We start from the raw sequence: 127820 nt of genomic DNA, 5'->3' as shown, positions 1-127820 counted from the left end.
ACTGCTGTGCTAGTTTTGGAGCTCCCTCTTTCGATAGCGCTATGCATACTCTCCAGAAAAACTTTAGTTATTTAGCAGATAAATGAGAACGATAAAGCGTAAGCTCGGTCACATTTTCATTATTTATTCATTTTGTACAAGAAACTAGCGTTAAGGCAATATATTAAACTTTTTTAAATGAAAATGTATAATACAAAAAGCAGAGCCGTTTTGGGGGCCCTCGGCCTGCCTTCATTTGGGAGCTCTTTATGAGTAATTTCAAAGAAAAAATTTTGCTTTTGAATAATTTTTATTTTAAGATAGTAAAACATTGATACATTATTATAAAAGCTTTAATTACATTATTTTCACCAAAAGTTTAAGGTAGCAATACTTTTTACGCGTTTTGAGAGGTGAAGCCCTCTATCACATTGCTAAAAAATCAATTTCCAGCACATCATTTTCAATGCTCATGGTAAATCATTTTTTCTTAAGTCATTTTTAGTTCATTTTTTATCAAGTTTAGTATGGAGAATGAATGTGCGCCACTGCATCTAGTTATCATGAGTGACAATTGTCCAATGTCACGCTTGAAAAAAATATGACAAACGTCAATGTATGGAAACGTGTCTCCGAGAATGTTGTTTTTTACTATTTTATGCATCTATTCCAAATTTATCTAACTTATTCTACTAGGCCAAATCATGCTTGAAATGTTCTAATTATAGCTCTAGTTCTTTTTCGTTCATATCACTGGCATAAAATGTTCAAAATTTATAACGGTGAAGCGTTAGTTCCTTGCTCTTTATTTTTTATTCCATTATGCGATCTTTCACTAAGAAAGATACTTGATTTTAAACACAGAACACATTTCGCATGCTAAACTATAGTGAAAATATTGTAAAAGGAGTTAAAAAAATATATAATAAAAATAAACTAATTTTCCAGGAATTTTCGAATTTCTAAGCATTATTTGAAATTTCCCGAATAAAAAAAATAATTTTTTTGTATAGGATTTTTTAATATATCGAAAAACACAATAAATAAATAATATAATGTAAGAAAAACAAAATATAAAAAATTTTAGAAATTATCCTCAGATGGGGTTCGAACCTGCACCCCATCGCTTAAGGCGTAAGTCACTAGAACGCAGTTTTAGCCGTTGAACCACGTTTATACGAAGATCGAGCTACTACATAGCTTCAAGTACCTTCTCCCGGTGAGCTAAGGAAAAGACTTAAGGGGCGTTTGCAGCCCCCCTTAAAGGTCTATAAAAATTTTCCTTTGCAGGGTGGTTTGGCTCATAGAGGCCAACTGTCCGTCCGAGTTTGAAAATTATAGCTTAATATTAAAGGGAGTTAGACGGACTTGAAATTTGAAACTTTCTGACGTCATTTTATTTTATTTTATTTTTTATTCCATTATGCGTTCTTTCACCAAGAAAGACACTTGATTTCAAACACGGAACACATTTCGCATGCTAAACTATCGTGAAAATATTATAAAAGAAGTTTCAAAAAATAATATAATAAAAATAAGCTAATTTTCCTGGATTTTTCGAGTTTTTAAGCATTATTTGAAATTTCCCAAATAAAAAAAATTATTTTTTACATATAGGATCCTTTAATATATCAAAAAACACATTAAATAAATAATATAATGTAAAAAAAAAAAAAAAAAAAAGAAATTAAAAATTTTAAAAATCAACCTCTGCCGGGGATCGAACCCGCACCCCTTCGCTTAAGGCGAAAGTCACCAGCAGGCTGTCGTAGCCGTTGAACCACGTTTACACAGAGATGGGGCTACTACATAGCTTCAAGTACCCTCTCCCGGTGAGCTAAACAAAAGACTTAAGGGGCGCTTGCAGCCCCACCAATAGGCCTATAAAAATTTTCCTCTGTAGGGTGGTTCGGCTCATAGAGGCCAAATTTCCGCCCGAGTTTGGAATTTATAGCTTAATATTAAAGGGAGTTAGATGGGCTTGAAGTTTGAACCTTTTTCCCGCCATTTTATTTTATTTTTTATTCCATTATGCGTTCTTTCACCTAGAAAGACACTTGATTTCAAACACAGAACACATTTCGCATGCTAAACAATCGTGAAAATATTGTAAAAGAAATTTTAAAAAATAATATCATAAAAATAAACTAATTTTCCGGGATTTTTCGAGTTTTTGAGCATTATTTGAAATTTCCTGGAAAATAAAAATTATTTTTTACTTATAGGATCCTTTAATATATCGAAAAGCACATTAAATAAATAATATAAAGTAAAAAAAAAGACAAAAGAAAAAAATATAAGAAATTTTAAAAATTTCTCTCGGCCGGGGTTCGAACCTGCACCATTTCGCTTAAGGCGTAAGTCACTAGCAAGCGGTCTTAGCCATTGAACCACGTTTACACGGTGATTGGGCTACTACATAGATTCAAATACCTTCCCTCGGTTAGCTAAACAAAAGACTTGAGGGGCCTTTCTGGCCCCTCTAATTGGTCTATAAAAATTTCCAATGGTAGGGTTATTCGGCTCATCGAGGCCAACTTTCGATCCGAGTTTGAAATTTATAGCTTAATATTAAAGAGAGTTAGATGGACTTGAAATTTGGACCTTTTTCCCGCCATTTTATTTTATTTTTTATTCCATTATGCGTTCTTTCACCAAGAAAGACACTTGATTTTAAGCATGGAACACATTTCGAATGCTAAACTATCGTGAAAATATTGTACAAGGAATTTTAAAAAATAATATAATAAAAATAAATTAATTTTCCAGGAATTTTCGAGTTTCTAAGCATTATTTGAAATTTACCGAATAAGAAAAATTATTTTTTTGAATAGAATTCTTTAATATATCGAAAAACACAATAAATAAATAATATAATGTAAAAAAAAAAAAAAAAAAAGAAAAAAATATAAAAAATTTTAAAAATAATCCTCAGATGGGGTTCGAACCCGCACCCCATCGTTTAAGGCGTAAGTCACTAGCATGCAGTCTTAGCCGTTGAAATACGTTTATACGGAGATCGGGCTACTTCATAGCTTCAAGTACTCTCTCCCGGTGAGCTAAAGAAAAGACTTCAGGGGCGTTTGCAGCCCCCCTAATAGGTCTATAATAAATTTTCTTTGTAGGGTGGTGCGGCTCATAGAGGACAACTTTCCATCCGAAATTGAAAATTATAACTTAATATTAAAGGGAGTTAGACGGACTTGAAATTTGAACCTATCTCCCGTCATTTTATTTTATTTTATTTTTTATTCCATTATGCTTTCTTTAAACAAGAAAGACATTTGATTTCAAACACAGAACACATTTCGCAACTTATAATTTTCAAACTCTGCGGGAAATAAGAGTTTTATATACCAACCAATCGTACCAAAGGGAATTTTTATACACTAATTAGGGGGCACATAATGGGCCAAAATAGATTTTGTTAATTAACCGGAAGGAAGTTCTTTAAGCTATATATTCGAGGAAGCATCGTGTGAGTCGTGGTCTGGTTGTTAGCGCTATGGGGAAAGAAGTTTGTAGACTCGGTGGTCAGGGGTTCGGTCCAGGTCACGGATTAATTTTTAATTCTTTTTCTATTTACTTTATTTCATTTTTTAAAATTTATTTTTCGATATTTCAACGTGAATAAAGTGTTATATAGATAAAAATAATTATTTTTCTTTGGGAAAATGGGATTAATAGCTGAAAAAGGGATAAATTTCGTCTCCGGAGCTACGCACACCACTCACTCCGTAACTCCCTTTAATATTAACTTATAATTTTCAAACTCTGCCAGAAAATAGAGTTATATATACCAAAATATCATACCAAGGAAAATTTTTATACACTAATTAGAGAGCACATAATGGGCCAAAATAGATTTTGTTAATTAACCGGAAGGAAGTTCTTTAAGCTACATATTCGTGGAAGGAACGTGTGAGTCGTTGTGAGGGTGTTAGCGCCTTGGGTAAAGAAGTTTGTAGACCCAGTGGTCAGGGGTTCGGTGCTGATCACGCATTAATTTTTAATTTTTAAAAAAAAATTTTTTGTTTAACTTTTTTTAAATTTCATTTTTCGATAATTCAACGTGAATAAAGTGTTTGATATCAAAAAAATAATTATTCTTCTTTGGGAAATAGGGAATATTAGCTAAAAAACGGATAAATTTCGACTCAGGAGCTACGCACACGACTCACTCCGTAACTCTCTTTAATATTAACTTATAATTTTCAAACTCTGCCGAAAATTAGAGTTTTATATACCAACCAATCGTACCAAAAGGGATTTTTATACACTAATTAGGGGGCACATAAAGGTCCAAAATAGATTTTGTTAATTAAACGGAAGGAAGTTCTTTAAGCTATATATTCGTGGAAGCATCGTGTGAGTCGTGGTGTGGTTGTTAGCGCTATGGGTAAAGAAGTTTGTAGACGCGGTGGTCAGGGGTTCGGTCCAGGTCACGGATTAATTTTTAATTTTTTTTTTATTTACCTTATTTTATTTTTTAAAATTTATTTTTCGATATTTCAACGTGAATAAAGTGTTATATAGATAAAAATAATTATTTTTCTTTGGGAATGTGGGATTAATAGCTGAAAAAGGGATACATTTCGTCTCCGGAGCTACGCACACCACTCACTCCGTAGCTCCCTTTAATATTAACTTATAATTTTCAAACTCTGCCAGAAAATAGAGTTTTATATACCAAAACATCATACCAAGAAAAATTTTTATGCGCTAATTAGAGAGCACATAATGGGCCAAAATAGATTTTGTTAATTAATCGGAAGGAAGTTCTTTAAGCTATATATTCGTGGAAGCATCGTGTGAGTCGTGGTGTGATTGTTAGCGCTATGGGTAAAGAAGTTTGTAGACGCGGTGGTCAGGGGTTCGGTCCAGGTCACGGATTAATTTTTAATTTTTTTTTCTATTTACCTTATTTTATTTTTTAAAATTTATTTTTCGATATTTCAAAGTGAATAAAGTGTTATATAGAGGAAAATAATTATTTTTCTTTGGGAAAATGGGATTAATAGCTGAAAAAGGGATAAATTTCATCTCCGGAGCTACGCACACCACTCACTGCGTAACTCCCTTTAATATTAACTTATAATTTTCAAACTCTGCCAGAAAATAGAGTTTTATATACCAAAACATCATACCAAGGAAAATTTTTATACCCTAATTAGAGAGCACATAATGGGCCAAAATAGATTTTGTTAATTAACCGCAAGGAAGTTCTTTAAGCTATATATTCGTGCAAGCATCGTGTGAGTCTTGGTGTGGTTGTTAGCGCTATGGGTAAAGAAGTTTGTAGATGCGGTGGTCAGGGGTTCGGTCAGGGTCACGTTTTAATTTTTAATTTTTTTTTCTTTTCATTTCATTTAACTTTTTTTATATTTCATTTTTCGATATTTCAACGTGAATAAAGTGTTATATAGAGAGAAATGATTATTTTTCTTTGGGAATGTGGGATTAATAGCTGAAAAAGGGCAAAATTTCGTCTCCGGAGCTACGCACACCACTCACTCCGTAGCTCCCTTTAATATTAACTTATAATTTTCAAACTCTGATAGAAAATAGAGTTTTATATACCAAAACATCATACCAAGGAAAATTTTTATACGCTAATTAGAGAGCACATAATGGGCCAAAATAGATTTTGTTAATTAACCGGAAGGAAGTTCTTTAAGCTATATATTCGTGGAAGCATCGTGTGAGTCGTGGTGTGGTTGTTAGGGCTTTGGGTAAAGAAGTTTGTAGACGCGGTGGGCAGGGGTTCGGTCCAGGTCACGGATTAATTTTTAATTTTTTTTTCTATTTACCTTATTTTATTTTTTAAAATTTATTTTTCGATATTTCAACGTGAATAAAGTGTTATATAGAGAAAAATAATTATTTTTCTTTGGGAAAATGGGATTAATAGCTGGAAAAAGGGATAAATTTCATCTCCGGAGCTACGCACACCACTCACTCCGTAACTCCCTTTAATATTAACTTATAATTTTCAAACTCTGCCAGAAAATAGAGTTTTATATACCAAAACATCATACGAAGGAAAATTTTTATACCCTAATTAGAGAGCACATAATGGGCCAAAATAGATTTTGTTAATTAACCGCAAGGAAGTTCTTTAAGCTATATATTCGTGGAAGCATCGTGTGAGTCTTGGTGTGGTTGTTAGCGCTATGGGTAAAGAAGTTTGTAGATGCGGTGGTCAGGGGTTCGGTCAGGGTCACGGTTTAATTTTTAATTTTTTTTTCTTTTCATTTCATTTAACTTTTTTTATATTTCATTTTTCGATATTTCAACGTGAATAAAGTGTTATATAGAGAGAAATAATTATTTTTCTTTGGGAATGTGGGATTAATAGCTGAAAAAGGGATAAATTTCGTCTCCGGAGCTACGCACACCACTCACTCCGTAGCTCCCTTTAATATTAACTTATAATTTTCAAACTCTGATAGAAAATAGAGTTTTATATACCAAAACATCATACCAAGGAAAATTTTTATACGCTAATTAGAGAGCACATAATGGGCCAAAATAGATTTTGTTAATTAACCGGAAGGAAGTTCTTTAAGCTATATATTCGTGGAAGCATCGTGTGAGTCGTGGTGTGGTTGTTAGCGCTTTGGGTAAAGAAGTTTGTAGACGCGGTGGGCAGGGGTTCGGTCCAGGTCACGGATTAATTTGTAATTTTTTTTTCTATTTACCTTATTTTATTTTTTAAAATTTATTTTTCGATATTTCAACGTGAATAAAGTGTTATATAGAGAAAAATAATTATTTTTCTTTGGGAAAATGGGATTAATAGCTGGAAAAAGGGATAAATTTCATCTCCGGAGCTACGCACACCACTCACTCCGTAACTCCCTTTAATATTAACTTACAATTTTCAAACTCTGCCAGAAAATAGAGTTTTATATACCAAAACATCATACCAAGGAAAATTTTTATACACTAATTAGAGAGCACATAATGGGCCAAAATAGATTTTGTTAATTAACCGGAAGGAAGTTCTTTAAGCTATATATTCGTAGAAGCATCGTGTGAGTCGTGGTGTGGTTGTTAGCGCTTTGGGTAAAGAAGTTTGTAGACGCGGTGGTCATAGGTTCAGTCCAGGGCACAGATTAATTTTAAATTTTTTTTTCTATTTACCTTATTTTACTTTTTAAAATTTATTTTTCGATATTTCAACGTGAATAAAGTGTTATATAGATAAAAATAATTATTTTTCTTTGGGAAAGTGGGATTAATAGCTGAAAAAGGGATAAATTTCGTCTCCGGAGCTACGCACACCACTCACTCCGTAACTCCCTTTAATATTAACTTATAATTTTCAAACTCTGCCAGAAAATAGAGTTTTATATACCAAAACATCATACCAAAGAAAATTTTTATACACTAATTAGAGAGCACATAGTGGGCCAAAATAGCTTTTGTTAATTAACCTCAAGGAAGTTCTTTAAGCTATATATTCGTGGAAGCATCGTGTGAGTCTTGGTGTGGTTGTTAGCGCTATGGGTAAAGAAGTTTGTAGATGCGGTGGTCAGGGTCACGGTTTAATTTTTAATTTTTTTTTCTTTTCATTTCATTTAACTTTTTTTATATTTCATTTTTCGATATTTCAACGTGAATAAAGTGTTATATATAGAGAAATAATTATTTTTCTTTGGGAATGTGGGATTAATAGCTGAAAAAGGGATAAATTTCGTCTCCGGAGCTACGCACACCACTCACTCCGTAGCTCCTTTTAATATTATCTTATAATTTTCTAACTCTGCCAGAAAATAGAGTTTTATATACCAAAACATCATACCAAGGAAAATTTTTATACGCTAATTAGAGAGCACATAATGGGCCAAAATAGATTTTGTTAATTAACCGGAAGGAATTTCTTTAAGCTATATATTCGTGGAAGCATCGTGTGAGTCGTGGTGTGATTGTTAGCGCTATGGGTAAAGAAGTTTGTAGACGCGGTGGTCAGGGGTTCGGTCCAGGTCAAGGATTAATTTTTAATTTTTTTTTCTATTTACCTTATTTTATTTTTTAAAATTTATTTTTCGATATTTCAAAGTGAATAAAGTGTTATATAGAGAAAAATAATTATTTTTCTTTGGGAAAATGGGATTAATAGCTGAAAAAGGGATAAATTTCATCTCCGGAGCTACGCTCACCACTCACTGCGTAACTCCCTTTAATATTAACTTATAATTTTCAAACTCTGCCAGAAAATAGAGTTTTATATACCAAAACATCATACCAAGGAAAATTTTTATACCCTAATTAGAGAGCACATAATGGGCCAAAATAGATTTTGTTAATTAACCGCAAGGAAGTTCTTTAAGCTATATATTCGTGGAAGCATCGTGTGAGTCTTGGTGTGGTTGTTAGCGCTATGGGTAAAGAAGTTTGTAGATGCGGTGGTCAGGGGTTCGGTCAGGGTCACGGTTTACTTTTTAATTTTTTTTTCTTTTCATTTCATTTAACTTTTTTTATATTTCATTTTTCGATATTTCAATGTGAATAAAGTGTTATATAGAGAGAAATAATTATTTTTCTTTGGGAATGTGGGATTAATAGCTGAAAAAGGGATAAATTTCGTCTCCGGAGCTACGCACACCACTCACTCCGTAGCTCCCTTTAATATTAACTTATAATTTTCAAACTCTGCCAGAAAATAGAGTTTTATATACCAAAACATTATACCAAGGAAAATTTTTATACGCTAATTACAGAGCACATAATGGGCCAAAATAGATTTTGTTAATTAAACGGAAGGAAGTTCTTTAAGCTATATATAGCTCCCTTTAATATTAACTTATAATTTTCAAACTCTGCCAGAAAATAGAGTTTTATATACCAAAACATTATACCAAGGAAAATTTTTATACGCTAATTACAGAGCACATAATGGGCCAAAATAGATTTTGTTAATTAAACGGAAGGAAGTTCTTTAAGCTATATATTCGTTTAAGCATCGTGTGAGTCGTGGTGTGGTTGTTAGCGCTATGGGTAAAGAAGTTTGTAGACGCGGTGATCAGGGGTTCGGACCAGGTCACGGATTAATTTTTAATTTTTCTTTCTATTTACCTTATTTTATTTTTTAAAATTTATTTTTCGATATTTCAACATGAATAAAGTGCTATATAGAGAAAAATAATTATTTTTCTTTGGGAAAATGGGATTAATAGCTGAAAAAGGGATAAATTTCATCTCCGGAGCTACGCACACCACTCACTCCGTAACTCCCTTTAATATTAACTTATAATTTTCAAACTCTGCCAGAAAATAGAGTTTTATATACCAAAACATCAGACCAAGGAAAATTTTTATACACTAATTAGAGAGCACTTAATGGGCCAAAATAGATTTTGTTAATTAACCGGAAGGAAGTTCTTTAAGCTATATATTCTTGGAAGCATCGTGTGAGTCGTGGTGTGGTTGGTAGCGCTATGAGTAAAGAAGTTTGTAGACGCGGTGGTCAGGGGTTCGGTCCAGGTCACGGATTAATTTTTAATTTTTTTTTCTATTTATCTTATTTTATTTTTTAAAATTTATTTTTCGATATTTCAACGAGAATAAAGTGTTATATAGATAAAAATAATTATTTTTCTTTGGGAAAATGGGATTAATAGCTGAAAAAGGGATAAATTTCGTCTCCGGAGCTACGCACACCACTGACTCCGGAACTCCCTTTAATATTAACTTATAATTTTCAAACTCTGCCAGAAAATAGAGTTTTATATACCAAAACATCATACCAAGGAAAATTTTTATACACTAATTAGAGAGCACATAGTGGGCCAAAATAGCTTTTGTTAATTAACCGCAAGGAAGTTCTTTAAGCTATATATTCATGGAAGCATCGTGTGAGTCTTGGTGTGGTTGTTAGCGCTATGGGTAAAGAAGTTTGTAGATGCGGTGGTCAGGGGTTCGGTCAGGGTCACGGTTTAATTTTTAATTTTTTTTTCTTTTCATTTCATTTAACTTTTTTCATATTTCATTTTTCGATATTTCAACGTGAATAAAGTGTTATATATAGAGAAATAATTATTTTTCTTTGGGAATGTGGGATTAATAGCTGAAAAAGGGATAAATTTCGTCTCCGGAGCTACGCACACCACTCACTCCGTAGCTCCTTTTAATATTATCTTATAATTTTCAAACTCTGCCAGAAAATAGAGTTTTATATACCAAAACATCATACCAAGGAAAATTTTTATACGCTAATTAGAGAGCACATAATGGGCCAAAATAGATTTTGTTAATTAACCGGAAGGAATTTCTTTAAGCTATATATTCGTGGAAGCATCGTGTGAGTCGTGGTGTGATTGTTAGCGCTATGGGTAAAGAAGTTTGTAGAAGCGGTGGTCAGGGGTTCGGTCCAGGTCACGGATTAATTTTTAATTTTTTTTTCTATTTACCTTATTTTATTTTTTAAAATGTATTTTTCGATATTTCAAAGTGAATAAAGTGTTATATAGAGAAAAATAATTATTTTTCTTTGGGAAAATGGGATTAATAGCTGAAAAAGGGATAAATTTCATCTCCGGAGCTACGCACACCACTCACTGCGTAACTCCCTTTAATATTAACTTATAATTTTCAAACTCTGCCAGAAAATAGAGTTTTATATACCAAAACATCATACCAAGGAAAATTTTTATACCCTAATTAGAGAGCACATAATGGGCCAAAATAGATTTTGTTAATTAACCGCAAGGAAGTTCTTTAAGCTATATATTCGTGGAAGCATCGTGTGAGTCTTGGTGTGGTTGTTAGCGCTATGGGTAAAGAAGTTTGTAGATGCGGTGGTCAGGGGTTCGGTCAGGGTCACGGTTTACTTTTTAATTTTTTTTTCTTTTCATTTCATTTAACTTTTTTTATATTTCATTTTTCGATATTTCAATGTCAATAAAGTGTTATATAGAGAGAAATAATTATTTTTCTTCGGGAATGTGGGATTAATAGCTGAAAAAGGGATAAATTTCGTCTCCGGAGCTACGCACACCACTCACTCCGTAGCTCCCTTTAATATTAACTTATAATTTTCAAACTCTGCCAGAAAATAGAGTTTTATATACCAAAACATTATACCAAGGAAAATTTTTATACGCTAATTACAGAGCACATAATGGGCCAAAATAGATTTTGTTAATTAAACGGAAGGAAGTTCTTTAAGCTATATATAGCTCCCTTTAATATTAACTTATAATTTTCAAACTCTGCCAGAAAATAGAGTTTTATATACCAAAACATTATACCAAGGAAAATTTTTATACGCTAATTACAGAGCACATAATGGGCCAAAATAGATTTTGTTAATTAAACGGAAGGAAGTTCTTTAAGCTATATATTCGTTTAAGCATCGTGTGAGTCGTGGTGTGGTTGTTAGCGCTATGGGTAAAGAAGTTTGTAGACGCGGTGATCAGGGGTTCGGACCAGGTCACGGATTAATTTTTAATTTTCCTTTCTATTTACCTTATTTTATTTTTTAAAATTTATTTTTCGATATTTCAACGTGAATAAAGTGCTATATAGAGAAAAATAATTATTTTTCTTTGGGAAAATGGGATTAATAGCTGAAAAAGGGATAAATTTCATCTCCGGAGCTACGCACACCACTGACTCCGGAACTCCCTTTAATATTAACTTATAATTTTCAAACTCTGCCAGAAAATAGAGTTTTATATACCAAAACATCATACCAAGGAAAATTTTTATACACTAATTAGAGAGCACATAGTGGGCCAAAATAGCTTTTGTTAATTAACCGCAAGGAAGTTCTTTAAGCTATATATTCATGGAAGCATCGTGTGAGTCTTGGTGTGGTTGTTAGCGCTATGGGTAAAGAAGTTTGTAGATGCGGTGGTCAGGGGTTCGGTCAGGGTCACGGTTTAATTTTTAATTTTTTTTTCTTTTCATTTCATTTAACTTTTTTTATATTTCATTTTTCGATATTTCAACGTGAATAAAGTGTTATATATAGAGAAATAATTATTTTTCTTTGGGAATGTGGGATTAATAGCTGAAAAAGGGATAAATTTCGTCTCCGGAGCTACGCACACCACTCACTCCGTAGCTCCTTTTAATATTATCTTATAATTTTCAAACTCTGCCAGAAAATAGAGTTTTATATACCAAAACATCATACCAAGGAAAATTTTTATACGCTAATTAGAGAGCACATAATGGGCCAAAATAGATTTTGTTAATTAACCGGAAGGAATTTCTTTAAGCTATATATTCGTGGAAGCATCGTGTGAGTCGTGGTGTGATTGTTAGCGCTATGGGTAAAGAAGTTTGTAGACGCGGTGGTCAGGGGTTCGGTCCAGGTCACGGATTAATTTTTAATTTTTTTTTCTATTTACCTTATTTTATTTTTTAAAATTTATTTTTCGATATTTCAAATTGAATAAAGTGTTATATAGAGAAAAATAATTATTTTTCTTTGGGAAAATGGGATTAATAGCTGAAAAAGGGATAAATTTCATCTCCGGAGCTACGCACACCACTCACTGCGTAACTCCCTTTAATATTAACTTATAATTTTCAAACTCTGCCAGAAAATAGAGTTTTATATACCAAAACATCATACCAAGGAAAATTTTTATACCCTAATTAGAGAGCACATAATGGGCCAAAATAGATTTTGTTAATTAACCGCAAGGAAGTTCTTTAAGCTATATATTCGTGGAAGCATCGTGTGAGTCTTGGTGTGGTTGTTAGCGCTATGGGTAAAGAAGTTTGTAGATGCGGTGGTCAGGGGTTCGGTCAGGGTCACGGTTTACTTTTTAATTTTTTTTTCTTTTCATTTCATTTAACTTTTTTTATATTTCATTTTTCGGTATTTCAATGTCAATAAAGTGTTATATAGAGAGAAATAATTATTTTTCTTTGGGAAAATGGGATTAATAGCTGAAAAAGGGATAAATTTCGTCTCCGGAGCTACGCACACCAGTGACTCCGTAACTCCCTTTAATATTAACTTATAATTTTCAAACTCTGCCAGAAAATAGAGTTTTATATACCAAAACATTATACCAAGGAAAATTTTTATACGCTAATTACAGAGCACATAATGGGCCAAAATAGATTTTGTTAATTAAACGGAAGGAAGTTCTTTAAGCTATATATTCGTTTAAGCATCGTGTGAGTCGTGGTGTGGTTGTTAGCGCTATGGGTAAAGAAGTTTGTAGACGCGGTGATCAGGGGTTCGGACCAGGTCACGGATTAATTTTTAATTTTTCTTTCTATTTACCTTATTTTATTTTTTAAAATTTATTTTTCGATATTTCAACGTGAATAAAGTGCTATATAGAGAAAAATAATTATTTTTCTTTGGGAAAATGGGATTAATAGCTGAAAAAGGGATAAATTTCATCTCCGGAGCTACGCACACCACTCACTCCGTAACTCCCTTTAATATTAACTTATAATTTTCAAACTCTGCCAGAAAATAGAGTTTTATATACCAAAACATCATACCAAGGAAAATTTTTATACACTAATTAGAGAGCACATAATGGGCCAAAATAGATTTTGTTAATTAACCGGAAGGAAGTTCTTTAAGCTATATATTCGTGGAAGCATCGTGTGAGTCGTGGTGTGGTTGTTAGCGCTTTGGGTAAGGAAGTTTGTAGACGCGGTGGTCATAGGTTCAGTCCAGGGCACGGATTAATTTTAAATTTTTTTTTCTATTTACCTTATTTTATTTTTTAAAATTTATTTTTCGATATTTCAACGTGAATAAAGTGTTATATAGATAAAAATAATTATTTTTCTTTGGGAAAGTGGGATTAATAGCTGAAAAAGGGATAAATTTCGTCTCCGGAGCTACGCACACCACTCACTCCGTAACTCCCTTTAATATTAACTTATAATTTTCAAACTCTGCCAGAAAATAGAGTTTTATATACCAAAACATCATACTAAGGAAAATTTTTATACACTAATTAGAGAGCACATAATGGGCCAAAAGAGATTTTGTTAATTAACCGGAAGGAAGTTCTTTAAGCTATATATTCGTGGAAGCATCGTGTGAGTCGTGGTGTGGTTGTTAGCGCTATGAGTAAAGAAGTTTGTAGACGCGGTGGTCAGGGGTTCGGTCCAGGTCACGGTTTAATTTTTAATTTTTTTTTCTATTTATCTTATTTTATTTTTTAAAATTTATTTTTCGATATTTCAACGAGAATAAAGTGTTATATAGATAAAAATAATTATTTTTCTTTGGGAAAATGGAATTAATAGCTGAAAAAGGGATAAATTTCGTCTCCGGAGCTACGCACACCACTGACTCCGTAACTCCCTTTAATATTAACTTATAATTTTCAAACTCTGCCAGAAAATAGAGTTTTATATACCAAAACATCATACCAAGGAAAATTTTTATACACTAATTAGAGAGCACATAATGGGCCAAAATAGCTTTTGTTAATTAACCGCAAGGAAGTTCTTTAAGCTATATATTCGTGGAAGCATCGTGTGAGTCTTGGTGTGGTTGTTAGCGCTATGGGTAAAGAAGTTTGTAGATGCGGTGGTCAGGGGTTCGGTCAGGGTCACGGTTTAATTTTTAATTTTTTTTTCTTTTCATTTCATTTAACTTTTTTTATATTTCATTTTTCGATATTTCAACGTGAATAAAGTGTTATATATAGAGAAATAATTATTTTTCTTTGGGAATGTGGGATTAATAGCTGAAAAAGGGATAAATTTCGTCTCCGGAGCTACGCACACCACTCACTCCGTAGCTCCTTTTAATATTATCTTATAATTTTCAAACTCTGCCAGAAAATAGAGTTTTATATACCAAAACATCATACCAAGGAAAATTTTTATACGCTAATTAGAGAGCACATAATGGGCCAAAATAGATTTTGTTAATTAACCGGAAGGAATTTCTTTAAGCTATATATTCGTGGAAGCATCGTGTGAGTCGTGGTGTGATTGTTAGCGCTATGGGTAAAGAAGTTTGTAGACGCGGTGGTCAGGGGTTCGGTCCAGGTCACGGATTAATTTTTAATTTTTTTTTCTATTTACCTTATTTTATTTTTTAAAATTTATTTTTCGATATTTCAAAGTGAATAAAGTGTTATATAGAGGAAAATAATTATTTTTCTTTGGGAAAATGGGATTAATAGCTGAAAAAGGGATAAATTTCATCTCCTCAGCTACGCACACCACTCACTGCGTAACTCCCTTTAATATTAACTTATAATTTTCAAACTCTGCCAGAAAATAGAGTTTTATATACCAAAACATCATACCAAGGAAAATTTTTATACCCTAATTAGAGAGCACATAATGGGCCAAAATAGATTTTGTTAATTAACCGCAAGGAAGTTCTTTAAGCTATATATTCGTGGAAGCATCGTGTGAGTCTTGGTGTGGTTGTTAGCGCTATGGGTAAAGAAGTTTGTAGATGCGGTGGTCAGGGGTTCGGTCAGGGTCACGGTTTAATTTTTAATTTTTTTTTCTTTTCATTTCATTTAACTTTTTTTATATTTCATTTTTCGATATTTCAACGTGAATAAAGTGTTATATAGAGAGAAATGATTATTTTTCTTTGGGAATGTGGGATTAATAGCTGAAAAAGGGATAAATTTCGTCTCCGGAGCTACGCACACCACTCACTCCGTAGCTCCCTTTAATATTAACTTATAATTTTCAAACTCTGATAGAAAATAGAGTTTTATATACCAAAACATCATACCAAGGAAAATTTTTATACGCTAATTAGAGAGCACATAATGGGCCAAAATAGATTTTGTTAATTAACCGGAAGGAAGTTCTTTAAGCTATATATTCGTGGAAGCATCGTGTGAGTCGTGGTGTGGTTGTTAGCGCTTTGGGTAAAGAAGTTTGTAGACGCGGTGGGCAGGGGTTCGGTCCAGGTCACGGATTAATTTTTAATTTTTTTTTCTATTTACCTTATTTTATTTTTTAAAATTTATTTTTCGATATTTCAACGTGAATAAAGTGTTATATAGAGAAAAATAATTATTTTTCTTTGGGAAAATGGGATTAATAGCTGGAAAAAGGGATAAATTTCATCTCCGGAGCTACGCACACCACTCACTCCGTAACTCCCTTTAATATTAACTTACAATTTTCAAACTCTGCCAGAAAATAGAGTTTTATATACCAAAACATCATACCAAGGAAAATTTTTATACACTAATTAGAGAGCACTTAATGTTCCAAAATAGATTTTGTTAATTAACCGGAAGGAAGTTCTTTAAGCTATATATTCGTGGAAGCATCGTGTGAGTGGTGGTGTGGTTGTTAGCGCTATGAGTAAATAAGTTTGTAGACGCGGTGGTCAGGGGTTCGGTCCAGGTCAAGGATTAATTTTTAATTTTTTTTTTCTATTTACCTTATTTTATTTTTAAAAAATTTTTTTTTCGATATTTCAACGAGAATAAAGTGTTATATAGATAAAAATAATTATTTTTCTTTGGGAAAATGGGATTAATAGCTGAAAAAGGGATAAATTTCGTCTCCGGAGCTACGCACACCAGTGACTCCGTAACTCCCTTTAATATTAACTTATAATTTTCAAACTCTGCCAGAAAATAGAGTTTTATATACCAAAACATCATACCAAGGAAAATTTTTATACACTAATTAGAGAGCACATAATGGGCCAAAATAGATTTTGTTAATTAACCGGATGGAAGTTCTTTAAGCTATATATTCGTGGAAGCATCGTGTGAGTCTTGGTGTGGTTGTTAGCGCTATGGGTAAAGAAGTTTGTAGAACCGGAAGGAAGTTCTTTAAATGGATATTGGAAGGTAAGAAGAAAAACACAACCAAACCAGTCAGATTGTTGAAAAAATTGTATTCTTTCTTTTTATAAGGGCCTTTCAATTCCTTTTTTTTTCTGTGTCATCCCTTATGAAAATTTAAGGTATATTTAAGGTTGCAGAGAAAACAGAAATAAAAATTATACCTCGTAAAGGTTGTAATTAAGGTGTACGAGGTTGATTTATATATACTTCAGCTTGTTTTGAGGTTGTTTAAAATTCACTTCAAATCATCCAGATTGATAAGGTGATTTTTAAGGTATACCAGGTTTATTTTCTTACATTTGTAACAAAAGAGGTATTTTTGAGGTGTAAAATTTTTTACCTTATTTCAACTAAAAAGAGTGAGATATTTATTGAGGTATATGAAGTCATTTTATTTATACCTAAGCTTATTTTGAGGTTGTTTTAAATTCACTTCAAATCAACCAGACTGATAAGGTGATTTTTAAGGTATATCAAGTTGATTTTCTGATACTTGTAATGAAAGAGGTATTTTTGAGGTATAAAAAAATTGACCTTATTTCAACTAACGAGAGTGAGATATTTATTGAGGTATATGAAGTCCTTTTATTTATACCTAAGCTTATTTTGAGGTTGTTTAAAATTCACTTCATATCAACTAGCTCACTTCCCAGAGTTCCGTGCTAGCCGGCAAATGGCGTGTGTGTTTACAATAGAAAGTTTCTTTAAAATTCGGTAAGTGTGCTTGACATTTATTAATTTAGCTTTGTCACTTTTAATCAAATATGCTTCAATTTTCAAACTTAAATTTCATTATTTTTGTTTTAAAGACGCGTCCTGATCTTACATTATTTAAGTCGGAGGATATTCTTTGAGGCTATTGTTGTAGGCTTAGCAATAAGACAGATCAATCTAAATATTTCTCGTCGCTGTTTAGGGTAACGTTACTGGTGAATCGTTACAGCAGGTTACGCACAGTATATTTTATTGTTTGTAATTTATTCAAATATAACTATTCTTTTTGTTTTGCTTAAATGTATATGTTTTAACGTAGCAGTATGCAAGCTGATTGAGTAAAAGGTTCATAATTTCTCTTATAAATAAATCACTGAAAATTGAAAGTTAACAGTTTTTATGTATTGCAGGTAATAAAACAAATAAATAATACTATTGTAAGGAACGAAATGCATATTTGTTGCCTTCAACAAAAATCTAACATGCATATTTAACTAATAAAATAAACATATACAATAAAAATTGCAATCAGGGTAAATACATCACACAAAAATTTTAATATTTCTTCAAAAGTTGCATTTTCATAAAAATATATATTTACAAACATGAAGAAAAAAAACAATCCTGTTTTTCGAAGTAAATATTCATTTTTTTAAATTAATGTTTACTATTAACAGGTGATTCTAAGGTAGGAAACAAGTTTACCATATCAAATCAACAAATTTCATAAAAAAATATATGAGAATTCCTAATAAAATCTGAAATTTTTTTTAATAAAAATATATGTAATATGAGATAAGATTCAAGCTAATTTTAGTGAACTAATTTTTTAACCCCGCTCACAAATTAATAAAGCAAACTTCATAAATTTTCATAATCTGAAAAATATTTTGTTTTTAAACTCCAGAAATGATGAGAAATTGGAAATTCTAACATTATCGCAGAGAAAGAAAAGAATTTTTTTTATTTTTAAATGTGCAGAGTAAATAAAAATATAACGCTAATAAATAAAGAATTTTGAAAATTAAATTCTAATAACATTAAATTATGTAAGGATCACAGAAAACTATAATATCAATGAAAAAAAAATCAGAACCGAATAATTTCGGTAATAATAAGTGATTGATATTAACAGCGATTACATTATATATAAGCAGGGATTACTGAACTTACATATACATTGCCTCTAGAGAGAAAAAAGTTATTCTAATTCTAGATTGTTCACCACATTAGCAAAATAAATTTTTCCAGTGTCATCGCACTGGATGGAAATACAAACAGAAGATATATTTGTCACAGGAATTAAGTTAAAGTTGCCAGAATTAGTTACTTGTGTAATATGGCTTAGTTCAACATTAAAATTAAGATTAAGAGAACGCATCTTTTCACCAGAAATCATTTCTTCAATAACACCATAATAATTCCAGCAACAGCATATTGAATTCTGACAAGTACAAGTTACTAAAATTTTTACGAAGAAATTAATGCAGCCTAGTTTAAGTTTACTTGCCCTTTTATACATAAGCTTGGTTTAGTTGAGTATCTTAAAAGTATTTGTATGTGTATCACCTATTAAATAATATCTGAAGTTAGTTAGCAAAAAGGCAACTATAGGTGAAGGAAAACTGGCATCCACTTAAAAAATTCTCATGCAAAATTCAAACTTTTTGTCCGTTTAGTCCACTAAGGCAACGCCCCGCTCTTCCGTGCCACAGGTCCTGGGTTCGATCCTTGGGCCGGGCAAGGTTGACTCAGCCTTTCATCCCTTCAGTGGGTCGATAAATGAGTACCAAGCATGCTTGGGAACTAAACACTGGGGGTTCCGCGTTCGGCTGACCACCTAACCGGAACATCTGCTCCTGCATCCCAGAGCCCAAGGTCAAGAAAACTGAAATGGGCACAGTAGACCTTGACCCTCTATGGGCTGTCGCGCCACTGTGTTTAGTTTTATTTTAGTTTTTAGTCCGCTAAGGCAAAATCTTGAATATTATTCTAGATCAACATGATGCAGTTTAATATTTTGGAATATTTTCAATTTATTTTTAATAAGACTCGTGAAGACTCGTAAAGAGACTAAAAGAACATGAAAACTTTTCGTATAAATAGTGTGCTCTAATAAAATAGTTTTTATCTTTAATCCACAAAGAATATTGTATAAAACAAATTTACTGAGACAGCTATTCCAAAAAAATAATTTTATTATTTCAATTAAATATTAAAATAATTTTGGTGAACCTATACTTAATCTGCCTATATTGTAGTTAAAAAAGTTTAAAAGTATTATTGACTCTGGATTTTTGTTGTCAACATTAGTAACTTATCAAAGTTATATAAATATATATTTCAATTTCCTTCAATTTCTTAAAAAAAAATCTCATCTGAAAATTTCCAAATGAAACTTGCTATGCAACTTTTATATAACTTGATTTTACTCAACTTGAACATGCAACTTTTACAGAGCTGCTCCGTAAATGGCATCCAGAATTTCAAGGTTTGAATAAGGCTGTCAATAATACATGCTCTGCAGCTAGGAGGAAGTGGAGACTAGTAACTGGAGAGCCTTCCCCTGGGAGTAACTCTAAATATACACCAAAAAGAAAAAAGACAAGTAAATTATTCTCCTTTGATTCAATGAAATCTTTTCACCTAAAAAATTACTGATAAAGTTTGCATGATCTTTGATTTTTGAAAACATTATTTTATAGCATTATCTTAAATTATTCTCTCAGGCAAGTAAACATATAAACTTAATGTTGCTTTTATTTCGATGGGGCATGAAAAACACAAAACATTGATGTTCTACATTCTTTTATTAAAAGATGATTGATTCTTGATCACATTAAATAAAAGGTTGAAAATGACCTTTTGTTTTTAAAAACCTTACGTGATAGACAATTATTTTCGGAATCAGCAGCATTGAGAATTGGTTTTAGTACAATTTCTTTTGCGAAATTGGACTAAAAATTTAAACAAGCAGGCCAGTGTAATTGAATTTATTCAAAATTTGCTGAGAAAAAAATTTAAATATCAGCATAACAATCCATAATTAAAAATGGTCGGTTGAATTATTGGAAAATTAAGAATTTCAATAAGCGTGTTATTTCTACAGCAGTTTTTATATGCATCTTATAGAAAAATTAGCTTTTTTAAGTGATATGTTTAAACAGTCAAAATAAAGAATTGAAATATACTGGGAGGAGAGTTTTGCAGGTCATTATTATTATTCTTATTCATCTGCTGTTACTAAAGAAACCATTTATTTATTCAAAATTGAATAGAAATAATAATAAAAGGTGATTTATGCAACGAAATAAGCTTTAAAATATTATTCTAATCTTTTAAAATTTGTCATTATCAATGTAAATATGACTCTCGCTAATTCAAATTTTTTATTTATAGGTTCCAATGCTCCAAATAACGTAAGCACAGCAAACTTGCAGAAGAAGCAGAGTAATTGTCAAGAATTTTGATTTCTTGAACGAAAAATTAATTTTTTTTTGTTAATAAAAGTTTTTATTTGTAAGCTGGCTAAATTATTTAAATTTGCTGTTATTTCGCTTTTAAAAAAAATTAGCGCCTTTAACATCTGTTCTATATAAATGAGTTCCCACATTTTTCTGAAACAAATGTATCCTCTTTTCACGATAGTTTAATTGAAATTATTAAAATTACAGAAACATTTGAAATGTTCTTTTAAGGTTTATGAGTCAGCATACTTAACATTATTCAACTCTACATGTTAATTCAAGATTAATAAATTTTATGAACTATTTAATTGCAAATTAGCACAAGGTTCACAAACTATAAATTAAAGGCGTTAAGTGAAAATTCCTATTCTGAATTGTGTGAGGAAGAATACATTCCAATGAGTTGTATTTCAAAATTAAAGGAAGATATATTCTTTGCATTGCATTTTACTTTTCTTCACACAATACATGGAAATCAGTCGAAAATTCTTTCGAAAGAAAGATTCATCCGTATTCCGCCTATGTGTTTAGAAAATAGTTTCTTAGCATCAGGATTAGCAGTGAAAATTAAGACAGACCGTAAAAAGTTAATAAGTAATTACCACCTAATGTGTAACATTAAAAACTCCATCAGAGTGATAAATACCTCTACAAGTGAAAAGATATATAAACTGCTGTTTGTAGAAAATGCAACACCATGAAGGAATCATCAGAATCAAATGAAATTCGCAGCAAATGTCAATTATAGGATATTATGCAAATTAATAAAGTTTCAGAGCCATCACGCGTGCGTGGCGCGCGCAGCGCCCTCTGAATTGATGCTGAAAGCGTATAAATAAAGTGCTGTAGCGGGACGTTGAAAATAGTCTATGATTATTTGTTAGTGGCAAACGTTTAGTGAGACCTGAGTATGCCTCCACGACGGAAGAATAAGAAATTCAAGCAACTTACGGAGTTTGAACGAGGGAGGATAATCGGCCTTCGAGAAGGAGGATTTTCCTATCGCGCAATAGCAGCTCGTATGCAGCGGAACAGTTCCACAGTGATGCGAGTTTGGAAGCAGTGAACCGACGAGCACCGAACAACTCGAAAAACAGGCACTGGACGACAGAAGGTGACGTCAGAGCGCGATGATCGACACCTGCTCCGCATGGCGGTGAATGATCGCACAGCTTCCTCCAGGCAGCTGGCAGCACATTGGTCTACTGCTACAGGTGTACAATTGTCGGCTTCGTCAATTCGTCGTCGTCTGCTGCGCCGTGGATTGCGTGCAAGGGTGCCATTATACAGGATTCCCCTCACGGCGGATCATCGACGGCTGCGTCGGCAGTGGGCTCTTGAGCACAGAGACTGGCGAGCTGATTGGCACCAAGTTGTCTTTTCAGATGAATCACGCTTCAATTTGTGGACCCATGATGGCCGTGTTCGTGTTAGACGTTATGCCGGTCAACGCTGCCTTCCTGAGTGTATTATTGAACGACATAGTGGTCGAACACCCGGAGTTATGGTCTGGGGTGCGATTTCGTATCATGGACGATCCAATTTGATACGAATTGAGGGTAATCTCAATAGCAACAGATACGTCCGTGAAGTGCTACAGCCCGAAGTCGTTCCTTTCCTTCAAGGCATCCCTGGAGCTATCTTTCAGCAGGATAATGCACGCCCACATGTTGCGCGGACTGTTAGAGACTTCTGTTCAGCACAACGCATGCAACTTCTTCCTTGGCCTGCTTATTCGCCGGATATGTCGCCTATTGAGCACGTGTGGGATATGGTTGGTCGGCGTCTCACTCGTGATCCGCGTCCTGCAGTTTCCAAAGACGAACTTTGGTTGCGCATACAAGCGATATGGAATTCTCTTCCTCAAGCAGATATTCAACATCTGTTTGACTCCATGCCACGTCGTATAGCAGCACTTATTGCAGCGCGTGGTGGCTGCACCAAATACTGATTTCGGACGCTTAATTTGTTTATTTTGTTTTGAAAATTTCATCATTTATTTGTATCAGTACAAGTCGTTTCTGCATTAAATTTCATTTGATTCTGATGATTCTTTCATGGTGTTGCATTTTCTACAAACAGCAGTTTATTTTAGGTTAAAAATTAGCAGTCTAAGGAGAAATATTTTAATTATATTTAATTACCAGCACTAGCATAAAAAAATATAACCTGAAGGGAAAAATGGCATACTTTAGTTTGATTAAAAAAATTTCCTTTACAAGTATAAAAAACCTATATTTGAGGTGAAAAATAATACACCTTACGTTAGTAAAAAATCACCTTTCCAACTATCAAAAATTACACCTGAGGTAGATTTGAAATAACCTGAAGAGTAAAATGATATGCCTCAGGTTGAAAAATATATACCTCTACAAGCATAAAATTAGATACCTGAGGTTGAAAAATAATTACCTGAGGTCGAACAACATACACCTGAGGTTGATTTATAATAACCTGAAGTGTAAAATGACACACCTTAGGTTGTTGAATAAATACTTCCACAAGTGTAAAAAAATATATTTCAAGCTGATAAGTAATAACCTAAGGTCGAACAAAATACACCTGAGGTTGATTTGAAATAACCTGAAGTGTAAAATGACACACCATACGTTGAAAAATATATATCTCTACAAGCATAAAATTAGATACCTGAGGTTGAAAAATAATTACCTGAATTGGAACAAAATACACCTGAGGTTGATTTATAATAACCTGAAGTGTAAAATGACGCACTTTAGGTTGTTGAATAAATACTTCCACAAGTGTAAATAAATATACTTCAAGCTGATAAGTAATAACCTAAGGTTGAAAATGAAACACTTTAAAGTAGTAAATATCTACCTCTCCCCAGATGTAAAATTAAACACCTCAAGTTGAAACATATATACCTCTGGAGGTATATATTAAGGTATATTTGAGGTTGGTTTTGAGGTATTCATTTGCACCCTTTTCAACCTCAACGACGTCTTTAAATAACAACCTCCTTTATACCTTTAAAATATACCTTGTTTATACCACAATTATACCTCGATTTTTTCATAAGGGATAGTTTCCCGACAGGGATGGGGGTATTATCACGTTAGGCGGTCCCTTCTGCAGGGACCTAACAAGATTGTGGTTGATTAAGAGATGTTATGGATTTTCGGAAAATTTTGAAGATTGATGTATCCTTTATTTTAATTAAATATACTATTTTTCAAATTTAGAAATTTGATACTAGAAAACTATGAAGTATGCAAATATTTGTTTTTTTAACACTTTTTGTAAAGAATTCTTGAAGGTATTGGTAAGATAGTTCATTTGTATAATTTATGTGCTTTTTTTTTATTTTTGTGTGATAATTCAAAGGGATGTTCTCAAATATACTTTACCTCACATTTTTTGTTAACTCATAAAGTATATGTGATTCGATTTTTAAAAATATTTCACTCAGAGTAGTACTAATAAAAAAAAATCAGGCGGTGGATTGCAGATCTACCAAATAACATTTTTATTATATTGTCGGCATTGAGCAGTAGACGCAATTCTGAGTTTGCGACTATCTATGTTCAACTAACCTTGTAATTTTGAACCCAGCCCAAAAGACAAGAGAACTCATAGATCAAGCATTGGGATAAACTAGCTTTCGCGGAGGTCATCTTGATGAAACTAATTCGCATTTGCGTTATAGTGAGAGGAAAACCACGAAAACATTTCACAATTAGCCCGAAGGCTGAGGTATACTAACCCTTGATCCATCTACCACTGAGGATATCCTACGAGTGCACTGTGTTCGGTGCGAGTCGGGACCGGAATTCGAATCAACCAGCACCTCTGGGTTTCCAAACCAGGGCATCTCATTGAGAGGTGAACGCTCTATCTACAGCAGCTCTGATAAAATTTGTCGAAAAAATTTTTCAATAAAATATAACAAAAATATTTAATTAAGTATTTAATTTAAATTTCAAAATGATTCCGCTGAATTTATTTTTACGCAAAAACACTTAAATTATTTACTTAAGATAGAACTCCGATGTTAAGCATCACTGGCTGCTGTCAGTGTGCGAGTGGGTAACCATATTGATCAGCCTGCGTAGGGACCGAGGATGCGCCGTATTGGTCCGCGTTAAGCTATTCTACCATATAGTACTCGACTTCGTGCGCAGGTCGTCGGCCTACCAAAGCAGGGGAGCCTTTGCAGAGGATCAAAATTGCGATATTATGTCTTCGGATCATCCTCACGGATGTTTCCCAGACCGTCGCCAATAGCCCATTGTGTAGCTCTAATGCGTCGTCAATAAAGTACCTACCTACCTGCATAGTAGATATTTTTACAAAAATTAGGAACAAAAAATACGTTTATAGTTTAAATGCATTAGCTATAAAATATATTTTCCATTATTTGATAGAAAGGTTTCGGAAGAGCATCAAAGCAAAAATGTTAAACGACTTAATATGGGACTAAAATGTTTATAACTTCATATTCAAATATTTTTCTATACGCTGGAGCTGAAAGGTTTTTCACTTGTGACCCAAAACGGTGACCCAAAATAAGTTGGGAAGCTATGTTATACACGCTAAGAAGATTTTAGTCCCAGCTTCTTCAATAATTATCGTTATATTTTTGACGGTGTTAAACATTAATTTACGACTTTTTTTGTCCTCATTTCTGACAAGGATTCTAAAAATATACACATTAACCGCTTCCCTTACCAATATTTGTTGAAACAAATGCATAAAAACGATATTTTTTTTTATTTCATTAATAAATACAAGGAACTGAAACAAAAGATAATAAACAAGTTTTAAGTTAAAATTTTTTTTTTTTTTTATTTGTGAAAAAATATTTAATTCACTATTAGTTTACTATCCCGAGTTATCTCGGGAAAGTGAAGAAAATTAAATAGTAGTCTTTGTATAATAGTTTTTAAAAGTGACAACACAAATTAATACTTTACAACAGCCAGTGAAGTGATGTCCCATTTGTTTTATCCTCTTTCTTCCATGTAATGTCATCAACCATCGTATAAACAATTGCACAAAACATGTTTGCAGTCCCACAATCTAACAGCATAACTCCCTAACAAACTTCTGATCACAGCAGATTTTTTTTTTTTTTTTTTTTTTTGCTTTAGGAAAACAAAGCGTACCGACAAATTCTGCTATGCCCGAGTTTTCTCGGGATAATAAATATTTGCAATATATACGTACCCGAGTTAACTCGGGATAATCAGCGAAGCGGTTTAAGGGCGGACGTTGCAAATCACCTGAATGACGGTTATTTTTAAAAGTAACGCTTTAAAAAAGAAAAAGCGAATAAATTTAACCCTTTGCACTCGAGGGCCTTTCATCGATTAAACACAATTCACACGCAAAACTAAGGAGGATATTATTGAATTAGTTTAAATAATTATTAAAAACTATTTTTTATGTTGAATTATCATCGGATAAAGGAATTTTATAATCGTGTGCATAAATTTTACGATTTGCTTTAAAAGTTTTTCAGTAATAGCGAAATACGCACAAAGTGACATTTACAATTAGGGTACCGAACTTTCAATCGCTCACCAGCCTTAATATTTGGAACCCGTATTTTATAGACTACGGGCAAGGCAACAACCCTCCATGTTTTGATAATAACGAATCGAAATCCTTCGAAAAAAAGTTACATTTAATGCAAGGAAAATACGGGTTTGTGTTTGAGTTTAGTTGAGTTATATTTCTTAAAAAGTGTGAAAAGTATAAAGAAATAAAAACTGAAGAGGGTAGAAAAAAAAATGAATAAAATGAGAAACTAAATTAAAGATTTAAATTACGGCTGCAAATTCTTCTGATTACTTGCCAACATATTAATTATTTAAAAATTGCTCAAAGTTACTTCCGCCCTCCCCACTTCCCTTGTCATCCATTTGTGTTTTTCAATCTTTTCTTTGTAAGGTCTCCTTTTTAGAGAGGAATTCTAATTTTTTTTCCTTTTCTTGCATGATTCCCATATTTAAGTCATTATCTTTTTCATAGTTTCCTTTCAAACTTGCTAATTCACTAAATAGGAATTTTTAGTGTAAGATACGTATTAAATTAATAATAGCACATAAAATAATGACATCCCGCCTGGAAGGGAGGGTAGGAGTTCTTAAAACTGCAACAGTTTGATACAAAGGGCAGGGAGGGAGTTCTGCAAAACGCACATTTCGATTAAAATCAAAACTTTTAAAATCAGTAGATTAAATAATTTGTATAACTAGTTTTTGTACTGTTTATATATTTTTCATCAAAATTAGTACACATGTAAACAATATTGTTATTATGCTTACAAATGTCATTAGAAACATGCAGTTAAATTTTAAAAATAAAATGTGAAATACGATCTATAATACGCCTTTTTGTTTCTGAAATTGTTATATTGTTTATGTATTGTAGCGTGAATGCCTTTTTTAACACATAAAGTTTTAACGAAATGATTAAAATAACTCATTTCCTAACTAAAAATGCTTGCACACAATGCTAACTAACATGCATGTTTTGTTTTTTTCTCTTAACGAATAACATGTGATAGATAGCAATCAGCTAGTCAAAAAATAACATGATAATTGTTTTTCTTTTTCGATAATTAAATGTAATTGGTTTTCTAATGATAAGTGTATTGTTTTAAAATATTATCCTTCCAAGGTGTATTTCCGCATATAAATAGTATTTTTATTTTGAATATAAATACCAAATTTCATATAATGTTGACTTACTTAAACTAATGTAAAAAAATTATTAAGAAAAAAGCTTTTTTATCGCTTTGAACAAAAAATAAATATTAGGTATAACTTGTAAGAATCGAGTTAAGTGTCTCACAATTTTCCTGATATTATGACCATTTTGTAGAAAAGTTTATCTTATAATGTGTCATAAGAATTTCTTATAATTTTTTTTTTAAAGAAAGCAGATGAAAAGACATTGGTTAATTGAATGTTATTTTATTTCATAACCACCGTTGAACGGGTAACACATTTCTGAGTTAACGCATATCAATGTTCAATTCTGTAGCCTTAAAATTTGAACCCAACCCAGAAAACAAGGAAACTCCTGGGACAAGCATTGCGAAAATCTAGCCTTCGTGCAGGACTTTTTGAAGAAATTAATCACACTTACGATAAGTAGGTATATGTATATACCCCTTGCCTTTAGGATATAAATAGTAGAAACGCATGACCAGTTAGTAGAACAATGTGTATGTTTGAGTAGTTTTAAAGTTACGGTAGTGATTTTTATATGTTATAACCGTCGTTGAACAGCCGACCCACTTTTGTTTTGTGTTTACGACTACTAATGTTCAACTCCGTAGACTTGTACTTTTGAACCAATCCAGAAGACAAGGTAACTCCTGGATCAGTACCCCCAGAGGTTTGATTTGTTATGGGAACATGGGGGGGGGGGTTGTGACTAGACAGATTTAACGTGCATCAGTCACCGTTTACTGCCCGGGGAGTCCTTAGCCGGCGGGGTTCGAACCAGCGTCCTCTTGAACATGGGTCCAGTGCCCTATCAACCAGGCTATCCCGGCCCTTCGGTAGTGATTTCTGTTAAATAATTTAACTTGAGCTGCGATGGTTCAGAGTTAAGAGCGTTCACCTTCCAATGAGGTGAACGGGGGTTCGATTCCGGCGATGGCTGGTCGATATGAATTCCGCATCCGGCTTGCTCTGACCAAAGTGCTGATATGAGATATCCTCAGTGGTAGACGGATCCCCTAGCCGTCAGGCTAACCGTGGGAGGTGTCTTCCTCTCCATGTAACGCAAATGCGGGTTGGTTCCATCAAAAAGTCCTCACAAATGCAAATTTCTCCCAATATTTGATCCATGAGTTTCCTTGTCTTCTGGATTGGGTTCAAAATTACAACGCTACGTAGGTGAACATTAGTAAACGTAAACCCAAAAATTGGGTCGACTGTTCAACGACGGTTATAATATAAAAACGAAATAAAATAATTCAACTTATTGTTATAGTCAATTAGCTGAATAGAAAAATAAACGAGCATATCTTTTTATTTTATCGCATTAACCTAAACAAATCGAGAATTTAATGCTACAAAATATAGGTTGTTGCGTAAAAACTGCCTCGATGTATATTTTTAGTACCCTTTTAAAAATAGAAGTCATAAAAGTCTGCGTAGTGGGAGTTGTGAATTTAATAGAGAGGAAAAAAGAAAGAAAACGCTATCAATCGCCGTCTGAGGGGGTCGGTCTGAAAACATCAAAATTTGGTTCACTGATAGAGGAAATATGGAGAGTTATAAAGCAATTTGTTAAAAACACCAAGTTTAAACCGTATTCAAAGTGGTTTTAATATTTTCTCTACCAACTTCATTCTTATAATGGCTCGATTTTAACAAAAAAAAATTTTCTTTTTCTCGCTATCGCTGAAATACCGATTTGAGACTTCTAATGGTCATTTTTTTTAAAGGATTCTGAAAGTTCATAATAAAAACTTTTTTACGAAACAAACTGCATGTTCTGGATGTTTTAAATCCTCGGATTTCGAATTCATAACAAACTTAAAATAATAATAATCTATATATTAATAGGCTAGCAATATTTTGTCTCGCTAAAAACTCCCAAACTACGCCACAGAATTAAACAAATAAGGTGTCGTTTTAAAGGTATTGTTATGTAGATGTACAATAAGTTCTTAAATTATGAAAATTTCCTTTAATTAATTAATAAAATTAATAATTTAGTTTCAACCTATGAGAATGCAGCAAATCATTTTTTGGGTGGTTCGCATAAGCATTGTTTCCGTAAGCATCGTTTGATTTAAAGCATTTCTGAATTAGTAGATTGATAAACAAAAATAAGAGTGGATAAAAAAAACGGAACTGAATTTCATAAAAAAAGAATTCAATATCTTTAGTTCCTTTGATAAATTTTTAGTTTCATGATAAATTTTTTGTTTCGTTACAATAGAATGGCAATGTCATCGTGCGAATATTCAAACCAAAACAAACTTTCTACAAACAATTATTTTGATTTGAGATTTAAAGCGATATCTTAGTTATTTAGTTCTATTTTTATTTATTTAGTGCCTGCTGCCTAAATAAAATGCCTGCTATCAGGCGTCGAAATATCTCTGGCAGACGTCAGAGAAATGAATGGCGGAATTCTAAACGGGAAAGCATTTCTTATTGAGATATATTCTCTGCTACAGCTCCAAATTTCTCAGCTACATGAAGAAAAGATAATCAAATTGTGAAGGGGGCAGAGAAGTGTATAAATTTCATTAAGTAATTGATTTCAATATCTGGCATTTTTATTTTAAAATTTAAATTTGTTAAAATGTTTTTATAAGATTGCGAAGCAATATGCAATGGAACTGCGAAGCAGTTCTGGGGGTTGGCGAGCGTAGCGAGCAGGGGGCGGAGCCCCCTAGTAATAATAAATCTAGCTCGACCTCTTCGTATTTCACTCAAGGAAAAATGAAAAAATAGAATCCTTGAATATTAATAAATAAAATTTTTAATGTTATTTTTAATCATATAAGAAATATTTTCAACTCGAAAAATTAGCATATTTTAGTCTGTTTTTTTTTTTTTTATTTGTTTTTATGCGATAAGATAAAATGAAATTTAATCCATTATAACCAGCATACAAACACTTTTTTTTCCCCACTATCACAAAAAAAAAATTTTTTTTTTCCAAGTATTTCTCTTTATTTCAAAAGAAGAATAAATCACGAAAAAAACGCTCATATTATGGCACATCATAATCATATCTTGAAGGATGGATTTTCAAAACAAAAAGATTAAAATCAAAAGATTAAAAGATTTTTATAAAGTCGTTAACTCGAATTTTTAAAAAGATACTATGATCAACAATCATTGAATTGGCGACCTTTTCCCCAATGGAAATACATCGTAACCGTCTCGCCCCGCAGTGGACTGATCGTTAAGACACGGTTCTCAGCAGATCACCGAAGTCAAGCATCACTGGCTACGGTCAGTGTGCGGGTGTGTGACCACTTGGATCAGTCTGCGTAGGGACCGAGAGTGTGCGGTATTGGTCCTCGTTAAGCTGTGCTATCGTAAAGTGCTCGACTTCGCACGCAGGTCCTCGGGCTACCGAAGCAGGGGTGCCATCCCCTCCGCAGAGGATCAAAATTGTGATGGCATGTCTTCGGATCATCCTCCGGGATGTTTCCCAGACCGTCGCCAATAGCCCATTGTGCAGTTCTAGTGCGACGTAAATTAACAACAACAACAGCGTAACCGTCTCAAGTTCTTCTTCCCCTCCGCAGAGGATCAAAATTGTGATGGCATGTCTTCGGATCATCCTCCGGGATGTTTCCCAGACCGTCGCCAATAGCCCATTGTGCAGCTCTAGTGCGACGTAAATTAACAACAAGTTCTTTTTTTTAAAATTTTTTTTATTTAAACGACTTAATACTCCTCATGCACCACAAAGTATAGCATGAGGCTTACAGTTGTAAGTAGAAAACAAAAAGAAGAAAAATTTACAAATTTACATTAAAAACAAAATTCCGCAGCAAGACTCGTCTCAAGTTCTGAGGTGCAAATTTCTATGCGCATCGTTGAATTTGATTGGTTAACAAATTCAAGGCTTAGGCGAAGCGCTGTTATTGGAAATCTTTAATTTGTTCTTAATAGTCGTTCTGTGTGTACACAACGTAAATCACTCTGTAATTTTTGTAATCTATTATTAACCTTTGCACCTTTAATAAGCGAAACTAATTTTGTGTCATGTCATCTTTTATTTATCATGAACGAGGATTAAGGGTCTGGATAGACCCAGGGACCTCTCTACTCCAAGGCTAAGCTAGCCACCGTCTGTACATCTGTCTTTATTTCCAGGCAGATATATTAATTTTATTTTTGTAAATACAGTAGAATATCACATCCGTTATTTTAAATAAAGTGTTTTTATTTACAATTTTATGTATTTACAATTAGTATTTCTCAGTTACTGCTGCCATAATGAAACAATTCATGAAATCTTTAAATTAAAAAGCACTCTTTTTATTGCTTAACTATTATAGTATTGACCATTTTATTTCAGTAACAGACTTTTTGTTATTGGATGAAGTTAGTTCTTTAGCTTAACTTTGCAAATCTACTATTTGAAACGTGTGTTGTTTCTTGTGTTATATTTTTCCCCTATATACTACTATGATCAGCGGTGGTCTAAATTGAGTTTTAATACTGTTTACATTTTCAAATATAATAAAATGCAATTAATCTTATAATTTTCCGGTGATTTTACAACACTCAAATTAAAGGAATACTTTTTTTAAAGTTTAGCTACATAGAATTAACCAATTAATTTGAGTAACAAGTAAGCTTTCTGTTAGTTGCTTTGGTTTCTCATTGCAAATCTGCAATTTGTAATTTTTGTTACTTCTTTTGTTTTTTATTCTTTCTATCTACTAATTTGCTGACCCTTGGCCTAAATTAAATTTTAATATAGCTTACGTTGTGAAATATATTAAAATGCAATAGGTATTTCATGATTTAATTTTAAGGTTACTTATTTTTGAGCTCAGTTTAACCATTTATTATACTAGTAAATATTTTATGCATTTCTATATTTATTTTCTTAAAAGATATAAAATGTAATAATTTTCATTTTTAAATTTTTCTAAAATGTAGGTGTAATATCAGTATATTATATTTAAAATTTCGTTTAAGTATTCATACTTAACGTTATATGATTATAAAAATTTCTATGCTATTAGTAGTTGTGAATTAAATTTGTGATTTGGAGTTGTGTACCTGTTATATTTAGTTGTATTAATTAAAATTCATTATATTTTAATAATTCTTTAGATCATAATTTTTTTTAAAAGAAGGTTTTATATTGTTTATGTAAAATATTGAAGGATTACAGCTATACAATTAGATTTTAATTATAAGATGCTTTAAAAAAAGTTGTTTTAATGTTTGATATTTCTCTAGGAAAAAGTGTTACTCGGGAGAAAAAAAACATATATATTCTTGGGCAATTGGAAGATTTCCCTATTATGATCTGTGGCTGAATAATCTCCAAATATTTGCAACTTCCGGGCAGTGGTTTACAAGGTACTGGACACATTACAGACAAGGACCAACTTGAAGGATATATATCTCATAACCTCCAATCAAGTTTGTATATTTTTTTTCTTCTTTTTTTTTTAAATTGAGATTTTAAAATCTATTAAATGCATTGGCAATAGCAGTTTGCACGACAGGTTCTTGTGATATGGAAAAATTCTTGGAGAGATTTCATTTACTAACCAGGGTTTTAGTTTTTGCATCAAAAGCTGGTTTTGACACGACATGTCAAAAACCTGTCGAAAATTATAATAGACTGTTTGTCGAAATGTGGCAAAAACTTATAAAAACCAGTGACATGTTTCTTTTTTGTCATTGAAGATATTTTATTAAACAACCATCTACATAATTATTTCAATCATGCATAATATTTGCATTATAATTACTAATATAATTATTACTCATATTATGCATCATATATTAAAAATGTATCTAAAATAATTTATTTGCTTTCTTAATGACTAATGTATTATTTATATTTTAAGGTTATTATGTTCGATTTATTATAACTCTTAAGTTTACATTACAGATAATTACTATTGTTCTAATTGTTGAGTTGGTAGTTGTTATTCATCTGAATATTGATGGTACAATTTAGACAGATTTCTTAGCTTAATTAAAACTAAAGTTGTCACTAATAATTGTATAATCTTAACTTGTGAATTTTTTTTTTTTGTAATTCGCATTGTTTTTCATGCTTATGTATGCAGCGTGAAAAAAATAAGCAGACCACCCAGGATGATTTTTGATCTAATGATCAGATCTTCACATTCTCTGACTCAGTCCTAATGGTTTGAAAGGGTGATCTCAAATGTGGCAATTAATTAGTGCAGATGACATTTTAAGGTACAAAATCAGATGGATTAAGGTATTCTGAAGAATTAGGATTTCTGACCCACAATCGTGGATAAGGTCCCAATAGTTTGGTCAGGAGAGTAGTCCAAAATTTGTACCCCTTGATGTTAAGTTTTATATTTCGAATATTTCGTCATATCTGAAGAACTTTTTAGTCGAATTGAAAATTTTTTGCCCACAATTATTAAGTTGGTTTATCCAATGATAATTCGATGCAAAAAAATAACTTGCATATTTTATTTAGCAATAATAATCTAAAAAATTTTATACTGTAAAGTGCACAATTATATATATTTTACGGAATAATTTTGCTATGTAATCATTATATCATTTACTCGTATAAATCGATTAATTTTTTTCAATCAATCGGTTAAAGTGCTTTATCAAGTTGATAACAATATTTAGTACAGTTATTAAAATAAATTTCCCAATACTCAAGTGATTTCGCTAGCTTTGATGAAACTGCAGATCTTTAGGAACCTGTAATTCTAAACTTCTGGGTTCTTTTTTTTTTTTTTTTTTTTTTTTTTTTTTTTTTTTTTTGTAAAAGCAGGTCTCTATTTAAAATTATTTAAATATCTCTATTTTAAGAATCTGCATAAAATGTAAAAATTTGAAAAACTGTGATTTGCAACTAATTCCGTAATAGTTCAACTAAGAATTTTAACAAGAAGCACTTTGCTAAGCATAAGATAAAACTAAATCTGTCCATTGCTTGTATACAAAATAATTTAAAAATGAGTGTATAATATTTGGTAGCTTCAGCATAACTTAATATGAAAATATTGTATTCACACAAATTTAATCAAATAGATTATTCTCAATAAATTTTTGTTATCATATAGGTAATTCAAATGAAATATACTACTAATAAACTGCAATAGATTTGAAGTGAAAATTAAAAATTTGACTGTAGCAACTGTTACATCTGTTAAACTCTGACTTATTTTATTAGATCTGTGGGGAGGAAACAAAATTTACTTCTATTTTTTTTATTTCATAACTTTATTTATTATACTTTGTATATTTCAGTGACTGCACTTTGTGCTGGAAAAAAAAAATCATAATTTTTTTTCAATTTCTATATATTTTTCTAGCAGTAAATTAGATAAATTGCAATTTTGAAAATTCTTAGTCATAATTATTCAATATTTATTATTGATAATCAATCATCCTCTTCACCAAAACTTATGATTTTCAACAGTGATTATCAAAACTAAAAGGGGGGTTAATGTCAGAACAATTGAACATCATAGTTGATCACTTTTTATTTTCTATGTTTATTTATTTATAATTACTTCACATTCATATTAGCTAACAATTATTTTCTTACCTAAAATTTTAGGTTTCTGATATGAGTGTTAAAACTGTGGTTAAATCTGGATAAAACAGTCAATTGTCTAATGCGTGCCAACTTTGACTTTAGCGTTTTCTCCACTGTGAATAAACTTCGTCCTCTTTGCTTCAATTTTGATTTTTTTCCCCAGGCATGAAAATTTACTTCATTTCAATGAAGTAAGTTGTCATGTCTTTACTCGAAAACATTGTTATATACTTTTCTATGGATGTTTAGTTGACATTTTATAACATTTTTATATTCTCTTTCAGAGCATATTCTCAGTTAAATAGTTTGAAATGACTTTTTTTTAAAGTGCACTGGATGATGAACAGAGGTTCTGTATCTATTTATCCTTGTGGTATTTGTGGACAAGAGGGTACGAAAACAAGGTATTTTTCAGTTAGCTAGGCGCAATAAATTTAATTATTTTTTTTAATTTTTATGTGTTAAAAAAAAAGTTGGAGGTCTACATTTTTCATCAAAAATATTTGTTTATGCAGGTGTAATTATTTCTTTTTTTTTGCTGTTTAATTATATTTTGTGACTTTTTTTTTTAAACATAATATTTATTTTGTAAGAGGAAGATATAATAATTTATATTTATTAAACATTTCTATGTTTAAAATTTTTGTTTTTCTTTTAAATTGTAGTTTTTGACTAAGTATGGTAAAATAATAAGCATTTCATTCAAATTATTTGTTGATGAAAGTATTTTATCTAAAGTCTGTTTATTTTTATAGATTAGTTTTTGGTTTTCACATACAATTTATTTAATGTTTCTTTTGCTTTTGTTACATTGCTTCAGCTAAAAATTTTTTAAATCTTTACAAAAATTAATGATCAATTTAATAATTTATGCTCGCCATTTTAAAGTTTTTATAATATTTTTCTCAATTGTTTTCTGTCCATTAAGTAAATAATTCTATTGTGTATTAAGTGCAGAATTTGCATGAAATACAAAATATTTTCAAGTCAAAATCTACCATCCTTTTTTTTTTTTTTTAAACTCATAATTATTAAAGATTGTTACTAATTGAAGATTATTATGGTCTTTGGTGTAATATATTCATAACATTTCAGTTTTATAGCTGATTTCTTTTATAGCCAGGCAAGAGATTGATCTGACTTGTCCCTGGACAAAATTTCAAACTTTTTAAACTTTAGAAAAAAGTTCCTGAATAAAAAAAAAATCTTTAGTGTCTATTTTTCTTAATATTTCTGAATTATTTTGTTTTACTTTACTATGTTATCCTATTTAATCATGATAATCTTTGGTTTGTTCGACTGTTAATGTGCACAAATTATAACTTTAAATAAGTATGTAAATTATGAAAATGAGTTTTACATACTTTTTTAAAATTATTTTTTCACGAGTTGATATGTGTATTTTAGCTTTTTTATACTTTTCTCACTCTTATAACAAGCCTAGTTAGTGACTATAATAAGCTATCTGATTGGAGGAAATAGTCATCCCGGGGTCGGGGAAGCCTGTTTCAGATGCTTCAGACTTTTCTGTTATCTAGTAGAACTTAGTCAGGCATAAATTATAATGTTATAAGTTTTTAAAGTCACACCAAGCAATTAAAATTTAGTAGACCAATGGGAGTACTATTCTTTTAGTGTACCGAGATCTTAATATGGTAGATAAACTTGAAGGGGAAAAATAAAACTTTATGTTTGCATAATTTATATTATGGTACACATGCTATGAGATAAGAGACAGCTGCATACAATAAAAAACAGAAATTGGGACACATATAATAATGAAACTTCACTAGAATTTATTTGCATTTATAAATATTATTAAAAAAATTGCATTTAAAGCTCTCTGTTTTTAGATAAATGCAGTTTTCATTGACTTCTATCAACATAAAAAATTAAAACCATACACATCAATATCATTACACTGCAATGCGTCTTATACATAAAACGGAACTTAACTTTTTTTTTGTTGACAAATACATTGTCCAAAATAGTAAATATCATGTAAAGTAATTTTTATCAGAAACATTAAGAATAATTATTATAAACATTAAGTATGCTTTTACCATTGTTATAATATAAGATAATGATTTAGGAGTACTGTTTATTAAAATCTAAATCTAAAAATCTAAAAATTCCTAAATAAAGTAAATTCTCAAAGCCTAAAAGATATTTCTTTTAGCTGATAGACAAATCTCGCTGTCAGTCCACAGAAAGCATGTAAATTTGAAATTTAAACATTTCAATTTTAAATGCTTCATCTCATGGAAAAGGGGGGTGGGTGGACAAGCCTTCCAAGTGTAGCCACTTTCCAGAAAAATTTAAAAGCTGGTAGCAATTGTTATCCAAAAATATTTGTAAATTTATGTTACAGCTGACAAATTGTATTCATGAAATATCCCTAAAATTAAAGCCTTTGAAACTTGCAATAACCTCATTAAGTAATTGGCGCCTCTTTTAAAAATTTTCCAGACTGTGGCCACCCTGCAACGCGCGGAAGAACTTATTTATTTCTATAATATTCGCTACCGAAACCTTCAGCTTAGAATAATAAAATTAGAAATTTTTTTTAACTCATGGAATTCAATATAAAAATTTTTTTTTTCATTTTTATTTTGCTAATTCTTAACATTTTGACAAATTTGGCACCCATGCATATCATTTGGGTGACATTTGTAGAACATTTTACGTAGATTGTTGCTATATTGGCATAAATCTTATAAATTTTAATCAAGCTCGTTGCAGTATTTAATTCTTATGATACCGATCTATTTAATCAATCCAAAAAGTTAGAAATTTCAAACTGTTGATAGTTTCCCACAACATATATTTATTTTATTATATATTTTATTAATAATATATTTTATTTTTAGGATTAAATGGGCCTTAATAGACTTCATCCTAATGGCTGTGATAACGTTGGGGCTTCATAGCTATTGTTTTGCATAGCTGCAAATGCACTGAGAGTCCCGCAGTGAACTGACTGATCATCAAGATCCCAATAGAACACTGAAGTCAAGCATCACTGGCTGCGGTTAGTGTGCGGGTGAGTAACCTCTTTGATCAGCATGCAAAGGGACCGAGAGTGTGCTGTATCGGTCCTCGTTAAACTGTTTTAAGCAAAGTGATTGACTTCGCATGTCATCAGGCTACCGAAGCAGAGGTCATCTCCTCTCCAGAGGATTTAAAATGGTGATGGCATGTCTTCGGATCTTCCTCTGCGATGTTTCCCAGATTGTCGCTAATAGCCCATAGTTCAGATCTAGTGGGAGGTAAACCAACAACAACTGAGACTTAGATGTTCTGTATTTTAAAAAATTTAATTTAGAACTACCTATGTATAATCATTTGTGTGGATCGGCTCTTCTTTGTCGCTTTGTTTTCACTCTCACTGTTATGTCATTAATTTATGTAAATGCCATCTTTAATGTAAATTTAGCTTCGTACGTTTGCTTTAAAATTAAGTTATTTTAAATGACCTCGGCATGTAAGTGATTTATTATTTCTTATTTAGCTACCTCTGAGTGTAAATTTTTTTTTTACCCTTAAGTTTATATTTTATTTAATTACCCATATATATTTTATTTACCTGTCCACAGTAAATTTTCATTTCAAGATCATTTAAAAAAAATAATAAAATTCTGTTTTCAGTTGTTTAATAGCAATTTGTTTTGTTCATTAGTATATTTCCCTTAATTTCTTTCATGAATCATAGTTTGTCCGTTTAAAACAAGGTCAAAACCAAAAAAAAAATTTTTTTAAAAAGATAAAGCCTGGTTTTCTTATAATTTTTTTTTCAATAAACATCTTTTTAAATAAATTTTCTGCTATTTATGTGAATGTTTTTAGTTTGAATATTGAAAAATGAAATAGAAATTCTCACATTTGTTACAATTTTGAGTTTAATTGATAATTGGAATTCACCTACTTGAAATAGACATAAATCTGCAATTTTTAATTGTTTATGTAAAATTAATTTTGTCCCCTCCAAAAAAAGCCTATGTAGAAGAAATTAATGCAATCAATTTTTAGCTAAAATCATAACTCTTAAAATGTTTAAAATAAAATAGATTGTTAGTTGTTCCCTGTTATGTTAGTTTTTTTGTATTAGTTAAATTGTGTGAATTAAAGACTGAAAGAATTAAAGTTTTTCAAACTTTATTTTTACAAACTAGTAAAAAGATACATTTTTGCTGCAGTCAAGCGTATAAACAGGAATGAATTACTTTTCTAAATTTTATTTTAACAGTTTAATTTAAGAATTATTTTTTATTATTTAGGTGAACAAATTTGTATTGTATTTATGCAGTATGCTCATATTTATTATTATAATGTTTAAAATTGCTATTTTTATACTTCATTTAAAAAAAAAGTTTGAGAAATTTTTTTAAAATATTTTTTTTTGTTTATGCTGAAATATAACAATAAGAACTTTGTTACATTTAAAGCTAATGACCAAAAAGTAATTTTTTTTTGTGTGTGTGTGTTTTAGAATCATTAAAGCTGAAATATACTTTTACAATTTTAAATGTTTGTAATTATGTAGCCCATTTATCAATTTTATTCTTTTCATCATTTTAATTATATTATTTAGTTGAAATATTACATTGTCTTGTTTCTCCCATGATGCTGCATTTTAAAATTGCATTGATTTCACATTTCCTCGATCACATTGATTCGAAGCAGCCAGGTTGTATAATTTTTATTTGACCTATATCAGTTCATAAAAGCATGTCTAAGCTAAGCAATAACAAAAATTATCTAAAGACGACTGTTATAACTATAAACTTATGCTCACAGTAATTTGGTTTATATGTTTTATTAGTATTCATTATACATAAAAAAAATTTTGTTGCTTAATAATTTAAAAAATATGCCGCGACAAATTTCTTTTAAAAAAATAAATAACCAAGATGATAGACATACTAAAATAAAAATCTTAAAATTAATAAATATTCATATTTTTCTTTACAACAAAAGATGTATAGTCATTCATTGATTCAGTTAGATTTTGAGAAGTATGGGTCTCTAAGACTTAGAAAGTCTGCTGTTAAAGAAAATCGTTACATACGTTTGAGAAATCAAGGCTCATTAAGATTGGTCAAACACCTGCATCTAGGAAAAACTATGTAATATGATGCTGAAAATTATTCTAATTTTCTCGTTAAGCTATTTAATTAAATAGCTTAATTAATTAAATATTTAAAGTTTTGTCTACCATCTCAGATAAAAATATTTTAGTGGATCTGTTAATAACCATTTCTTTTTAAAAACTAATTCCAATTTCTCAACATTACTTTTGTTGAAGAAAAAAAAATAGTTACCTCAAAAGTCCTTGAAAATCATTAAATAGAGAGTTAAGGTTACTGAAATTTTTCGCGACTGGTAGACAGGGTTTAAAAAGCTATTTTTTTCTTCATAAAAACCCAAAAACCAGGTGTTTTTTTAATTTTTTTATTTTAAACGAAAGGCTAAATAGTATTTTATATCTAAATGTTATCTTAGTAATGTGTGAATATGTATATATACTGTGACGAATTTTAATATCAAGGAGAATGAGATATTCAAGAAAATGTATTTTTTCAATTAAGAAATATTTCATAACAGATTGATGAAAAGAAATAAAATTGATAAATGTGTTACATAAATATATACACACATATTATAGTAAAGGTGGGTTTTAGTTTTGACCGTTAGAAAAACGAAGAACTATTTACTTTTGTGTCATTTATTTTAACATAATTGAGCTTTAAATATAACAATGTTCTTATTGACATATTGCAAAATTATGAAACATTTACTTAAAAAATATTTTAAATGAATTTTAAAATAATGAATGTAAGCATAAAATTCACATTTGTATACAATTCAAATTTGTTTATCTAAGTAGCAGAAAACAAATATGAAATTGAACTGAAAAAATAAAATTTAGAAAAGCACCTTATTCTTGTTTATACTTTTGTTAGAACAAGAATTACTTTTGAATTAGTTATGGTCTAATTTATTTTAAGCATTTTTACAAAACCTCATGTTTTTATTTTAAATTTGCTTACAATACTTTATTTCACATTGGTATTTTTGTGAAAACTCAAATTCTACCTTAACATTTGAAAATTGCAGTTTTGTGTTTATTTAAAATAACGGAATTTAACTCAAAATTTCCAAAAAGGTGAAAAAACCATCTTGTCACTTCGCAATATTTAAACAAATAAAAAATCAATATGAATACAGGAAACTTTATTTATTAAAAAGATTCTTTTAAAAAAAATATTCTGACTTTGTTTTTTTCTTTTAAATCATTTGGTTTAAACGGCATTGTTTTTAACCAGCTAAGTCTGCTAAAGAGGTGATTGTGCTCCGGAAAAATACCGGATTTTTCGCCAACAACACCTGAAGTTTCTGGAAATCCTAGGTCCATCAAGAAATCATCAATCATGTGTAAAAATTCTTGTCTATTTTATTTAAAAATATTAGAACTAGAATTTATACTTGGCATCTTTCATTTGTAAATATTTTTTCTGACAGAATAATAAATGTGATTAGAGATTAAAGTAAACTTATACATAATTATTCATTTAAATTATGCTGTAAATAATTTATTTAGAATTTAATGTTTTGAAAATATAAATGATTTAACTTTATAAAGACATTAATTTTTTGAAATGCGTCATTAATGATTTTAATAAGAAATTTTCAGGATTTTTGAGCAGGGTTCGTTGATTTAAATCAGCTTGATTTAAATTACGATTTAAATCATGATTAAAATCAAATGATTTTTTTAAAAAAATCATTGATTTAAATCAACTAATTTATATATATATATTATATTGATTTTAAAAGTTAAAAAACAGTGCTTTAAATATTGATACTTTTATTCTTTTCTTAGTTTTAAAATTTATTTAAATAAATTGCTGCATTAATTAATTTTAGTTAACGAAATTACTTTCTTTCTTGGTGTGTGTTAAACACATTTAAAATTACATGTTTAAAAATCTTTTGATTCTTAACATTGAAAGTACAGATTAAAGTAAATATTTAATGCTGTCTTAATATAGACTTGCATAGCTGTAGAAAGTAAATAAACATGATTTTTTTTCAAAAAGAAAAAAAGCAAATGTTAATTAAAATGATTAATAAATAATAATAAAAAAGCATGGAATTCAAATCTACATTATAGTTTATTGATGGAAATTTCTATGTTTCTAAAGTGCGAGGTAATATTAAAAAGAAATTACCTTAATATGCCAAAAATAGAAAAAAAAAAAAAAGAAGCTGAGTTCAGATATTTTTTCCTGATATAGTGTCATTCTTCCCTTACAAAGTCTATTTGAAGCAGTAGGATTTATTAACTAGTATTTTTTCTTTTTCTTATAATATGTTTACGGTATCTTTGAAATTATCAGATTTTCTTTTGTGAAAAAAATTCCAATGAGTACATAGATTTTTTTAAAATGTTTTTTAGCTTAACTTATGTATTTTGATATAGGATTAAAAATGAATATTTTAACATAAAAATTTATAGATTGAATATTTATTTTTTGATGAATGACAACATTTATAAACACAATCTGTTGCATTTATTTTGCCATTTTATAAATCATGAGGAAAAAAAAAAGAGATCACAATTTTAAATTTAAATTATGGTGGGCTAATTGAAACTTTGTGTTACTAGTTAAAGTAGTATTCTTTAAATTATCTATTTTATCTTGTCTTTTAATTTCAATCATGCCCTTGTATCAAAATGGTCGCTATGCATTATAATGAAAAATTATTTTAGTAAGTTAGAGCTTCTAAAATATTGTTATAATATAGTTTTAATATTAATTTAATTTTGATTAAACATTTATAAGATTTTTTAATCATAAATTAAAGCTCTTATAGTGTTTTTGAATAGAAATAAAAAAAATCTGATTTAAATCAAAAAAATCTGATTTAAATCAAAATAATCCGATTTTTTTTTAGAAAATCAAAAAAATCACGAACCCTGTTTTTGAGTTGGGATCACAATCACCCCTGAATAATTCAACAATACATCGGAATAAAAATCCAGATGAAAAAATATATTTAGGAATAGAAATGAGGCAAATGATTGTTACAGTGATCAAGAGTTTTATGGATAAAATGTGATAATTTTCATTTCTAAAGATATGAATGTTGAACATTGTTTGATTGACATAGTCTTTTGACATTTGCTTAAAAACTTATAAAATAGTTGATATCTAACGTCTAAAATTAAATTAAGGAAATGAAAGTAAAATACAGGGTCGCCACTCCACAGGTAGAATAGGAAAACCTAAAAAATAAAGGGAATTAAAAAATCAACTAAATTAACAGGGAAAATGCAAGGAATATTTATTTCTTATTTTCTTTTTTTAAAAATATTGTCCTCTTTAAGTGCAATCTATGGGGTATTTAAATATAGTTCAGTTGTACTTTACTATTTTATTTGCTGTATGTATTTTTTTATGTATGTTAAACTGTTCCTTATTTAAGTTTTTCTAGCAATTAAAACTAGTATTAGTTATCCTGATATAGCGTACAAATTTGCGCAGTAATTGTGTGTTACCTCTTAGTATATTGTGTATAATATATACAGGGAAAACGCAGGGAGCTTTTTTTTTCTTCCCAGATTTGAGTAGCAACCCTGTAATAAATCTATAAAATAACTTTTTTGCTCTATGAATTATTAATTATTTCTTTTAAATTAAATTTTGTAATTTTAAACTATATTTGTGAAAAAAATGTCATTCTTTTTCTCTTGTCTTTATGTAGATATCTCATTTTATCAATTTTTGGCATTTAGCTGAACAAGTCAAAAAGGGGCGAGTAGTAACAGCTCAACAAATAAAGTCTTGGCCATGTACTCAACTAATGTTATTTCTTGACAAGATTGGAAGTAAAAAAAATGAGTATGTTCATTTTAATTATGTCATAAATTAGTTGTAGTATTTTAGTATAAAATTTTTTAATATAACCTGGAACAAAATCCCTGTATTAAATTACACTTGTTTCAGATTGGATAAATTAGAATAGTTATGAGTGTAAATTAAATACTTTGGTTTCAAAGCTCAAAAGATTTTGAAATTTTTTTGAGGTTTTACAGTTGTGTACTGTTAATTATATTTAATAACTGTTAGGCAATTATCTTTGGTGTTCATTTAGTTTTGACTTCTAATTGATCTTGCTTTTTTGAATAGCAAATGTTCACAAGTTCAAAAACTTTTTTAATTTATGATCAATAGAGAAACAGGTTCATGGTATCTGCACGCCAGGAAAGTCTTAAATCTTGGTATTGAACAAAATTTGTCATGAAATGTCTTGATTTTAACTATTTATTTTTAAAAAATCATGGATTCAGGGCGCCCAAAAGTCTCTTTTTTTAAAATAGAATTTACCCTCTCACACACACACAATTTCATGATGTACCGAATATCTGAATTTGTAACAAAATCCCCACTCACAGTCATATTTTATTAAAATATAAAATGTTTTTATTGTGTTCTTTAAAATTATGGTGTTCTTTAAAAAAATGAACGATAAAACATCATTTCTAGAGCGAATTATCTTTTAAACTTCTGTAATTTCAGAATTTTTGTTATTATTTTTATTTTATTTTATCAATTTAAAATTCTAGCTGAAGCAAGCCAGTCATTGGCCATTTTTTTTTATTCCGAAAAGAGAACAGAAATATCAGGAGTATTTCTTTAATCTCCGATACACAAGAAAAGCATCTTTAAAATATATTTCTGCAGTAAAAAAGAGGAGAAGCAAATTGCTTTTGTATTTTTTCTGCTATTTTATTGCTTCAACTTTTTCTTTACTCTGTTTTTTAAATTTAAAATAAATATAAAGATGCAGAGTATGAATTTTCGTTATACCTATTATTTCAATTAATGTTATAATGCTTTTTTAAATTTATTGTTGTGCTTTTGTCGGAGAAAATAGTAACTTCGTTAAGTCATGGAATATTCTTGGAATTAGTCATGGAAAGTTATGAATTTGAAAATTTAAAATGTAGTAGATGCAGCTTATTAAACAAAATGATTCATGAAACAAAGATTTTTTTCTGTTTGGAAAGTGATGTCCAATATTTCTGTGATGGACAATCAAATATCTAAGTAGGCCAGGCCCACCGTAGCCCTTTGAATAAATGTACATGTTAAAATTCCTGTTTGTGTGTAAATAAGAGCAATAATTTACACTTATTATGATTTTTATCTTATTCATTAATTTATCCTTACTATATTCCCCATAAAACATTTCTTAGTTAAAACTTTATTGATCTTTCTTTTTTTTTCTTTTATGATAATATCTCAAAATGGGCTAATACGAAATGCTATTTAATAAAGTGATGAAATTAAAACAAAATCGAAATTTCGCAAACTTATATGAAAACGACTTAAAGAATTGTGATAATATCGATCTAAAGCTCAAAATATATTTTTATAAATCAGAAAATTAAAACTTATGCACCATTAGTACAAAAAAAAGTAAAAAGTTTTAAAATATCTTTTTGTAATTTTTTATAAAAATATAAATATTAGATAATTTTTTATTTCTGTACATTTTTGTATTTCCAACAAAGTTTATTTCAATAGTTGTATTGAAGTTTGTATGATGTGGAAGAAATATATATTATGATTTTTTTCTTTATAAATTAATGTTTTCTTCATTGGGATTTTTTTTTTGTTTTTTTTTGCAAGAAATAAAAAATAACATAACTCCGATGCATAGATGAGTTTCTGTTAACTGTAAAAACAGTTACATTTTAGAACTATAATTGATTTGAAAGAGTGAAACGTTTTGAATAAGATTCAGTTTGTGTTTTTTCTAATCATATATTTTTTTAAATGTAAATAATTAGTAAGATCTATCAAAAAAGTCAAACATGGATGAAATGAGTCCAGTTTTATTTTGATAAAAGTATCAATTGTTTATTACCACTGTCTCCCCTTATACTTTTACCTTTGAGTTTGTATAGCATTTTAAATTTTTACTTTTTGTTATTCTTATTTCAGTTCTTATACAAACTTTCTCAAACAAAATATTGAGTCTATCACTTAAAAACAAAGCATGCCAATAATTATTGCATTAATGCTCCTGAAGATTTTGCTCAATATGAGTGTAGGTTCTTTACATGATCTTCTCATGACATAGTGCAAAAAGTTACACTGGTTGTTATAAATTAAGGAAAAATGATCAAAAATTATATCTCAAAAAGTTAAGTACAAAATGTAGTACATGTAGAAAAGTTCAATAAAATTGACCCGCTGGAGTGCACATATTAATGTATAAAATAACATGAAGTGATAATCCCTGTGTCAGAATCATAGAGACACACCGTCTGAGCACGTTAGAGTTATTGCAAAAAGATTTTTCTTTTGAAAAGTAAAAAAAATATATATTTAATTTTCTTTTCAGAAATTTATGCATAATATTTGAATCATGCATATAGATAACCAATTTTTGACATGCTCAATTTACGCCGATAGTATCGTAAATTAATATAAGGTTTTAATTGTATTTTCAGCAGTTATTGATATTGATTTTCACTTGGATATTAAATATCCCCATATATTTGAAACAATCGGAACATTCGTATTGTGCATTTGAGTATTTACTTTTTAAGGTGATAATTCTATCCCACTTTTTGCAGTTCTTGCTATTGATTTCTCCATTTTTTTAAAATCTGATATTTTTTTATGCGCTGTTGTTTATTACAATAAGGTAATCTCGAAACGAAGCATTTGAGGAGCCTGATTCGAAACACGCATTTGTGGAGCTGGATTCGCATGATTTCGTCGATCTTTGGATTTCATACTTTTTATTTATTTTTTTATTGTGATGATTATTTACAAAATGCAAAGTAGGAAATAATTTGTGTCCACCCCACCCCTACAAAATGAGAGAATATCACCCATAATATTAAAATTAAAAATTATTGCGTGTTTTATTTAAAAAATATATATATATTTTTTTGTTGTAAACACAGTGATTTTGTTACCTTAAATTTGAAACATATATGTTTGTTATTCTTAAAAGTGTCTTGCAGAAAGATATTAGTGCTAGAAAGTTTTGTCGGAGATAGCTCGAAAAAATTCTGCCGTAAGGGTGATAATTATTATGGTATTACAGAAATAATCCTATGCAGCATCAAATATTCCCAAATAATCTTTGAGACGTATACTAAAAGGCTGGATATTTCCAAATCTTCTGAATATCCATGAAATGCTCCTCTGAAATCCAGGAGTTACAACTGTTAGATATCAAACAGATATTTGGGTATTGTGACATCTGTTGTATATCCCAGAAACACCTGACACATACATGTGACTTATCACAGATATCCATGAGATATCTGAGGGACTTCTTTCATTTATGAATTGTATGTTTTATCTGGATATCTCAGATATATTCTTATTGGATATTAGAGCAATGTTTTAATCGTTCAAAAACTTTATTCTATTAAATTTAATGATCCTATATAAATAGTAAATTTAAGTTTTATATTCCATAATTTTATGAGTAAAACTGGTATTACATCATTTAATTTTGCAGAATAAGTTCATTAACTCTAAGCATACTATCCCTTAATTTATACCTATTTCTACCATAGCCGGTCAAATGACTGTATGTTTCTTAATTGAATGTATAAAATATGGATGTTAGGAAAGAAATAAACTAAAAAAAACTTTATTATGATTAAATAAAATTGTATATTGGCAATTTTTATGTATTACAAACACGAAGAATAAAATTTTTTAATTCATTATTAAACTCATTTTTTACATATACAAAGTGTTTCCATTGTACATTTTCCACAGACATATTTCTTGTAATTATTATTATTTCTATAATTCTTATTATTATTCTTATAATTATAATTCTTATAATTAATATTATTTCTTCTAAGAACTTGTGCTGTCTTGATTGTTTTGACATTTTTCTTTGTAAAAACTAACAATTAGTTCGAAATGAAATATAGCTATCAAAATAAAATATAAGCTACTTACGAAAACAGTTTTTGCCACTTTTTCTTTCACAAAAATGTCAAAATCTAAAATTTTAGGTACTTTCTTGAAATTTGAATTCACAGTTATTCTGATTGAACTAATATGCAACAGTCTTAGTAGAAATATGCAACTCACCGAACGCAATACATTGAACGCGCATTACATCGTAATTTCTGATCCGATAACCTTATAAAGCAATAAATTGTTCTCCCGGTCAAATGACTGGCTGTGGTAGAATTAGGTATATGACAAGTATTATTCGAAACAAACAAAATACCAAAAGAAAAATATAATATTAACTATATATAATTGTTAGAAAAAGTCATGAAGTCAAATGTTAAAAAATGATAAGCACATTTTCGATGCAAAAATTCTTAAATGGTCATTTTACCGGTAATGGTATGTTTAGTGTTAAATTTAAAGTTCTGTGAATTATTCATGATTTATAAATAACGATGTTGGAGAGATGTGTAAAATAAAAAGTGTTTATGATAAAAAAGAATTTAGTGTATGTGTAAAATAAAAAGTGTTTATGATAAAAAAGAATTTAGTGTATTTTGGAAACTTTTGCATGTAGAGAAAGAATCAAATAAGTAATTTTTTTTTACTGACAGGGATATTTTTTATCATAAAATCAAACAAAATTATGTAAACATTTCAAGGCTAGATGGTCATTCGTGATCATACTAGTTTTATTTATTTTATTTCAAATTTATAATTGCAATAACTTTTTCTATAATGATTTTTTATAAAGCATCAGTAATTGTAAATCTGTGTCTGTTCAACATTTGGCTTTGTGTATTTGGTAACAGAAAATTTGTTTTCAGATAAATCTGTTACAGTGAATTCTGTAATATGAAATTGTATCTTCAACAAGATAAAATACACTTTAATTAAATAATATTTATGGTAACATGGCCCTAATATTTTGAATAGAAGTACAAACTGAATAAAATTTTCAGTACAAATGCTGCGAAATAATTAAAATTTATACTTTTTAAACTAGATGAGAGAAAAGTTAATGACAATATTGTTTCAATCAAGAAAATGCTTAATTTTAATCTAAATACTTTGAAATTATCTGAAACCATTTGTTTTTACTTTGTTTTGGCAATTTTGTAAATGAACAAATTTCAATTATATTTCCAGTCTTAATAATTATTAGGTAATAATTTGTAATAAATATTTTTTAAACTAATTAATATAAAAATTTTGTAACAAATATAAGTGCCTAGTTCTATTATCCTTAGAGCATAAAAAATTTTACTTCAACTTATAATGCTGTATGAATTTAAATTAACAACTACTTTCTAAATTTACCGTAAGAAAAAAAAAGAATTTTTTTAACAAACTTTTATTTAAGTTCTATATCAAGTTCACTTACTTAATACTTGGATTCTTAAATTTGTTTAAATGAACTACGAAAATCATAATGGGTTTTAACCACCAATATTATGGTATAAGTGTTTTTCTTTTAATTTAGACTGTTTTAATTGTGTCCAATTTAAGATGCTTAATTTTAACACTTACCTGTATAATAAATCTGAAGAAAAAAAAACGTAAAATAAAGTATGCTTATCTTTTTCATGGGTGGAGCATAAAACAAAATATTATTGATGCCTGTGATTATTTTTTAATGGTGTTATTATTAGTTGCTATGTGTTTTGTGTTAATAGGCACTGTTATAAACGGTACCCAAATTACTCTTATAGAGACCTAATGTAGCTAATGTTTTAATATACTTCTTGAATTATGTGAAAAAGCATAAAAGATCAAAAATGCTTCAAAAAGAATTGATCCAATAAATATTTACTGTTAAATGTTCTTTTTTTAGAAATAATTTTTTATTTATTTTGTTTTCTTTCTTTCTTTTTATTTTTTTATTCATACTTTATATACTGCTGCAGTAATAGGCTGCAAATTAATTATCTAATTAGCAATTTTTTTTATAATTAACCTTTTTAAATATTGACTTTTCTCTTACTTAAAAATGATTTATTAAATGACTTGGAAATAATACAATTGTTTAAACTAGATTATAGTTATGGATTTCTTAAAGTTTTGTTTTAAATTCATGCTTGATATTTCTTTATTGAAAAAAAAGTTTCTTCCTCATATGTGAGAGGAAACCTATTTCTTTCACTGTGGTTAAAACTTTTCATTCCTGGTTTCAAGTTCCCTTTTAATTTTCTTTTCTGTGAATGTTTTTCATGTTGTGCCTTATTAAATTTTCTCAATCATAAACTGAGAATCTAACTGTTGCAATTTTAATGTTATGACTTACTGATATTCCTGAAGACTGTTGTTTCTCGCAAAATAATACCGCTTCTAAAAATAATACTATATTATAGGGTTCAGAAAAGAACCAGCCCAGAAAGATTTTTTCTTCTTCTTTCCCCGTGAAACAACTTAATTTTGCCCAGAAATAAGTATTTTTCTATTATATTCGACATGTTACTTTTACATACTAAATATAAAAGTTAAGTAAAGTAAAAACTGAAAAAATATTGCTTGCCTATTACCAAAGGGATTAATAAAAAAATTATTATGAAAATAACTATTTCAGTTATATTTCTGCATTTTAAATGTATAATGTATTGCATAATGAAGTTACAGAAATGGTTCTTTGTAAAATGTAAAGCATAATGTTCTGGAATTATTTTTAAATTATGAAAAAAAGAAAAAACCCCCCCGCATAGTTTGCTTTAAAAGTAATGAATGGAATTTTTAACAGTATTGTATACATATTTTTCAATGTATTCGTTCTCTGTATGTCTTAGAATTTACAAAAAAATTATTAACTTGTTTGTTGTTTATACTTTTTGCTTTAGAGAGGCAGGAAAAGAGAGAATAAATTTTAAACATTTGTTTTCTCTGTTATTTAACATTTGTTGTTCATTTCAAGTACATAATTTATGATTTTTACGAGCTTGTAATAATGCTTCTTAAATTTAGCTAATAATTATGCAGTCCATAGTGTATGAAAGCGCCAATCATTTAACATGTTTGGTGAAATACTTGCCAGTCTGCATATCCGTCTACTGGCTGAGTTTGGTGAGATTCTTGTACTCTCATGTGCAACTCTGCTACATTTTGTATTCTCAATTTCAGGCTTCATTTTCCACCCTCTGATATCAAACTGAAAAACCTCCTGATCCTTTTATAATGGTTAATATAATCAAGAAAAGAGTTCTTTGTCAGAAACTAGTTGTTTTATTATGATCATGTAAAGTCTTTGAAAATTAATTTGCATTTTGTTAATATATATATTGCTTAAAAATATTGTTCCTAGTGCTTAAGAAGTACTTAAAAGGTTCTTATTTCTTGTTGAAGCATTTGGCTCTGCACCCTGATTTATATAAAGTATGGGTTCACAACCTGCATCCCGTTGCAGCTTTTAAATACAATGATTTTTGTTTTTTGAAGAACAAAAAAACCGACAAGTTAGAATTGCTCATTTGAGTTATCACTTTTTGATGCCATTAATTCTATGTTGTTTCTTGATTGCTTTTTTTCGCAGTTATTGCTACAAAATTCAGCATGCTTTTAGTTATAAATTTTTCAATGTGTAAATGCAGAGGGACGATGGCTCAGGGGATAAAGCGTTCGCCTTCCAATGAGGTGCTCACCAATCATACGGCTTGCACCGACCACTGTGCTGAGATGAAATATTCTCAGTGGTAGACGGATCATGGGTTAGAGTCTCCTTGCAGTCAGCCTAACCGTGGGATGTTCTCGTGGTTTTCCTTTCCATGTAACGCAAATGTGGGTTTGCTCCATCAAAAAGTCCTCCACGAAGACAAATTTCTCCCAATCCCTTGTCTTCTGTAATGGGTTCAAAATTACAAGGCTACGGCTATAAGAGAATTGTAACAAAATTTTGTTTCATATGAACTTTTCAATCATTTACATGTGGTGTTGTGGAAAATAATTTTAAATGAGATTTATGAAACAGAGATCATACATCAAAACATAAACTTAGCAACCACAAGGTGTGTAGCGTTTTTTAAAAAGTGCTTGCATGACAATTTTCAATCACAATTTTCTATGCAGCATTTATCAGAAACTAGTTATTTCATCATCATTATGTAAAGTTTCTGAAAATGTTTCCAAATTTATTGACTTCATGTTTATAAATTAAGAACTTTAAACGATAGAAAAAAAATAATTTTTATTACTGCTCAGATCCTAATTGTGTTTTTGTTTTTGGAATGTGATTAAAAATATTTGATTGCTTAAAAGGTGCTTATTTTTCGTTGAAAAATCTGGCTACGCACCCTGTAACAAAAAATTTTGACCCTCGAATATTTTATGATTTCTTACTGTAAACAGTTGTATCTCCTCAGTGCCAAATTTAATAATTGCTTGAAAACGATAAATATTGGTTGCACGATATTTTTATAATTAGCATTTATCTTGGCTAACTAAATTATTTTGATTTGTTTTCATATATTCGTTACGATAAATATTATAGGGTAGTTTTCAAACAGTGGACAGGGTTGCAAAAGAAGACTAAAATGCGACTATTTGCAACTATTTTCGGTCTGAGACAACTATGGCAACTTTTTGCCTGAAAAGGCTAAAAAAAGCAACTATTTTTCTGGAACAGGAGACTGTTTAGAAACTTTTCTGTACTGCTAGCAATGTTTTTTTTTAACAAAACTTAGTTTGACAACCTGCAGCCCTCAGGCTTCTAAACACAATGAATTTTTGTCCCCCCCCAAAAAAAAAAGCAAAATATTTAAAAAATTTTGAATTGCAAATTTGAGTCGTCACTTTTTAATGCACTCAATTTGCTCAGATTCCATTCTAAGTCTGTTTTGTTTCTCGATCGCCTTTTCAATGGTTATTGCTACAAAATTCTGCATGATTTAAAAAAAATAATATATTTTTAATACGATATTACTATCAGCGAATTTGAGTAACCACTTTTCATAACGTATATGTACATATATATATATAAATCCCATTCAGCATGAAAGGGCAAATAAACGTCAAAAATCCGTTCGTCCATTATAAGGTTTTGGGCTTACGTTAAAATTACGTTTATTTCACGTGATGATTTTCACCATTTCTTTATTCGTCAAAACGTATATGTTAAAATTACATTACTTTCACGTGATGATTTTCAAAAGTTCTTCATTCGTTATAAAACGTATCCGTTAAAAGGACGTTATTTTAACGGTATCAATGATTTAATTTTTTTTTTTTACAAAAACTTCAATAAATAGCAAAAATAAAATTTAAGTATTTTGAAAAATGTATCAATCTTGTTTCTTTAATGTAGTATATATCTTCATTACTGAAGGAAAAAAAAAACATACGTATCAAAAGACAGATAATAAGGAAGTCTCACAATTAGTTTCCGTAATAAAATTTAGTGTAGGAAGTTTTAAAATAATTGTTCTTATTAAAAAACGTTTTTACACAGAAAAAAATTGATTACATTTTGTTTTGAATCTTGAATTTTATAATCTAGAAATTGTTTCATAATAAAATCTTATATGAAAATCATATATAATAAAAAATACGTATTAAAAATCCGTTTTTTAACGTGCACTTTTTATCCATTTTTCGACCGTTTTTTAAAGTTGTTATTTTAACGAAAAATTGACCTTTTGTTGCATAGTTATATTTACGTAAATGTTTTAGGATTATAAACGTAAATTGAATATTAAAAATGTTTCAAACAAAAAGGGTGAACCTGTGAGAGCCCACGAAAGATAATCTTTTACGTCTCTCTTGAATTCGAATAAACTGTACATTGCAGATTTTCATTACAATTCATATTAAATTTTTAAATACTTATAATTATTTTTGTTTCATTAAACTGGTTATAAATATTTGCTTGTTGATAATATTGAGTCGGCTCATTATCAGTAATTGACAAGGGAAATATGAGTTTTAATTCTTATATAACTAAACTATGATGAAAATTAAGAAATTTTCCAAAATACTGAATAAAGTAAAAATTTGCTACAACTTGACATGCAACGAACATAACGTAGAAACACATTGCTTAAATTTAAATTATCTCAGTCTAGAACAAGAGTCGTGGTGTAGTGGTTACAGCGTTCGCCTGAAGGGTACGGCGTCCTAGGTTCGATCCTACTCTAGAGTGGGATGCTAATATGCTAATACTTATAATTATTATTATTCAAAGATCATGAATTAAAAAATTTATTTTTTTGTTATTATGTAAAAATTGATTCACTATTTTTTTTATATTGTAATTATCGCTCACCATACGAGTTTATAAAAAATAATTTTAATATTATAATAATTATTTTCTACTTCAATCAACATGAAATAGAAACGATTATTTTTGCTTGACTATGTTAACATTTATTTATTAATTTCTTACTTTGCAATTATCGCTTACCCTGTATAAGTTTTTTCGAAATAATTACTAAGAAATGTGTCTACTTTTAAATTCCACGTTCTTACTGCATGAAAGAGACATTTACTTTATTTTAAAATACTGATTTAATTTTTTTTCCTTCCAAAAACTTCATAAATTATAAAAATAGAATAAAAGTATTTTGAAAAATTTATCAATCTTGATTCTTTAATGTATATAATATTTATTAATGAAAAAAAAAATATACGTATCAAAAGACAGGTAAAAAGATAATTCTCATAATTAGTTTTCGTAATAAAATTTAGTGTGGGAAGTTTTAAAATATTTGTTGTTATTAAAAGACGTTTTTACCCACAACAACATTTTTACAAATTTATTAAATTTGGCTTTGAATCTTTAAATTTGTAATCTTGAAATTGTTTAATTATAAAATCTTAATTGCAATAAATAAGTTATTTATAAAAATCATACATAGTAAAGAATAATATAAATTTATAAAATATAAAAAATAATATAAAATAGCATAAAATATAAATAATAATTGTAAGTTTTGTTGTAATGTCAGAAAAATAATTTTTTTCATAAGAGCAAGTAATGATAATTCTTTATTTCTTTGCAAAATATTATTTATGAGTGAGTTTTTGTGTATGTGAAATTGAAGCACTTTTAAAAATAGTTAGAGCGTTAGTTCGGTTTATTTTTCCGAACTGTCAGTTTTTGGCTTTCTTGCATTGAATAGCCTTTTTTTTTTTTCATATCGGGCAATAATGTTACATAACAGGGAATTTTAGTAAAATTTACCTAGGGACACAATGCTTGGAAGGTTTTAAATAGTTAATGAAGTTAAATAAATTGTTTTTAATTATTTAGATCATATAAATAAAAAAGAAAAGGATTTAAGTAAGGAAAAGAGAAAGTTCCTCAAAAATTGAAATTAAGACCTAAATTTTGCAATGCTAATACATAAACCCTAAAAAAACAAACCCACCTTTAAGAACAAAAAAAGAAGAGAGAAATTAAATATTTCTTTTTTCATATTTTGACATTAGTGCGACAAATTTTTTTCTATGTTTTTTTACCAAGATTTTTTCATTTAAACTTAGTTCCCGGTTAATAGGGGTTTTAAGGGCCATTCTAGTCCTTGACGGAGGCGATGCTCGATCCTCGACACCACCAAGTACATGCGATATATGTGCTATTAAAATCTGTGGAATCGAGAGGCCTGTGGTTAGTCGCATTGCTGTACCAAATGTACAGGGATCTGGAGAAAATTCCCTACCCCTTCAGAGATTTACAGGGTGGCCACCCACCTGGAAAACCTTGAAAACCTGGAACTATCAGGGAATTTTTTTTATACTGGAAAAATCAGGGAAATATGGATAAAAACTTGGAAATTTTAAAGAAAAGCTGGAAATTTTTTCTTTTATATTTTTTTAATTTCACTAATTTAAATTATTTGCTAATTTTCTTAATTTAAATTGTTTCATCCATTATACCCACATTTTTTAGACGGAAATGTGTTTCCAAACAGTTAAAATATCATCGACTTACTTTGCTTTCATCAAAATTTGCTCCATTATAACCCTGTTAAACTAGAATACAACATAAAATTCTCCCATGGTTGCTAAGCAAATGTAGAAACCTTTGATCTCTATGCAGACTATGGGACTGTGCAATTTAGGAAAGGCAAAGATTATGGTGGATGTGGAAGACGGGGTTAGAATATTTCCTTCGGTTTTTAAATTCTGTCCGTGGGTTTGTTCACACAATGATTCTAGTTTGTTTGCAATTGAGAGTGGTAATTTTTTCTATTTTGACAAAATGAGTCAAAATGTTTTTGTATCTTTAACTTTATTAAATTCTCTAAAAATTAGTTGGTTATAATTTAATAATAATAGATTTTATATTGCACTCTTTTTCTGAAAGCTTTTGAACTCCCATTCAAAGAAATCTGTAAATTATTTTTTCTCAGCAAACCAACCAATCACAACATTTCACCCATCACTAACAGCAGTGTTTGTCGACAAATTGTTACAATTCTTGCATTAATGCTAATTTTTTCTATTTCATTTTAACCTTTTATAGTATATTTTTATTTTGAAAAAAGTTTTTTGTTTAGAACTAACTGTATATTAATATCAAATTTTACGGTTTTGTTGGTAAATATTAGTTTTTGGATTCAAAAATTCGAATTGTATAGTTATAACAATATCAAAAGTTCGTAAATGTTGCTTGCATTCCAGAGATGATGTTTCAAAACTATTCCTCTTTTTTCCTAAAAAAGCTGACAATGACTAAGGAACATATAGGAAACATATTAAATGATGTATAAACATAAAATATAATTTTTTTTATTCATATGTGTTTAGTACAAAGAAGGGAAACGAAACTTAGTGTTTTACTTCTGCACTGTACAAGAGTCTAGTTGTTAAAACAAAAACAATTAACTATACTAAACTAAAAAACTATGTGTTTAGATTGGAATTCTTTAAATATTTTAATTTCATTTAAGAAAAAAAAGAATAAAATTTAAAGAATTTTATCTTTTTTCTTCTATAAATTAAACAACAAAAAGTTAGACAATTATACATTTGTGACATTTATTTTTGGATACTGAATCTCTTAAAATAATAATGCTAATTCAAAAAAAAAACATTGTTTAAAAATTTCACTTGAGATATTGGTTTTAAGAAAATATGATCAATTAATTTTTTAAAATGCACTGTTAAGATAAAATACAGTTTACAGTACAGCTTTATATTGAAATGTAAATCCAGTGATTCACAAAAGTGTTGGTACACTTTATGACTTTAAATGAAATAAGACTATTCGTTAATTAAAATGAATATTTCAGAATGGATATTTAATAATAAAAAAATATATTCTATTCTTATCAAGACTGCATGGAATATTTTAAATACAAAGCAAAAGTTAATTTGTAAGAAATCAATCATCAAAAAGTAACAATCACTTTATCGCACAAAAGTCATTGTACACTTTCAAAAAAATCCCTGCCTATTAGTAAATATTCTAATTAGTAATATATTAGTTTCCTTTCACATCTAGAATAGCTTTTATAAGTTTGTAAATAAATGTAACTAGTTTTTTTTGTCTGAACAAATTCGAGCAGAATATTTTTTATAAAATTTTACAGAAACTGTTTCAACGCTCAATTGTAAATTTATGAATTTTTCCACAAATTTTATAATTTTAATCTCTGATATGAAGTCCTTCTTTTTAGCATTTTATTGCATATTACACATTTTATCGCATATTGCAATAGGACATAATATATTAATTTAACAATATTCATTACTGATTTACCTCTTATGATGACAAATAATCAACTATTGTTTTATTATGACCATGAGGCGTTTTTAAAAGATAAAAGAAAATATTACAGTGAAGCAAAAATTAAAATATAATTTTAATTTTTAAAAAAATATAATTTTGCTGTCTCAAATTTGATACTAAATTGCAAATAAATATATAAAAAATGAAATGAAAAATAATGAAATGAAAAAATTAAAGCAACAGATGATAATTTTAATTCTGAAATCGGAAAACATTTAATTTTTGTTGCTATTTCATTATTGATATCTTAAAAATAAACTTTTACTTTGTTTTTAAAATATTCCATGCAGTTTTGCTTAAGGTTAGATTATACATCTTATTGTCTGAAATATTCATTTGAATTAATGAATTTTTATTGCCTATTTCAATAACAGTTATAAGTGAACGAAGACTTTCGGGAGCCACTATAATTATAAAAATGTATTAATATATAATCACCTGAAACGGTTTTCCTTTTTGCTTAATGAAAATATGTTAAACAATACCTATCCAAGGTCTTATTGGTCATTCTTTTTTTCCATTTTCTAGTTACACTTTGAGCAAAAACTAATTAAAGTAACACATTAAAAAAATTGTGTTCAATAAAAACAATATATTCTACAAGTTAAACGTATTTTTCTCCATGTCTTAATTTCCTAAAAATTAATGTTGTACCAAAACATTAAAAAACAAATAAAAAAAATCTTGCAAAATTGTCAAAATAAATTATTTTTTTCAAGATGCTATGTTAAAAAAATAAGTTTTTAAATAAAATATTTTGTAATATAGACACTTTTTTTGTACACATCCTGCACTTTATAAGAGAAAAGAAACACAGACCTGGAAGTTTAAGATAGTTACTTGGAAAACCTGGTAAAATAAGGAAAATTTGAGTGACCACCCGCTCATAAAAGTTGCCAAACCTGAAAAATGTTAAAAGTCTAATCAAAATAGAATTCTGAAAATATTTTTCATTATAAATCTAGCAATATTTTATATTTGATGCTGAAAAAAATATATAAAAATTTAAATTATAATATGTTTGATGATAGATAATTTTTAAAATGAGGAATAGTTTGTAACATTTTATGATTTTCAACTTTTTCGTTTTACAATATATTTTATGTTTTCTAATGTTATGTTTGTAACATGTTATGTCCATATATTAAACCATTTTATTTTGCATTTGAAATTTGTTAATGAAAACTTTTTCCTCTATTTTGTTTTCGAAATAAGACTGCAAAATTATCGGTGTAGGTGTCTATAATCAACTAAAAATATCCTAAGTTTAGATTTAGAAAACGTATTAATTTGAAAGAGAATCACTGTACTTTGTGTAAACTAGACCACTTTCTTTAGATCTGAAATCTTTTTTTTAATTTTTTTTTTATTAAAAGTATTTCTTTAGTTTTTTTTTTAAATAATTAAAAATTTTTTTAAACTGTTTTAAATGTGGTGAGAAAATAATTAATTAAAAAAATTAGTTTTTTAATTTCTCAGAATTTTTTTTTTATGTGGACCTCTGATGCCCAAATCTTCTATGCTTAATGCTTGCATATATTTTGTCAAATATATTTTTGTACAAATTTTATTAAATTATTTATAATTAATGGAGATAATTAAATTGCAAATTCTTTTACCAAAACTTATATTTTGGTTATTATAATTAAAAATATTTAAAGATTGTCATTTCATTTCAAAATTTAGAACTGGTGGTCATCAGTGGGGTTCTCCAAAAATATGTTCTGAAACTGGTGGTGTGAACTGGAGTCCAAATACACCTGTGTCAAACTATGTTGGTGTGCCACAGAATGTACCACCTGTGGTAAGAACAATATTTTTATAAAAATTGATTTTAATATCTTTTCAAGATTGCTAAAATTTTTTATTTTTAAAAAAAATGAAACAAACTTGTATTTTTGCCCTCTATGTTACCTTACTTGTTAGGCATGAATTTATACTTACAAAAGCTTATATCAAGTTTAATTGAGTTTGAATAAGTGCAATTTCAAGAATGATAATTATAGCATGTTTCTTGTAAAAATGTAATGTTACATTAACTTGCATATTGTATGACTTTAAAAAAAGTGTTTATAAAATTTTGTTCGATTTGTTAAGATGTTTGTGCACTTCAAATTTCAGAAACATTTTTCACTTTTGTCCTCAGAAAAAGCTATTTCTTTTATTTTCTAACAGTTATTGATATGACCTCTCTTCAGAACTCCTGAGGGCTGAAATTAGTCTTGAGAAAACGCAAGAGACCAGAATGCCATAGGACAATTAATATCTTTCCAATTTGATTTTTGAATTTATCAAGAAAAAAAATTATTTCTTCTTTAAAAAATTAAACAAACATACCTGCCAAGTCTCCTGTATTTTACGATCTCCTGTTTACCCATATGTTCTCAAATTTCTCCGTATTTGTTCAAGAAATTTAAGAAAAAAAATTTGGTGATAAAATATCCACTGATGGCAAAAATAATTATCTTATTACTCAACAGATGATACTATTGCTAGTACTGTAGTATGCTGAATGTTAATAGTTTAAGAAGAGGCCGGGATAGCCTGGTTGGTGGGGCACTGGGCCCATGTCCTAGAGTTTGTGGGTTCGATCCCAAACCGACCGAAGACTCCCCGTGTAGTGAATGGTGACTGCATGTTAAATCTGTCGAGTTGCAAAGTCCTACGTGTTCCCATAACAAATCAATATCTCTGGGGGTACTGATCCAGGAGCTCCCTCGTCTTCTGGATTGGGATCAAAATTACAAGAATACAGAATTGAACATTGGCAATCGTAAGCCCAGAATTGGGTCAGCTGTTCAAATAAAATAGTTTAAGTATTTATAAATAATGGTTTTAAAAATCTTCTTTAGATTAAGATTTGTATGCATATTTTTTACTTCACTAAATGTAAGTGCTTATATTATTTCTAAATGTGAATTTTTACTTTTTGACTTACATAATTATGCATCATGTGTCAAAACTTTACTCATAGCCTAAGAAATGTTGCTAGTAAAATCTCCGTTATTTATTTCTCCAATGTGGACAGATATGAACAAATATTTTTGGTTAAAAATTATTTAAAATAATATGTACTTTATTATTACTTTTATTACATTATAATGAAACTATTATTTGTTGTAAATTGCAAAATAATCAAATAATGATGTGACACCGCAATGGAAGAATTGGACGCATAATACTTCCAACGTCTTCCGTGTTGGATCTACTTCAGTTTGTTCGTCGTCCTCCTCTTTTTTGAAATTTTGAAAGAATTAAAATGAAATGCTCAAATTGGGAATTTTTAAAAAAGAAAATTTATAGAGTTAGGAATAAAAGTTTGTGATATATAGAGATATGAATGGTTCTAAGAAAAAATTATTGTTTTTCAGCAAATGGTGTTTATTTTAATCTTTATTTTTTAATGGCTTTTATTTTTCATGTTGTGTAGCGTTTTTAAAATGTGCTTAAATGTACTTATCTCGATTTTAATTTTTTTTAAAGCCCTTAAAGGTGCTTTTTTCTTTGAGTATTTTTAAAAAGTGCTTTTGAAAAAGAGATTTTTTTCTTTACTATGTCGATTTTCGGCATGTATTTTGCAAAATCGCGGTTTTCACCTTGTTCTATTCAACGTTTTCACATTTTATTCAACCACAATCCATGTCGGCCTATCGTTTGTCCAATAGCGTATGAAAGCAGCTATCATTTTACATGTTTAATGAAATACTTGCGAAACCGCATGTTCGTCTCCTGACCTGAGTTCTTGGAGATTCTAGCACTCTCATGTGCAACTCTGCTGCATTTTGCTAGATATTCTCAATTCCAGGTTTCATTTTCCACCCTCATTTTTCGGACCGAAAAATCTCTCGATCTTTTTATGGTGGCTAATATAATCAAGAAAAGACTTCTTTGTCAAAAACTAGTTATTTTATCACGATCATGTAAACTCTTTGAAAATAATTTTGCATTTTGTTAATGTATGCTTAAAAATATTTTTTTAGTGCTTAAAAAGTTCTTAAAAGGTGCTTATTTTTTGTTGAAAGATTTGGCTATGCACCCTTTTTTTGTTTTGACTGCTGTAAAAAATATCTATAAATATTTTTTTAAGAAAAAATAAACAAGTCATTTTTATAATATGGGGACCAATCTCATGGAAAAATGCATAAAAAGTTTAAGATTATATTATCAAATTCGAAACACATTTTTTGGAGTAACAAACTGGCTCATGTGAACATGAATAAATATTTCTTAATTATTCCCTTGTATTTTAATGTAAGCCAATTTCTTATTCACACCCATTTTGAATATATGTGTAAACTAAGTTCTCTAGCAAAGTTTGTCTCAAAGTAGTGAAGTAGTCACTACAATTCAAAAATAGTTTGTAGTCAGTTCATTTTTTAAAAAAATAGTTGTAGTTAACTGCATTTGTAGCAAGTTGTAGTTGTAAATTCTGTGCAGTTGCAGTGAACTACAAAAATAATGTGGTTTTTCAAACTACTGGCTGAAACTCATGCTAATCATACATTGATGAATCTGATTAATTTAAACTTAGACTTCATTTCAAAAATTGAAATATATTATGTCAGAATATTTTGTCTTAATTCTCAGGGGTCTGTTTAGAAGAAATTTGGGTCCGTTAATGGACCCTTCACAAAATAATTTGTCTTTTAATCGGACCCTTCACAAGTGACACTCGAAAGACGTTTGTGTATTATTGTAAATGGGCAGGAAAAATTGACTGACGCTGAGTGTTTTGTTAATCATGTTTTTCTGCTTTAATTCTAAGGCTAAATTTGATCTAATTTCAATTATATTAGATCCCTTAACTTCTTCGAAGTCAAAAAAAATTTATAAATTCGAAATGTATTATTGTAAATGGGCAGGGAAAATTGTCTGATGCTAAGTGTTTTGTTAATCATGTTTTTCTGCTTTAATTATAAGGCTAAATTTGATCTCATTTCATTTATATTAGATCCCTTAACTTCTTCGAAGTAAAAGAAAAATTTATAAATTCAAAATGTAGTATTCAAAGAAAATATATCTACTTCTACAAACATCGAGTGTACATTCTTATTGATATTAAAGGATATTTTTTTGTAAATAATTGAGCAATATATTATTCATAAAATTTATTGATAAAATATTATGTAAATAAAAATTAACTTATATCAATTTTTAAAAAAAACTATTGTAAATTTAAGAATTGTTTAAGTTTACTTAATGTGCAACACATTAAGAGTGATACATAACTAAGTTATGTTATTTAAAATGTGTTCATTGAAATTATTAAAAATGTGAGTGATTTTGTTTCCATTATTTGTCCAAAATGAATATTCTTTGTTGTGCAGTATAGGCTAAATACCAAATATTTGTATGTTGCATCTCTAATTTAGTAGCAGCAATAGCTGTTTATTTTTGAAAATTAAATATTTTTAATTATAATTTTACAGTGTTGAGCATAATCTTGTGTCCATTTACAATTTAAAAGCTCCTTGAAAAGGTTTTTTGCAATAACGGAACCCTATTTGCACAAATTCACAAAACAGGACCGTGGTTGAAAGAATGTGACTTAACACTTATTTTATATTCACAAATCACGAGTAATTTTTTTCTCAATTTTACAAATACAGAACCTTTCACAAAATGTCTTGACAGACCCTGATTCTGTTATAATATTTTAAATTATAATTTTTATCTAAAAAAATAAAGATTGTTTATTTAAATAGCTATGTACATTGTTTCTCAATTCCATCATACTTTCACTGCTAGGTTTAAATCAACCAGTTTATAAATGTTTGCAAAATGTAATTTCTTTGTGATAAGCCTAAATGGAATGAATGGAATTTTTTTTCCCTTCTAGGCTGCTGTTGGGCAAGGAATGGTTGGAATGGTCAATGTTCCAGTTTATGGCTATCCTCAAACAGTAATACCTACTATGATACCTGCTCAATCCTTCAGGGTAACCAATACAGTTACATCTCTAAGTGATTTTAGGAAAAACTTTGAAAAGTTATTCCAAATTGGTTTTGCAGAAATTGTTTTATTTCACAAAAAAATTGACAAAAAAGCCCATTTATTAATTTTAGAATGCCGCTACTGGAAAAGCTGTTCTTTAGATTAGAACTATGTGCAAACAAATTGTTTAAAACTTTCTAGATTTTTTTCCCCTAAAAGTTTTAAATAATAAAAAAAAAGTCATTTAAAAAGATTTTTTTTTCTATTTAAAATTATTATACGTTGCTGTTTTTAGCATTTTGAATAAATAACTCTTAATTTTTATTATCATTTTATTTGCGTGTAGCATTTTACTTGATTTATAAAATTAGAGCTGATTTCATTTGTATATTATACCACATTATCCTTTTTTTCATTGTTATCCCTGTTATTTTATTTGTTTTTTTTTATTGTAATCCCTGCTATTATAGTCCTGTTTTATTGATTTGTATCAGGGTTTGTTGATTTAAATCATGATATAAATCAAAAGATTTTTTTAAAAAAATTATTGATTTAAATCAACTAATTTTTTTTATATATATTGATTTTAAAAGTTAAAAAACAGTGTTTCAAATATTGATACTTTTATTATTTTCTTATCTTTGTTTTAAAATTTATTTCAAATAAATTGCTACATTAATTAATTTTAGTTAACGAAATTACTCTCTTTCTTGATGTGTGTTAAATTCCAACACATTTGAAATTACATTTTTAAAAATCTATTGATTCTTGAGATTGAAAGTACAGATTAAAGTAAACATTTAATGCTGTCTTAATATAGACTTGCATAGCTGTAGAAAGTAATTAATAAACATGACTTTTTTAAAAAAAAAAAATGCAAATAATGCTAATTAAAATTCTACCTTTTGATTGAAAAAGTATGGAATTAAAATCTACATTATATTTTATTGATGTACAATTAAAAATGAATATTTTAATATAAAAATTTATAGATTAAATTTTTATTTATTTTTTGATGAATGACTACATTTATAAACACAATCTGTTACATTTATTTTGCCATTTTAAAAATCAAGAGGAAAAAAAAGAAATCACAATTTTAAATTAAAATTATGGTTTGCTAATTGAAACTTTGCTTTAATAATTAAAGTACAGGGGTCTGTCCGAGCCAAATTTACTACCGTTTAGAGTTACCTTCACAAATTCAACTTTAGGAAAAACTGTAGAATAATTTCACTAAATACTTTTTCTTAAAATTTTAGTTTTGTGTCTCGTAGGAAATGATAAATACATATTTTTACAATATTTTTGTGTTGATTTTTTAATATAATTTTTTATTTTCACAAATTTTGTCTAAATTTTCACAAAATAGGTGCCTTTCAGAAAAACCTAAACAGACCCCTGAAGTACTCTTTAAATTCTCTATTTCATCTAGTCTTTAAATTTCAATCATGCATTTGTTCCAAAATGGTTGGCATGCATTCAAAGCTCTGTATTATAACGAAAAATTATTTTAGTAAGTTAAAGCTCCTAAAATATTGTTATAATATAGTTTTAATGTTAATTTAATTTTGACTAAACATTTATGAAGTATTTTTAATCATAAATTAAATTTCTTACAGTGTATTTGAATAAAAAATCAAAAAAATCTGATTTAAATAAAAAAAAAATATGATTTTTTAAATGTTTTTAAAAAAAAATCAAAAAAATCTCAAACCCTGCTATGTGTACACTAAATTGAATGAGAATAAAACCAAGCTGTCTGATTTAATAGTGAAGCAATTCGAAATTTTTTAAATGTTTCATGTGTAGAAAGTACAATTTTTTGACTTTTTTATGCAACTGACATTGCTATCTAAACAAATGAGACATTTCTTCAAATTCAATTTTTTATGCTTAACCTAATAAAATAGACCTTTGAAATAATTTTTAAAGAGAAATGAGGGTTTAATGTATGAAATATGCATTTTTTGACTTACCTTTTAATCTTAAAATATTTGTAACATTAAAACTGTTAGATCTATCAAATCAATTCTATTTTTTTTTTTTACTTTAGTCTAAAAAATACACAATAAATAATGTCTCCGGATTTATTGTCATAAAATTAATTTACATTGCATTAAGGGATCATAACTTCTATTCATCATTTTCACATTGCATATCAGGAATATCATTTTTATGAAAAACCAATTTCTTTTTAAAATTATTTTTGAAATATAAGAAGATTTTCAATTTCATACTTGCAATTTATTATTGTAAAATTTAAAGCATATAACACTTTTAAAAGCTTCAGTTATAAGACTTTATTAAAAATGTTACAAACAAAAATTATTCATCGTACAATTATAGGAGATAGTTTTTTAATCTCCCTTTTAAAACACACTACTTGGTTACATTTAAAAACACATATCCCCCATCTCAGTCACCCGTTGCCACCACCAGCAACAAGTGGAGGAAAAATATCACTATGGTGATTTTGGTTGGTTGGCGCGTGGCCGGAGACCATAGCGACCAACCCGTTTGTGATAAGCATTCATTATTGGTATATGATAATTTAATTAAAAGTTACATAATTTATTTTAAGACAAATTTATTGTAATATATACACTATATAAATTCATTAATAACTAGGAAAAAAAAACTGTATTTTATAAAGAGCATATTTTTTCATGTACCCTATTATTTTGTTATAGGCTTTAAATGTGTTTTGTATTTTAAATAATACAAGAATCAATTGAAAAAGTCAAGTGAAATGTTTAGAACATTATTCATTTACATTTTTTATCTTTTAATTTCATTCATAAAAATTTTACAACTCTTTCCTTCTTCACCAAAAAAACCTTGCAAGATTCCACAAAATATCTGAAATAAAAGAAAGAAATCACTATCATGATAAAATTTTACATATTAACATTGGAATACGCACATTAGAATAAGGGGGATTAAATACCATTAATTTGAAATCAGTTAAGCCGTCAGGTATCCCTTATAAACTGATTTAAAGTTTGCCAGATATTTTGATTATAGTTCTAAGATTATTCTATACTCTAATGAAAGATGGCAGATATTTTATTTTGTAGCTTTAACGTTTGGGCTGAAATTTGTTTTAAAAAAAATAAATTGTATTTATAAACGAAGACTATTAAAAATGAAAGTATATTGAAAAATTAGTAAGGTAAACTTACATACTTACTGTTTGTCTACGATAGGTACTCTGTCCGCCATTCGTCTGGAGGGGTGGCGGGGACTATGGTAACGAGGTATGATTATTTCAAGTAGGGGTGCGGGGTCCCTCTTAAGACTGGTTTCGGTGGGAGAAAAGGAGACTTCTTTCTTCGATCTATTGTATTAGCCCTAGAGTTAAGAGAAATGAGCATTCGCGCCTGAAACATCGTTTAGAGCGTGTGATTCCTTTTTTTTAATCTTTTCTCTTTTTCAAAAGCTTCTGTTTTAGAAAAAAAATTTTAAAAATTTATATGTATGTATGGAAATTGTATAAAATTGTTTAAAGCAGCTCAATGTTTTATTAATAAATAACTCATCTATAAATTTATCATACATAGTAAATTGGTTATTAAGAAAAACATAAATTTGCTAATAAAAACTGTTTTTAATAAATAGTGAAAAAAAACTGTACAGGTTACAATAAAATATGAATAAGAAAACGTAATTTAAGCAAAAAAAACTTCAGATAATTCCAGATGGTTTGATGGGTGCTGATAAAAATCATCGTTGATAGTTTTAGATTTCATCCTAGTTGCGGTCACTTGCTTTCAGTTTCAAAAAAAATAAAGAAAGAAAGAAAATATTTAAAAATTAATAATCAAAATAAAGATATTTAATATTTCTCCGGCACAGATAACGTGAACTATTTTTATTTTCAGCAAAAGTTTTATCTCCTTTTAAAATCAGAGTTATTAAGTTTAAGCTCTTCACTTTTTCCAGAAAATTCAAGTAATAAAAGAAATGAACTGCTTTAAAAAATGTGCAAGTTTAGAAATTAAACAATCTAACTATGAATGAACATTCATAATAAATATCGTAAAATTAAAAAGTAATATTAAAAAAACCTGTACTACCCTTAATGTCAGAATTTGTTCACTTTTTTTCCTTTGTATTTAAAAAATAACAACTGATTGAATCGAGAGAATTATTTTAAGTAAGAAAGAAATATTCATGCGAATCTTAAAAAAGTTCTTGAACCAGATTAAATAAGTCTCCTACTGGTGGCTGAGTCAGCCAATCTGGTATACTCCCCATACAAGCTATCATCGAAGGCGAAAGAAAAGGAGACCTCTTCATCGAAGCCACCCTCCCTAAAATGCTCTCTTCTTGTTTCCATAGCACCAGACTGCCGCAGACTTTGTGGCGGACAGAGTACCTATCGTAGACAAACAGTACTACCATTGTAGAAAAGTAAAGTATCAATAGATAAATGTAAAGTATAAATAAAAAGTAAAGTATCGAGAGTTAACTTTGAATAATAATAAACAAAATATTATGCAAATCATCATTTAACAAAAAAAGAGGGGATGAATGTAGAAACAGAAAAGGAAATTGGGAATTTCTATTTTTAAAAATTACTTCTTATATATAATACTACTACCTTTTTCTAATACTTTTCAATAATTACCGAAAAATGGTGTAGCTTTGTGAGAGAGAAGATAAATATTTGTTTTCTAACTTGTTTTAAAATTAACTTTTCAAAAATTAAAAGAATTCTTAGGGAAGAATAAAATAACTATTTCAATAATAAAAATAAAATAAATTTTTCAAATAATCAAACACATGCTTTAACAATCAGCTGAAATAAAGATTAAAGTTTGAAAATAAAAAAATACAATGATTATTATATTTTATGTTACAATAATGCCACAAAGTTTGGCGAATTGCTTGGCGGATATTTCAAAATGAAGTTTTTCACCAGTATAAATCTTTACATACATTAAAATAGAAATTATTTCTATCTAAAGTAATTAAAACTTTGATTGGAATAAATTATAATAAGTTTTAATTTTATTAGTTTAAACCAAATATAAATATTTTAAAAGAAAATGTAGAAAATAGTTTACTGAACTCACCACTTTTGAAATGATGTGCAGGTTCCTGTTATGGTACATCAACTTCATTGAGATTCTCATCTCATCATGTAAAAGTATTTTTAATGCTTTAATTTAAAGGCAAATGTTATTATTGAACTAAAAAACTTCTGTTTCATCATCAAAAAATTTCATCTGATTATTTTCTTCATCAGCGTCGTCGCCATTTTTATTTACCTTTGTATATGTCATCCCACAAAATTGAAATTTCATAAAAAGCAAATGATCTGAATTGTTCAAGAGTTAACGGAGAGAAAAAAATTGCCTGAGCAGTTGCTAATATTTCGGGCAACCGTGATTTCTATATCGCATGAGGATTTTCGAGCATTTTTTTGAGAAAGTAGAGGATAGCGATTGACTTGCCAGTTTCATTGCCGATAATTGTCATTGTGTGATCTAACCATAATATGAATTTTGCTGCTTTTCTAAGCTGAAAACTTTTTAAGGAAATAAATTGGTTACATATTCTTATTTATATAAAATAATCATGTTTGAAAATTAGTTTGGCATTTCTCATACATTTGCATTCTCTTCCAAACTTTATTTTTTGACGTTTATTTCAAATTAGCAGTTTTTAGTGTAATGTTCTACTTTTTAAATTACTTCTAACGTTATATTAAGAACCCAATTATGTTTCTTTTTAAATCAAAGTTTGTATTATTACTTTTGTGTTAAATTTGTCTTAATGTTTATTGAATTCATTGTGTCTTGTCTATTCAATTGATTGTTTTACCTTTTTTTGATATTTGCAAATAAATTCAATAACTGATAATAATAATTTTTGTAGCATGTATAAAAATGTATTCCTCATTAGATTGCGTAACCATCAAATTGCTTCATTTTGAACTTTTCATTTTTGATTTTAGGAAATGTTATAGGGTTTGTCAGAATCATTCGATCTCTCTCTGTGTGGAAGCATACATTGTTGCAGCAATGCTGTTAGTTTTTTTATTCCTAATCTTGATGAGATGAGTTAGTTGAATTTTTTGACTTGTGTAAAGAAGAAAATTTTTCTGAATATATCAATATCAGCTGTATCAAAATTTGATTCAGTCGGTAACAAGCTCTTAAAAAACTTCTCAGAAGGTACTTAGCATTTGAAGGTTAGTGTTTAAGTTTCATTGAATAAGCTCAAACTTTAATAAGGCATTTTTATAAATTATGTTACTACATAATAATTACTTTATATTTTCTCATATATAGCTTTTGGACATTTGGTCCTGCTTTATGAGATCCAAAAAAATGGGCATATGAGAAATTTTTTTGTCTTTGTACCTCCTCTATGGTAATAATTTCTTTTTATATTGTATTTCTTCGCTAACTTAAAACAAAATTCTTTGAAAGATTGAAGCCATATTAATGTACTATTTTTTTTTCAGACAATTTCTCTGAGGAATCTATATCCAGTAAAGAAAAACTTTCAAAGAAAAATAAAGTTGGAGCTGCTTTTAAACGGATGATGTGTGTGTGTGGTTTTGCTGTGGGTATAACATTTTCTTCAGATTTTTCTTCCATTATCATAGCGATGGTTATAACTAGCCCAATTGTTAACAGAAAACTGAAGCTTAGTTTTTAATCTTTTAACAATTCACTGATGGCATTATTATCTGGTTCTTTAGTTGAACTTACCAAAAGTTTTGTTTGATAATTTATTCCTTATTGAAATGACTATTAACTAATTCTAATTCCTGGGAATGTAATTAAATATTATGATTTAGATATGGATTATGCAAATTATGTTTGTAAAGAGTTTTTTCATCATTTCTGAATCTAAATTTTTTCCCTTTGTTTTATATGATTTTAGCAATACCTTTGTTTAACTTTCTTCCTATGGAATTTTATACCTAATGGCTAAATTAAAAAAATTATTTTCTATAGGAAATTTGGTTTTCATTGTGAATTTACTTTATTAATACTTTATCAGATTCTGTATAGTGTCAAGATTCTGACAAATATACGACATTAAGACTCAGTAGTATAGTTACACTTTAAAAAGTTTAGAATTAGGCATAATAAACCATGACTAGATCATCTAAATCTAGTTATTAAGGTCTTGATTTTAAATGCTCATTTAAAATCAGTATGCTCAGTGATGCTCATTTTAAATCAGTAAAAAATTGTAAAATGTGGACAAAGAATGGTCCTATGGTAAATGGTAAAATGGTCCTATTTGATAAAAGATACAAAATAGATAATTTTTGCATGTATTAAAATACAAGAAAACTAATTTTATAATATTTCATCTATAAAACTTGTATATCAGTCTATTCTGGTGTCAACTTTGGGCCAATGTTAATAAGTTGACTATCAGTTCAATATTCTATGATTTTTTCAGTTGATTGTTTATATTTTTAGATGCTATTCATTATTATGACTTTTCTTGGAATTGTTAATTTCTCTAATTTTCAAAACCACCTATAATAGAGTACAACTGACATGGTAAAATGTCTTGTCTTTTTCAGAGACAATAATTTCAGCTGTGGTTTATAAATTGCTTTTGAAAAAATTACAAAGTTTCTTTTTTGTTTTGTCCTGCAAAAAACAGAGCAGTATGCATAAGCATTAATTAATGAGTATTGTATATTTAACATTTTTAACATTACTTTTTTAAAAAAAGCTTGGAAACCATAAATTTTTCTTCAATAACCATTAGTTTATTTTAAAGGAAGCCATATTACTGCAAAACCACTTGTTTATATTATATCTAATAATTTATAGCTATATATTCACTTTCTTTGTTTTGCTGTGAAAGAGCTGATCAGTTTACATAGACTGTTTTTTGTTGTGTAATCTAGTTGTATGATATATAGCATGTAGGCAAAAATTTTTATAATTTACCTACTCAAGCAAGCTTCATATGGATTTTTAATTTTTTTTAATTATATGTCTATTTTAAATTGTTAATTCTACTCAATATTAAGAAATCCAATTTTTATTTTCTGTTTATAATTGCCATTAAAGCTGCTTTTTTAAAAAAATTTCCAATGAAAAATTTTTTTTTTTCAATTATAAGGAATTGAAAGAATATTCCACCGTCATTCAGTTGTTATTAATGAATCAATTACTCATATTGGGTAAAACATTTAGAACACCTTGCTTTGAAAATAATCATCATTGGAAAGGTATGAACTATTTTAAGTTTTGTAAATCTTGAAAATCTACTGAAAATTTGGTTTTTATATTTTATATATAGCTAAATGACAACCATGATGTGATATTATCTTGATAGTTTCAAGTAAAAATTAAATTAACTTATGCAAAACTTGTATAAGATTTTCATCTAATAATTATCTAAAATTTTCATTATAATATAATTAGATTATTTTTAAGTGACACATGTTTTTAGAATATATCTATTCATATATTTTCAAAAATAACTGAGTCAACTAATCTTAATTTGTTGGTATTCATACCTGAATAACCTATAATAAAAGTAGAATATATTTTTATTTCCAACACACTAATGTAGAAGCTACCTAATTTACTCTCCATGACTACAAAGTAAAACATTTTCACAACAGCCCATTATGGGCCAAAGGGGTCGTGGATATTAAGACTTCACAATTTCGTAACCAACAGCATGATAGTAGCAATGTGGTCAGCATTACTACACCAGTCGTCTTTACATCCCAGACAAGCTGGTATCTATCAATCTGAAACTGAGTAGGCTTCAATTAACCATCAGCTGTTGTACTCGAATTCTTAATAATGCATAATTTAATCATTTATTTTCAAAAAGAGGGTTTCAATGCTGTATCAGTTTAAATTGTTCTAATTCTTTTAAATTTATTAGATCTTCAAAAAGAAGATAAATTTTTTAGGATTTTTTATGCTTGAAATTTTTAATTATCAACTTAATCAAAATTATAGTGATAAAAATGAAAAAAAAACATTTTTAAGTTTTTATCATTAAATCAAGTTTATTCATTTATTAGTAAGTTTGATAAATGTACTTCAATTCAGAATGTTTTGCCATTTGTATTTCTCAATGCAGCTATATGTACTAAAAAAATGACCTTTCAATATTTAGTATTATAGTATTTTATATTATATTCACTCAATTCAACATTTTGAGGAGCTTAGCTTTAAATTGTCTTTCTGGTTTTTCTTTCGAGTATAGTCTTAAAAAAACTAAATTATAATAATGTGGCTTTTATAGTAGATGCCCATGCCCAATGGCTTAGTGGTAGCATGTCAAAAGTCCTGGGTTCTATGCTAAATCAAGGTAAGGTTAACTCAGCCTTTCATTGCTTCAGTTGGTTGATAAAATGAGTGCCAAGCATGCTTGGGGATTAAACTCTGAGAATTACACATTTGGTTGACAACCCAATTGTAAAATCTACTGCTGTAACCCAGATGTCAAGAAAACCAGGATGGGTACAGTAGGTCTCCTTGAGCTGTTGCACTTCTGAGTTTAGTTTAGCTTTTATGATAAAAATGTTATTGTTTTACTTTACTGTATCTTTGCTATTTTAATTATATTTGTCAATCACAAAATTGCTAAACCAGTTACATTAAAACATCATGAATGTTTATTTTCTGAATAAAAGTTACTTTTTTATTTAGGCTTTAGAAATTAAGATATCTTTTAATGTACTTATTTTTTTTTTTTTTTTTTTTACAGGAAAGATTAGTATTTTTCAAAAAGTATAGTGAGTGTCGACTATATATTTGTTTTATCTGCTCTTAATCGTCCAGGTATGCAATTCCTTTAAATATCAAATTGTATGAATATTTATGTTTTGAGTTCCTTTATAAATTCAGTAATTTTTTGAATTTGATCATAATATTTAAAATTATTTCATAATTTTTTCAAGGGTACTTTTTTGAAAATAATAAATATATTTATTTATATATTATGTGTATATTGTTAAAATTATTCCGATGTATGATAGATTGCATTTTATGCAGAGGAATTATTTCATATAATAAAAAAAACATTTGTAATGTCCAGTTCCATCTTGCTTAATAAGTTTTCTTCCCCTTTAAACTTAGAGAAAGTGATTGTTTTAAACTCATTCAAAAAGTTTTAAAAATAATTTAGTATTAAATATTACAATGCCCCATTTAGTGTTAAATATTACAATGCCTATTAGAAATAAGAAAAAAATATTGCAAAGAGCTTTGCATAAGAATGAATTAAAAAAAAACTTTTGCTAAACTTTATATTTTTATTTGATTATAAAGTTTGAATTTAAATGTGCAAAAGAATGAAGACTGTTTGCTTATGTCTGTAGGAGTGCAAATGGTAGCATTATTTCACATTTCAGTCAAAAGAAAAACATGTTATTATTCATTTTATTTTATTTGAATTACATGAAATGATGAATAATTCCATAACAACTGCATTTTTCAGTTACTGGATTTTAATATACAAGTGACTTTAATTAACATATTATTTGAATTAAAACACTGATATCTTTCACAAAATTAGTAGTTGGTGCACTAAGAGTCTAGTTGAAAGTTGCATTTTTTTTTAAAATTAAAATGTTTTCATTTGGGTCAAAAGTTTCAAAGAACATGCATTTCTGAAATTAATAGTTTTTGAAAAATTTAACACAGTGTTAACACACACAAGGAAAAAAAAGAATATATCTTGTGACACCCATTCCTCTAAAAGTATTTTGAACATAGTTCAAATGTTGCATTACCATCAGTATGTTTTGATATATTATTGCATATATACTCTTTCTGGCTAATAAAATTACATTACTTTTGATAAGTAATGCTATATAGTGTTAATATATTGATTAATTGTCTTCCTTCTTTATAAATTCAAAAGTTATATTGTCAAAATATGTGAAATAAAAAAGAAATCTTTTTATATTTTAAAATGAAAATTTTGTACTAATGGGAATGTGTACGCTAATATTCAGAATGGTATTCTCATAAAAATTCTCATGGTAAAATAAGTTTAATTTAATGAACAATAAAATCAATACAATTTATTTTAATGATTACTGTTCCTATACAATGCAATTTACAAAATAGATTATTTCTAAATAAAGTTGAAACAGAATATGTATCTATATTTAAGACAAAATAAATGACAGTTGATATTTTTTCAATTGGCTATTCTATATCTTTATTATTCTATAGAGATTTAATAACTTTTTTTAAAATTTTGGTTTGGAAATAGAATGTCTGTTTTTAAATGCTATTTGTTTTAAAGTGAAAAATAGTGTGCTACTATATTTTATTTTTTAAAAATTTAGTTGTATGCTACCATATTTTCGACTTTTAAAAATTTAATTTTAGCATAAAAGGTACATTGGTTAACATATTATAACTTTTTCTCCTTATTAAAATATTGATTACTAAAATAAATAATAAATTTAACCTTTTACTTGAAATTAAACTTACCTAAAAAATTTTAAATAATATGTTTAACAAGAATTTAAATTGCACAAATTATAGAGCTAAAACTTACTAGGTAGTTAGCATCTTTATTTATATTTTTCTATCCGAATTAACATTGTAACATAAAGAAAGTTATTAATACTTATTTTAAATTTCATTAATGTTTGCCTAGTATCATGCTACAAATGAATATACTTATTGTTTTGTATACATTTATTTTAAGCTTATTTAAAGATGATGAAATAGCCAATTTTTTCAATGTGGCTTAAATTGTACAATAAAACAATCATGAACGCATCCCTTTTTTTTACTACTAATTTTAAATTTCTAAACTTTTAACCTATCAAATGACAACAGCTAAAAACTTTAAAAAAATAGTTTTAAAAATAGATGAATAATTGCACAAAATTAAAGCATTAAATGATCGTGAATGCGTTATTTCTTTTAATAATAAAGTTGATCTTCAGCTGAAAGTGGGAAAAAAAACTTGATCTTTAAGATTTAACCATTTCACCCAACTCATTTGATTGGATATTTTTCTTTCACTTTTTTTCTTCACACCTGCAGCAGAAAAAAGGTGGAATCATACTTCCGTTGCGCTTTATAAGAGACTATTAGCAGAGTGATTGCGAGAGGGGAATTCACCGACGACTTTTTTGTGTGAAGGGTAGAACGTATGTTGCACCATTGATACATTCTTGCAAACTGTTTTACACCTCCATTGTTAATTCTTTTAATTATTATTGATCATAAAATATAAAAATAGATTGCTGCAAAAGATAAAGAGATGAAGAAAAATAATGAAATTTTGGAGAATCAATTGAACAAAATTGAATTTTCTAGCTCAAGTAGTTAAAAAAAAAAAAAATACTGTACAGGCTGCCCCATTAGGTACGCAGTGCATACCGAAGTTTAATGTTTATAAATCATAAATGCCATGGTATGCTCTGCCAAATTATGGTATGTCTATCCAAGTTTTTTTTATGCATTTAGAAAAAGTATCTTTTTTTTAACTACTTGAAAATCTAATGTTTTAAGGGTAAATTATGTTTAAAATTATTTGTTAAATTTTATAAATGACTTAATTGAAGGGCTTAGCTACCATGCATGTTGAGCCCATCAGTTTTATTAGCAAAAATTAATAAGTTTTAAAACTCTTCTTACTTTTATAAGTAATTAGTATTAGTGGAAGTCATAAGCATTTTTTGTAGCTTATGCTTTTCAAGTTATTTTTTGTCAGCTTTTTAAGACTTATTTTTGCTAATTAAAAATATTTCTACTAAATTTAATTTATTTTATTTCAGGTTAAAGAGGATGCTTCTGACTACAGTTTCTTATACTGGCACTGTGCAGTTTTTCCTACTTATGTTGCTGATTTGTATGACAATGGCACTGACATATGATGAAACCTGATACAGGTATGTAGATTTTGTTGTTATTTCATTGATGCTCTGCATGTGTATATATGTCTATATAATATAGCATAATAAATAAATACACAAAGGACAAAAAAACCCAAAGAAAATTAAGAAAAACAATAAGTTTTATATTTTAATAAGTTTTTTTTTGTTGTCTTTTTTTGTATTTATTTATTATGCTATGTTTTAGTGATCAGATTTAATGCAGCTTACCTCTTAATGTTATCTACTATTAACTTACTTTCATTTTCCTTCTGCTTCAGTTTAATAATTCTTTTTTCTAATTTCGTGTGCTTGGGACGTTGTGTGTGTTTAGGGCGTTGCTCTATGAGCCTATTTTTATGGATTTAAACAGTTATAAAAATTTTGTGCTTCGTAAAAAATATGTTCAATGTTTAAATTTTTTTTTTCACTATTAAAATTATTCTTCATGTTGTACCCAGTACAAAGAGCCTAATTCAGAGGAGAAATTCGGATAGACATCTTGCTACTCTGGAAGCTAAGGATTTTTTGAATTACATTCCATGCCTGCCAAGTCTCCTGTATTTTATAACTATCTCCTGTTTACCTGTGTATTCTCAAATTTCTCCGTATTTGTTGAAGAAATTTTTAAAGTAACTTTTTGCCTATAAAATAATTGATGATGGCAAAAATACTTCTCTTATTCCTCAACAGATGGTGCTATTGCCAGGCAGTATGTTGAGTGTTTATATTTTAAGTAATTATAAATATTGCTTTAAAAAAATCTTATTTTGAGATTAAGAATTATATATAAAATTTTTACTCCAACTAACAGTAACTGCTTTTAATATTTCCAATTTTATATCTTTCTCTTTTTGAGTTACTTGATTATGCATGATGTATCAAAACTTTATTTGTAGCCTAAAATATGTCACTAGTAAAATCTCTGCTATTTTATTTCTCCAATGTTGGCAAGTATGACATTCAATGTCTGAAATTTTACTGGCTTATAAAGCATGTGGTGTTAAAAGGTGCAAAACTTGCCCTAATATTGACCGCAAACATACGCTTCTTAATAACGCTAGCTCCAATTCTTTTTGTAAAAGTAAAAATTTTATTTATATGTAAACCTGTGGTTTTTATAATATGAAATATGTTGGACAAACCAATAACTCTCGTAATATTTGAATTAATCAACACCGTTCTGATAACAGTAAACAGTAATAAAATTATCAATAATCTGGAAATGAATCATTATAGGGAACATAATTTTAACAGTGTCAAAATTAATATTTTAGATGTAGTAGAAGATTTAGATTTAAGACTACAAAAAGAAAATTACTACAGACTTTTATACAAAACATTTTTACCGTATGGGCTAAACGATACCTTCCAACATACACAGATTAACTTTAATAACTCCTCAACTTATTTACTTTTTTATATAGATAAGCATACAAATCGAGGTAAACGGGGATCAAGATGTAATAGAAACTCTCTTAATAGTGACAAATTAAATATAAATTTCATTTCTAGAATGGAAAAAGATTTTCATTATAATATTAAACCAATTTATTAAGATTTTATTTTCCCCCTTAAGAATAATGATGTATATATGTTTCAAGATCTTATTATTAACTTTTCTTTTATTAATTTACATTACTTTGTTTCGAACTTGTAAAAACTAAAATGAGTAAAATTTCTCCAAATAAAAGGAAAAATTTAGATAATTAATATTTCGTTAACTTTCAAAATCCTATTTTCAATAAGATCAAATTTTTATAATATTTTTGAAAATTTACTTCCATTAAAAGAATTTTACGCAATTAAAAGCTTTAAATATAATAAATCTCTTGGTAGAACTATATTTAATTATAATGATGTTATCAAAAATTTTGGGGAAAGTTTGAATATCACTGTGAAGAAGAAAAAGATTAAAATTTTATTGATAAACATATTATTACTGGTAATTTAAATATTATAGAGAACTTAGGAATTTAATGATAAAAGGCACAGAATTTAGACCCATTTACCATATATCAATTATTAAATTTCTAAAATACTTTCTTAATGATCTCAATAGTTTTTGTTTAAAGATATCAAATAGATTCTCTTTACCTTTACGTATGTTAACAGAATGGAAATAGGTTGTTTATTATTACTTTAAAAACTTTGTTTTTAATAATAAGGATAATTTAAATAACTGTAACAATTCAACAAATTTTTCTATAATTGTTCATCTCGCCTTGTTTATCTCGCTTTGCAAGTGGTCACTTGAGGTGTCTCTCGTATGTTCAGGGGCAAAAGACTTTTGGACTTTGCACTAAATGTAGGACTGCTCAGACTTCGCCCGAGCATATTTTAAACTGTATCGATTTTAAGATCGACGAGGTTTTTTCAAGACCTCATCTGTTTTTAGACTTCCTGGACATTTTTGGACTTATGGAATTGGTCTAATTGGGATGGACCTCTTGGGGATTAGAAACAACAACAACATAATTGTTCAATAAATAAAGCAACTACAAGTACATTTTATAGTTTCCCCATAGACAAAGCTAACAGTAACTATCCAACCTTCTGTAAAAAATTCTATATTGCACTTTTAAATATGGAGTTAAAAAATAGTAAAAATTTTTGGCTTTATATAAGAGATTAAAATTAGCAATATACAATTCCTTACTTAATTATCAGTCCTAAATTTCATAAAATTCCTATAAAACTTAGAACAATCCCATGTCACTAATACTTACCTAACTAAATCTGGCACCAATTTCTCTAACTACTTAAATAAAATTATTAACAATATTATTAAAGAAGATTTTTCTTGGATTATCACTAGCAATCAACTGATTTTAGAATTTATTAAACATGTTAAAATTAATTCTATTGTGACTTTTGATTTCCAGGAGCATTCCTCTTAGCATTCCCCTTTCTAAACTAAAAGATGTACTTTTGAATTTTTACTATGATTTTAAACATATCCTTAGTCATGATTTTGTTTATTGGGAAATTCTAATTAATTTTTGTATTTTTAATAATTATCTTTGTGATGAAAAAGATATTTTTCTTTAAATTGACGGAATACCACAAGGATCTAATTTTTCATCTCTCTTATCTAACTTATTTTTGCACTATTAGTAAAAAAATTATACTCTTAATATTAAATTTATTTTTAGATTTATTGATGATTTAATTATCTATAATTTTCAAGATTATACTATTTTATTAAACAACATTTACCCCGAGGATAGACCTATTAGGCCTATTAGGGGGTCCGCAAACGCCCATTATGGTTTTTTGTTTAGCAAACCGGAAGAGGGTACATGAATCTATGTAGTAAATCGATCCCCGTATAAACGTGGTTCAACGGATAAGACCGCGTGCTAGTTATTTACGCCTCAAGCGAAGGGGTGCAGGGTCGAACCCCGGAAGAGGTCAATTTTTCTAATTTTTTACATTTTTTTCTTTTCTTTTTTTCCATTATATTATTTATTTAATGTGTTTTTCGATATATTAAAGGATCCTATATGTAAAAAATAATTTTTTCTTGTTCGAAAAATTTCAAATGCTTTAAAACTGGAAAAATCCCGGAAAATTAGTTTATTTATATTATAATATTTTTTTTTTCACCTTTTACAATATTTTCACGAAAGTTTAGCATCCGAAATGTGTTCTATGTTTAAAATCTAGCGTCTTTCTTTTTGAAAGAACAGATAAAGGAATAAATAATAAAATAAAATAAAATGGCGGGAAAAAGGTTCAAATTTCAAGTCCGTCTAACTCCCTTTAATATGTCGTTATAATTTTAAAATTCGGACGGAAAGTTGTCCTCTATGAGCCGCACCACCCTACAATGAAAATTTTTTATAGACCTATTAGGGGGTCCGCAAACGCCCCTTATGTATTTTGTTTAGCAAACCGGAAGAGGGTACATGAATCTATGTAGTAAATCGATCCCCGTATAAACGTGGTTCAACGGATAAGACCGCGTGCTAGTGACTTACGCCTCAAGCGAAGGGTTACAGGTTCGAACCCCGGCAGAGGTCTATTTTTCTAATTTTTTACATTTTTTTCTTTTCTTTTTTTCCATTATATTATTTATTGAATGAGTTTTTCGATATATTAAAGGATCCTATATGTAAAAAATAATTTTTTCTTATTCGAAAAATTTCAAATAACGCTTAAAAACTGGAAAAATCCCGTATAATTAGTTTATTTATATTATAATATTTTTTTACACCTTTTACAATATTTTCACGAAAGTTTAGCATCCGAAATGTGTTCTATGATTAAAATCTAGCGTCTTTCTTTTTGAAAGAACGCATAAAGGAATAAATATTAAAATAAAATAAAATGGCGGGAAAAATGTTCAAATTTCAAGACCGTCTAACTCCCTTTAATATGAAGTTATAATTTTCAAATTCGGTCGGAAAGTTGTCCTCTATGAGCCGCACCACCCTACAAAGAAAATTTTTTATAGACCTATTAGGGGGTCCGCAAACGCCCCTTATGTATTTTGTTTAGCAAACTGGAAGAGGTTACTTGAATCTATGTAGTAACCCGATCCCCGTATAAATGTGGTTCAACGGATAAGACGGCGTGCTAGTGACTTACGCCTCAAGCGAAGGGATGCAGGTTCGAACCCCGGCAGAGGTCTATTTTTCAAATTTTTAACATTTTTTTCTTTTCTTTTTCTCCATTATATTATTTATTTAATGTGTTTTTCGATATATTAAAGGATCCTATATGTAAAAAATAATTTTTTCTTATTCGAAAAATTTCAAATAATGCTTAAAAACTGGAAAAATCCCGTATAATTAGTTTATTTATATTATAATATTTTTTTTACACCTTTTACAATATTTTCACGAAAGTTTAGCAACCGAAATGTGTTCTATGTTTAAAATCTAGCGTCTTTCTTTTTGAAAGAACACATAAAGGAATAAATAATAAAATAAAATAAAATGGCTGGAAAAAGTTTCAAATTTCAAGTCCGTCTAACTCCCTTTAATATGATGTTATAATTTTCAAATTCGGACGGAAAGTTGTCCTCTATGAGCCGCACCACCCTACAATGAAAATTTTTTATAAACCTATTAGGGGGTCCGCAAACGCCCCTTATGGTTTTTTGTTTAGCAAACCGGAAGAGGGTACATGAATCTATGTAGTAAATCGATTCCCGTATAAACGTGGTTCAACGGATAAGACCGCGTGCTAGTGACTTACGCCTCAAGCGAAGGGTTGCAGGTTCGAACCCCGGCAGAGGTCAATTTTTCTAATTATTTACATTTTTTTCTTTTCTTTTTTTCCATTATAATATTTATTGAATGTGTTTTTCGATATATTAAAGGATCCTATATGTAAAAAATAATTATTTCTTATTCGAAAAATTTCAAATAACGCTTGAAAACTGGAAAAATCCCGTATAATTAGTTTATTTATATTATAATATTTTTTTTACACCTTTTACAATATTTTCACGAAAGTTTAGCATCCGAAATGTGTTCTATGTTTAAAATCTAGCGTCTTTCTTTTTGAAAGAACAGATAAAGGAATAAATAATAAAATAAAATAAAATGGCGGGAAAAAGGTTCAAATTTCAAGTCCGTCTAACTCCCTTTAATATGTCGTTATAATTTTAAAATTCGGTCGGAAAGTTGTCCTCTATGAGCCGCACCACCCTACAAAGAAAATTTTTTATAGACCTATTAGGGGGTCCGCAAACGCCCCTTATGTATTTTGTTTAGCAAACTGGAAGAGGTTACTTGAATCTATGTAGTAACCCGATCCCCGTATAAATGTGGTTCAACGGATAAGACGGCGTGCTAGTGACTTACGCCTCAAGCGAAGGGATGCAGGTTCGAACCCCGGCAGAGGTCTATTTTTCAAATTTTTAACATTTTTTTCTTTTCTTTTTCTCCATTATATTATTTATTTAATGTGTTTTTCGATATATTAAAGGATCCTATATGTAAAAAATAATTTTTTCTTATTCGAAAAATTTCAAATAATGCTTAAAAACTGGAAAAATCCCGTATAATTAGTTTATTTATATTATAATATTTTTTTTACACCTTTTACAATATTTTCACGAAAGTTTAGCAACCGAAATGTGTTCTATGTTTAAAATCTAGCGTCTTTCTTTTTGAAAGAACACATAAAGGAATAAATAATAAAATAAAATAAAATGGCTGGAAAAAGTTTCAAATTTCAAGTCCGTCTAACTCCCTTTAATATGATGTTATAATTTTCAAATTCGGACGGAAAGTTGTCCTCTATGAGCCGCACCACCCTACAATGAAAATTTTTTATAAACCTATTAGGGGGTCCGCAAACGCCCCTTATGGTTTTTTGTTTAGCAAACCGGAAGAGGGTACATGAATCTATGTAGTAAATCGATTCCCGTATAAACGTGGTTCAACGGATAAGACCGCGTGCTAGTGACTTACGCCTCAAGCGAAGGGTTGCAGGTTCGAACCCCGGCAGAGGTCAATTTTTCTAATTATTTACATTTTTTTCTTTTCTTTTTTTCCATTATAATATTTATTGAATGTGTTTTTCGATATATTAAAGGATCCTATATGTAAAAAATAATTTTTTCTTATTCGAAAAATTTCAAATAATGCTTAAAAACTGGAAAAATCCCGTATAATTAGTTTATTTATATTATAATATTTTTTTTACACCTTTTACAATATTTTCATGAAAGTTTAGCAACCGAAATGTGTTCTATGTTTAAAATCTAGCGTCTTTCTTTTTGAAAGAACACATAAAGGAATAAATAATAAAATAAAATAAAATGGCGGGAAAAAGTTTCAAATTTCAAGTCCGTCTAACTCCCTTTAATATGATGTTATAATTTTCAAATTCGGACGGAAAGTTGTCCTCTATGAGCCGCACCACCCTACAATGAAAATTTTTTATAAACCTATTAGGGGGTCCGCAAACGCCCCTTATGGTTTTTTGTTTAGCAAACCGGAAGAGGGTACATGAATCTATGTAGTAAATCGATCCCCGTATAAACGTGGTTCAACGGATAAGACCGCGTGCTAGTGACTTACGCCTCAAGCGAAGGGTTGCAGGTTCGAACACCGGCAGAGGTCAATTTTTCTAATTATTTACATTTTTTTCTTTTCTTTTTTTCCATTATAATATTTATTGAATGTGTTTTTCGATATATTAAAGGATCCTATATGTAAAAAATAATTATTTCTTATTCGAAAAATTTCAAATAACGCTTAAAAACTGGAAAAATCCCGTATAATTAGTTTATTTATATTATAATATTTTTTTTACACCTTTTACAATATTTTCACGAAAGTTTAGCATCCGAAATGTGTTCTATGTTTAAAATCTAGCGTCTTTCTTTTTGAAAGAACAGATAAAGGAATAAATAATAAAATAAAATAAAATGGCGGGAAAAAGGTTCAAATTTCAAGTCCGTCTAACTCCCTTTAATATGTCGTTATAATTTTAAAATTCGGACGGAAAGTTGTCCTCTATGAGCCGCTCCACCCTACAATGAAAATTTTTTATAGACCTATTAGGGGGTTCGCAAACAACCCTTATGTATTTTGTTTAGCAAACCGGAAGAGGCTACATGAATCTATGTAGTAAATCGATCCCCGTATAAACGTGGTTCAACGGATAAGACCGCGTGCTAGTGACTTACGCCTCAAGCGAAGGGGTGCAGGTTCGAACCCCGGCAGGGGTCTATTTTTCAAATTTTTTACGTTTTTTTCTTTTCTTTTTTTTCATTATATTATTTATTTAATGTGTTTTTCGATATATTAAAGGATCCTATATGTAAAAAATAATTTTTTCTTATTCGAAAATTTCAAATAATGCTTAAAAACTTGAAAAATCCCGTATAATTAGTTTATTTATATTATAATATTTTTTTTGCACATTTTACAATATTTTCACGAAAGTTTAGCATTCGAAATGTGTTCTATGTTTAAAATCTAGCGTCTTTCTTTTTGAAAGAACGCATAAAGGAATAAATAATAAATAAAATAAAATGGCGGGAAAAAGGTTCAAATTTCAAGTCCGTCAAAATCCCTTTAATATGAAGTTATAATTTTCAAATTCGGTCGGAAAGTTGTCCTCTATGAGCCGCACCACCCTACAAAGAAAATTTTTTATAGACCTATTAGGGGGTCCGCAAACGCCCCTTATGTATTTTCTTTAGCAAACCGGAAGAGGGTACTTGAATCTATGTAGTAGCCCGATCTCCGTATAAACGTGGTTCAACGGATAAGACCGCGTGCTAGTTATTTACGCCTCAAGCGAAGGGGTGCAGGGTCGAACCCCGGAAGAGGTCAATTTTTCTAATTTTTTACATTTTTTTCTTTACTTTTTTTCCATTATATTATTTATTTAATGTGTTTTTCGATATATTAAAGGATCCTATATGTAAAAAATAATTTTTTCTTGTTCGAAAAATTTCAAATAATGCTTAAAAACTGGAAAAATCCCGGAAAATTAGTTTATTTATATTATAATATTTTTTTTTTACACCTAAAAGGTGTAAAAAAAAATATTATACCAATATTTTCACGAAAGTTTAGCATCCGAAATGTGTTCTATGTTTAAAATCTAGCGTCTTTCTTTTTGAAAGAACGCATAAAGGAATAAATAATAAAATAAAATAAAATGGCGGGAAAAATGTTCAAATTTCGAGACCGTCTAACTCCCTTTAATATGAAGTTATAATTTTCAAATTCGGTCGGAAAGTTGTCCTCTATGAGCCGCACCACCCTACAAAGAAAATTTTTTATAGACCTATTAGGGGGTCCGCAAACGCCCCTTATGTATTTTGTTCAGCAAACCGGAAGAGGGTACATGAATCTATGTAGTAAATCGATCCCCGTATAAACGTGGTTCAACGGATAAGACCGCGTGCTATTGACCTACGCCTCAAGCGAAGGGTTGCAGGTTCGAACCCCGGCAGAGGTCTATTTTTCTAATTTTTTCCTTTTTTTTCTTTTCTTTTTTTCCATTATATTATTTATTTAATGTGTTTTTCGACATATTAAAGGATCCTATATGTAAAAAATGATTTTTTCTTATTCGAAAAATTTCAAATAATGCTTAAAAACTGGAAAAATTCCGTATAATTAGTTTATTTATATTATAATTTTTTTTTTTACTCCTTTTACAATATTTTCACGAAAGTTTAGCATCCGAAATGTGTTCTATGTTTAAAATCTAGCGTCTTTCTTTTTGAAAGAACGCATAAAGGAATAAATAATAAATAAACTAAAATGGCGGGAAAAAGGTTCAAATTTCAAGTCCGTCTAACTCCCTTTAATATGAAGTTATAATTTTCAAATTCGGACGGAAAGTTGTCCTCTATGAGCCGCACCACCCTACAAAGAAAATTTTTTATAGACCTATTAGGAGGTCCGCAAACGCCCCTTATGTATTTTCTTTAGCAAACCGGAAGAGGGTACTTGAATCTATGTAGTAGCCCGATCTCCGTATAAACGTGGTTCAACGGATAAGACCGCGTGCTAGTTATTTACGCCTCAAGCGAAGGGGTGCAGGGTCGAACCCCGGAAGAGGTCAATTTTTCTAATTTTTTACATTTTTTTCTTTTCTTTTTTTCCATTATATTATTTATTTAATGTGTTTTTCGATATATTAAAGGATCCTATATGTAAAAAATAATTTTTTCTTGTTCGAAAAATTTCAAATAATGCTTAAAAACTGGAAAAATCCCGGAAAATTAGTTTATTTATATTATAATATTTTTTTACACCTTTTACAATATTTTCACGAAAGTTTAGCATCCGAAATGTGTTCTATGTTTAAAATCTAGCCTCTTTCTTTTTGAAAGAACGCATAAAGGAATAAATAATAAAATAAAATAAAATGGCGGGAAAAATGTTCAAATTGCAAGACCGTCTAACTCCCTTTAATATGAAGTTATAATTTTCAAATTCGGTCGGAAAGTTGTCCTCTATGAGCCGCATCACCCTACAAAGAAAATTTTTTATAGACCTATTAGGGGGTCCGCAATCGCCCCTTATGTATTTTGTTTAGCAAACCGGAAGAGGTTACTTGAATCTATGTAGTAACCCTATCCCCGTATAAACGTGGTTCAACGGATAAGACGGCGTGCTAGTGACTTACGCCTCAAGCGAAGGGGTGCAGGTTCGAACCCCGGCAGAGGTCTATTTTTCAAATTTTTAACATTTTTTTCTTTTCTTTTTCTCCATTATATTATTTATTTAATGTGTTTTTCGATATATTAAAGGATCCTATATGTAAAAAATAATTTTTTCTTATTCGAAAAATTTCAAATAATGCTTAAAAACTGGAAAAATCCCGTATAATTAGTTTATTTATATTATAATATTTTTTTTACACCTTTTACAATATTTTCACGAAAGTTTAGCAACCGAAATGTGTTCTATGTTTAAAATCTAGCGTCTTTCTTTTTGAAAGAACACATAAAGGAATAAATAATAAAATAAAAAAAAATGGCGGGAAAAAGTTTCAAATTTCAAGTCCGTCTAACTCCCTTTAATATGATGTTATAATTTTCAAATTCGGACGGAAAGTTGTCCTCTATGAGCCGCACCACCCTACAATGAAAATTTTTTATAGACCTATTAGGGGGTCCGCAAACGCCCCTTATGTATTTTGTTTAGCAAACCGGAAGAGGGTACATGAATCTATGTAGTAAATCGATCCCCGTATAAACGTGGTTCAACGGATAAGACCGCGTGCTATTGACCTACGCCTCAAGCGAAGGGTTGCAGGTTCGAACCCCGGCAGAGGTCAATTTTTCTAATTATTTACATTTTTTTCTTTTCTTTTTTTCCATTATATTATTTATTTAATGTGTTTTTCGATATATTAAAGGATCCTATATGTAAAAAATAATTTTTTCTTGTTCGAAAAATTTCAAATAATGCTTAAAAACTGGAAAAATCCCGGAAAATTAGTTTATTTATATTATAATATTTTTTTACACCTTTTACAATATTTTCACGAAAGTTTAGCATCCGAAATGTGTTCTATGTTTAAAATCTAGCCTCTTTCTTTTTGAAAGAACGCATTAAGGAATAAATAATAAAATAAAATAAAATGGCGGGAAAAATGTTCAAATTTCAAGACCGTCTAACTCCCTTTAATATGAAGTTATAATTTTCAAATTCGGTCGGAAAGTTGTCCTCTATGACACCACCCTACAAAGGTCCGCACCTACAATGTCCGCACCACCCTACAAAGAAAATTTTTTATAGACCTATTAGGGGGTCCGCAAACGCCCCTTATGTATTTTGTTTAGCAAACAGGAAGAGGGTACATGAATCTATGTAGTAAATCGCTCCCCGTATAAACGTGGTTCAACGGATAAGACCGCGTGCTAGTGACTTACGCCTCAAGCGAAGGGTTGCAGGTTCGAACCCCGGCAGAGGTCAATTTTTCTAATTATTTACATTTTTTTCTTTTCTTTTTTTCCATTATATTATTTATTGAATGAGTTTTTCGATATATTAAAGGATCCTATATGTAAAAAATAATTTTTTCTTATTCGAAAAATTTCAAATAACGCTTAAAAACTGGAAAAATCCCGTATAATTAGTTTATTTATATTATAATATTTTTTTACACCTTTTACAATATTTTCACGAAAGTTTAGCATCCGAAATGTGTTCTATGATTAAAATCTAGCGTCTTTCTTTTTGAAAGAACACATAAAGGAATAAATAATAAAATAAAATAAAATGGCGGGAAAAAGGTTCAAATTTCAATTCCGTCTAACTCCCTTTAATATGATGTTATAATTTTCAAATTCGGACGGAAAGTTGTCCTCTATGAGCCGCACCATCCTACAATGAAAATTTTTTATAGACCTATTAGGGGGTCCGCAAACGCCCCTTATGTATTTTGTTTAGCAAACCGGAAGAGGCTACATGAATCTATGTAGTAAATCGATCCCCGTATAAACCTTGTTCAACGGATAAGACCGCGTGCTAGTGACTTACGCCTCAAGCGAAGGGGTGCAGGTTCGAACCCCGGCAGAGGTCTATTTTTCTAATTTTCTACGTTTTTTTCTTTTCTTTTTTTTCATTATATTATTTATTTAATGTGTTTTTCGATATAGTAAAGGATCCTATATGTAAAAAATAATTTTTTCTTATTCGAAAAATTTCAAATAATGCTTAAAAACTGGAAAAATCCCGTATAATTAGTTTATTTACATTATAATTCTTTTTTACTCCTTTTACAATATTTTCACGAAAGTTTAGCATCCGAAATGTGTTCTATGTTTAAAATCTAGCGTCTTTCTTTTTGAAAGAACGCATAAAGGAATAAATATTAAAATAAAATAAAATGGCGGGAAAAATGTTCAAATTTCAAGACCGTCTAACTCCCTTTAATATGAAGTTATAATTTTCAAATTCGGTCGGAAAGTTGTCCTCTATGAGCCGCACCAACCTACAAAGAAAATTTTTTATAGACCTATTAGGGGGTCCGCAATCGCCCCTTATGTATTTTGTTTAGCAAACCGGAAGAGGTTACTTGAATCTATGTAGTAACCCGATCCCCGTATAAACGTGGTTCAACGGATAAGACGGCGTGCTAGTGACTTACGCCTCAAGCGAAGGGGTGCAGGTTCGAACCCCGGCAGAGGTCTATTTTTCAAATTTTTAACATTTTTTTCTTTTCTTTTTCTCCATTATATTATTTATTTAATGTGTTTTTCGATATATTAAAGGATCCTATATGTAAAAAATAATTTTTTTTTATTCGAAAAATTTCAAATAATGCTTAAAAACTGGAAAAATCCCGTATAATTAGTTTATTTATATTATAATATTTTTTTTACACCTTTTACAATATTTTCACGAAAGTTTAGCAACCGAAATGTGTTCTATGTTTAAAATCTAGCGTCTTTCTTTTTGAAAGAACACATAAAGGAATAAATAATAAAATAAAAAAAATGGCGGGAAAAAGTTTCAAATTTCAAGTCCGTCTAACTCCCTTTAATATGATGTTATAATTTTCAAATTCGGACGGAAAGTTGTCCTCTATGAGCCGCACCACCCTACAATGAAAATTTTTTATAGACCTATTAGGGGGTCCGCAAACGCCCCTTATGTATTTTGTTTAGCAAACCGGAAGAGGGTACATGAATCTATGTAGTAAATCGATCCCCGTATAAACGTGGTTCAACGGATAAGACCGCGTGCTAGTGACTTACGCCTCAAGCGAAGGGTTGCAGGTTCGAACCCCGGCAGAGGTCAATTTTTCTAATTATTTACATTTTTTTCTTTTCTTTTTTTCCATTATATTATTTATTGAATGTGTTTTTCGATATATTAAAGGATCCTATATGTAAAAAATAATTTTTTCTTATTCGAAAAATTTCAAATAATGCTTAAAAACTGGAAAAATCCCGCATAATTAGTTTATTTATATTATAATTTTTTTTTACTCCTTTTACAATATTTTCACGAAAGTTTAGCATCCGAAATGAGTTCTATGTTTAAAATCTAGCGTCTTTCTTTTTGAAAGAACGCATAAAGGAATAAATAATAAATAAAATAAAATGGCGGGAAAAAGGTTCAAATTTCAAGTCCGTCTAACTCCCTTTAATATGAAGTTATAATTTTCAAATTCGGACGGAAAGTTGCCCTCTATGAGCCGCACCACCCTACAAAGAAAATTTTTTATAGTCCTATTAGGGGGTCCGCAAACGCCCCTTACGTATTTTCTTTAGCAAACCGGAAGAGGGTACTTGAATCTATGTAGTAGCCCGATCTCCGTATAAACGTGGTTCAACGGATAAGACCGCGTGCTAGTTATTTACGCCTCAAGCGAAGGGGTGCAGGTTCGAACCCCGGAAGAGGTCAATTTTTCTAATTTTTTACATTTTTTTCTTTTCTTTTTTTCCATTATATTATTTATTTAATGTGTTTTTCGATATATTAAAGGATCCTATATGTAAAAAATAATTTTTTCTTGTTCGAAAAATTTCAAATAATGCTTAAAAACTGGAAAAATCCCGTATAATTAGTTTATTTATATTATAATATTTTTTTTACACCTTTTACAATATTTTCACGAAAGTTTAGCAACCGAAATGTGTTCTATGTTTAAAATCTAGCGTCTTTCTTTTTGAAAGAACACATAAAGGAATAAATAATAAAATAAAAAAAAATGGCGGGAAAAAGTTTCAAATTTCAAGTCCGTCTAACTCCCTTTAATATGATGTTATAATTTTCAAATTCGGACGGAAAGTTGTCCTCTATGAGCCGCACCACCCTACAAAGAAAATTTTTTATAGACCTATTAGGGGGTCCGCAAACGCCCCTTATGTATTTTGTTTAGCAAACTGGAAGAGGTTACTTGAATCTATGTAGTAACCCGATCCCCGTATAAATGTGGTTCAACGGATAAGACGGCGTGCTAGTGACTTACGCCTCAAGCGAAGGGATGCAGGTTCGAACCCCGGCAGAGGTCTATTTTTCAAATTTTTAACATTTTTTTCTTTTCTTTTTCTCCATTATATTATTTATTTAATGTGTTTTTCGATATATTAAAGGATCCTATATGTAAAAAATAATTTTTTCTTATTCGAAAAATTTCAAATAATGCTTAAAAACTGGAAAAATCCCGTATAATTAGTTTATTTATATTATAATATTTTTTTTACACCTTTTACAATATTTTCACGAAAGTTTAGCAACCGAAATGTGTTCTATGTTTAAAATCTAGCGTCTTTCTTTTTGAAAGAACACATAAAGGAATAAATAATAAAATAAAATAAAATGGCTGGAAAAAGTTTCAAATTTCAAGTCCGTCTAACTCCCTTTAATATGATGTTATAATTTTCAAATTCGGACGGAAAGTTGTCCTCTATGAGCCGCACCACCCTACAATGAAAATTTTTTATAAACCTATTAGGGGGTCCGCAAACGCCCCTTATGGTTTTTTGTTTAGCAAACCGGAAGAGGGTACATGAATCTATGTAGTAAATCGATTCCCGTATAAACGTGGTTCAACGGATAAGACCGCGTGCTAGTGACTTACGCCTCAAGCGAAGGGTTGCAGGTTCGAACCCCGGCAGAGGTCAATTTTTCTAATTATTTACATTTTTTTCTTTTCTTTTTTTCCATTATAATATTTATTGAATGTGTTTTTCGATATATTAAAGGATCCTATATGTAAAAAATAATTATTTCTTATTCGAAAAATTTCAAGTAACGCTTGAAAACTGGAAAAATCCCGTATAATTAGTTTATTTATATTATAATATTTTTTTTACACCTTTTACAATATTTTCACGAAAGTTTAGCATCCGAAATGTGTTCTATGTTTAAAATCTAGCGTCTTTCTTTTTGAAAGAACAGATAAAGGAATAAATAATAAAATAAAATAAAATGGCGGGAAAAAGGTTCAAATTTCAAGTCCGTCTAACTCCCTTTAATATGTCGTTATAATTTTAAAATTCGGTCGGAAAGTTGTCCTCTATGAGCCGCACCACCCTACAAAGAAAATTTTTTATAGACCTATTAGGGGGTCCGCAAACGCCCCTTATGTATTTTGTTTAGCAAACTGGAAGAGGTTACTTGAATCTATGTAGTAACCCGATCCCCGTATAAATGTGGTTCAACGGATAAGACGGCGTGCTAGTGACTTACGCCTCAAGCGAAGGGATGCAGGTTCGAACCCCGGCAGAGGTCTATTTTTCAAATTTTTAACATTTTTTTCTTTTCTTTTTCTCCATTATATTATTTATTTAATGTGTTTTTCGATATATTAAAGGATCCTATATGTAAAAAATAATTTTTTCTTATTCGAAAAATTTCAAATAATGCTTAAAAACTGGAAAAATCCCGTATAATTAGTTTATTTATATTATAATATTTTTTTTACACCTTTTACAATATTTTCACGAAAGTTTAGCAACCGAAATGTGTTCTATGTTTAAAATCTAGCGTCTTTCTTTTTGAAAGAACACATAAAGGAATAAATAATAAAATAAAATAAAATGGCTGGAAAAAGTTTCAAATTTCAAGTCCGTCTAACTCCCTTTAATATGATGTTATAATTTTCAAATTCGGACGGAAAGTTGTCCTCTATGAGCCGCACCACCCTACAATGAAAATTTTTTATAAACCTATTAGGGGGTCCGCAAACGCCCCTTATGGTTTTTTGTTTAGCAAACCGGAAGAGGGTACATGAATCTATGTAGTAAATCGATTCCCGTATAAACGTGGTTCAACGGATAAGACCGCGTGCTAGTGACTTACGCCTCAAGCGAAGGGTTGCAGGTTCGAACCCCGGCAGAGGTCAATTTTTCTAATTATTTACATTTTTTTCTTTTCTTTTTTTCCATTATAATATTTATTGAATGTGTTTTTCGATATATTAAAGGATCCTATATGTAAAAAATAATTTTTTCTTATTCGAAAAATTTCAAATAATGCTTAAAAACTGGAAAAATCCCGTATAATTAGTTTATTTATATTATAATATTTTTTTTACACCTTTTACAATATTTTCATGAAAGTTTAGCAACCGAAATGTGTTCTATGTTTAAAATCTAGCGTCTTTCTTTTTGAAAGAACACATAAAGGAATAAATAATAAAATAAAATAAAATGGCGGGAAAAAGTTTCAAATTTCAAGTCCGTCTAACTCCCTTTAATATGATGTTATAATTTTCAAATTCGGACGGAAAGTTGTCCTCTATGAGCCGCACCACCCTACAATGAAAATTTTTTATAAACCTATTAGGGGGTCCGCAAACGCCCCTTATGGTTTTTTGTTTAGCAAACCGGAAGAGGGTACATGAATCTATGTAGTAAATCGATCCCCGTATAAACGTGGTTCAACGGATAAGACCGCGTGCTAGTGACTTACGCCTCAAGCGAAGGGTTGCAGGTTCGAACACCGGCAGAGGTCAATTTTTCTAATTATTTACATTTTTTTCTTTTCTTTTTTTCCATTATAATATTTATTGAATGTGTTTTTCGATATATTAAAGGATCCTATATGTAAAAAATAATTATTTCTTATTCGAAAAATTTCAAATAACGCTTAAAAACTGGAAAAATCCCGTATAATTAGTTTATTTATATTATAATATTTTTTTTACACCTTTTACAATATTTTCACGAAAGTTTAGCATCCGAAATGTGTTCTATGTTTAAAATCTAGCGTCTTTCTTTTTGAAAGAACAGATAAAGGAATAAATAATAAAATAAAATAAAATGGCGGGAAAAAGGTTCAAATTTCAAGTCCGTCTAACTCCCTTTAATATGTCGTTATAATTTTAAAATTCGGACGGAAAGTTGTCCTCTATGAGCCGCTCCACCCTACAATGAAAATTTTTTATAGACCTATTAGGGGGTTCGCAAACAACCCTTATGTATTTTGTTTAGCAAACCGGAAGAGGCTACATGAATCTATGTAGTAAATCGATCCCCGTATAAACGTGGTTCAACGGATAAGACCGCGTGCTAGTGACTTACGCCTCAAGCGAAGGGGTGCAGGTTCGAACCCCGGCAGGGGTCTATTTTTCAAATTTTTTACGTTTTTTTCTTTTCTTTTTTTTCATTATATTATTTATTTAATGTGTTTTTCGATATATTAAAGGATCCTATATGTAAAAAATAATTTTTTCTTATTCGAAAATTTCAAATAATGCTTAAAAACTTGAAAAATCCCGTATAATTAGTTTATTTATATTATAATATTTTTTTTGCACATTTTACAATATTTTCACGAAAGTTTAGCATTCGAAATGTGTTCTATGTTTAAAATCTAGCGTCTTTCTTTTTGAAAGAACGCATAAAGGAATAAATAATAAATAAAATAAAATGGCGGGAAAAAGGTTCAAATTTCAAGTCCGTCAAAATCCCTTTAATATGAAGTTATAATTTTCAAATTCGGTCGGAAAGTTGTCCTCTATGAGCCGCACCACCCTACAAAGAAAATTTTTTATAGACCTATTAGGGGGTCCGCAAACGCCCCTTATGTATTTTCTTTAGCAAACCGGAAGAGGGTACTTGAATCTATGTAGTAGCCCGATCTCCGTATAAACGTGGTTCAACGGATAAGACCGCGTGCTAGTTATTTACGCCTCAAGCGAAGGGGTGCAGGGTCGAACCCCGGAAGAGGTCAATTTTTCTAATTTTTTACATTTTTTTCTTTACTTTTTTTCCATTATATTATTTATTTAATGTGTTTTTCGATATATTAAAGGATCCTATATGTAAAAAATAATTTTTTCTTGTTCGAAAAATTTCAAATAATGCTTAAAAACTGGAAAAATCCCGGAAAATTAGTTTATTTATATTATAATATTTTTTTTTACACCTAAAAGGTGTAAAAAAAAATATTATACCAATATTTTCACGAAAGTTTAGCATCCGAAATGTGTTCTATGTTTAAAATCTAGCGTCTTTCTTTTTGAAAGAACGCATAAAGGAATAAATAATAAAATAAAATAAAATGGCGGGAAAAATGTTCAAATTTCGAGACCGTCTAACTCCCTTTAATATGAAGTTATAATTTTCAAATTCGGTCGGAAAGTTGTCCTCTATGAGCCGCACCACCCTACAAAGAAAATTTTTTATAGACCTATTAGGGGGTCCGCAAACGCCCCTTATGTATTTTGTTCAGCAAACCGGAAGAGGGTACATGAATCTATGTAGTAAATCGATCCCCGTATAAACGTGGTTCAACGGATAAGACCGCGTGCTATTGACCTACGCCTCAAGCGAAGGGTTGCAGGTTCGAACCCCGGCAGAGGTCTATTTTTCTAATTTTTTCCTTTTTTTTCTTTTCTTTTTTTCCATTATATTATTTATTTAATGTGTTTTTCGACATATTAAAGGATCCTATATGTAAAAAATGATTTTTTCTTATTCGAAAAATTTCAAATAATGCTTAAAAACTGGAAAAATTCCGTATAATTAGTTTATTTATATTATAATTTTTTTTTTTACTCCTTTTACAATATTTTCACGAAAGTTTAGCATCCGAAATGTGTTCTATGTTTAAAATCTAGCGTCTTTCTTTTTGAAAGAACGCATAAAGGAATAAATAATAAATAAACTAAAATGGCGGGAAAAAGGTTCAAATTTCAAGTCCGTCTAACTCCCTTTAATATGAAGTTATAATTTTCAAATTCGGACGGAAAGTTGTCCTCTATGAGCCGCACCACCCTACAAAGAAAATTTTTTATAGACCTATTAGGAGGTCCGCAAACGCCCCTTATGTATTTTCTTTAGCAAACCGGAAGAGGGTACTTGAATCTATGTAGTAGCCCGATCTCCGTATAAACGTGGTTCAACGGATAAGACCGCGTGCTAGTTATTTACGCCTCAAGCGAAGGGGTGCAGGGTCGAACCCCGGAAGAGGTCAATTTTTCTAATTTTTTACATTTTTTTCTTTTCTTTTTTTCCATTATATTATTTATTTAATGTGTTTTTCGATATATTAAAGGATCCTATATGTAAAAAATAATTTTTTCTTGTTCGAAAAATTTCAAATAATGCTTAAAAACTGGAAAAATCCCGGAAAATTAGTTTATTTATATTATAATATTTTTTTACACCTTTTACAATATTTTCACGAAAGTTTAGCATCCGAAATGTGTTCTATGTTTAAAATCTAGCCTCTTTCTTTTTGAAAGAACGCATAAAGGAATAAATAATAAAATAAAATAAAATGGCGGGAAAAATGTTCAAATTGCAAGACCGTCTAACTCCCTTTAATATGAAGTTATAATTTTCAAATTCGGTCGGAAAGTTGTCCTCTATGAGCCGCATCACCCTACAATGAAAATTTTTTATAGACCTATTAGGGGGTCCGCAATCGCCCCTTATGTATTTTGTTTAGCAAACCGGAAGAGGTTACTTGAATCTATGTAGTAACCCTATCCCCGTATAAACGTGGTTCAACGGATAAGACGGCGTGCTAGTGACTTACGCCTCAAGCGAAGGGGTGCAGGTTCGAACCCCGGCAGAGGTCTATTTTTCAAATTTTTAACATTTTTTTCTTTTCTTTTTCTCCATTATATTATTTATTTAATGTGTTTTTCGATATATTAAAGGATCCTATATGTAAAAAATAATTTTTTCTTATTCGAAAAATTTCAAATAATGCTTAAAAACTGGAAAAATCCCGTATAATTAGTTTATTTATATTATAATATTTTTTTTACACCTTTTACAATATTTTCACGAAAGTTTAGCAACCGAAATGTGTTCTATGTTTAAAATCTAGCGTCTTTCTTTTTGAAAGAACACATAAAGGAATAAATAATAAAATAAAAAAAAATGGCGGGAAAAAGTTTCAAATTTCAAGTCCGTCTAACTCCCTTTAATATGATGTTATAATTTTCAAATTCGGACGGAAAGTTGTCCTCTATGAGCCGCACCACCCTACAATGAAAATTTTTTATAGACCTATTAGGGGGTCCGCAAACGCCCCTTATGTATTTTGTTTAGCAAACCGGAAGAGGGTACATGAATCTATGTAGTAAATCGATCCCCGTATAAACGTGGTTCAACGGATAAGACCGCGTGCTATTGACCTACGCCTCAAGCGAAGGGTTGCAGGTTCGAACCCCGGCAGAGGTCAATTTTTCTAATTATTTACATTTTTTTCTTTTCTTTTTTTCCATTATATTATTTATTTAATGTGTTTTTCGATATATTAAAGGATCCTATATGTAAAAAATAATTTTTTCTTGTTCGAAAAATTTCAAATAATGCTTAAAAACTGGAAAAATCCCGGAAAATTAGTTTATTTATATTATAATATTTTTTTACACCTTTTACAATATTTTCACGAAAGTTTAGCATCCGAAATGTGTTCTATGTTTAAAATCTAGCCTCTTTCTTTTTGAAAGAACGCATTAAGGAATAAATAATAAAATAAAATAAAATGGCGGGAAAAATGTTCAAATTTCAAGACCGTCTAACTCCCTTTAATATGAAGTTATAATTTTCAAATTCGGTCGGAAAGTTGTCCTCTATGACACCACCCTACAAAGGTCCGCACCTACAATGTCCGCACCACCCTACAAAGAAAATTTTTTATAGACCTATTAGGGGGTCCGCAAACGCCCCTTATGTATTTTGTTTAGCAAACAGGAAGAGGGTACATGAATCTATGTAGTAAATCGCTCCCCGTATAAACGTGGTTCAACGGATAAGACCGCGTGCTAGTGACTTACGCCTCAAGCGAAGGGTTGCAGGTTCGAACCCCGGCAGAGGTCAATTTTTCTAATTATTTACATTTTTTTCTTTTCTTTTTTTCCATTATATTATTTATTGAATGAGTTTTTCGATATATTAAAGGATCCTATATGTAAAAAATAATTTTTTCTTATTCGAAAAATTTCAAATAACGCTAAAAACTGGAAAAATCCCGTATAATTAGTTTATTTATATTATAATATTTTTTTACACCTTTTACAATATTTTCACGAAAGTTTAGCATCCGAAATGTGTTCTATGATTAAAATCTAGCGTCTTTCTTTTTGAAAGAACACATAAAGGAATAAATAATAAAATAAAATAAAATGGCGGGAAAAAGGTTCAAATTTCAATTCCGTCTAACTCCCTTTAATATGATGTTATAATTTTCAAATTCGGACGGAAAGTTGTCCTCTATGAGCCGCACCATCCTACAATGAAAATTTTTTATAGACCTATTAGGGGGTCCGCAAACGCCCCTTATGTATTTTGTTTAGCAAACCGGAAGAGGCTACATGAATCTATGTAGTAAATCGATCCCCGTATAAACCTTGTTCAACGGATAAGACCGCGTGCTAGTGACTTACGCCTCAAGCGAAGGGGTGCAGGTTCGAACCCCGGCAGAGGTCTATTTTTCTAATTTTCTACGTTTTTTTCTTTTCTTTTTTTTCATTATATTATTTATTTAATGTGTTTTTCGATATAGTAAAGGATCCTATATGTAAAAAATAATTTTTTCTTATTCGAAAAATTTCAAATAATGCTTAAAAACTGGAAAAATCCCGTATAATTAGTTTATTTACATTATAATTCTTTTTTACTCCTTTTACAATATTTTCACGAAAGTTTAGCATCCGAAATGTGTTCTATGTTTAAAATCTAGCGTCTTTCTTTTTGAAAGAACGCATAAAGGAATAAATATTAAAATAAATTAAAATGGCGGGAAAAATGTTCAAATTTCAAGACCGTCTAACTCCCTTTAATATGAAGTTATAATTTTCAAATTCGGTCGGAAAGTTGTCCTCTATGAGCCGCACCAACCTACAAAGAAAATTTTTTATAGACCTATTAGGGGGTCCGCAATCGCCCCTTATGTATTTTGTTTAGCAAACCGGAAGAGGTTACTTGAATCTATGTAGTAACCCGATCCCCGTATAAACGTGGTTCAACGGATAAGACGGCGTGCTAGTGACTTACGCCTCAAGCGAAGGGGTGCAGGTTCGAACCCCGGCAGAGGTCTATTTTTCAAATTTTTAACATTTTTTTCTTTTCTTTTTCTCCATTATATTATTTATTTAATGTGTTTTTCGATATATTAAAGGATCCTATATGTAAAAAATAATTTTTTTTTATTCGAAAAATTTCAAATAATGCTTAAAAACTGGAAAAATCCCGTATAATTAGTTTATTTATATTATAATATTTTTTTTACACCTTTTACAATATTTTCACGAAAGTTTAGCAACCGAAATGTGTTCTATGTTTAAAATCTAGCGTCTTTCTTTTTGAAAGAACACATAAAGGAATAAATAATAAAATAAAAAAAAATGGCGGGAAAAAGTTTCAAATTTCAAGTCCGTCTAACTCCCTTTAATATGATGTTATAATTTTCAAATTCGGACGGAAAGTTGTCCTCTATGAGCCGCACCACCCTACAATGAAAATTTTTTATAGACCTATTAGGGGGTCCGCAAACGCCCCTTATGTATTTTGTTTAGCAAACCGGAAGAGGGTACATGAATCTATGTAGTAAATCGATCCCCGTATAAACGTGGTTCAACGGATAAGACCGCGTGCTAGTGACTTACGCCTCAAGCGAAGGGTTGCAGGTTCAAACCCCGGCAGAGGTCAATTTTTCTAATTATTTACATTTTTTTCTTTTCTTTTTTTCCATTATATTATTTATTGAATGTGTTTTTCGATATATTAAAGGATCCTATATGTAAAAAATAATTTTTTCTTATTCGAAAAATTTCAAATAATGCTTAAAAACTGGAAAAATCCCGCATAATTAGTTTATTTATATTATAATTTTTTTTTACTCCTTTTACAATATTTTCACGAAAGTTTAGCATCCGAAATGAGTTCTATGTTTAAAATCTAGCGTCTTTCTTTTTGAAAGAACGCATAAAGGAATAAATAATAAATAAAATAAAATGGCGGGAAAAAGGTTCAAATTTCAAGTCCGTCTAACTCCCTTTAATATGAAGTTATAATTTTCAAATTCGGACGGAAAGTTGCCCTCTATGAGCCGCACCACCCTACAAAGAAAATTTTTTATAGTCCTATTAGGGGGTCCGCAAACGCCCCTTACGTATTTTCTTTAGCAAACCGGAAGAGGGTACTTGAATCTATGTAGTAGCCCGATCTCCGTATAAACGTGGTTCAACGGATAAGACCGCGTGCTAGTTATTTACGCCTCAAGCGAAGGGGTGCAGGTTCGAACCCCGGAAGAGGTCAATTTTTCTAATTTTTTACATTTTTTTCTTTTCTTTTTTTCCATTATATTATTTATTTAATGTGTTTTTCGATATATTAAAGGATCCTATATGTAAAAAATAATTTTTTCTTGTTCGAAAAATTTCAAATAATGCTTAAAAACTGGAAAAATCCCGTATAATTAGTTTATTTATATTATAATATTTTTTTTTACACCTTTTACAATATTTTCACGAAAGTTTAGCAACCGAAATGTGTTCTATGTTTAAAATCTAGCGTCTTTCTTTTTGAAAGAACACATAAAGGAATAAATAATAAAATAAAAAAAAATGGCGGGAAAAAGTTTCAAATTTCAAGTCCGTCTAACTCCCTTTAATATGATGTTATAATTTTCAAATTCGGACGGAAAGTTGTCCTCTATGAGCCGCACCACCCTACAATGAAAATTTTTTATAGACCTATTAGGGGGTCCGCAAACGCCCCTTATGTATTTTGTTTAGCAAACCGGAAGAGGGTACATGAATCTATGTAGTAAATCGATCCCCGTATAAACGTGGTTCAACGGATAAGACTGCGTGCTAGTGACTTACGCCTCAAGCGAAGGGGTGCAGGTTCGAACCCCGGCAGAGGTCTATTTTTCAAATTTTTTACATTTTTTTTTCTTTTTTTCCATTATATTATTTATTGAATGTGTTTTTCGATATATTAAAGGATCCTATATGTAAAAAATAATTTTTTCTTATTCGAAAAATTTCAAATAATGCTTAAAAACTGGAAAAATCCCGCATAATTAGTTTATTTATATTATAATTTTTTTTTACTCCTTTTACAATATTTTCACGAAAGTTTAGCATCCGAAATGAGTTCTATGTTTAAAATCTAGCGTCTTTCTTTTTGAAAGAACGCATAAAGGAATAAATAATAAATAAAATAAAATGGCGGGAAAAAGGTTTAAATTTCAAGTCCGTCTAACTCCCTTTAATATGAAGTTATAATTTTCAAATTCGGACGGAAAGTTGCCCTCTATGAGCCGCACCACCCTACAAAGAAAATTTTTTATAGTCCTATTAGGGGGTCCGCAAACGCCCCTTATGTATTTTCTTTAGCAAACCGGAAGAGGGTACTTGAATCTATGTAGTAGCCCGATCTCCGTATAAACGTGGTTCAACGGATAGGACAGCGTGCTAGTTATTTACGCCTCAAGCGAAGGGGTGCAGGGTCGAACCCCGGAAGAGGTCAATTTTTCTAATTTTTTACATTTTTTTCTTTTCTTTTTTTCCATTATATTATTTATTTAATGTGTTTTTCGATATATTAAAGGATCCTATATGTAAAAAATAATTTTTTCTTGTTCGAAAAATTTCAAATAATGCTTAAAAACTGGAAAAATCCCGGAAAATTAGTTTATTTATATTATAATATTTTTTTTTTACACCTTTTACAATATTTTCACGAAAGTTTAGCATCCGAAATGTGTTCTATGTTTAAAATCTAGCGTCTTTCTTTTTGAAAGAACGCATAAAGGAATAAATAATAAAATAAAATAAAATGGCGGGGAAAATGTTCAAATTTCAAGACCGTCTAACTCCCTTTAATATGAAGTTATAATTTTCAAATTCGATCGGAAAGTTGTCCTCTATGAGCCGCACCACCCTACAAAGAAAATTTTTTATAGACCTATTAGGGGGTCCGCAAACGCCCCTTATGTATTTTGTTTAGCAAACCGGAAGAGGGTACTTGAATCTATGTAGTAACCCGATCCCCGTATAAACGTGGTTCAACGGATAAGACTGCGTGCTAGTGACTTACGCCTCAAGCGAAGGGGTGCAGGTTCGAACCCCGGCAGAGGTCTATTTTTCAAATTTTTTACATTTTTTTTTCTTTTTTTCCATTATATTATTTATTTAATGTGTTTTTCGATATATTAAAGGATCCTATATGTAAAAAATAATTTTTTCTTATTCGAAAAATTTCAAATAATGCTTAAAAACTGGAAAAATCCCGTATAATTAGTTTATTTATATTATAATATTTTTTTTACACCTTTTACAATATTTTCACGAAAGTTTAGCAACCGAAATGTGTTCTATGTTTAAACTCTAGCGCCTTTCTTTTTGAAAGAACGCATAAAGGAATAAATAATAAAATAAAATAAAATGGCGGGAAAAATGTTCAAATTTCAAGACCGTCTAACTCCCTTTAATATGAAGTTATAATTTTCAAATTCGGTCGGAAAGTTGTCCTCTATGAGCCGCACCACCCTACAAAGAAAATTTTTTATAGACCTATTAGGGGGTCTGCAAACGCCCCTTATGTATTTTGTTTAGCAAACCGGAAGAGGGTACTTGAATCGATGTAGTAACCCGATCCCCGTATAAACGTGGTTCAACGGATAAGACTGCGTGCTAGTGACTTACGCCTCAAGCGAAGGGGTGCAGGTTCGAACCCCGGCAGAGGTCTATTTTTCAAATTTTTTACATTTTTTTCTTTTCTTTTTCTCCATTATATTATTTATTTAATGTGTTTTTCGATATATTAAAGGATCCTATATGTAAAAAATAATTTTTTCTTATTCGAAAAATTTCAAATAATGCTTAAAAACTGGAAAAATCCCGTACCCAGCTAAAAATAAACTGCAGTTAATCTACAGAAAAACTGCAGTTTGAAAACTGTGGTGATTTGGCCCATAGCACTGCAGACTTTTTGAAGTCAAAACACTGCAAAATTACTGCAGTTTGTAAACTGCAGTAATTTTGCAGTTGTACCAACTTCAAAATTTTTACTTTTAATATACAAATGGTGGTGCCATCTATCGTGAGTAATAGAAAATACTATAGTTTTTGTTTAAAAAAAAATTCATTTTGAAAAAAAATATTTTCGATTGAATTCTTTTTTTAATATTGGACTATTCTAAATTTAATTATCTATACATGAAGTATAATACTCATGAAAGTTTCCGTTGTGAATCTGTCGACACAAGGTATCTTGGGAATCGAACTCGCTTCCTGTCAGGTGTGAGATTAACCGATTAGCCCTCTCGGCTATACCCCTGTGTCAAGGAGGTACCAAAGAATTAAATAGTTTCATGAGCTGGGTCTTGTTGGCAAGAAAAAAGTTTTTATTTGTTAAATCAAATAAGGGGAAAACTCAGTTAATAAATTTTCTCATGGTTAACTGTTTGAATATCATCATTTTATGGTCATTTAATTGTTTTTATTGCATACGGTAAAATAACAATTAAATGATTAGTTAAGAGTGTTTTTTATGAAAAATTCCTAGCAATGTAGATTTAAGTTTTTTTTCCCATAAGTTTTATTATTTTTCTTTTAAGTTTAATTTTTAAAAGTAAGCAGCTCTAAACGAATTTTTAAAGTAAGCAGTTTTATAAGTATTATGCTCATTTAGGTTTAATTGAAAATACTATGAGTTATTTTTTTTTCAAACAAAATTATTTTTTTAATTTGTAAAACTTTATTTCCAAGCAATAATAAAAAGGATATTGTTTTAAATTGCCTAAATTTATTTAAGACAAATTTCTGAAACAGAGTGAAACTAATAAATGTTTGAAGGAGAGGTTTGAAGCTAAAAAATCTGGATTAATTATCCCTTTTCAAATTCAATTTTGTAAACTCTTTTGATATCAAATTGTTTAAAATCCAAACTAAATATTTGTTTCGATTAGAAAAAATAAGTATAATTTTTGTTCCGCAATAATCCTAGCTTAGTATGAATTCGAATAAAAAAATTAACTAATTAACATTAACTGCTTGCCTTCACTTTAATATTACTTTTACCATAAACTTTGCGCAAACATAGTTTTCTTAAGTCAAAAAGAAATATATAATAAAAATTAATAAAAATAAAATTAGTAATAAATTTACTAAAATACAGAAATATTTAAATACCTTTATATTTAATTACTTTAGGCTTATTTTAAATCAATTAAATTGTGTCAAAATCTTACTTAAAAGTTTTTGACGCTTCTGAATTGTAAATAATCAAGTATATATTTTATGAATTTTACCTTTTATGAACATAGATAGTGTACGTTATTTCCGTGATCAACATATATGTTTAGAATATTTATCTAATTATGAGAAATTAATTTATAATGAAAAGAAAGACATAAACATTATAAAAAGTTGATATACCAACCAAGAAAACAAAATTGAAAACATCAAACTCTTTCTATTTTACAACAATACAAAGTAACTGCAGTTTTTCTGCAGATTCATCAAAAAGTATACTTCTGAAACAATGACTGCATTATTACTTCAAATTTACTGCAGAATAACCACGGATTTGAAGTTTCAATTTTTTCGAAATTTATGATTTTAAAGTGACCTCACTTAAACTGCAGTAATTTTGTAGACTATAGCTCAAAGTTTTTTTGAAATAAATTACTGAGAAATTACTTCACATTAGCTGCAAAATGACTGCAGTGTTTTTGCAGTTAAGATTGCACTACAGAAAATCTGCAGTTAACTCCAGAAAAACTACAAAATTACTTCAGTTCTGCAGAAAAACTGCAGTTTAATTTTAGCTGGGTATAATTAGTTTATTTATATTATAATATTTTTTTTACACCTTTTACAATATTTTCACGAAAGTTTAGCAACCGAAATGTGTTCTATGTTTAAAATCTAGCGTCTTTCTTTTTGAAAGAACACATAAAGGAATAAATATTAAAATAAAATAAAATGGCGGGAAAAAGTTTCAAATTTGAAGTCCGTCTAACTCCCTTTAATATGATATTATAATTTTCAAATTCGGACGGAAAGTTGTCCTCTATGAGCCGCACCACCCTACAATGAAAATTTTTTATAGACCTATTAGGGGGTCCGCAAACGCCCCTTATGTATTTTGTTTAGCAAACCGGAAGAGGGTACATGAATCTATGTAGTAAATCGATCCCCGTATAAACGTGGTTCAACGGATAAGACCGCGTGCTATTGACCTACGCCTCAAGCGAAGGGTTGCAGGTTCGAACCCCGGCAGAGGTCAATTTTTCTAATTATTTACATTTTTTTCTTTTCTTTTTTTCCATTATATTATTTATTGAATGTGTTTTTCGATATATTAAAGGATCCTATATGTAAAAAATAATTTTTTCTTATTCGAAAAATTTCAAATAACGCTTAAAAACTGGAAAAATCCCGTATAATTAGTTTATTTATATTATAATTTTTTTTTACTCCTTTTACAATATTTTCACGAAAGTTTAGCATCCGAAATGTGTTCTATGTTTAAAATCTAGCGTCTTTCTTTTTGACAGAACGCATAAAGGAATAAATAATAAATAAAATAAAATGGCGGGAAAAAGGTTCAAATTTCAAGTCCGTCTAACTCCCTTTAATATGAAGTTATAATTTTCAAATTCGGACGGAAAGTTGCCCTCTATGAGCCGCACCACCCTACAAAGAAAATTTTTTATAGTCCTATTAGGGGGTCCGCAAACGCCCCTTATGTATTTTCTTTAGCAAACCGGAAGAGGGTACTTGAATCTATGTAGTAGTCCGATCTCCGTATAAACGTGGTTCAACGGATAAGACCGCGTGCTAGTTATTTACGCCTCAAGCGAAGGGGTGCAGGGTCGAACCCCGGCAGAGGTCTATTTTTCAAATTTTTTACATTTTTTTTTCTTTTTTTCCATTATATTATTTATTTAATGTGTTTTTCGATATATTAAAGGATCCTATATGTAAAAAATAATTTTTCCTTATTCGAAAAATTTCAAATAATGCTTAAAAACTGGAAAAATCCCGTATAATTAGTTTATTTATATTATAATATTTTTTTTACACCTTTTACAATATTTTCACGTAAGTTTAGCAACCGAAATGTGTTCTATGTTTAAAATCTAGCGTCTTTCTTTTTGAAAGAACACATAAAGGAATAAATAATAAATAAAATAAAATGGCGGGAAAAAGTTTCAAATTTCAAGTCCGTCTAACTCCCTTTAATATGATGTTATAATTTTCAAATTCGGACGGAAAGTTGCCCTCTATGAGCCGCACCACCCTACAAAGAAAATTTTTTATAGTCCTATTAGGGGGTCCGCAAACGCCCCTTATGTATTTTCTTTAGCAAACCGGAAGAGGGTACTTGATTCTATGTAGTAACACGATCCGCGTATAAACGTGGTTCAACGGATAAGACCGCGTGCTAGTGACTTACGCCTCAAGCGAAGGGGTGCAGGTCCGAACCCCGGCAGAGGTCAACTTTTCTAATTTTTTTCTTTTTTTTCTTTTCTTTTTTTCCATTATATTATTTATTTAATGTGTTTTTCGATATATTAAGGGATCCTATACGTAAAAAATAATTTTTTCTTATTCGAAAAATTTCAAATAATGCTTAAAAACTGGAAAAATCCCGTATAATTATTTTATTTATATTATAATATTTTTTTTTACACCTTTTACAATATTTTCACGAAAGTTTAGCATCCGAAATGTGTTATATGTTTAAAATCTAGCGTCTTTCTTTTTGAAAGAACGCATAAAGGAATAAATAATAAAATAAAATAAAATGGCTTAAAAAAGGTTCAAATTTCAAGTCCGTCTAACTCCCTTTAATATGAAGTTATAATTTTCAAATTCGGACGGAAAGTTGTCCTCTATGAGCCGCACCACCCTACAAAGAAAATGTTTTATAGACCTATTAGGTGGTCCGCAAACGCCCCTTATGTATTTTGTTTAGCAAACCGGAAGAGGGTACTTGAATCTATGTAGTAACCCGATCCCCGTATAAACGTGGTTCAACGGATAAGACCGCGTGCTAGGGACTTGCGCCTCAAGCGAAGGGGTGCTGGTTCGAACCCCGGCAGAGGTCAATTTTTCTAATTTTTTACATTTTTTTTCTTTTCTATTTTTCCATTATATTATTTATTTAATGTGTTTTTCGATATATTAAAGGATCCTATATGTAAAAAATAATTTTTCCTTATTCGAAAAATTTCAAATAATGCTTAAAAACTGGAAAAATCCCGTATAATTAGTTTATTTATATTATAATATTTTTTTTACACCTTTTACAATATTTTCACGTAAGTTTAGCAACCGAAATGTGTTCTATGTTTAAAATCTAGCGTCTTTCTTTTTGAAAGAACACATAAAGGAATAAATAATAAATAAAATAAAATGGCGGGAAAAAGTTTCAAATTTCAAGTCCGTCTAACTCCCTTTAATATGATGTTATAATTTTCAAATTCGGACGGAAAGTTGCCCTCTATGAGCCGCACCACCCTACAAAGAAAATTTTTTATAGTCCTATTAGGGGGTCCGCAAACGCCCCTTATGTATTTTCTTTAGCAAACCGGAAGAGGGTACTTGATTCTATGTAGTAACACGATCCGCGTATAAACGTGGTTCAACGGATAAGACCGCGTGCTAGTGACTTACGCCTCAAGCGAAGGGGTGCAGGTCCGAACCCCGGCAGAGGTCAACTTTTCTAATTTTTTTCTTTTTTTTCTTTTCTTTTTTTCCATTATATTATTTATTTAATGTGTTTTTCGATATATTAAGGGATCCTATACGTAAAAAATAATTTTTTCTTATTCGAAAAATTTCAAATAATGCTTAAAAACTGGAAAAATCCCGTATAATTATTTTATTTATATTATAATATTTTTTTTTACACCTTTTACAATATTTTCACGAAAGTTTAGCATCCGAAATGTGTTATATGTTTAAAATCTAGCGTCTTTCTTTTTGAAAGAACGCATAAAGGAATAAATAATAAAATAAAATAAAATGGCTTAAAAAAGGTTCAAATTTCAAGTCCGTCTAACTCCCTTTAATATGAAGTTATAATTTTCAAATTCGGACGGAAAGTTGTCCTCTATGAGCCGCACCACCCTACAAAGAAAATGTTTTATAGACCTATTAGGTGGTCCGCAAACGCCCCTTATGTATTTTGTTTAGCAAACCGGAAGAGGGTACTTGAATCTATGTAGTAACCCGATCCCCGTATAAACGTGGTTCAACGGATAAGACCGCGTGCTAGGGACTTGCGCCTCAAGCGAAGGGGTGCTGGTTCGAACCCCGGCAGAGGTCAATTTTTCTAATTTTTTACATTTTTTTTCTTTTCTATTTTTCCATTATATTATTTATTTAATGTGTTTTTCGATATATTAAAGGATTCTATATGTAAAAAATAATTTTTTCTTATTCGAAAAATTTCAAATAATGCTTAAAAACTGGAAAAATCCCGTATAATTAGTTTATTTATATTATAATATTTTTTTTACACCTTTTACAATATTTTCACGAAAGTTTAGCATCCGAAATGTGTTCTATGTTTAAAATCTAGCGTCTTTCTTTTTGAAAGACCGCATAAAGGAATAAATAATAAAATAAAATAAAATATCGGGAAAAAGGTTCAAATTTCAAGTTCGTCTAACTCCCTTTAATATAAAGTTATAATTTTCAAATTCAGACGGAAAGTTGTCCTCTATGAGCCGCACCACCCTACAAAGAAAATTTTTTATAGACCTATTAGGGGGTCCGCAAACGCCCCTTATGTATTTTCTTTAGCAAACCGGAAGAGGGTACTTGATTCTATGTAGTAACACGATCCGCGTATAAACGTGGTTCAACGGATAAGACCGCGTGCTAGTGACTTACGCCTCAAGCGAAGGGGTGCAGGTTCGAACCCCGGCAGAGGTCAACTTTTCTAATTTTTTTCTTTTTTTTCTTTTCTTTTTTTCCATTATATTATTTATTTAATGTGTTTTTCGATATATTAAGGGATCCTATACGTAAAAAATAATTTTTTCTTATTCGAAAAATTTCAAATAATGCTTAAAAACTGGAAAAATCCCGTATAATTATTTTATTTATATTATAATATTTTTTTTACACCTTTTACAATATTTTCACGAAAGTTTAGCATCCGAAATGTGTTATATGTTTAAAATCTAGCGTCTTTCTTTTTGAAAGAACGCATAAAGGAATAAATAATAAAATAAAATAAAATGGCTTAAAAAAGGTTCAAATTTCAAGTCCGTCTAACTCCCTTTAATATGAAGTTATAATTTTCAAATTCGGACGGAAAGTTGTCCTCTTTGAGCCGCACCACCCTACAAAGAAAATGTTTTATAGACCTATTAGGTGGTCCGCAAACGCCCCTTATGTATTTTGTTTAGCAAACCGGAAGAGGGTACTTGAATCTATGTAGTAACCCGATCCCCGTATAAACGTGGTTCAACGGATAAGACCGCGTGCTAGGGACTTGCGCCTCAAGCGAAGGGGTGCTGGTTCGAACCCCGGCAGAGGTCAATTTTTCTAATTTTTTACATTTTTTTCTTTTCTATTTTTCCATTATATTATTTATTTAATGTGTTTTTCGATATATTAAAGGATTCTATATGTAAAAAATAATTTTTTCTTATTCGAAAAATTTCAAATAATGCTTAAAAACTGGAAAAATCCCGTATAATTAGTTTATTTATATTATAATATTTTTTTTACACCTTTTACAATATTTTCACGAAAGTTTAGCATCCGAAATGTGTTCTATGTTTAAAATCTAGCGTCTTTCTTTTTGAAAGACCGCATAAAGGAATAAATAATAAAATAAAATAAAATATCGGGAAAAAGGTTCAAATTTCAAGTTCGTCTACCTCCCTTTAATATAAAGTTATAATTTTCAAATTCGGACGGAAAGTTGTCCTCTATGAGCCGCACCACCCTACAAAGAAAATTTTTTATAAACCTATTAGGGGGTTCGCAAACGCCCCCTATGTATTTTGTTTAGCAAACCGGAAGAGGGTACTTGAATCTATGTAGTAACCCGATCCCGTATAAACGTGGTTCAACGGATAAGACCGCGTGCTAGTAACTTACGCCTCAAGCGAAGGGGTGCAGGTTCGAACCCCGGCAGAGGTCAATTTTTCTAATTTTTTACATTTTTTTCTTTTCTTTTTTTCCTTTATGTTATTTATTTAATGTGTTTTTCGATATATTAAAGGATCCTATATGTAAAAAATAATTTTTTCTTATTCGAAAAATTTCAAATAATGCTTAAAAACTTGAAAAATCCCGTATAATTAGTTTATTTATATTGTAATATTTTTTTTTACAACTTTACAATATTTTCACGAAAGTTTAGCATCCGAAATGTGTTCTATGTTTAAAATCTAGCGTCTTTCTTTTTGAAAGAACGCATAAAGGAATAAATAATAAAATAAAATAAAATGGCGGGAAAAAGGTTCAAATTTCAAGTCCGTCTAACTCCCTTTAATATGAAGTTATAATTTTCAAATTCGGACGGAAAGTTGTCCTCTATGAGCCGCACCACCCTACAAAGAAAATTTTTTATAGACCTATTAGGGGGTCCGCATACGCCCCTTATGTAATTTGTTCTGCAAACCGGAAGAGGGTACTTGAATCTATGTAGTAACCCGATACCCGTATAAACGTGGTTCAACGGATAAGACCGCGTGCTAGGGACTTACGCCTCAAGCGAAGGGGTGCAGGTTCGAACCCCGGCAGAGGTCAATTTTTCTGATTTTTTACATTTTTTTCTTTTCTTTTTTTACATTATATTATTTATTTAATGTGTTTTTCGATATATTAAAGTATCCTATATGTAAAAAACAATTTTTTCTTATTCGAAAAATTTCAAATAATGCTTAAAAACTGGAAAAATCCCGTATAATTAGTTTATTTATATGATAATATTTTTTTTACACCTTTTACAATATTTTCACGAAAGTTTAGCATCCGAAATGTGTTCTATTTTTAAAATCTAGCGTCTTTCGTTTTGAAAGAACGCATAAATGAATAAATAATAAAATAAAATAAAATGGCGGGAAAAAGGTTCAAATTTCAAGTCCGTCTAACTCCCTTTAATATGAAGTTATAATTTTCAAATTCGGACGGAAAGTTGTCCTCTATGAGCCGCACCACCCTACAAAAAAATTTTTTTATAGACCTATTAGGGGGTCCGCAAACTTCCCTTATGTATTTTGTTTTGCAAACCGGAAGAGGGTACTTGAATCTATGTATTAACCAGATCCCCGTATTAACGTGGTTCAACGGATAAGACCGCGTGCTAGTGACTTACGCCTCAAGCGAAGGGGTGCAGGTTCGAACCCCGGCAGAGGTCAATTTTTCTAATTTTTTACATTTTTTTCTTTTCTTTTTTTCCATTATATTATTTATTTAATGTGTTTTTCGATATATTAAAGGATCCTATATGTAAAAAATAATTTTTTCTTATTCGAAAAATTTCAAATAATGCTGAAAAACTGGAAAAATCCCGTATAATTAGTTTATTTTTATTATAATATTTTTTTTTACACCTTTTACAATATTTTCACGAAAGTTAAGCATCCGAAATGTGTTCTATGTTTAAAATCTAGCGTCTTTCTATTTGAAAGAACGCATAAAGGAATAAATAATAAAATAAAATAAAATGGCGGGAAAAAGGTTCAAATTTCAAGTCCGTCTAACTCCCTTTAATATGAAGTTATAATTTTCAAATTCGGACGGAAAGTTGTCCTCTATGAGCCGCACCACCCTACAAAGAAAATTTTTTATAGACCTATTAGGGGGTCTGCAAACTTCCCTTATGTATTTTGTTTTGCAAACCGGAAGAGGGTACTTGAATCTATGTATTAACCCGATCTCCGTATAAACGTGGTTCAACGGATAAGACCGCGTGCTAGTGACTTACGCCTCAAGCGAAGGGGTGCAGGTTCGAACTCCGGCAGAGGTCAATTTTTTTAATTTTTTACATTTTTTTCTTTTCTTTTTTTCCATTATATTATTTATTTAATGTGTTTTTCGATATATTAGAGGATCATATATGTAAAAAATAATTTTTTCTTATTCGAAAAATTTCAAATAATGCTTAAAAACTGGAAAAATCCCGTATAATTAGTTTATTTATATTATAATATTTTTTTTTACACCTTTTACTATATTTTCACGAAAGTTTAGCATCCGAAATGTGTTCTATGTTTAAAATCTAGCGTCTTTCTTTTTGAAAGAACGCATAAAGGAATAAATAATAAAATAAAATAAAATGGCGGGAAAAAGGTTCAAATTTCAAGTCCGTCTAACTCCCTTTAATATGAAGTTATAATTTTCAAATTCGGACGGAAAGTTGTCCTCTATGAGCCGCACCACCCTACAAAGAAAATTTTTTATAGACCTATTAGGGGGTCCGCAAACGCCCCTTATGTATTTTGTTTAGCAAACCGGAAGAGGGTACTTGAATCTATGTATTAACCCGATCTCCGTATAAACGTGGTTCAACGGATAAGACCGCGTGCTAGTGACTTACGCCTCAAGCGAAGGGGTGCAGGTTCGACCCCCGGCAGAGGTCAATTTTTCTAATTTTTTACATTTTTTTCTTTTCTTTTTTTCCATTATATTATTTATTTAATGTGTTTTTCGATATATTAAAGGATCCTAAATGTAAAAAATAATTTTTTCTTATTCGAAAAATTTCAAATAATGCTGAAAAACTGGAAAAATCCCGTATAATTAGTTTATTTTTATTATAATATTTTTTTTTACACCTTTTACAATATTTTCACGAAAGTTTAGCATCCGAAATGTGTTCTATGTTTAAAATCTAGCGTCTTTCTTTTTGAAAGAACGCATAAAGGAATAAATAATAAAATAAAATAAAATGGCGGGAAAAAGGTTCAAATTTCAAGTCCGTCTAACTCCCTTTAATATGAAGTTATAATTTTCAAATTCGGACGGAAAGTTGTCCTCTAAGAGCCGCACCACCCTACAAAGAAAATTTTTTATAGACCTATTAGGTGGTCCGCAAACGCCCCTTATGAATTTTGTTTAGAAAACCGGAAGATTGCACTTGAATCTATGTAGTAACCCGATCCCCGTATAATTGTGGTTCAACGGATAAGACCGCGTGCTAGTGACTTACGCCTCAAGTGAAGAGGTGCAGGTTCGAACCCCGGCAGAGATCAATTTTTCAAATTTTTTACATTTTTTTCTTTTCTTTTTTTCCATTATATTATTTATTTAATGTGTTTTTTGATATATTAAAGGATCCTATATGTAAAAAATAATTTTTTCTTATTCGAAAACTTTCAAATAATGCTTAAAAACTGGAAAAATCCCGTATAATTAGTTTATTTATATTAAAATATTTTTTTTTCACCTTTTACAATATTTTCACGAAAGTTTAGCATCCGAAATGTGTTCTATGTTTAAAATCTAGCGTCTTTCTTTTTGAAAGAACGCATAAAGGAATAAATAATGAAATAAAATGAAATGGCGAGAAAAAGGTTCAAATTTCAAGTCCGTCTAACTCCCTTTAATATGAAGTTATAATTTTCAAATTCGGATGGAAAGTTGTCCTCTATGAGCCGCACCACCCTACCAAGAAAATTTTTTTAGACCTATTAGGGGGTCCGCAAACGCCCCTTATGTATTTTGTTTAGCAAACCAGAAGAGGGTACTTGAATCTATGTATTAACCCGATCTCCGTATAAACGTGGTTCAACGGATAAGACCGCGTGCTAGTGACTTACGCCTCAAGCGAGGGGGTGCAGGTTCGAGCCCCGGCAGAGGTAAATTTTTCTAATTTTTTATATTTTTTTCCTTTCTTTTTTTCCATTATATTATTTATTGATTGTGTTTTTCGATATATTAAAGGATCCTATATGTAAAAAATAATTTTTTCTTATTCGAAAAATTTCAAATAATGCTTAAAAACTGGAAAAATCCCGGAAAAATTGTTTATTTTTATTATATTATTTTTTTAAACTCCTTTTACAATATTTTCACGATAGTTTAGCATTCTAAATGTGTTCCATGCTGAAAATCAAGTGTCTTTCTTGGTGAAAGAACGCATAATGGAATAAAAAAATAAAATAAAATGGCGGGAAAAAGGTTCAAATTTCAAGTCAATCGAACTCCCTTTATTATTAAATGGAAATTTGGGAGATGGTAAACGGGAGAAGGTACTTGAATCTATGTAGTAGCCCGATGACCACATAAACGTGGTCCAACGACTAAGTGACTGACGAAGACGATGACCATATAAACGTGGTCCAGTGACTGACGCTTTAAGCGAAAGGGTGCGGGTTCGAACCTCGGCAGAGGTTATTTTTTAAAAAAAATTTTCTTTTGTTTATTTTGCATTATATTATTTATTAAATGTGTTTTTCGATATATTAAAGGATCCTATGAGTAAAAATAATTTTTTTTATTCGGGGAATTTCAAATAATGCTTAAAATCTCGAAAATTCCCGAAAAATTAAATCCAGGGAAAAATAGTTTATTTTTATTATATTATTTTTTTTAATTTCTTTTACAATATTTTCAAGATAGTTTAGCATGCGAAATGTGTTCTGTGTTTGAAATCAAGTGTCTTTCTTAGTGAAAGATCGCATAATGGAATAAAAAATAAAGTCCAAGGAACTAACGCTTCACCGTTATAAATTTTGAACATTTTAAGCCAGTATTATAAACGAAAAGCAGTAAGAGCTATAATTAAAACATTTCAAGCATGATTTGGCCTAGGAGAATAAATTAGATAAATTTGGAATAGATGCATAAAATAGTAAAAAACAACAATCTCGAAGACACTTTTCCATACATTGACGTTATCATATTTTTTTCAAGCGTGGCATTGGACAATTGTCACTCATGGTAACTATATGTAGCGGAGCACGTTTATTCTCCATTCTGAACTTGATTAAAAATGAACTAAAAAATTACTTAAGAAAAAATTAGTCATCATGAGCATTGAAAATGATGTGCAGGAAATTGATTTTAGCAATGTGATAGAAGACTTATTCTCTCAAAGCGCGTAAAAAGTATTGCTACCTTAAACTTTTGATGAAAATAATGTAAATAAAGCTTTTATAATAATGTATCAATGTTTTACTTTCGTAAAATAAAAATTATTCAAAAGTTAAATTTTTTCTTTGAAATTACTCATAAAGAGCCCCCTAATGAAGCGGCTCTGCTAAACGGCTCTGCTTTTTGGATTATACATTTTCATTTAAAAAAAGTTTAATATATTACATTAGTGCTAGTTTCGTGTACAAAATGAATAAATAATGAAAATGTGATCGAGCTTACACTTTATCGTTCTCATATATCTGCTATTTAACTAAAGTTTTTCTGGAGAGTATGCATAGCGCTATCGAAAGACGGAGCTCCAAAACTAGCACAGCAGTACGTTGTAGTTCTGGGAGGTAATGTCCCAATAGTTTCGTCAAGAGAGCTGTCCAAAGTTTAGAACAATTAATGTAAATTTTACTTTGTGTGTATTTCACCATATCGCGAAAACTTATAAAAAGAATTTGAAAAATTTTTGCTCTCAGTTATAAAGATCGTTTATCCAAAAGAAAATTCTATGCAAAATATAACTTATAGTAAATGCTAATTATTTTATTTAATAATAGTCGAAAAATTGAACTGCAAGGTAGAAATTTTTTTTCAAAATTTAACTTTTCACTAATTGACCGATTTTACTGAAATTTTGCTATTTAAAATTGCATTCTTTAAAATGATATAAAAAAAAATATCTACTATACAAATCTAAAATTTTAAGACTTACATTAAATTAAAAAAAAATATCCTTTACTACAAGATATATTTTGAGTGGAATTAAATTTAAATAAAGGAATTTTACTATTGTGAACAAAAATTTTTCAATTCGTTTAAAAAGTACTCAACAAAAAAAATTTAACATGAAGGGATCCAAATTTTGGAATTATCTTCTGTCCAAACCATTGGAACCGTACTTCCAGAGTTCCGGCTGCCCCCAATATCTTGGGGGTCAGACATCTACATCACTAAAAAAAATTAGGTTGGTTTACTCAAAGAAAGTGCATTTTTGCGTCTGATTTCGTAAAATATTGTTACTGTAAGACTGTCTTTTTCGTGTTAAAAGGGCATTTTTATTCTATTTCTTTACTATTTGATTAAAAGCGGCCAAATACTGTCTTTGGAGATTCCTGACCTCATTTCAAATCAACTTAAATAGAGTTAAACCGTTTAAGCCTCATTATATGAATTATTTGTTTATGCTTTACTGCTACTTTATAACCTGAATTAATAGTGCTTTGTTCTTTTAATCAAGTGGAAAACTGTATTCTTTCTTCTTTAAATCAATTATAATTTAAATGGGAATAAAAAGTACATTGAATGCTTAATTTCTGGATCATTTTTATCAATATTAATGTACTTAAGTGCGTACTAAATAAAAGTTAATTTAAAAAAAGGTGCTATTTTTGTAAATTGTTTTCAAAAATGCTGTAAATCAAGTTTCGTTTCTTTTTTACCTACTATTGCAGGTAACACAACTTTTTTTTTTTTTATTATAATTAATTTAAAACAGAAAATAAGATTTGTATACTATTGAATTTGTAGTTTTTGTTGAGAAGAATATAATTACACGTATAGAATTGGCATTTTATGTTTAAATATCATATTGGTACAAAATGTAAGTCACTGATCCTAACCAATTTCAAGCATTAATTTGAAATAAATACTGTACTAAAATTTGGATATATGTCCAATTTTATTGTGCTTTTAATCGAATTTATTAACACAGAAACTGTTCGTGTAGAACAGTTTCTGTGTTAATAAATTAATACAATTAATTCAAATATGGTGTTTTATGTTTTTTAAATTCAAATATGGTGTTTTATGTTTTTTAAAGTGCTGACCACGCTGTAGTTGGTCTTGTACCTGGAAGGTACTGGGTTCGAATCCAGCTTAGTGCATAGATGTAATCTATCTGTCCTTTTAGGGTTGACGTTGATCCACCTTAATGGGACCTACAAAACAGAAATAAACAATAGTGCCTGTCACGTGCCATATGTTGCCAAAAGTGCTGGGCATTGAAATAATATTTCTGAAAAATATTAATCTTTGGAATGTCTTGCACATCAAAATCATCTTAAAGACTTAACAGTTAAAATTGAGTCAGCTACTCTAAAAAAAAAAATCTTTCTTGTGTTGCAAATTTTATAAATTAGAATGTCTTTAAAGATTAACAGAATATTGTATTTTAAGTTTATACGATTGTATAATATTTTTATGCTCAATTGACTGAATTAAATGATAAATTTTATATTATGCCTTTTGAGGTAACAATATGTCTTTTTAAATCTGTTCTGGCTCTTTCTTTTAGTATCTTGCTTTTTTTTATGTGTCACGTTGATGCATTCTTTTATATATATGTTACGGCGAATGGCCGAAAAAGGTGGGTGTTGACTTTTACTGGTGAATGTCGACAAACACCAAATACGTAAGTGAAAGATCGAATATTTCATTACATTCTTGTACATTCGGACCCTCACCGGTGTATGTCAACAATCACATAGTCGCTTTGGTGAATATCCGAAATATTTGTTATATCCAATTTCATAATAATTTATTCGTTGATATTATTATATTTATTTGATATATTTATATTTACTCTGTATTTTAATACTTACTGACGATAGATTAGAAGAAACATCAGTGTTTGGAGTATCGGGCAAATATATACCGGGCAATGGCACTTGACTTTAAAAAAACATCAGTGTCGGGTATACCGGGCAGTGGCACTTAACCTTAATAAAACATCAGTGTAGGGTATACCGAGCAAATGTAAATGTATGGTCCGATACTCCACACACTGATGTTTCTTCTGATCTATCGTCAGTAAGTATTAAAATATCGAATAAATATAAATATATCCACGAATAAATTCATATCAAATCGAATGTAATAAATATTTCGGACATTCACCAAAGCGACTATGTGATTGTTGACATTCACCGGTGAATGTCGACATTTTCGCGACTTCGGTCATTTACCGTAACATATATCTAACGTCGTTGCCGAGAGGAAGGATAAAAACAGGTCTTAGGCAGGGAAAGAGGGTACAATATTTAATTTTTAGAGAGAGAACAATCATCAAAGTGACACAAAATCGTTGTGTTCTTCAATAAAAGTTATGTTTCCCTAAACTGTGGCTTTTCTTCAAGTCAAGTGCTAGCTTCTATTGTTCAATACTTATCAGTGTTTCAATCAAATAGGTCTACTAACGTACTATTGGACATATTTTCTAAATTTAAGAAGTTTTTAATTAAATACAGTAGCATTAAATTCTAAATTGAAATTTATTTAAACTGAAACAGTTGCAGTGAAATAGTAGTAAGCTTGTATATAAAGTGAATTAAGTACCTTGGATATATATTCTATAAAATAACAGCTTTCCCTTAACATGTATCTTCAAGAAATGATACATTTTCTTTTTATAATTTTTATTTTTACCTTTTTATTTATTTTTTAGTGGTAAGTAAGAGTACAGCATATGTAAAAAGTATAAAATAGGACCAAAAAAAATTTTTATAAAATTGGATCAGACAATTTGAAGCATGTATATTTTTTTCATTAGATCTTTCTATTTAATATATAGGTTTAACGAGTTGCTTTGCACTAATTGGTATAACATAATTTCTATATGTTCTTTATGTCCATTATCTGATATAGCTATAGTTTAAAATTGTTCTATGCTATCCCTTCGAAGATAAATTTGATATTGAAGTACATAAATGATTAAAACAATTTTCTGCTCCTAATTAAAAAAAAACTATATATCTATTTTCTCATTCTTTAAACAAGTTTTTTTTATCAAGCTTAGTTCTTTGAAAGAAAATTTCATTGATATTTAAAATCGAACAATTTAAATCAAATTAATTTAGATAGCGTTTATTGATTAGTAGATGTAGTTTTAATCTGTTTATCAAATATATGCGATTATGTATATGTAAATATATGTTGTTTTATTCTAGGTCCTGTTTTATACTAAGACGTACTTATAGAGGCTAATGTTGGCTGGAAACTTGTAATAAATTGTCACAATTTTTTTTACTGATAAATGAATTGTAGTGGTATCATCAATGAAGAATTTTCTACCCCAGATAAAAGTTGGATAAAAATAAAAATTATTATTATAATATCTGGTTATTGTAACTAAAATTGTCCGCAATATAAAGAAATGTCTACCTTTTTAAAATGTTTGACTTATGAGCAGGATTGTTGATTTTGCAAATTCTTATGAAAAAAAGTCAGCTTTTATATAATTTATTTTTGTTTTGTTAAGACATATCTCTTAAAAAATGCATAGAAGGAAAATAATTCAACAATCAAAGACTATTTTCTAATTAAGGATTAAGCTTTTACTTAAATATAGCAGGATGCAATGAGAATTGTGTATTACAGTATACACTCAATATGTTGAAAACCTTGTTATGTCAAAAAAATATTTTTCTCCTTGACATTATACAACCACCAAATGCTAATTTGAATTCCTATGTTGTAGAGTTTCTTCTCAGAACATTATGTTGATTTTTTTTTTACATGAAAAATCATTTCTATTTAATGCATAATTATTTTTGTCTCACTTTTAAAAATAAAATTATTGTTCTGTTTAAAATTATATGTGAATGTACATTTCTGAAGCATTGATGTTAATTCAATAGAAGGGAATATATACATTTTCTGTAATTTTTTAATCACTTTGTATTTTAGAGTAAATAAAAAAGCATTAAATACCTATCAAAATTGAAAATAATTTATGATTTTTTACTGTTTCTTAAATACTGTTGAGAAATACATAAAGCTAAAGGTTAAAGTAATTTGTTAAAAATGGTTTAGAATTACATACTCGCTCCTGTAAACATGAATAAATATTTCATAATAATTCATGTTTAAATAAACAATTTCCTTATTCAAAACCATTTTCAACAAGTGTGTGATTTAAGTTCTCCAGCAAAGTCCGTCTTCTAAAGATAGGAAAGTAATGGCTATATTTTCTAAAAATAAGTTTTTGTAGTTAACTATATTTATAATAAAGTAGTTGTAATTAAGTACAAAAATGTAGTTTTTTGCACATCTGTATATGCATATATACTATACGTATATGCATACATATTACTTGCTACGAATTTATAATTAGACTAATGTAATCTGCTTCTGTTTTGTGATTTCAATTGAAAATACAGTTTTCTAAATTTAAACCTGTTATTCTTAAAATCTGTTTTGATAAAAAAAAGATTATTTTTTACATAAGTATTTAAATATTTGATGAAAAACGCTTGAAATATAAATGGAACAAAATCTATATTTTTGCATTGCTGTTTTTTTTTGCCAAGATATAACTTTTGAAGTGACAATTAATATACATAAAAAATTGGGGAGTGTGGTAATGAATTGGCCACTAATAATGTATGAAAAAGTATTTTTATTTATATGAAATAAATTTAAATGCTACCGATAAGTGGAGTTACTTGCTCTGTCGAACACATCAAATGTGAAAAATTTGCAACTTCTTTTTTTTTTTCTGCAAACAAAATACTACCTAAAAAATATCTGTTATTTAATGACAACTAGAAAACCTTTTGTAGACTAACTTTAAATGTGTCAATGCTTGAATTTAAATGATCTTCAGAATTCTGAATACATGTACAAAAAGTAATACGTTCGACTGAATGGACCTCCTTTGCCCTGATTATGAATATTATTTTGCTTTTGCTTGCTTTTTTTTTCTATTTAGAATTCTTTTTTCTTGATGTATGAAACTATTAAAATGGCTGTTAAAGATTTTAGATTAAATGGCAGTTCAAACGGCATAATTTATATTCATTTCTAAAGAAAAATGTTGCCTGATGTTAAATTCTTCAGAATATTAGTTTATTAGAAATTGATTACTTGAAATTTAATTAAAATAAGTTTTTGTTTCAGATGGACAGTGTTTTCAAGTCAAAGACAGACCAAGGATATACATTTTAACAGATGTAAAATTAATTTTGATAAATCATTATCTGTTATATTTAGTCAAAAAAAGAAGTTGATACTTACTTTTTAATAGAATTTCATGTGGCCCATTCATATTTATCAATGGCACATTCAACCTCACGTGTTGGAATTGAATGGGCTAAATTTCTATTTTTTTGTTTATCTATTATTTACAGTAAGCATTTTCTAATCCAATTTTTATAAATTTTTCAGATAACCAAATATATAAAATAAACATACAATTTTGAGCTAAAGAAATAAAATCGAAAATATTACAAAACTAACTGAAATTTGACTCATTTATGAACACTCTTTCCTATGAGCAGGGTTCATACTCCTCCTGAAATTCCTGAAAAACTCCTGAAATTAGCTTTTTTTTTCTAAGGGCCCTTATAACTCCTGAAATTGGTGTTTTAACTCCTGAAAATTAAGTTTTATCTCCTGAAAAATTTTTTACAAAAATAAAAAACGATTCTTATATGGAGAAAATAATTAATCATCCCTTCCGTCTTCCCATCTCTTTTGTCCCTGGCTAGCAAATGAACTGTATAAAGATTGCCTGCTAAGTGTTGTTACTGTGCCGGTTTATAATTTGAATCGAGCAATTCATTTGAATAGCCTCACTACAAAGGCTGAAATTTTATGGACTTTTAAGGTGTTAAGCTCACATTATTCCTACAAATCTTGTGAAAATGCAAATTTTCTTTTTAAAGCTATGTTTTCTGATAGCGAGATAGCAAGCAATTTCAGTTGTGGTGAGAAAAAAACTGCCTACCTCTCAGTTTTTAGTATAGCGCCATATTTTTTGTCTCTACTTAAGTCAAGAGTGAAAGAGGAAACCAATTATGTACTGCTTTTTGATGAAAGTCTAAATGATGTTAATCAATTCAAAAACTGTATTGTCATGTAAGATTTTGGAATGGTAACCACATAAATATGCGCTACTATTCTTCAGACTTACTAGGCCATGCCACATCTGAACTTTTATTTGAAAAAATAACTGAGAAATGCTTTGCATAAATACTAAAAGTTTACTGCAATTATCTATGGATGGCCCGAATGTCAACCTAAAAGTGCTAGACATAATGATGGAAAAAATGAAGAATGGACAAAATGTGAGTTTCTTGAATGTAAGTTCATGTGGACTGCACATAGTGCATAATACCTTTAAGGGTGGTTGCTCTATTGCTTTTCCAAAAGTAGAGCATCATCTGTTTACCAATTTTTTAAAGACTCTCCTGCTCGAAGAGAAGATTTTGAATCTGTAAATCCTGAATTTGTAAAGTTCCCTTCAAAATTTTGCAAGCACAGGTGGGTGGAGAATAAAAAAGTTTTAGTTCGACTTTTAGAAATTTTGCCTGATGTTAAAACTTATTTGAAGGAGATAGAAAACAAAAAGTTTTCTCGGCCAAACATTAAATCGTATACAATCTTACAGAACGTGGTTAAAGATGAACTATTTATTGCCAAATGTAATTTCATTTTACCTGTTGTGAAAGATGTTGAATCTTTCTTAAAATTGTGTCAAACTGATAAGCCCGCGTTACCATTTTTAAATGGTGATCGCTACTTGCTATTAAAAGATGTGCTGAACAGATTTATAAAAGAAGAAAAGCTTCCAGCATCATAATAGATTTATACTTAATACAATGTGTTAAGTATAAATCTCGAAGATAAAGAAATTTGTAAAGAGGCAACCAAAATTGATGTTGGCTTTGTTGCCAGAAAAGAGTTGATAAAGACGAAAATTTTGAAGGATGAAGAGAAAACAATGAAATTTTATTTGAATTGCAGGCAATTTTTATTGAAGTTGTGAAAAAAGCTAATTGAAAAGTGACCACTGAATTTCTCTTTAGTGCGAAATGTATCGAGCATTGATCCTTGTACAGTGCATGTTAATAAAGAAGCAAATTTAAACAAGCTTTGAAAAATATTATTTCATTTGACCAGTGCAGGTAGAGTAAAAGAAGAAGATTGTGATAGCATTCTGAAGGAATATGTTCAATTTGTTGAAGATTTTAACAGCATGGATACTAGGACAAAATTTAGGCACTGCATTGGCGATAATTTTGATCCTAGCGTAGATCGACTAGATGTGTTATACTGTGAGTTCTTGTCAAGTTCACAATATCCCAATTTGTGAATCCCAATTTCAAAAAGAATAATTGATGACCATCTACGATTTGTTGGTGGAGTTGAAAAAGTCATTATTTCAAAAGAACTCATTGTTTCAGCTACAGTTGCACTTCAAAGATATCTTGCACATTTGGAAAAAGAGAAAGTAATTACAAATAATAAAGCTAAGGGTGAAAAAAGAAACATTTGGAGGATGATATACAAGAACTTAATAAAACTTCTGATGATTATTCTGATCAGGCAGAAAAAAATGTGATCTCTCATTAATTTCAAAAGCAAATGCCTTAAGGCGTCATGCTAAAGAAAAAATATCTAAGCTTAAAATATGTGAAGAACTGAATAAGACCTGTATATCTTTAAAAAGTGTTTAAAATAAATAATATTTTAAGATCCTTTTTTTATTAATTTACTATTTTGGTGGTTTTTTTTGTAATGTTGTAAATTTAATTTTATAAATAGCTATATTAAAATTATACAAAGTATATAATTTTCCCTCGCACCTCCTGAATTTATTGTATTGTACTCCTGAAAAACTCCTTAGAAACTCCTGAAATTTACTTTCTTAGAAAGAGTATGAACCCTGTATGAGGGATTTCCTGGTTTACGAAAAACAAAAACGACCTTGCTTTGTTAAAAGTAAATTATTTAATTTGTTACATGCTTCCATCGTGAAAACCAGTACAAATATATACTAATTAGTCCTCACACTACAGGCTCCAGAAAAAGGTGTAATGTAAATGTTTTAAGATTTATAAATTCATTTTTTCAGAAATTTGGAAATTCTCTCTACATCATTTTTCTTAAAATGTATAAATAAATATTTCACATAAACTAATTTATGTGAACACTCATTAGACTTAATATGCATTGAACAAAATTAAAGACACAGTTTAAAAAAGCCCAAACAGTGTTTTGCTATTTATAAGCATTTATTTCATGAAAGATAAGAGATACATTAGGTAACATACTAAGTAAGCTGAACAAAATAAACGAATCACAAATTTTCAGCTCATTTTAAAATGAGAAAATAAATTGTGCAGCACGGAGCACAGCTTAATTCCAGAAATTATTTAAATACTTCTTTTATATGTGTACTACAGGTCAATACTCTCAATTAGACTTCGTGTTATGTCAATCATTGTCCTTGAATATTTCTGATGGTGCAAAAAAATTTATTGCATGTCAAGTTTTGTTTTAGTTTTTCTCATTTTAACATGATTTTTAACATTATATATTTACAATAAATTTTAAAGCATAAAATGAAAGTAAATTAATTTTTATATCTTTAATTGAGCTATCAATGCTTTCAAGAATTAATTTTCTGGTGAAAAGCCAATCCCAACATAAATTATGATACAGTTGAATAATGGTTGAAATTTAATGATACGTCATGTCATGGCATGATATTGCAGAATTACACATTTTGAAAGTTGGTTCTTGTGAAAGTTTTGAGTAATTTATATTCGTCAATAAACATATAATACAGGGTTAAAGAATACATAGAATCACTCAAATAAAATAGGGCAAAGTATGCAAAATTCCTTATTAATTAATTTCATTTATGTAAAAGTATGGTGACTGAAGGTAAGAAATGCTAAAATAAAAAAAGAGGAATCAGGAATTATAAATAGGTTACAAAGAAAACAAATTTAAAATACATGAAACTTAAAATATGATCTCAGAAAATAAATATTTTATTGCTAGTTAAGTAGGTTTGTAAAATAAAAGTAATATTTACAAAAAATAAATAATTCACATTCTCTGACATAAAATTGAATTAATTTTCTTATGGAAAATCAAACTAGAATAAACTTGATTGTGAAAGATTAGCCAAGGGTCCCAATCCTTGCTTCCGAAACACGCGTGGCAGTGCCTTTCCATGGGGAAATGTATGGAATTAGGTTGCCGGACGCTCTTTCACTGTGTTCCATATAATTTTTGCTAAAAATAAATAAAGTCTTGTTATATAAAAAACATACTCTCTTAAAAAAAAAGGAACAAAACCACTCAATTTAAGGAAAAATTTAGAATTAAAACCTTTCACTCCATTAAAAGAAGGTGTAAAATCAAACAAATATTAAAATATTCGAGAACTTGTTTACTTGAAGAATTAAAGTTTACTAATAAAATCTTCTTAAAAAAAACAACTAAGCCACACAAAAAATTATTAAAAATGTCTGAAATAAATAAATAAAAAGCTAAATTATTAAAATTTCTCAATATCACTCATGATAACAAATTCTCTCACTATAGAATATTTTACAAAAAATTTTTAAGAAAAAAAGGATTCAAGCATCTTACATAAAAAAAACATGCTTTTTTAAAATATAAATAAATAAAAACAATATTCTCTGGGGAGAAAATTTTTCTTTAAAAAATTAAAATCAAGAGCCTTAAACGTAGGACAGGATATACTTTAATTGCTTAAACCTTACTTGCTTATTTAGTAAATGGTAAACTTTAGTTACTGATATGCATGCCATGAAAAAATACATTATTGAAGAAAAATAAAAGTTTATATCTGTAAAATAATAATAACCTAATTCCCGAACTAAGATTTATTTAAAATCAATTTAACAGAATGCGCGGATAAAAAACAGAGATTGAAGTTTGAAGAAAATATTTAATAATTAATTGAGATATATAAAAAATTAAATATATTGTGTGACAAGAAAAAGATGCTTTTGAAATAAAATAATGAAAAAATAGTTAAATAAAACCAATAAGCTAAATATAAATTTTATCGTTTGTTCTAATACTTTTATTCAATTTCAAAATTTAAATGAGTATAAATACAGAATGATAAAGCATTACTTAATATGGTAAGACAATTTATACAACTAATTGGCAATTGAAAATGAAATGTATTTGATTGAATTATAAATGACTAAGTAAATTATCACCTTACATGGAAAAAAAGACATTTTGTTGTTAATATTTTCACAATTCATAAGCTTGTTATGGTCAATAATGAAGTAATTGAAGTGATGAATAATAAAATAAATACAGATATAGTAAACGTGACTTTACGCCTAATTTTTCCAAGTCAATAAATAAAATAAAACCAGCATATAAACAGATGTAGAAAAATGATTAGTTTAAAATTAATGATAATTCACAGCATAAATTAGTCAACACCTTTTTCTCCTCATGGCAGCGAAGGAATTTTGTAAGAGTCTCCCACAAATTTAATGGATGAGTAATTTCTATCGCTGCTAAGTTCTTAATGTTTTTCTTAAAAATCAGAAGAGGGTTCTACTCTAGCACGCTAGTCATTGAAAATTCTAAAGCAGTTCTTTTCCAGCAATCTTCTCACTCTTTTCTCTAAGTTTTATTTAATACTCCAATTTTTATGCCTATATATATTTTTTTTTCTTAGTTTATTTTAACTACATTAAAGGCTATGCCCCCTTCTATTCATTGCTCACCAATCCTTAGAGTTTCACAATTTAATTTCAACAAAAAAATTAGAATTTTAAACAAAGTCACGTTTAAATAAAACATGAGAAAATAAATTTTCATAAATATGACGAATGGCCAAGAGTGAAACTGTATGAAAGGTCACAGCAACCTCCCATCCTGCAGTAGCAAAACATGAGAATTTTTCTTTAGCATTTTCAAATTTTCTTTGACCATAGTCGAACCAAAAATGGGATAATACACCTTCCAATTACACATATCATTTTCTTCCAGGATCTCGTTTTGCAGTCATATCTTGGAGAATGTGACATTACAGTTTAAAAGAAATCAACAACAGCTGAAATTAAAATATATTTAAGAATTAGCAATAGAATTCACCAAACATTTAAAATAATTTATTAAAAATATTATTATCAAAGCTACATTGTTTTTAATATTACAAGTAGCTACACATGCTTTAGTAAATAATAAAAATAATTGATAACAAATAATAGTTATAAATAACACAAAAGAACTTCATAAAGCATATAAAAGCAAATGCGTTTTGTCTGTAAAAGGGATTGTTTTAAATAATAATCACACAAGTAAAATTCATTTCAACACGATTTAAGCAATATTTTAAATAAGCAGTCTAGGATAACAAACTTGATCTTCCACCCCTGAGTGCAGGATGAGGGTAAACTTTGAAATCATAATTATGAACTCCCATTTTTCTTTATTTCATGATTCTCCAAAAAAATTTACTCTTATGTTTTTGTTTTACCCTTATCTATAGGTTTATTTATTTTGCATTATAGATGACGTTGTAGAGGAGAAATTTATATACATTATAGGTACCAACTGCTTAAAATGAATTGTTGAGTTAATTGAACAAGAAGGATATCCATATTTAAAATTTGCTATGTAGTGCTCAATTTGATAGTAAGTTGGAAATATTAGACACCAAACTTTTTCAACAATTAAGTTTTATCAATACATAAAAATCAAACGACTTTTTCAACTATTCAAAAACGAAATCGGTTTAAAATTTTTAGTGAATATAGTTGACTCATTTTTTTAAAGCACCCAAATTTTTTTTGATTCTTAAACAACTGAACTTTTTTGTGACATAAAGAA

The 127820-nt window shown here is 29.3% G+C and overlaps 1 protein-coding gene and 1 long non-coding RNA gene across 20 annotated transcripts; both read left to right on the top strand.

Moving 5' to 3' along the window:
- The first annotated feature begins 19761 nt into the window (after nt 1–19761).
- Nucleotides 19762–20997, top strand: LOC147817021 (uncharacterized). Its single transcript, XR_015429936.1, has 2 exons — nt 19762–20082; nt 20874–20997. It is a non-coding gene; the product is annotated as an uncharacterized LOC147817021 (long non-coding RNA).
- Nucleotides 20998–29659: 8662 nt separating this feature from the next.
- LOC147817020 (uncharacterized) lies at nt 29660–119907 on the top strand. 19 transcript variants are annotated; one of them, XM_087153845.1, is made up of 14 exons: nt 29665–30189; nt 32875–33060; nt 35473–35592; nt 38059–38231; nt 41515–41623; nt 43989–44094; nt 59600–59717; nt 63753–63851; nt 69813–70049; nt 70150–70231; nt 70326–70426; nt 73571–73644; nt 76611–76724; nt 119144–119907. In XM_087153845.1, exons 5-9 carry the CDS (start codon nt 41620–41622, stop codon nt 69822–69824), a joined length of 339 nt encoding a protein of 112 aa, XP_087009971.1. In that variant the 5' UTR covers nt 29665–30189; nt 32875–33060; nt 35473–35592; nt 38059–38231; nt 41515–41619; the 3' UTR covers nt 69825–70049; nt 70150–70231; nt 70326–70426; nt 73571–73644; nt 76611–76724; nt 119144–119907. The 19 variants fall into 19 exon arrangements, with proteins under 19 accessions (XP_087009966.1, XP_087009970.1, XP_087009964.1 ...); XM_087153853.1 differs by having other exon boundaries at nt 70326–70430; XM_087153897.1 differs by lacking the exon at nt 41515–41623 and adding an exon at nt 35210–35379 and having other exon boundaries at nt 29868–30189.
- Nucleotides 119908–127820: the final 7913 nt, after the last annotated feature.

This window comes from Parasteatoda tepidariorum, chromosome 1 (assembly GCF_982258835.1).
Source record: "Parasteatoda tepidariorum strain Cologne lab strain chromosome 1, Ptep-v5.0, whole genome shotgun sequence".
Classification (NCBI taxonomy): Eukaryota; Metazoa; Arthropoda; class Arachnida; order Araneae; family Theridiidae; genus Parasteatoda; species Parasteatoda tepidariorum.
This window is presented reverse-complemented; position numbering and strand designations above follow the sequence as displayed.

Coding starts and splice junctions, on each gene's coding strand:
- LOC147817020 (XM_087153844.1), top strand. Junction 44,095..59,599: donor ATTGGAAGTAAAAAAAATGA/GTATGTTCATTT, acceptor TTCAAAATTTAG/AACTGGTGGTCATCAGTGGG. Junction 59,718..63,752: donor CACAGAATGTACCACCTGTG/GTAAGAACAATA, acceptor TTTCCCTTCTAG/GCTGCTGTTGGGCAAGGAAT.